The 144,179-nt window shown below is 39.2% G+C and overlaps 5 protein-coding genes, 1 long non-coding RNA gene and 2 pseudogenes across 10 annotated transcripts; 2 read left to right on the forward strand and 6 right to left on the reverse strand.

Moving 5' to 3' along the window:
* Positions 1–12,788: 12,788 nt before the first annotated feature.
* Positions 12,789–33,941, reverse strand: LOC143894914 (uncharacterized). Of its 2 annotated transcripts, XM_077401593.1 has the most exons (12): positions 33,535–33,941; positions 32,209–32,399; positions 18,544–18,732; positions 17,343–17,429; positions 17,205–17,240; positions 16,810–17,124; positions 16,653–16,715; positions 16,235–16,415; positions 15,165–15,268; positions 14,708–14,921; positions 13,775–13,915; positions 12,789–13,115 (listed from the first exon to the last, which is right to left on the reverse strand). In XM_077401593.1, exons 1-12 carry the CDS (start codon positions 33,686–33,688, stop codon positions 12,982–12,984), a joined length of 1,809 nt encoding a protein of 602 aa, XP_077257719.1. In that variant the 5' UTR covers positions 33,689–33,941; the 3' UTR covers positions 12,789–12,981. The 2 variants fall into 2 exon arrangements, with proteins under 2 accessions (XP_077257719.1, XP_077257718.1); XM_077401592.1 differs by lacking the exons at positions 12,789–13,115; positions 13,775–13,915; positions 14,708–14,921; ... (6 more) ...; positions 18,544–18,732; positions 33,535–33,941 and adding an exon at positions 18,870–21,665 and having other exon boundaries at positions 32,209–32,321.
* A 9,708-nt stretch (positions 33,942–43,649) lies between these two features.
* Positions 43,650–45,854, reverse strand: LOC143894911 (uncharacterized; annotated as a pseudogene). The gene is made up of 4 exons (XR_013256201.1): positions 45,247–45,854; positions 44,962–45,061; positions 44,821–44,898; positions 43,650–44,620 (listed from the first exon to the last, which is right to left on the reverse strand). The product of XR_013256201.1 is annotated as an uncharacterized LOC143894911 (transcript).
* A 19,252-nt stretch (positions 45,855–65,106) lies between these two features.
* On the reverse strand, positions 65,107–66,420 carry LOC143894919 (uncharacterized). The gene has a single exon (XM_077401599.1). The coding sequence runs from the start codon at positions 66,418–66,420 to the stop codon at positions 65,107–65,109; it is 1,314 nt and encodes a 437-aa protein (XP_077257725.1).
* A 4,667-nt stretch (positions 66,421–71,087) lies between these two features.
* LOC143894923 (uncharacterized) lies at positions 71,088–81,339 on the reverse strand. Its single transcript, XM_077401602.1, is given in 10 exon segments — positions 71,088–72,346; positions 72,473–72,550; positions 72,620–74,587; positions 74,685–74,921; positions 75,016–75,150; positions 75,322–75,516; positions 75,795–75,871; positions 75,942–75,993; positions 76,285–76,371; positions 76,534–81,339. Coding segments are annotated over 10 exon segments (3,126 nt in total). The 5' UTR covers positions 76,610–81,339; the 3' UTR covers positions 71,088–72,125.
* A 6,093-nt stretch (positions 81,340–87,432) lies between these two features.
* Positions 87,433–89,393, forward strand: LOC143894926 (uncharacterized). 2 transcript variants are annotated; one of them, XR_013256205.1, is made up of 3 exons: positions 87,433–88,020; positions 88,108–88,255; positions 88,338–89,393. It is a non-coding gene; the product is annotated as an uncharacterized LOC143894926 (long non-coding RNA). The 2 variants fall into 2 exon arrangements; XR_013256204.1 differs by having other exon boundaries at positions 87,436–88,020; positions 88,180–88,255.
* On the reverse strand, positions 89,338–91,520 carry LOC143894925 (uncharacterized; annotated as a pseudogene). Its single transcript, XR_013256203.1, has 5 exons — positions 91,060–91,520; positions 90,737–90,899; positions 90,339–90,415; positions 90,001–90,255; positions 89,338–89,919 (listed from the first exon to the last, which is right to left on the reverse strand). The product of XR_013256203.1 is annotated as an uncharacterized LOC143894925 (transcript).
* A 3,929-nt stretch (positions 91,521–95,449) lies between these two features.
* On the forward strand, positions 95,450–101,840 carry LOC143894916 (uncharacterized). The gene is made up of 2 exons (XM_077401596.1): positions 95,450–97,138; positions 97,208–101,840. Exons 1-2 carry the CDS (start codon positions 95,976–95,978, stop codon positions 99,795–99,797), a joined length of 3,753 nt encoding a protein of 1,250 aa, XP_077257722.1. The 5' UTR covers positions 95,450–95,975; the 3' UTR covers positions 99,798–101,840.
* Position 101,841: 1 nt separating this feature from the next.
* On the reverse strand, positions 101,842–105,231 carry LOC143894920 (uncharacterized). The gene is made up of 2 exons (XM_077401600.1): positions 104,072–105,231; positions 101,842–104,002 (listed from the first exon to the last, which is right to left on the reverse strand). The coding sequence occupies exons 1-2, from the start codon at positions 105,229–105,231 to the stop codon at positions 101,842–101,844; spliced, it is 3,321 nt and encodes a 1,106-aa protein (XP_077257726.1).
* Positions 105,232–144,179: the final 38,948 nt, after the last annotated feature.

Genomic DNA, 144,179 nt, shown 5'->3' on the forward strand with positions numbered 1-144,179 from the left:
TTGTTAAAAAGTTATTAGTGTCGTTTGAGAGTGCCAGCACAGTGTTATATACAATCATAGTGTACAGTCGGTACCAAAAATTTTTCATTCAGGTTAATAATCTATTGTTTGTTTATAGATAAATTTATAAATTATTAGTGATTTATAGAATTATATAACAGTGATTATTGGAATATATCGATAATAATACAATTTCATTCAACAATCAAATAACATAAAAAGAAAAGATAAATTTTTGTTATATTTTGATTGTATCATGAAATACCCGGATTACCCACACAATAATACAGATTCATTTTTTGAAATAACTTTGTTAATTTAATTGAAACAATACTCAATTCATTTTGTGATTAATTCTTTTTGCATTAATATTCGCCAAACAAATTTAATCTTTGTGATAGATATTATTTTTTGACAAGTTAAATATTTTTATTATTAATAATTTAAGTAAACAATTCACATTATGCTTTTAATTTTCCAATTCAATTTTTAATTATTGTAAAATTTGTTAACTTCAATTTAAGGCTCCTGGTCCCTGAGCCGAGAACTCTGCATTGACGGTGGCGCCATACCGTCGCGGCAGAAATAAGAACTCTCTCTTCTCACTCTCTCCAATGGAGAATTCTATCTTGTGACATGTTGACAACCTATTTTGCGTTGCGTTAAATTTCTTTATTATTCGCTCTGTACTTGTGCTATAACGTTTAACGTACTCGTGAAACTCGTAAAATTGACCGTATGGTAAGATTTGCAAGAAATACATATGCGGAAGGAACATTCTCCACTCCTTTCGATAGTCGAAAACGACTTGTTTTTCCGTATGTTTAGGCTTCGTTTTATGGCTGTTTGTTTACTGTCGAGGGAAAAGGATAGTATCCGGTCAATTTTAGAAGTGTGCTGAAACGATCTATAGTAATTTTTTATTGAAATATCTTTTTATTTTGGAAAATACCGCAACATAAAATAAGGTAATTTCTCGCCTCGATAGCAAGAAATTCAATATGGCTGCGGTGACTACTCAGGAGCCTTAACTATTATTGCAGTTTGTTTATAAATAAAAATAATAATAATAATATACTTAAATAGATGTAATTGGATCTTTTAAGATCTAGTTTGATTCTGTTAGATTTAAAATTTGGGAAAAATTGAATCTAACTAGATCTAATCAGGTATTAGATTTACTTGGATCAATGTTTTTTTTTCGAGCTATTTATCGGAAGATTTTTATGATTATTTTTTAGATTTAACATGGACTCAACAAACTCTCTAATTCGCAAAAAGATAAGAACAAAAAAATCAGGTTCTGTGATTTTAAATGAAAAAAATCAAAATGTGAATTTACAAAGAACTCTTAGTCAAATTTCAATTACATCTTCTATCTCAAGTACTGATGAAGAAGAAAATAACAGTAAGGAAAATTCCGATGCAAGTGATGACGATAATATAAAGATTAATATAACTGAAGAACAAAAGATGTTAGCTGCCATCAATAAATCAACATGTCTTGATGGAACGTACTTTAAGGTTGACAAGTCAAAATCAAGTACAGTAACAGGAGATGTTGTTGCTGTATGTCAATTTTGTAATCCTACAAAAGCACTTAAAGGAAAATTTAGAATTACTTCTAACTTTACAACGCATTTGAAGGTAAATTAAATTAATTCTAAAATGCATAATTTAAAATAAATAACTGAAAATAAACAATTTTTATTTTTTGATTCGATTTTTAATCACGTGACGTCTTTACACCAATAACGAAAAGTGGCTTCACTCTTTTGGGATTCTGCTATAGTATTTTTTAGCAATGTGTTGTTGAACCAAACAATTTTCTTCCAAATAATCTCCATGACCAAATTTCTATATATAACCAAATTTCTCAATTTTTTTATTTTCTTTTTAATTTTTTGAATTATTTTATGCAACGGTTTTTTTTATTTAAAAAATAATTTTATAAAATTCACCAAATAATCTATAGTATTAAAATAAATCCAAAAACTCCCTACTTCTTGCAAATTAAAATAATATCGATGACTTATAGTTAATTATCAGAATTAATATTTATATTACAAATTATTGTAAAAAAAAACGTTTATTGCAACTTTAAAAAAATCTCATAGCTATTGCCAATTAAAAACAATTAAAAAAAGTATATCAGTATATTTCTTTATTATCAATTTTATTTAATATTTTATTTATTTTTTCTAGAGAAAACATGCAAATGTTTATAATGAGTATTTAGAATATGCAAAACAAAAGCGACATGGTGTGGAAAATATTTCCGTTATTGATAGAAAGCGCTGGTCGTGTGTTTTAAATCAAGAAGAATTTGAGCAAAATATCACAAATTTTGTATTAAAGTATATGATACCATTTAGAGCGGTTGAAGATCCGTCTTTCAGAAAATTTGGTAAATCTGAAGAATAGTGGCCTCCTCACCGATTTCGTTCAACTTGGGCTTAATCGACGCGTTTTTGCACGAAACGACCGAATCTGGCAGAAAAAAGTGTCGCTCTGCCCCGCGAAGCGAGATATTAACGGTTAAAGTTGACGACTATCAGGTTATGATTCCTGTCATACCGACGCGATGTAGCGACTGGTAGCGACCACGAACATGCCCTGTGGCCACACGCGCATGCTCAGTGGCCGCACGCGCATGCAAAAGAAGGTCACGTGACAACTGTCTGCTTGGTAAGTACATACATATTTATGTGTACTTTTCACATACCAACTATTCTCTGCTTTAACAAATTATTTATGTTTTGTTAACTTAAACGCTTAATAACTGTAACAGAAATAATTTGTTAAAGCAGAGAATAGTTGGTATATGAAAAGTACATGTAAATATGAACTTTTCATATACCAACTATTCTCTGCTTTAACAATTTTATTTCTGTTTCGTTAACTTCAACACTCAATATCTGTAACATAAATAATTTGTTAAAACAGAGAATAGTTGATATATGAAAAGTAAATATTTATATATACTTTTCATATACCAACTATTCTCTGCTTTAACAAATTATTTATGTTTCGTTAACTTAAACGCTTAATATTTGTAACAGAAATAATTTGTTAAAGCAGAGAATAGTTGGTATATAAAAAGTACATGTAAATATGAACTTTTCATATACCAACTATTCTCTGCTTTAACAAATTATTTATGTTTCGTTAACTTAAACGCTTAATATTTGTAACAGAAATAATTTGTTAAAGCAGGGAATAGTTGGTATATAAAAAGTACATGTAAATATGAACTTTTCATATACCAACTATTCTCTGCTTTAACAATTTTATTTCTGTTTCGTTAACTTCAACACTTAATATCTGTAACATAAATAATTTGTTAAAGCAGAGAATAGTTGATATATGAAAAGTAAATATTTATGTATACTTTTCATATACCAACTATTCTCTGCTTTAACAAATTATTTATGTTTCGTTAACTTAAACGCTTAATATTTGTAACAGAAATAATTTGTTAAAGCAGAGAATAGTTGGTGTATGAAAAGTACATGTAAAAACGAAGGGGGGCTTTTGGCCTCCCCCCCTCGCACCCCCCAGCGGTTGAAAAAGCGTGGAAATTAACATAATTTATGATATTAACATAAATTTATGACAAATTAATAAATTATTTAATAGAACATAATGTGATAAGTAATAAAATACATTGTCCAAAGTACAATAATAAATTAAAGTTAAACAGAGATAATTTCTCATTTCGTTGACAAAAAGTATTATATGAGAAAAGTAAACATAAAAAATATGTGGAGAAACAATGCACATTAAAAGGAAATGTTAGATTTAATACATGGTTTTTCTCATATAATGCTTTCCGACAACGAAATGAGAAATTATCTATGTTTAACTTTAATTTATTATTGCACTTCGGACAATATATTTCGTTGCTTATCACATTATGTTCTATTAAATAATTTATTAATTTGTCTTTATCGTGAGTCACTGCCAAAAACTCGTGCAGCTGCATTTTGACACAATGACTTATGATAAAACAAAAGACTATCATTTCAAATTATGTTACACTTCTGACTTATACCAACCAAACAGTTGTCACGTGATCTGCTGCATGCGCGTGCGGCCACTGAGCATGCGCGTGTGGCCGCAGGGCATGGTCACAGTATAACCATACCCAGTAGCGACACTCAGCCGTCCGACCCGGAATAAAATTTTAGTGCGCATGTGCGAGTCCGTACATCTCACAACATGGTTGCGCCCAGTTGCGTCTCGAACATCGTAGGTAACCTCAACCTCCACAGTTTTATGACATATTTTTTATTTGAATAAATTGTGTCTTTTTATTAGTGATAAGAAAATTCCGGGTGTGACGTGCTACATTAAAATGAAGTTAATGAAGAGAGGTGGATATAGTTGTGCCATGAAGAATTGTTCAAATATTTCTGGGCGTGAATCTGGTCCCAGTTTTTTTCGTTTTCCAAAAGACCCAGATAGGTAAAAATAATTTCCATTAGCGGATTTGTTAATTGAATTATATATCAAGTGTTTTTTCATTAATATTTTATACAAAACATCTTTCAGAGCAAAATTGTGGTTGGAAAAATGTGGTCGCGAAATTAACACGTCACCAGAAAATTTATATAAAAATTACAAAGTTTGTGGTGATCATTTTAAATCGTCGATGTTTTTAAACGATTTGAAAAACAGACTTCAACCACATGCAATCCCCGAACAAATGGAAAATGATAAATCTTTTGAATTATCAAGTGAAAACAACGCAACATTTAATTTGAGTGATGATTCTGAGGAAAATACAGTAATATCAGGTAAGCAGTTTTGAACTCTGTGTGTGTGTGTGTGTGTGTGTGTATGGTTGGAAATATCAAAAATTTTGTGAACATAATTACTATATTTCAGTTGAGTGTGATATCATTAAATCTAACTATGATAAGCAACAATTGGAATTATTTGAAACTGGCTTTTCAGACAAAGTTGAATGTCAGTCAATATTAGGTAATAATTTTAGTTCAATATAGAATTAACTAATGCTAGTAACATGAAATTTTTGTGAATTAGAAAATAAAATTGATGTATGGTTATTATAATTTATATATTCGTTCTTTCTTTGTAATGAATGGAATATAATCATTAATTTTTTAAGTTTCATAAGTGATGTAGTATTTTTAAATATTATAGTTAACGACCATCATGGGCAATATGAACATGAGCAAGTGGAATCAGTGTCACATCAGTATGCTCAAACAGAGCTACAATATTTGGATCAATATGCTCAAACAGAACCACAACAGTTGCATCAATATAGTCAAACAGAGCCAAAATTTTCTAATCATTCCCCGCGCAAAAGAATTTTGAGAGGCAGAATTGAAGCGTTACATCGAGAAATTCGAAAATTAAAACAACAATTAGAACGACAGAAAAATAAGATACAAACTTCAAAAATAAGACAAAAAATGTCCTTGAATGAATATTGTGAAGCTACAGACGAATTTCTACCACCAGAGATTGCAAATTTTGTAAAAACTCAAGTACGTCTTAGTAGATATAAGTCAGCCAAAGGACGAAAATATTCGCTTCCATTTAAAAAGTTTTGTTTAGATATATTGTTTTCTGGGGGAGGCAGAATTTATAATTCTTTTGCACAAAAATTTATCCTTCCCAGTGTAAGAACCTTACAACGCATGATTGAACATTTGAAAATTACTCCAGGTTTGCATGATTTTGTTTTCGATGTTTTGAAAAAAAAGTTACAGGCTTCTTCGTCACCTCTCGAGAAGTATTGCATTTTATGCATTGATGAAGCATCAATTAAAGCAAATCTGTATTATAATATAAGTCAGGATGAAGTCATTGGATTTGAAGACTTGGGTGATGGTAAATCATATCTTCCAGCATGTAATGTTGCAGTTTTAATGATCAGAGGGATTTGCAACAATTGGAAACAACCTTTGGCTTACTTCTTTCTTCATTCTTCATTTTCTGCTAGGAAATTAACAACCATTATTCCTCAAGCAATTACAAAACTGCAAAATGCGGGGTTTATAGTAGTAGCGTTTGTTTCAGACATGGGAGGGAATTTTAAATTAACCGCTAAATACTTAGGTGTGACAGAGAACAATCCATTTTTTTTTGTTAATAACGAGCGAATCTCACATCTTTTTGATTCACCTCATATAATTAAAGCTGTCAGGAATAATTTCCATGACAATATTATTGAGTATGACTCTAAACCTATATCTTGGAAGTGCGTTGATGATTTATTTCAACAAGATCAAACTAGGCAATTTCGACTTGCACCTAAACTCACTGATAAGCATATGAAATTTTCAAATTTCGATAAAATGAAAGTATATTTGGCTACACAAATTTTGAGTTTTACAGTGAGTAGTAGCTTGAGGAAAATGGTAATTTCTGGAGCTTTTAAACCTGCGGTTGCTCCAATTGCACTTAGAACAGCAGATTTTATCCAAAATATGAACGATTACTTTGATCTATTCAATTCATCTTCGGTTCAACATCCATCACAATTTAAACAAGCTTTTCGGGGAGCGCAATATCAATTAGAATTTCTTTCAAAAATTGAAGATTATTTATCCAAAATAACGATATTTAATAAAACTGGTGTTAATATTTCTAATAAAGTTCAAGTTTTCAAATGCATGAAACACAATATAAATTCTCTTCTTCAAATGTGGGAACATTTGCAAAATGTGTTTCCAGAAATGCAATTTCTATTATTACGCCGTTTTACTCAGGACTGTTTGGAACACTTTTTTTCGGCTATTCGAGGATTGAACGGCAATGTTATTAATCCTACCCCAGTTCAGTTTTTTTATTCATTCAGAAAAATTTTTTCTATGAAATATTGTACTGCTGAAACTGGAAATTGTGAAAGAGACAGTGCTGATATATTTGTAGCTATTACAAACTTTAGAGAGAAGAATTATATGGATGTTGAACCTAAGACAGATGACATTACACCAATACTTTTGGATGATCATGATTATCGTCAGATGGACGTAAACGAACAAGATGCGTTCCGATATATTTGTGGATACGTAATACGTAAATGTCTTCAAAAACATTCGTGTGAGATTTGTTCTCAATATGCACACTCGTACATCGACTTAAATGAAACTTCATATTACTGTTTCTTTAGGGCTTACAATTCTACTGAAGATAATCCTTTCGGAAATTTATCTATGCCGCACGATGATTTCGTAATATATCTTAAAACGTTGGAAAATTTATTTTTTTCTAAAATTGAGGAATTGATTGTACAAAAGCATATAATTCGTATCCTCATTACCATTTTTAAAGAAGTTGAATTTATTCATCCGTGTCAACATTTTCCGCATAATTATTTATTGAAATTATATGCTCGAGTTCGACTATTTTATACATTAAAATTTATTAATAAACGTTTCAAATCGCAATCCGGACACAGAAAAACTATAATTTTACGTCACGATTAGAATTTAATGTCTGTATTTTCCTTATAAATGCAAATTATTTAATATCTACCTTTATAAAAGTAAATGTGTTTTCGTTAATTAAATTTATTATTGAAGTTCGTTTATAATTTTATTGTTATAAAACTAAATGTGTTTGGCAACTTTGTGAATGTCAAAATGCATGTGTTACTTTCTGAAATAAATTTTTAATATTTCTGCTACTCCTTTTAACATTTCTGCTACTTTTTTTAACATTTTTACTATTTTTTATGTAAGTATTATACAGTAACAGCACATAATGATAGTGAATATTACATGTTTTCACTTATTCCAATTATTGTTTCAGTTGACATTGACATTTGGAGCACATTCTTTCTACTGAAGGATGTCCATGAGGAACAATTAATTAAAAAAAAATGGATATCTTAATATTTATATATTACTAAAATTTTCAGTAAAAATTATGAAATTTTAACGCAAGTATTCGGAATAAACATAAGTATTTTTTTAAATATTTTTATGCATTTTTTACTCAATGACAGAACAAATAAAAATATTAGCTTTTGCGCCCAATGATCTATATTCGCTTTTGAGCTCAATAATTATATATATTTTGTATACATTTTACAATTCTATTTACACAATAAGTTACGAAAAATTTTGAAATAAAATGATACAAAATACACAGAAGTATTATTTTCATTTCTTCTACTTCAAGAAATTCTTTGGATTATAATTAAAATTGCGCAAAAAATCTTTTTTGATTATATATACTCATATACATTTTTTAATTATATATGTACATTTCAATTGTAGCGCCGGTACATCTGACAATATGGCGACGTACCACGTGACTTGAGGACAACTACATCAAAGGTGCCGACACTCAGTGTCGCTACTGGGTATGGTTATACTGTGGCATGGTCGTAGTCGCTGCATCTCGTCGGTATGACAGGAATCATAACCTGATTCCTGTCAACTTTAACCGTTAATATCTCGCTTCGCGGGGCAGAGCGACCCTTTTTTCTGCCAGATTCGGTCGTTTCGTGCAAAAACGCGTCGATTAAGTCCAAGTTGAACGAAATCGGTGAGGAGGCCACTATTCTTCAGATTTACCGAAAATTTTTTAATGGTACGTATAATTATACAGTTATAATATTTTTAATAAACTGAAAACTGCCGCAAAATTCTGATTTTGTCAGCCCAACTTATCACCTATTTGCTTTACAGATTTCAAAATAAAGAGAGGTGATACTCGGTTGAAGCACTTGACATGTTATTCTTTGGCAAAAAGAGTCGACAGAAATTTTAAGGAAATGTTACAAGAAATTGGTGACGCAATGAGTTCGGTGACCAATGGTGGTGGTTTTGTTTGTACTACGGCTGATGTATGGACAGGAGGATCACGCAGATATCTAGGTGTCACAGCTAGTTGGGTAAACAATTTCATTGATATGATATATACAATTCAATATAATCTTATTTAAAATATAAAATTATAGAGAAGTAAATTCGGGGCACGTACAGTCAAATTACTTTTTCAATTACATAACTGGATGTTTATCATAAAATACATTGCGACAAATTATGAATATATATAATCGTATATAATAATTTAAATTTATCTTAACCCTCTTATTTACCAATGTTCTCTCCACTTTCGAACCGCACGATAGTGAGCTGTAGAGGGGCAGTGGTACGCAGTGCCGTATCATTTCCGTCATTGGCGCCAAATAGCAAATTCGAATTATACTTACCGCTAAACTTTCGAAATGTTTTATTTTAGTGCAAAACGTTAAAAATATTTTTGTTTATTTTAACACATTTACAAATACATTCGTAAACTTCATTTTTTTCATGATTTAACATTAAATTGTGCATTATACCTTTTTTTAAATTAAGAATATAATTCAATTTATAATTTTCATTTACCTACAAAAATTTACTTTGAAAAGTTCTAATTGTTATTCCAATCTTCATTGTTATTATTATTGCGAAATTTTATGAAACATTTAAACTTACAAAGCGCTACCAGACACTGCTTGTAATGCCATTTTGTTCGAATATTTAATCAACTGTCTGATCTTCTCCCTTCTTTATTATATTGTTTGCACATCTTTGCTGTTCCACTGACCAAAACATGCTCTACATCAATCCTCGGTCGGTTGATTTTTGACATTAGTCTCTTACGTGAACAAAACTTGCCAATGAGTTTTTTTTATTCATTGTTGCCGAAATTGTAGATGATTGAGTGATTTGGATCGATCTGGTGAATTTTCCAATGAGTACAATTCGAAGACAATTATGATACAAATATCAATCACGTAGTGAAATACGTATTTCCACAATTTTTTGCTAGGTTTTCCTACTTTGTAGTAAGAGCGTTTCTGATCGCTCAAGTCAACGCCACCTATTTCTCTTGTGTATTTTTCAACTGACAGTGGACATTTTACGATAATTTTTTTACTGTTTCTTTGTCGCCTTTCGGTTCGTATTACTTCTTTGGTCGGATCACAGTTTGTTGATAATATTAATACGTCTCGTTTGTCATACCAAACAGTGGCAATGAATTGGTTATGCTGCCTTTGCACGTAACTCACCTAGTTTAAGTTTCAATCTAACTGGTTTTTTAAATTCAGTAGGCCAATCTACTCTATTAGGCCGAACCGTACCACGTTCCTAAGTACCTTTATCCAGGAAGTTTCATAAAACGGACAGACGTAAAAAAATTATCAAAATAAACATAACGATTGTTCTAGGCAAAGATTCTGACAAGTCTAGCACAACTTGTTCACCGAGGAGATACTCTTTATTTATATTTTCCTTTTTGCCTAGATAAATTTTTGTCCGTAATACATACCCAAATAAGCTCTCTGCAATAGTCCACGCTTTTATCCCCCATTTGTCCGGTTTCGCAGGCATGTACTGTTTGATACTCAACCATCCTTTGAAAGTTATCATCGCTTCGTCAACCGACAAGTCACAGCCAGGTTGAAAGTATTCTATGAACTTATATTTGTTATGTCTAAATCTGTTTTTACCTTGTATCTATAAAATATCTGTCGTTGCTCTGTCATGCTCTTTGGCACGCTGTTTTTCATCACATAAGTGAATGTATTCACCAATTAACATAAATCTTTGGAATGTCATGGTTTTGGCCACGAGTCGGCACTGCACTATATCACTAAAAAAATACATTTGTATCTGAGGCAAATTGACGATACCTAAATAAATTAAGATACCAATATACGCCTGAATCTCTGTTGAAATAACTGGGTTCCACTTCTTATCAGCTCTATCAGCTATACGTTGTAAATAAATGCATGTTTATGGTTTCCATGGTTATGGCGATTTTCTCATAAAATTCTTTGTTAATAAATAATTAAAAATAATATTTAGGTGTTGAACCTGCTGGTAAGTTATGCTTCGGTCCTCTTTGTGGTAAAAAAGGTGCAATGTTGTAATTTTTTATTTTTGTGGCCCATAAAACAGAGTTCTTTGTTTTAGTAAGTATTTCTTCATCCTCTGAAGAATAATCCCACGGTAAATCAAATGTATCACTGTCCAATGATGATTGTTCATCATCTTCATCATTTGGTGTAATGTTTCTTCTTGAATTAATCGTCTTTGATTTGTCACGGCTGTCAGACGTGAAAGTTTGTTTACATTTTGAAGACTTTCGCGGAGAGATTCGATCTCTTTTTTTAGGCTCCAAAAAATTATCACGTTTCATTGTTTTTGTACGACGAATTTTTCGACAATTTTTTCCATTTTCCGGATTATCATTTGTAAATGTTCTTTTATTATGTGGCGTAACACATCTGGTATGTTTTCAGGCTGTGTGTGAAACCAAATTAATATGTTATTTTCCTCTAAGTTTTTTTTGCGGGTCCTTTTTTTTGTCGATGCATTTCCTTTCGCATTTTTCTTCCTATTTTTATCTTTTTTTATCTACATAACACATCAACTACTTTCCCTGTTGCAAAGAACCGATAGAAACTGATAAAAAAGATATATTCTATCTGAAAATAATGTGTTTTTGTCCTTGGAATCTCTCATAACTTTTGATAGAATTGATGATTTTTGGAATTTGTTGATTCAATCAAATTTTATATGTATCTATTACAACTCATACAAACAGATAGAACTCCAAAGAAACTCGACGCAGGTCAATCTGAGATTGCAGATATTCTTCAAACTTTGGTCGTCTTTTATCTGCAATTGTAAATAATTTTAATGATTTGATTGTTTTTAATCAGCAATTGCACATACCTTAAAATTTAAATTTTTTATTGAACTCAATCGGAATAAACTTGCACTTACAAGCTAGGATTTTATCAGGACTTACAACACGATCAATATATAGAGATTATAGAGGAACGTATATGTTTTAATCAGATTTCGGCAGCAATCATTCTGTATATGGACTGTCATATTTAAAAAGTATCTTTGGTTCAAAGAGCGTGAATCCGTATCTGCAAAGTACTTTTTATATGCACATATTCGTATTGTGAAAAGTTCGACCTCAATACAAATTCGATTCTTATCAGTAAATACGGTTAAATAAGTGTCTGTTTACATCGGATTTTTCCAATGCAGTCACTTTTCTAGATGAAACTGCCTTCAATCGGTCGCTATATGGATTCTCGGGTCGAAAATTAGTCATTCGACAATTTATCCGTATTTACAAACAATTTTTTATCTGCACCTATCGGTATGCATTTGTGCTTTGTGAAAACCTCACTCTAGTTTGTATCAGTAAATACGGGTTAATTAAGTATTAGTTTACATTGGATTTTTCAAATGTAGCCACTTTTATAGATGAGACTGCTTTCAATCGGTCGCTATATGGATTCTCGGGTCGAAAAATAGTCATTCGACGATTTATCCGTATTTGCAAATAATTTTTTTATCTGCACCTATCGGTATATGCATTTTTGTTTTGTGAAAACCTCACTCTAGTTTGTATCAGTTTACATTTGATTTTTCCGATGCAGTTACTTTAGGACGAGAATGTTTTCAATCGTTGTAAACAAACGTTGTAAACGTGAAACCAAGTAAAAAATACGTTATAGAAATAAACAAAATGATCGATATTTTAAAAATTAAAAAATAATTACTTTCTAATTATAAACACACACACACACAGTTTTTACATCAAATAAATATATTAAAATTAATACTTATAATTTTTAACAATATTATAATAATTTTTAAATAAATATGCATTACTGTTTAATGATTTTGTAATATCTATTTATTCTATCGTGATAAATAAATTGTTAAATTGTCAAATACATTTAATAATTTTTATACGAAAATCACTTATAGCGTATTCGATTTGCTGACTCAACCCGACTCACAAAGTTCGATTAGTTCAGCGAAATAATAATGAAACACAAATCTTATAAAGAAGCGTAACCGATGATAGCGGCAAGTCCGAGTACACAGCAGTAAAGAAATGTGAGTACGATATATTATCGGTAAAAAAAAAGAAATGTAACGTGAAAAAGGGGAAAAAGGGGAAAATGACAAATCAGTCATCGCTGTTGTCATCGCTGTTGTCATTGCTAGAACTGCTACTGCTGCTGTTGCTGCTGCTGTTGCTGTTGCTACGATTTTTGTCACAGTTATCTGGAGGTGCGCTCTTATTTTTTGGTCCTTTTTTGTCTACAACACACATAAGCCTTTAACTTACTTTTTATATTGTTTCCAAATTTTAAATTTTTATCAAACTAAATTTTTACTAGAAATAAAGGCTATTCTACAATTGCATAAACGTGGTCGTAAATAGTTGTAAGAGTTTTGTAAGGCGTGGTTGTAAAGCGGTACTTCCGGTTGTAGAGCGTGTTGTGGAAGATGGTTGAACTTCATCTTTCACGACTACGCCAGATGTAAACATATGAGCCAACTAACCAGAGTGCTGTAATTCACGTGACCACGCCGCCATCATTCTTTTTATCGAAATACACGTGAAAACAACTCTCAAGATTTCAAGTTGGAAATTCTTTTTTTATTGTAGTGTTTTTTGTTTTTACCGTTTTTATCGAAGAAAGTACTGCTCCAAGTTTGGAACAAAAAACTGCACTCTGTTTGCAGGTTGCTGTAATCAAGTTTATAACGGTATTTTTACTCTATTGTAGATTGATCCGTTGTACAACATCCTACTACTCCTACTCCACTACTACTCCACTACTACACCACTACTCCTAATCCTACAACCCTACGTTTATGCAATTGTAGAATAGGCTTAAATCATGACTTGGGAGTAAGTCGTGGTTAGCTCGTCCTATTGTTGTCTACAAAAAATTATAAACCTATTAACTTACTTGTCGTTTTCACGACGCGTTTGGTGACTCTGTTCATGTCAGAGATTTTTTGTCTTATAAACGTTTGGTAATCCCCTACCAACTCTTCAATCTTGTCCTTATCATAGCGACGATATGACTCCAAAAAGTACCTGAATATATCTGTAAAATATATTTACTTCTATGAAGGTTATATCATATGGAACACCAACCGACACACACAGTAACAAAAAGTATAATTAAATTATTTTTTTGGGGGTACATATCTTGGGGTAAACGCTAAATTTTACGAAGTGCATCAATCTGTTTAAAATTTTTTAAGAAAAATATATGCCTTTTAAAACATTGGATTAACAATTTGGGGTGTGACCTACATGCAGGTCACCCTAAGAAAAGGCTAAAAAATACGTGATCGCGTGAGTACGACATAAAAATAGCGCTATGGAAATCACACGAGAGTGGTTGTTCGGTGGTGTTTAAAAAAATAACTTTTCTACACGTTATTTAAATACACTAGACACTACATACGCGCGCTACGCGCGTGCTATTTATCTTTAACATTTCACTATTAACCCTATTATACACAACTGTCAAAATATACAATGACAGCTGCAAATGAAGTAAGCGCAGCAAGAGAACCAATCGGCATCGCGGAAAAGCGACAACAATAAACTTCACATCTCCTTTTTAGAAAAAGATAGTAATCCAATATTTTAAACGTCCGTGTAAATATATAAATAAATATAAAAAACCCGTGTAAATATATTAATTAAAAAAATAATTTGTTTCCGAACATTTGGCAACTTTTCTTTTATTGCTTCCACAAAAGTTTCGTGGCATCATTAATTTTTAAGACTACAAGTCAATAAAAAGTGCTCCCCTAAGCCGATGTCACATAGAGATGAACGATTAAATTAACTTGATTATTAATGCAATATAAAAATGGATACTTACCGCGAACAGCAAGTGCCTTTGTGGGATTCAGCGAGGGCTTCGGATCACTCTTGGTGCGATTGGATGGTGCACCTGTTACGCTCGATTCTTTCAGTTCCTTATCCCCAAAAATAGCGAGAGCCATATTTTTTACGAACATCCCGTCTGAACGTGCATTAAAGACGGCATTGTCATAAGTCATCTTACAAATCCAAATATTCTGGCCACAGTGTACCTGTTATTTTCAAAATAAATTCTTTAAAACACCATGTAATAAACTTTTTTTTATAGGCTGACATGAAGCAGCCGGAAGTTAAGAGCATGCGAAAGATAGCAGTTTCAGAATATTCTTTTTTTGCAAAAATGCGTTGGCATTTTGAAGAGAAGCGAATGTAAACCACATGTTAATGCGGAAATAACATTTGCAGCCTAACTACATTATCCAACCAAACTGTTAATTTAATATACTTTGGCTTACCTTTTCTTCATTGCCATCTTTACGGATAAATCCCGGGAGCGGAGGTTTATTAATGTCATCAAGATGTACGTTTTTGTTATTGTCACCTGCTGCTGTACGAGCACCTGTAATTTTTGAAATTAGGGGAGGCCGGAGTTAAACCGCCAGTTTTTTTCGGTGCCAATTTTTAACAACAAAATAAATAATTTTAGTTAAATGTGGTACACCACTGTAAAGAGTAAACCTTTAGTTACAAAATTTATATAGGAAATTTTTATCTATGTTGCTTTGTTTAACTGGTATAGACCAAAAACGACAACGGTGGAAAAATAGAAATCTCAAAAATGCCGGGGTTGAACTGCCATCCCCCTCCCGGGATAAATCAGTTTCAGGTTTGATTGCCCATGAAATAATAGAAATCTACACTGGATTCGTGTTCAGCATGCATTACTCTTTATAATCAGCATGCATTTATAATCACATACCTCAAGATTTGGAAAGCAAATATTATTGCAGATATTACAAAATTTCCACGCGCAGATAATTTCACTTTTCACCACAAAAACACGTTTGCCCTCGTAAAAATCATAACACGGCAGGTAACCTGCCGAAACTCCGTTGGTCACATGGGTACCATAAGCAGCGTTTACAATGTTAATAGCGAGTTCGCACAATATACCAGGTTCCGAGATATTTGATTTGGCGGTTCAACCCCGTTGGCGGTTTAGCCCCGGTCTCCCCTACTTTTATACATATTTATTATGTAATAACACGGAGTCATGTACAAAGAATTTTGTTTCACAATTTTGGAAGTAAACTACTTTTATTGACCTGATAAATCAGGACGTTTAATATCTTTAACGACAAAAATATTATGACTGAAAGTTTTTTCACAATTACAAATACTTTTTTAATGATATTTTTAATGACATTATCACAAAATTAAAGTATTTTTATTAACACGCATTAACAACCGTGTTCGAGACTCTCAAAGCCATTGTTATCCATATATTTTTAGTAATATATTTTTCTTTAATAGCATGGATAGAGACTGGAATATTCACCATTATCAGGTAACAAAAAATACTTACTCTGTAGCTGCTTCCAGTTGCTCTCTATCGTGCTGAGGGATTTCAATATTGATGCTTCAAATTTTGTACGTGACTGTTCCGATTCTTCAAATTTATTTGTTAATTTTTCAACTTTTTCATTTAGCTTTTGCAGGCAATCAGCAATATCCACTTTTTCTATCTTCTTTGAGCGCGATTTATCCTATAAATACGATATTTTTTTATTTTTGATATATACATTTTTATCCTCATCTAACAGTATTCAGAATAAGACACAAATGAAAAAAGAAACCCCTGCACCAACTCAGATATTTGCATATTGCTTCCTCATAACTTTCCGCTTTATTAAGAAGTTTTATGATGGTGGAAAATGTGTTATGATAAAACAGTAGCAAGTTTCTACAATTTCAAGGGTTTCTTCTCAGTTGCATTCACTTACATTTGTTTTACGGGCGTGCTTCTTTGTAAGATGCGATTTCTTCTTTTTAGAATGTTTTGCATGCTGAGGATATAATAGATTTTTTTAAAGGACATTGCAAATTGTGACTTAATAACTTCACAGTAGATAAAAATAGATAGTAATTCTGCCTTCACACCTTGTTATTATTATTCGAATTCGATGAACCTGAGTGAGTCATGCTTGAAAGCCCGGCAGATTCCGGCTCCGGCTCCGACTGAGGAGGGACCAATTTATCAAAATTTGATGCCTCATTCGGCGGAGTCGCATCTTTTGTTTGAGATTCACTGTTCGGAGGTAGCATTAATGAACTATCCAAGGAAACCTCAACCAAAGGGGACTTTAAAACTTGAAATTCTTCCGGGTATTCATCTGTCGTAAACGAATTATTTGACGACAGTTCGACGCTTTTTATCGGAGACGCTGTATGGGGTGTCGCAACACTGTCCGAAATCTACAGAAAACATGATTTGATGAAAGCAGGTCCTGTTTGAACTAACAATAAGATGATAACAATTACAATTTGCTACTCACTTTAGAATCTTTTGAGATGTCTTCTGATGAAGATATCTGAAAAGTTAACATAAAGTTGTAAATGAAGAGAATATTTGCAGCGATAGTATAAATTCTCGTCTAATGAAGTTTTTACAATTTGTTACAGTTCTAACGTACCTCCGATTGATTCAGTTGCGCTATGCCCTCCTTCAACTTTTTCTTAATTTTACTATCTTTTAAAACTTTTATTCTTTTATCACCTTTCTGGAATATACGTTATGTGCTCAATTTCAGGTTGATATCTTAAGGGGAAAAACCTGGTTTATAGGGTCTAAAAAATCGAATTTCAAGAAGTTGTCTTAATCGATAGTAGCACTATCTGAGAATATCCTTTTAAAATTTTAGGCCGAAATTCAAAGTACTTTTCGAGTTACAGCCTCGAGAAAGTCATGCGTGGAACAAATATACATCTGTTCCGCAAACTTTAATGTCAACATTTCTAATTTTGTTTTTCCTCTATCTGTCTTTGTCTAACGAAATAACATCAGCCTGCGTGTATATTTTTGTGGAAAAAATTTTACACAATTTCTTCGAAGCCCACATTTTTTTTACAGGTTTTCAATCTCAGTTTCAACGGTACATTATTGTTTGTGCACGTATTCTGAAGAGTGGGAACATTTCATTTCGTACATATAACCTATACAACTGTTTATATTAGAAAATATGGTTATGAGGTGACAGCATTTTTACATTTTTTTCAATTATCACTATTTTTTTACATTCCCACTCTTTATTAGTAAAAACATTTTTTTTTAGTTTGTGTACACGATAGAGAAAAATCTAATAAATCGATTGAACTGTTTCTGGGCTTATTTTATAAATTAGTACCTCTATTAGTTAAACTAAAATGTTTTTGAAAAAAGTTAAATTAGACTAATTTTATTGGAAGAAAACGTCGAAATTTTTTCGTGAAAATCGTAACTTTCTTTCCAAGTCGTATAAATTATTCAATTTTTGCTTTTTTTTAATTTTTTTGGTTTAACTAGAAGGTAATTACATAAAATTAAAGAAAAAAATTGATGATTTATTGGTTTAAAACAAAAATTACAATCGCTATAGTGTACACAGTGGAACAACTGCACGGCTTGGCACTACCAACATGACTCCATTTTTAAAACAAAGATGTCAATATTTTTTAATAAAAAAATTATTTTATTCAGTTGAAATAAGTAATAAAAACGCCCTTAAAATTTGGAAGAGATTGGTTTTATTATAGCTGAAAAAAATTTTCTAAAAGTCATGCATTTTTAAGCTTCCTAAACCAGGTTTCCCCCTTAAACGCTGCACAATTATTAAAAATTGTATTAATGTAACTGACCTTATTTCCTTTTTCTTCTTCATTATCTTCTTCTCTATGCCTCTTTCTCTTTTTTAGCAAATCACCTTGCTGTTGTGATGTTTTTTTGTGACTGTTTATTTGCTCTCGTTTCTCTTCTGTGTCTCTTTCAAAACATAAACTTTCCTTTTCTTTACTTCCATCTTTTTTGTTTTCATTTTCCATTGTTGCCTGCCAAAGATTGTTTTTGTGTGTATGCAAAAATAAATCCATTATTGTATTGTTAAAAATAACGGACCTTGTTTTATTCAACACGACTTCAAAGTACATAAAAAAATCATTCAAAAATTATTTTTACAAAACGCTTTAATGTACAGGAATTGATCTTCTACATTCCCAAATTTTTGGGAAAGAAGGCGATGTAGTCTTTGATTCCGGTAGAAAAGTGTATTACTTTGCATTGAACATTTTCGGCGTTAACAACTAGTACATCCCCTTCTGTGTCTTGTACTTCAAACAAATGGTCCAATTGTACTCTTCCCTTAAACATCCACGGAGTTATTAACATTTCACGACCGTATAGGTAACATGTATTGTTGACAAGTACAAAGCTGTGAATTTTAATTATTTTCTTTGATTTTATTTGTACTACAGTATCATCTATTTTTTGTGGACGAATGTATGAGGTACTGCGCAACACGATTTCCTTGTAAATACATCGATTAAATACTTTAACCGGTATCTGTACTCCATCTAGGTGATTCATCATCACTGTTTGAATCTTTTTGTCGTGTCGGCCTGTACCGATCAGTGTCACACCATTATCACTTTTCACGCAGTTTACCAGACGATTTGGTTTAAATAAATTATGACAGTAATTACGACAAGCAGGCACCGTTGAAGCATCGTTGATATTTGATTTAATAAATTGTTTTTTTAATACTAAATTTGCAATTTGATGGCTTACACCGTGAGGCGCATTGATGTGGCGTTTGAAATAAAAAATTCCATTTTCAAAAGGAAATGTTGAACTTGCCCATAGCGGCCCACTTTGTCTAACCGATTCACATAGGTGCAGCATTGAATGCAGATTGAATGTCATTACTTTCTCTCCATACAGAATTTCACACTCTCCCACAAATTGAAGCAGATCACATTCGCATTTTCGAAGCTCTGCTTCGCTGATCTCGCTTTTCAGCAGGGTGTTAACGCTTCGAACAAACAAAATATAAGATTCAAAACATTCGTCGTTGAGTATCCCTTGTAGGCATGGTACACTGTCAAATAACAGCCAAGATTCCCATTCCGATGCTTTCCACTTTGGTGCATCTTTTATCGGCCTTACCAGTCTCTGAATTTCATGCGGTCGCTTAATTTTTGATCGACGGTTATTTATTTCCTCTCTATCACTTGGCTTTAAATAACAATTCCTTGAGGCTGTAGTCCATATGCTCCATAATTGTTTGGTCACACCTAGTAATACACCGTGCATGTAATCTATGGGGAGACCCCAAACGCAATTAAAATGATTCATCCGCAGCAGTTCCGATCGACCTTTTACACCGTTTATCGTTAAGCCGGCGCGATAAATTCTTTCAACCTTGTCAACGTCTTGTAAGTGACTTTCGTGTGATCTTAATTTTGGATCGATGCGACACATTGGATATCGCATTGCACTACCATCATAAAATCCATACGCATAGCACCAACTACATCCGTAATGTCCGTTGAACTGTACGCGAAACTGTACAACTGGACGAGCTACTGAGTCCATGCATAGTAGAAGACAGTAAAATTTATAGTTAATTTTCTTTCCGGTCAATCGATGTGTAAAATTTACTCCATTATTCATTAGATCTTTAGCCTGATCGATGAAAATTGATAAATATATCTTCATGAATTCAGGCTTCGGCTCTTTAGAAGTTACAAATAGTCCACCAAGTATGACGTTACGAAATCGAACGCGAGGACTCAATTCATTAATGTGAAGTTGGATTGGCCAGAAGCTACGACTTGAACTCTTAAACATTGGAGCGCCATCTGTGTTTACATTATAAGTTAAAGCTCCCGGTAAGAGTTGTTGGACTTTCTGGTACAGACGACTGTCATATATTTCGCGTATTAATCCATCATTTGGTGTTTGTTTTATTGATTCAATGGTTTCCAATAAATCTGATTGCATACTTGCATCACTCAGCATCATCTTCAGTTGATATTTTACATCAATAGACAGAAATTGATTCGAACTTTCTGACGAAAGTGTATACTGCTTCTTACAAGATACACATTCAGTTCGCACACGGCACATTTTTTCAGCCAAACTTTTCGAGGCTATCAGTTGGTAGCAATTCTTAGTTTCGCAATAGAAATGTAATGTCATTTTATCGCGAGGTGGATTAAAAACTTTTCCTCTTGCATAATGAGTTGCATTCCAGCATTCAAAATCAGGACCAGCTACAATCTTAACGAGATCTATCAAGTCATCTTGATTTTGGCGCGTGAGATTTTTTGTCACTGCATATGTTTCTATCATTAGCAATACATCCGATACCGTAAGATGAGATTCGGGAAACATCACGGTGGTACCATGCATCTTATCGATATTGAAATGCAGATTGGATTCATCTTGGGATTCGTCCTGGGATCCGTCTTGGGAATCGTCTTCATCTGCTGAAGTCGATTCACTTTCATTATTTTCGGATTGGCTTTCGCTCAAAGATAGGTTATCGGCTATTTGTTCAATGGAATCTTCGTTTAGATTCTCGTCCAGTAACATATAATTACGATCGTCAGTAGAAGCATTCGACAATGTGTCGAAAAGGAAATCATATCCCTCGTTCAGTGGAAAACCAATGGTTGGTACTTCATTCTCCGACACAGCAGGAAAAATGAAATTATCTGCAGAATTTGACGTTCCCGGTTGACAGCTTGAAACATTTTCATGGGGGACATTACTTTCTTCGTCACCTGACGCATTCAACACGACATTACTTTCTTTTTTTGCCTTTTTGGCTTTATTACGCCATCTATCACGTGTTCTCTTGCAAACTTGTGTAGACTCATATGATGATGAGAGAATAAGCTTATAAACTTTCTTGTTTTTTGTCGGATCCATCGCGAAAATACATTTAACTAATCACTTTTACTTATCGAAACAATATTTTCTAGAAGAATAAAGTGACATTAATAGATGTTCTGTATCAATAGTAGTAATATGTGCCCAGATAACCAAGTGTGACATATTGATTACATATAGAACAAAGTATCGATACAAATATAATATTTGCGCATATAAAATCGGATGAAAAACTTAATTTAAAAAAAAAATAACTATATCAACACATAATGACATAATTGGAGGAAACTCTCCATCTGACGTTTTATCTGAAAAACTGTCTTTCCAGTTAAAATAGTTAGTTTGCCAGCTAAAATAAATTAAAATCCCGAAAAATAAAATAAAATAAAAGCTAAACAGGAATAAGAAAACTTTGAACATAATATAGTAAAATATTAAGTTACTAATTAGTAACCAGCATTCTACTTCAATATCAAATTAAGTAACTTCAGATTTTATATTCAGATGTATGTGTGTATGTTACTTACGCTATTGTGATATGTGCTACATGTGAATACATATTTACTTTGAAAAAAAAACAAAATATTCTCACTCGTGGAACATACAACCAATCACCATTATTAACCGAAAAAATTACATTAAAAATGAACCAGAAAAATCATATTAAGCAGAAATTATTTGCAGTTGTTAAACAACCAATTACCATTATTAACCAGAAAAATAATATTAAATTTAAACGAAAAAGATCACATGATCTGTTTTACAAAGGAAAACGAGTCGTGGAAAGTTCTGTTAACAAATCTAATAGAAATTTGGACGGAGAATCTGACAGACGAAACTATATTTCGCAAATGTCAGGTATTCAATTTGTCTCAAGTACCTCACATACATTATACACATTTTACATGTACAAATTACAATTTTTTATACTTCAACAAGCGTGAATCATATAAAAGAAAAGTATAGATTGAAATTTATTCTACAAATAGCGAGAATACTTCGCATTTTTCTGAGTAGGAAAATCAGTTTATATCATAAATTCTACCCCTGTTTCATATACTTTTGGTAAAAATTTGGTCCACTAACGAATGAGTAGTTCGTGGACAAACGGACGGACAGACAGACAGACAAACAGTCGGGTTTTATACAGGGTGCCCCACAATTGTTGGTACTATTTTCATATTTAGATAGAGCGAGCCAAACTGAGTCGAAAAGTCATGTACCATTTTACAGTTTTCGCAATAGTTGACGAGTTATTAATGATTAAAAATCGACGTATTAGCCCGCCCACCGCCAAATCCAAGCGCGCGGCGAGATGCGGCCGCCCCGCGGTCGACGCGCGGGCAGTTGTTTACTACAAGCGGCGCGTAACGCCGGGCCCCTGTCCTAAGCGATGATATAGTTTCTCACCTTTTTTAAATAGAAATAAAATTTTCTAACAACATAGAAAATTTTTTTGTGCGTACGTATGTACATATGTGTGCACATGCATACACCAGGAAAATATCAATTCTACTGCTTAAAAAAGCGATTACTCAATTTACCTTTTTTTTTTAGTAAGTAACGGTTGTCTTTAAGCAAGAATATTTTCTTGATATTAGTCTTAAAATGTACAAATTTTAGAAAGAGTCTTTATTATGTACTCGAAAGAAGAATTTATACTTCTTCAAAGAACATAATAAAATTTTATCCAAGAAAAGTCAAAATAATAAATAAAATAATATGAGGACCCTCGAAATTAAAATAGGAGAAGGCTATGAGGGTCAGACGCAGATCACAGTGCGTAATATCAGAAATAAGTGATTTATTCGTCGTTTTGATACATTACATCGATCCGTACGTTTCGGCTCAGTTTTGAGCCATCTAGGCTTCAGCGGTATAATAGTTACAGAAATTAAGTTACACGTTCTCCGTACCGTATGGTGAGTTTACTGATTCAAAGTATCAGAAACATAGACCAATTGATCCATATCTGTAAATTTGTTCAATTAATGTTGAGATATTAAAAAGATCCCTTAGGAAACTCACCATTCGGTCTGAAAAACGTGGAATACAGAGCCATGTATACATAATGAATACTCTCTGCGAGAAAATTTGACGATCTTTATCGACACGACACATGCACAGCAATGATATGAAAGGTCTTGCAAGAAGAGGCATGTCGTAGGTCAACACACCGGCGAGGATTATAACAAAGCACGATTTGACACCGTCTCAAAATGACACGGATTTTTTGCATCATGCATATGTCACGGTTTTGAGCAAATTGTAATCCATGCTCATGAACTTTGGTCGTTGGCAAATCGGGGTTTTACTATTGGTACATGCAATATTGTGACGGTGTCAAATCGTGCTTTGTTATAATCCTCGCCGGTGTGTTGACCTACGACATGCCTCTTCTTGCAAGACCTTTCATATTATTGTGTGTCGTCGACAAGATCGTCAAGTCTTCTCGCAGAGAGTAGATATTCATTATGTACGCATGGCTCTGTATTCCACGTTTTTCAGACCGAATGGTGAGTTTCCTAAGGGATCTTTTTTTAATATCTCAACATTAATTTTAAACAAATTTACAGATATGGATTAATTGGTCTATGTTTCTGATACTTTGAAGTAAACTCACCATACGGTACGGAGAACGTGTAATTAAACTTTTGTAACTACTGCTGAAGATGGCTCAAAGCTGAGCCGAAACGTACGGATCGATGTAATGTATCAAAACGACGAATAAATCAGTTATTTCTGATATTACGCACTGTGATCTGCGTCTGACCCTCATAGCCTTGACTTCTCCTATCAAAATAATTAGCAAATTGAATTTTTGTTTTAATTTTGTATTCTTAACTGAAGAATTGAATAATTAGAATGTAGAATATTATTTATTTTAAGTAATATTATCAAGAAAACATTTTTTGTAAAGATCATCGTTACTTAAAAGAAGAGAAAACTGAGTAATTGGTTTTCTTAGCACTAGAATGATATTTTTTTACGTGTGCGTATACGGCACGCCATTTTACTATTTAATATCATCATAAAAATTCTATCAAATTAAATTGATACTTAAAGAAAAGAAATTATTATTATGTCTAGACATACTTATAATTTATCGAATTATTATTAAGCTATAATTGAAAATGCAGAATTACAATTATGTCTAGAAAAAATATTAATTCTGAATTTATTTTACGTTATGACATAAACAATTTTCGGGAATTAAAAGTATGTACATAATTGTAATTCCTGAATTTTACTTATGTACGCAATTTTAATACTTGAATTTCTATTATGTACACACAATCGTAATTCTGGAATTACTTTTTTTCTTTTGGTAAGTAACGGGGTTCTTTAAGAAAGAATATTTTCTTGATAATAATTTTAAAATGTATTCATCACAAATTTTAGAGAAAGTCTTTATCATGTACTGGAAAAAAGAATTTATACTCCTTCAAAAAACATTATACCATTTTATCAAAGAAAAGTCAAAATAATAAGCAAATCAAATTTTTGTTTTAATTTTATATTTTTAATTGAATAGTTAAACAATTAGAATTTAGAATATTATTTGTTTTAAGTAAAGAGAGTGATGAGTGTATTTTAAGATTATTATAAAAATAAAATATTCTTTGCGAAGATGACCGTTAAAAGAAGGGAAATGGAGTAATTGGTTTTCTTAGTACTGGAATGATATTTTTTGCGCGTGAATTGTGCATGAATAGCAATCGCGATATAAGATCGCGAGCCAAAAAATAATTTTTTTTTCTGTGGCAAGAAAATGATAGAGCGCTATCATTTCCACACCACCTTGCGGTAGATAGCATGGCGCATTTTTTTTTAAGTAGTGTCCCCAGTAGGTTTAATCCACTTTATAAAAATATTTTAATGCAAGAACTGTTCGAAGTGCTCAAAAAATATCATTCCAGTGCTAAGAAAACCAATTACTCCATTTCCCTTCTTTTAACGGTCGCATCTTCGCAAAGAATATTTCATTTTTATAATAATCTTAAAATACACTCATCACTCTCTTTACTTAAAACAAATAATATTCTAAATTCTAATTGTTTAACTATTCAATTAAAAATATAAAATTAAAACAAAAATTTGATTTGCTTATTATTTTGACTTTTCTTTGATAAAATAGTATAATGTTTTTTGAAGGAGTATAAATTCTTTTTTCCAGTACATAATAAAGACTTTTTCTAAAATTTGTAATGAATACATTTTAAGATTATTATCAAGAAAATATTCTTTCTTAAAGAACCCCGTTACTTACCAAAAGAAAAAAAGTAATTCCAGAATTACGATTGTGTTGTACATAATAGAAATTCAAGTATTAAAATTGCGTACATAAGTAAAATTCGGGAATTACAATTATGTACATAATTTTAATTCCCAAAAATTTTTTATGTCATAACGTAAAATAAATTCAGAATTAATATTTTGTCTAGACATAATTGTAATTCTGCATTTTCAATTATAGCTTAATAATAATTCGATAAATTATAAGTATGTCTAGACATAATAATAATTTCTTTTCTTTAAGTATCGATTTAATTTGATAGAATTTTTATAATGATATTAAATAGTAAAATGGCGTGCCGTATACGCACACGTAAAAAAATATCATTTTAGTGCTAAGAAAACCAATTACTCAGTTTTCTCTTCTTTTAAGTAACGATGATCTTTACAAAAAATGTTTTCTTGATAATATTACTTAAAATAAATAATATTCTACATTCTAATTATTCAGTTCTTCAGTTAAGAATACAAAATTAAAACAAAAATTCAATTTGCTAATTATTTTGATAGGAGAAGTCAAGGCTATGAGGATCAGACGCAGATCACAGTGCGTAATATCAGAAATAACTGATTTATTCGTCGTTTTGATACATTACATCGATCCGTACGTTTCGGCTCAGCTTTGAGCCATCTTCAGCAGTAGTTACAGAAGTTAAGTTACACGTTCTCCGTACCGTATGGTGAGTTTACTGATTCAAAGTATCAGAAACATAGACCAATTGATCCATATCTGTAAATTTGTTTAATTAATGTTGAGATATTAAAAAGATCTTTTAGGAAACTCACCATTCGGTCTGAAAAACATGGAATACAGAGCCATGCGTACATAATGAATATCTACTCTCTGCGAGAAGACTTGACGATCTTGTCGACACGACACACAATAATATGGAAGGTCTTGCAAGAAGAGGCATGTCGTAGGTCAACACACCGGCGAGGATTATAACAAAGCACGATTTGACACTGTCACAATATTGCATGTTCCAATAGTAAAACGCCGATTTGCCAACGACCAAAGTTCATGAGCATGGATTACAATTTGCTCAAAACCGTGACATATGCATGATGCAAGAAAACCGTGTCATTTTGAGACGGTGTCAAATCGTGCTTTGTTATAATCCTCGCCGGTGTGTTGACCTACGACATGCCTCTTCTTGCAAGACCTTTCATATCATTGCTGTGCATGTGTCGTGTCGATAAAGATCGTCAAGTCTTCTCAGCCAGAGAGTATTCATTATGTATACATGGCTCTGTATTCCACGTTTTTTAGACCAAATGGTGAGTTTCCTAAGGGATCTTTTTAATATCTCAACATTAATTGAACAAATTTACAGATATGGGTCAATTGGTCTATGTTTCTAATACTTTGAATCAGTAAACTCACCATACGGTACGGAGAACGTGTAACTTAATTTCTGTAACTATTATACCGCTGAAGCCTAGATGGCTCAAAACTGAGCCGAAACGTACGGATCGATGTAATGTATCAAAACGACGAATAAATCACTTATTTCTGATATTACGCATTGTGATCTGCGTCTGACCCTCATAGCCTTCTCCTATTTTAATCTCGAGGGTCCTCATATTATTTTATTTATTATTTTGACTTTTCTTTGATAAAATTTTATTATGTTCTTTGAAGGAGTATAAATTCTTCTTTCGAGTACATAATAAAGACTCTTTCTAAAATTTGTACATTTTAAGACTATTATCAAGAAAATATTCTTGCTTAAAGACAACCGTTACTTACTAAAAAAAAAGGTAAATTGAGTAATCGTTTTTTTAAGCAGTAGAATTGATATTTTCCTGGTGTATGCATGTGCACACATATGTACATACGTACGCACAAAAAAATTTTCTATGTTGTTAAAAAATTTTATTTCTATTTAAAAAAGGCGAGAAACTATCATCGCTTATAGGACAGAGGCCCGGCGTTACGCGCCGCTTGTAGTAAACAACTGCCCGCGCGCCGACCGCGGGGCGGCCGCATCTCGCCGCGCGCTTGGATTTGGCGGAGGGCGGGCTAATACGTCGATTTTTAATCATTAATAACTCGTCAACTATTGCGAAAATTGCAAAATGGTACATGACTTTTCGACTCAGTTTGGCTCGCTCTATCTAAATATGAAAAAAGTACCAACAATTGTGGGGCACCCTGTATAATAGTATGAAGTATGATTAAATACACTTGCAAATTTACAAATATATATCTTATTCTTTGTAGACTACATAATGTACATAAATGTAATTACAACTTCGTATAATTAATCATATTTACACATAACAAAACTCGTAATGTCAATAACTGACGGTAATCATAATTGGAATAACATAAAATAACCGCAATAATAAATCCACAATTGTATCGCTACCTTGCAAGAAGACCGGCACAATTTAAAAAATATCAATTTAGAGAAAACGTTTTTTAAAAATTTAATCAAAAGAGAACAAGTATCCATAGGCAAATGGCAAAGTAAGTACCAAACGAAACAACTCGTCAAGCTGATTACAGATATGTCAGTCTTAGAGTGTACCTATTTACCGTTCCAAAAATATCCAGAGCATTTTCGATCGAATCGAGGAGGTAGAATGGAGTCGTTCCTCGGCGCACAGCATCGCAGCCTATGCTGCACTTGGTGGGTGCCATCGAAAAGTGGTGGCATAGGACAGCGTACAATGAAAATGCACCCAAAAAATGACACCGAAGAACCAAAGGAACGAACAAATCGATACGAGCGAGAAGTGATAAATAGGTAGGGGAGACCGGGGCTAAGCCAACACTATTTTTTCAAAGGCAATTTTTAATATTTAATTAAAATTTTTTGCAAATTCTCTCCATAATATATATTTAAAGTGTTTCTTCAGGTACAAAATTGATTCAGGAAGTTTTGCTGTACGTCACTTTGTTTTACCGCCAGGAAAAGTGACGCGAAGACAAATTTTTGAATTGAAAAATGACGGGGCGAACTCGACACCCCGCCGAGGCAAACTCAACCCTTTGTTTGATCGACACAATTTGATCTGGAACTTATTTTTTTATTGTTTAAAAATAAAAATACATTGTTTATCAAATTAAAAGACATTGTGTATTAGAAACAAAAAGTCGGAATATCTTTTTCTGAACTGTCTGAAAAACAATTTATACACGTAAACTCGCGATCAGATGTGCGCACACATAAGTCATGAGCCATACGGTTGCATAAGATGCATTGCTTGTTATTAGAAGCTAATGAAATGTTTTCCGAACACACGCAACAGTTGTTCCTTAAATCGTCATCGGAATCGGACGAAACAGTGACCTTTTTTGCGATAATGTCACTTTAGGTTAGTGTCGTCTTTGCCCCGGTGGCGTCGTGTCGACTTAGCTCCGAACGTCGTTTTTTACTTTTGTTACTCCAAAAATATATAAATTTTGAAAATATGCCAAAATTATTATCGGATGAAAGAGTAGACATTTTCGAGAGATCAGAAAAATTACTTTTTACTATCAAAAACACTTATGTCGCGTTAAAAATTACACTATAACTCAGAATGTTACCAAATTCCGTTGATAATACTGGCACATAAAGACGCATTTACAGTAGCAAAGGCAAGTTTCTACGATAGATTTAAATTAGCAAAAAGCCTAGTGTCAAGTTCGCCCCGCTGTCGGCTTAGCCCCGGTTTCCCCTACACTCTGAGACTGACATATCTGCGACAGGGGTTATTCGCGGCTCGGATTCCGATCACCAGAGGATCTGGTCAATTAGAATTCTTATGGGGCGGTCAGAATTATGGTATTCTGCTTGTTCATTCAGGATGTATGTTTCGAAAACATCTTCGATGATCGTACACTCAGAGCACTCGCTTGCCGGGCAATAATCGACTAGTGTTTTATTACAGTCTGCACACGTTTGGAAATCTGTTCGCGGTCCGTACTGCACGAAATGCCACAGTACGCCTTCGAATTCCTGTCTAACCGGTTGGTATTTACCGAGTAGACAATCTTCGCAAATTTTTTCATCGGTGGCTTTATTTCGAAAAAATATTGTATACGCACAGACGCCAGTCATAAGCCAGGCTCTGAGCGGGGTAGGGGGCGGACATATCCTGAATGGAAGACGCCTGAACAAATATATCGGGCACATGAGGGATTTACTTCGATTTAGTGGGAGTTGATCTGGGAAAGAAGAAAATTAAAATTGAAAAACGTTGACAAGTTCTTATGTCACCATTTTAACCAAAAAAACTATATAAAAATTAAACAAAAAAAATCGTATTAACCAGAAAAACTCCAATTTTGAAAATAAGTAACGCATCTCATCACGATACATACTGCCAGTACTGGCAGTGCATTGCAGTGAATATCGGAACACAGCCTTCGTTCGAGGGAAAACTCGACGGCTGGGTGGCGGAGACGACGACGGTGGATAACGGCGAGATGCCGATCCACGCCCGAGACTGATTTATTAGCACGTATTCTAATTGTGAAGTTGTTTTGTGTTTTGTGTTACGTGTTAAATGTATAAATTAATCATATTAAAGAATCTTATAATTGCAAAGCTGCTTTTTCTGCTAAAACGCAGCCATTGGATAGGTACGTTAAAAAAGTATACAATTAATTTAGTTGCAGCTACAAAAATATAATCGGCAGCTATATTTCTCACAAAGATCGTTCAAGCTGTATTATAGTATCGAAACTCATATTTATCCAATGCAGTGATAAACATTTGGTAATGGGACCTAAATTTTCCAGAAGATATTACTAGAATGTTGCTGTTATAAATTCTATATGTGGCAAACAATATTCTACACTTGCAAAACATTTTTTTGAGTGTTTAAAAACTATTATAACCTCGGCATTTTTATATTAAAATTTTTGTCTTAAAATGTTACAAAGCATTTATCATTAAAATATTTATCGCCAGTTTAATTACATTCTGTATAGTTAAAAAAAATATTACAAAATTTCAAATATAAACAAATTCTATAAAAATTGGTAACCCCTTTCCCGATTCTCGCCAAAGTAAATGCCAATTTTTTTGTAAGGAGGGTGGTTAATCAAATCAATTTGATAAGAATTAGTTCAAATTTGTGGAGAATATTTGTCTATGGGAATCTGTCGTCCATGCCAAAGTTGAAAACAATTGTCTGCATAATTGTCGAGTAATTAATTATTGAAGTTATACTCTTGTCTCTCTTTTATACACGGGCGACACAGCAAAAATGTTACCTAACCTGTAATGTAACTCTCGAAAGCATATTAAAAATGATAAGAATTTAGTGAAAATAGGTGCAAATAACTCTTTACATATTTAGTAAGAACTTTCTCGAAGACTGAAATGACTTGTCTTTATAGTTATCAAGAAATTGTAAAAATAAAACAGGACCACATTTATTATTTCCACATTTCAATGTGGATAATAACGTATTTGGGTTTCAATTGTACAAACAACTCTTTTTAAACCTTAAGAAACAGCAATTAAATGCATTCCACATATTTATTTGCTAAAATTCGTTTATTTCACGCGACGAAAATCCAACCTATATGCTTTTTCCCTGCCGCGCGCTGCCTCCCCACACGGAGAACTAACCAACCTCCTTAATGTTATTCTGTATAAAATTACCTTCTTTTTCTGTGTTTTCTGTTATTCTGTATAAAAAAATGTGTAACTTCACTTTTTTAAAGACATAAATCGGTAACTCATTCAACGATTGACGCCAAATTCAATACCGGTACTTTAATAAGGTCTCTCTGACTCATTGAAAATTTAATATACTTAAGAAAATTGGTTATTAAAATAAAAAAAAAATTCATCTCAATATCTCAAAATTTGCGGAAGTTGCAGCGAAAATAAACATTTTTCAACAAATTTAAAAATTAAAAAAAAAGAAACCCTTTATAGCTACAATAAATATAAATATAAATCGGTAACTCTTTTTGAAGACTTTAGAGACTTTCACTAGATGACCACACCCTTTCACCTAACCTAACCTTAGAGACTTTAGAAAGAAAATAGGACTCTATAAGCTATCGAATGACAACTTATTTATTACTCAATTATTAGTTCCGAAGATATAACAAAAATTATAGCAATCATGGAGATTTGTTAAGATAAAAATCGGTAACCCCTTTTAGAGACTTTAGAGACTTTAGAGGGAAAATGAAACTATATAAGCTATCAAATGACAACTTATTTATTACTCTACGATTATCATTTTCAAAAATATAACAAAAAACTACGCAACTGGTTTAAAAAAATATAATATTATTAGAAGGAGCTAATTTTGCATTTGGCTATCTGGGTGCATAATCAAAAATAAATTTATACACGTATTTGTGAGAATGTACTTACCTCCGTTTCTGTACAAGCTTTTAGAGCAGTTAACTTTTCTTTTAACAATTGGTTTTTGTCAATAACCTTCTGTTTTTGCTTTTTAATTTTTTCGTCCTCGTCGGTTATTTCAGATGCAGAGAATAAAAGTGACGATAGCAGAACTTTCGGCCTCTCTTTTTCTATTCTCCGTTGCAAATCCTCTAACGTTTCTGTAAATATAATTAACTAGCTGGTTACCCGGGCTTCGCCCCAGAGGACATATGTAATAAAACACTCAAATAGTCTCTCTCCCTCCCTCTCTCTCTCCCTCCCTCCCTCTCTCTCTCCCTCCTTCCCTCCCTCTCCCTCCCTCCCTCTCTCTCCATCTCTCTCTCTCTCTCTCTCTCTCTCTAAAATGCTATAAATTAAAAAATATTACTTTTTTTATTAACTGAAGTTCAATTCCGTCGTATACAATTCTTTAAGATTCACTCAATTATATCCTAAAAAATTGGAAAAATTTTGTAACCGATTTACAAAAAGATACTTGTTTCCAAAATGATCGGTAATAAAAAACTACAAAGTTTATAGCACTCCCCGGGAAATTCTACCCCTGTTTTATATACAATTCTTTAAAATTTGATCAATTACTTCCCGAAAAATTTGAAAAACTTCTGATACCGGTTTCCAAAAAGATCAGTAACAAAAAATTATACACTTTATACCTTCCTTTAATGATACTCTATATAAAATTACATGTATAACTTATACACTTTTCAAGCAGAAATCGGTAACCCCCTCCACCGATCCTTGCCAAATTCAAAACAACCTTCTTTTAATGATACTCTATATAAGATGACAAATGACATGTATAACTTACACACTTTTTAAGCAAAAATCGGCAACCCTTTCACCGATTCTCGAAATTCAATATAAATAATATTCTATCCATAAAAAAAATTAACTCGATATCTTAAAATTTGCAAAAATCAGAACAATTACGTAGATTTTTTTAGACAGAAATCGGTAACCTTTATTAGGAAATTCTACCCCTGTTTTATATACAATTCTTTAAGATTCGGTCAATTATTTCCCGAAAAATTGAAGAAATTAGAAAAACCGGTTTTCAGAAGATCGGTAACGAAAAACTATACACCCTATAGCACTCCCCGGGAAATTCTACCCCTATTTCAGATACGTTTGGTAAAAATTCGGTCCATTAGTTTCCGAGATCATCGAGGACAAACAATCAAACCGACAAACTCTGCCTCTTTATAATAATAGTACAGATATAGATTATCACAGATTTGCGCAAATAAGGGAGAAGGGAGTGGTTACGTTAGTGGCTAAAGACATATACTTTACCTTCAACGAAAGCTATGGCTGCCTCCCGGTATTTATTGCCACACTTGACTTTATATAATTTTTCTTTTTTTACAGGAGTCTGAAAATTATGTATTTTGTCACTCTCGATGATTTTATATGCCGACTCTCCAGTGTATTTTATATAACAAAACATTACTGAAAATAATGTAATTAACAAAATAAAATGCAAATAGTAATAGTGGATTGTGCTAAGTGTTAGAATTAGGCCTGATAATGTATGAGATTTTTGCACGATAAATAAACTAAATGCGAGTAATTCGCAGTTTGTTCGCGCATGGATTGTTTGCTCACGCACAATTTTTTATGTATAAAGTTTACGTCACCAAAGTATGCGCGTATGGCCATATTAATTGTTAAGCCCCTTGCACAATGCTAGGCAATAGACACACCGAAAAAAAAGTTTACTTGATTTAAGTAAATATATGATTTATTAAGTAATATATTATGTAAATATATTTAAATATATTATCTTGAAATTTATTTACTTTTATTAAAATCTAACAAATTTTTTTACTTCCAAGAAAATATCAAGAACACCAATTTAGTAATACTGGGATACTAAAAACAAACAAATATTTACTTTCACACACACACAATAACGAAATATATATTGTTTTAATAAATATTTCTTTGATTCAAGCAATTCATCTATGAAAATATCTGTATATAATTAAATATTTTAGGCATATATATTTACTTGATGAAAATAAATATTATTTTGAATAAATAAAATAATAACTTTGGTTTTTGAAAAATTTAACTACAAAATCATTTACTTGATCTGAGAGAATGTTAACGTGAATCAAAGCGTTGGTGTTTGAAAACAAAGAGTATATTTCTTTATAATTGGTAAATAATTATGTACTTGAGTATGTACTATGTACTTGAGTACAAAGATACCATTACTTTGAAATTAGAAAATATTCACTTTTATCCAGAAAATAAATTACTTAGTATCAAAAAATATGTTGTGACGTGACAAAAGTCGCGTCCCTTACCCCAGATGGGAGCTCGGCCGAGGGAGGCGTCAGGGATGGTGCTTCCGCCCGAGGCGGGCGGAGAGCGAGCCTTTAGGTTAGGATTAAGACCTTTTGCGAGCGTTACAGGTCGAGGGAGTGCGGAGCAGATGGCCAGGGTCACGACGAGTGTAACGGCTTATGCCGCGTCGAGGGACTTACGGCTGGACAACCAGGAGCTTCCGAGGGCGTACGATCGGCGGGCGGGTCACGCTGGGGCCCACAGCCGGCAGATCAGATGACCTGTCAAGGCGTCACGGATGGCACGAGAGCACTGCAGCCCGGATACGGGGGACGCCCCGACGAAGGTCCCCGTTAAGGAACGGGGCCACCACCGCTGAGTACCGCTCCCGGTCGACGAGCCATGGCCCGTCCAGCCTGGCCGTCGAGGAACCGGACGATGAGACGCGGCCTGGACAGCCGGTCTCAAATAGGCGGACTTCAAAACTACCGCCGGCGGATGGGCGCAGTGACGAGGGGCGCTCGCGAAGGGCGCGACGATCGCCTAGAGGGATCGCTGGCAGGCCAGGGCGCAGCACCGATCAGGCTAGGGAAACCGGCGCGCGCGGGCGCGCGCGGGCCCTGCGTGGTCCCGCCGGATCAAGGAAACGCCACTGTCGAGCGAGCCGCCATCCCGGCAACATCCAGCCCTAAGAGCGAGTGACGAGCCGCCGGAACGAGACGGAATTTGTAAGGCCACTGCTCAGCCTTCCTCGAAGTAAGATCGCGAGAATACCTAGGCCCTCCCGGGAGTCGCGTTGTGCCGCGGTAAAGTATGAAATCGGCTGTAATTAAAGAATATCGAGTGCCATACCGCGGGAGGGCCCGTGCGACGAGGTGATCGCGAGTGCCCGCCTCGGGGATGAAAACGTACGGCCGCCGACAGTCAGCGTACATGTAATTTCGTTGTGATATCGTTTCGTGTACTTCGTTGCGTATGATTTCGTTGTGAGTAATTTCGTTCGCGTAATTTCGTTGCGGGTGATTTCGTCGCGTGGAATTTCATGAACGCCGTTGGCTTAACCGTGCCGTAGTTTTGAGAAGTGGCTCTCGCGCGTGAGAGAGCCTCGTAGTTATCGTTGCCGGTTAAGTTCATGCCATTTGTAAGTAGTTATACGTGCGTTTCATCGGGATTAATGGCCCACGGTTGTGTCGAGTTAACGGGTGGGGCCATTCGTGCGTTTCGAGGGGAGAGAAGATCCCCAGCGTTGTCGCGGTAGACCGTAGGGAAATTGCGTAATTGTTTAAGGAGATTGCGTTGGTTATTTGCTAGCATCTCGCGTTTGACCGTCCGGGTGGAATTCGCTGCAACTTATGTCGGGGAATACTTTTGTGCGAATTCAATCGGGATTGCCGTGCAGCTCAGCGACGGAATGAGTATCGCGCTCGTGGGGTGACGCGTGGCGTGTACTCGAATTCTGCTTGTTCGCCGTGGAACTCGCTATCGTCCACTTGTTATCTGCCTTAACCGAAATATAATTTAATGTTTTATGTATTTGAGTGTGATGATTGCGCTACGCTCCCTCTCCTATTCCATCCGCGGTTGATCAAAGAAGCCCACGCCTGAGAAATACTGCGATCTCGTGAATCGTGGTGCGAGGAATCGCACCTGGCGCCCAACATAACATCTCTAAAATACTCAGTCGAGCTACCATCGGGGTTTCGGAGAGCAGTATCGCGAATATTGATAGAGATTATAGTGAAGAAAGCGACGGCGCGCTCCTCCACGGCCGGCGAGACCGAGAGGACATCGTCGTCGTCGTCGTAAATTTTGGCGCCCAACGTGGGGCCTCTCGCCCGAAAATTACCAATTAACGAAAATCGGGAGAGAGAGCGTGCGCAAGTGAATTTGTTTTGTGCAATCATTATATTTATGTGTTCCCCTATGATTTATGTGATTCACTTGTGTTAGTTATATGTTCGATCGGATTTTCGAATTATTATTTCGTGGCCCTGGAATTTTGGTGCCATGAATGCCGTGTGTAGTGCCGAGTGAAGGCCGCTTCGCTCGACTTTGTTTTGGTTCGCGCACGGCCGGTATTCGGGAACTTGAGTTTTTCAGTCGAATTCCTGCCTGTTTACGATTTCGGGGACTGTGTTGGTTTGATTTCGGTTAAGTTTCGCGAAAGTAAATACCGTTCGATAATATTGCGACTGGCATACCTCTTCGTCCAAATAATAAGCTTGGAGAATAATAACGTGCTTGGTAATTCCGCGTATTGGGAAAAGGAAAAGGGCCTTGCTGGTGTCTTCGGTTTCGCGTTCGGTGGACGTCATAAGGGGAGGCGAATAGGACTCCTATGCGGGAGGACGACTTGCTGGAATCGCCTCTTCGGTGGATCAACCGCCTAACGAAAGAACAAGCGGTGCGACATTTAGAAGATCGGGGGTTGGACACGGCCGGAATTTTGCCAACTTTACGCGCGCGTTTAGCTAGATTTGAGGAAAAGTCGATTCGGAAAAAAATGAACGACCAACCGACTCCACCCCCACCCCCGCCGGCCATCGAAATACAATCCGCTAGTCCTCAGGGGGACCAGGGGGCGACCCCGAGGGACAAGGCGACGGGAAGGGAGGACCCCTTCGTGAGTCTGGGGGCGTACAATTTTCCGCCTGACCCCCACAAAACATGGGGGGAAACTTATCAGCGGGCACCCCCGCCGCGAATAGAGTACCCGCCGCGCCATGATAGAGGAAATACGCGCGGATCCGCGGCCGAGGCTTATAATATAATGAGAAAGTGGAACCTCCACTTCTCCGGACAACGCGGTAGCGACGCGGAAGCATTTTTGTTACGGATTAAGGAGGCCCGCTCCATTATTCACGTAGATGACGCCGAACTGTTTAAGTGCTTGCCCCTATTCCTTTCGGGTACCGCGCTATATTGGGTAAGATTGGAAAGCGAAAATTGGCGGGATTGGCGGGATTTCGAACACGCGTGGCGAAGTCGATTTGGCGACCCGGACTATTTAACGACCCTTCGGGAAGAGATACAGCGACGAACGCAGGGAGAACACGAGCCGGCGGTCGAATATTTGACCTGCTTACGGTCTTTGTTCACGCGAATGAGCCCTCCGTGGTCCCTCCCGGAGCAGCTCACATTAGCCCACCGGAACTTATTGCCGCGGCTACAGTTCGCGATTCGACGGTGGGAGTTTAGCGATTTTCACACGTTGGAGGATTTGGCTACGCGGACGGAACGAACCCTCCTCGCGGACAAAATGTATAGACCCCCCTTGTTACCGGAACAGTCACTTTTTCCGGACTTAGCGTACCACGCGCCGAAGGGGAAACCGCGATCCCCGAATACCGTTGCCGCGGGGGAGGCCGTGGCTCAGGGAGACCCAAGTAGAGGGGAGGCCTGGAGCGCCGCAGCGTCCACCGACGCCACCATACCGAGATCGGTTCCCGATGATTCCAACTTAAAATGTTGGAACTGCGATCAGACGGGCCATCGGGCGAGGACCTGCAGGGCGGCTCGACGGCAACATTGCTACCGGTGCGGGAACCCGGGGTTTACGACGCGGACATGCCCTAGGTGTTCGGGAAACGCGAAAGCGGGTCAGTAGGACGGGTCCCTACGCCCCCAATTATCGAGAACGAGGCCCGGACCGCGAATACCCCGGAAGAAAAACTCGTACGTGACGCTCGATCCCGACGAATTCCCCCCGCTGAAGTATATTACAATCCGGATAGGCGGCCGGCCCCTGTTAGCGTTGGTGGACTCGGGCTCGAACATGACGCTCCTCGGTCGCGAGGGGATGCAAATAGTAAAAAGTTTAGGCGTCCCAACCACGCGAGAGGGGGGCGCAACCATCCGAATGGCAAACGGACAAATAGCCCCGATTCAGAAAGAAGCCTCGCTTTCTATCCATCTAAAGGATCGGAGTCGGAAGATCTCGGTAGGCATATTGCCGGATTTGGCCGTGCCGTGTATCGTGGGGATGGACTTCTTGACAAAATTCGGTATCGCGCTAGACTTCGGAAAAGGGGAGATGCATTTTGCGGATAGGCATCGTGTCCGCTACCAGTTTCAATTGAAAGAAACGGACCCCCGCGTTTGTGGGCTCGCGGAGCTAACTAAAGATCAGGAAAAACATCTGAAAAATTTTTTACGGAAAATAGTAGCACCATCGGGAGACCCCGGTCTGACCAACCTAACCGAACATAAAATAGAAGTAGGAGATCATCCGCCGCTAAAGCAACGCTGCTATTTAGTCTCGCCAAAGGTGCAAGAAGCAATCCGCGCAGAGGTAGATAAAATGTTAGCAGCCGGAATAATTGAGCCGTCAGCAAGTCAATGGTCGAACCCAATCGTGATGGTGAAGAAATCGAATGGCAAGTACCGGTTTTGCCTGGATTTCCGCGGAGTTAATAAGATATCTAAAAAGGACGCGTACCCGATACCACCAATGGACGGGATACTCAATAAGTTACGTTCGGCAAAATATATTTCTACAATCGACCTTAGCCAGGCTTACTTTCAGATTCCGTTGAATAAAGATAGCCGAGAGATTACCGCGTTTAGCGTCCCGGGAAAAGGCTTATATCATTTCGTCCGAATGCCATACGGATTAACGGGTGCCCCCGCGACGTTCCAGCGACTATTAGATAGTTTAATAGGCCCGGAAATGGAGCTTTTAGTTTTCGCGTACCTAGACGATATAATTGTCGCGACGGAAACTTTCGAGGAACACCTCGAATGGCTAAAACGAGTGTTAGATAAAATTAAAGCTGCGGGATTAACGATTAATATGGATAAATGCGAGTTCTGTAGATCTCAGGTTAAGTATTTAGGCTTCGTGGTGGAGGCGGGAGGCGTATCGGTGGACCCAGAAAAGACGCGCCCCGTGCTAGAGTACCCGGCGCCTCGAACACTGAGACAATTGCGTAGATTTCTCGGGATGTCATCGTGGTATCGGAAGTTTATACCGGAGTTCGCGACGCTAAGTGAGCCCTTGACCCGCCTTTTGAAGAAAGGCAGGCGCTGGGAGTGGGGGGATGAACAAGTTCATGCATTTAATAGCATTAGGAGTAGCTTAATGGCGGCCCCCGTCCTGGCATGCCCAGATTTTAAAGAACCTTTCGTGTTACAAACCGACGCGAGCTCGGTTGGGTTGGGGGCGGTCTTGACTCAGAACCTAGAGGGGGAAGAACGCGTAATAGCCTATGCCAGTCGCGTGTTGTCGGACCCGGAAAAGCGGTACTCGGTGACTGAACAAGAGTGCCTGGCCGTGGTGTGGGCCATTCAGAAGTTTAGGCCGTATTTAGAGGGTTACAAGTTCACCGTAGTTACGGATCATAGTAGCTTGCGGTGGCTCCACAACTTGAAAAATCCCACGGGTCGTTTGGCCCGATGGGCGTTAGAATTATTAGAGTATGATTACACAGTGGAGTACCGCAAGGGAGCCCTACACCACGTGCCCGATGCCTTGTCGCGAATGTATGAAAGCGCGGAAGGTGGAAGAGTAAACGCCGCAATCGAGATCGAGGAGTGTGAGGGTACCAGTGACGAGTGGTATCGCAGGCGGTATAGAGAGGTAGCGACTGACCCGAAGCGGTTTGCTCACTGGAAAATAGTTGATCGGCAGCTATACTTTTTGCGACCGCGACCGGTGATTTCGGACATAGTTGAGGATTTGGACCGGTGGAAGCTGGTATTGCCGAGAGAATTACGCGCCGAGGCCCTTCGCGAATCCCACGACGCGCCGCAGGCCGGTCATTTGGGAGTCGAAAAGACATATCAGCGTCTCGCCGTGTCGTACTATTGGCCAAATATGTTTCGCGAGGTCACTCGGTACATTCGGACGTGCGACACATGTCAGAGGACGAAGGTCGAGCAAGCTAGTCCCGCGGGGTGGATGGGCCGCCGCGTTATAGAGGGTCCGTGGACTTCGATCGCCGCGGACATAGTGGGGCCCTTGCCTCGCAGCAAGGCCGGCTACCGGCACCTTCTGGTGATCCAAGATTTATTCACAAGATGGATCGAGTTGAAGCCTTTGCGAGCGGCTACCGGCCCGAAAATTAAAGAGGCGTTGGAGGATCTTATCGTGTCGCGGTGGGGTACGCCGAAGATCCTCCTCACGGATAATGGAACTGAGTTCGTGAATCGCGTGATGAAGGGTTTCGCTGAGGAGCATGGCATCACACACGCCACGGTGCCGCCGTACCACCCGCAGGCCAACCCCGTGGAGAGGGTCAATAGGACCCTGAAAACAATGATCGTGTCGTTTATTGAGAGGGATCATCGGGAGTGGGATAAATACCTCCCACAGTTTCGTTTTGCTTATAATACGGCGGCGCATTCGTCGTTGGGAGCGTCACCGGCGTTCGTGAATTTGGGACGTGAGCTGGTGCCGCCGAACTTGTTGCGTGACCAGGGGGAGGACGTGACTCAGGTGGAGCCGCGGGACCCGGCGGAGTGGTCCCAGCGGATGATCGAATTAAGAGCCGTTCGAGAATGGGTGGCGGAGAATATGGACCAGGCGGACCAAAGGCAGGCCGCGCATTATAATCTGCGTAGGCGACCGCGAAGATTCCGAGTCGGGGACTTAGTATTAAGGCGACAGCACGTGCTGTCGTCAGCCGCACAGAATATCGCGGGAAAACTGGCGCCGAAATTCCAGGGACCCCTACGAGTGAAACGGGTGATCTCTCCGGTGGTGTACGAGTTGACACAGCTGGACGGGTCAACCGTAGGGAAAGTGCATGTTAAGGATGTGAAACCGTACTACCCCCCTAACACCGAACCTACGTGTGGTAATTGAGCGTGTGCATGTCGAACCCTTCCGCCTCCTTCCTGTTCCCTGAGAAGGAAATTCGCGTGGAGGTTGGAACAGGGCAAGATGAACGGGGTGGGACGTAGTTGAGGAAATTTGGAGGGGAACAAAGTCGGGAAACAATGGTGCGGTGAATTGGTCGGTTAAATTTGGGGAAAGATTGGGAAGTAATTCGGAGATTTTCGTTTCGGGTGATTTTCGTGTACTATTGAGTAACGTCGGAAGGGAAGACGCATTGACTGATCGGGGTCGGACGGGGCAAAGCCGTCACCGACGGAGTGAGGTCTCATGAGGGAAATGAATGGGGTATATCAGAAGGCTTGAGCGGTGGTCTCCGGCGGACCGGGGCGGACGTCCCCCTCGGCACTCGTCTGGGAGCGGGGAGTTGTGACGTGACAAAAGTCGCGTCCCTTACCCCAGATGGGAGCTCGGCCGAGGGAGGCGTCAGGGATGGTGCTTCCGCCCGAGGCGGGCGGAGAACGAGCCTTTAGGTTAGGATTAAGACCTTTTGCGAGCGTTACAGGTCGAGGGAGTGCGGAGCAGATGGCCAGGGTCACGACGAGTGTAACGGCTTATGCCGCGTCGAGGGACTTACGGCTGGACAACCAGGAGCTTCCGAGGGCGTACGATCGGCGGGCGGGTCACGCTGGGGCCCACAGCCGGCAGATCAGATGACCTGTCAAGGCGTCACGGATGGCACGAGAGCACTGCAGCCCGGATACGGGGGACGCCCCGACGAAGGTCCCCGTTAAGGAACGGGGCCACCACCGCTGAGTACCGCTCCCGGTCGACGAGCCATGGCCCGTCCAGCCTGGCCGTCGAGGAACCGGACGATGAGACGCGGCCTGGACAGCCGGTCTCAAATAGGCGGACTTCAAAACTACCGCCGGCGGATGGGCGCAGTGACGAGGGGCGCTCGCGAAGGGCGCGACGATCGCCTAGAGGGATCGCTGGCAGGCCAGGGCGCAGCACCGATCAGGCTAGGGAAACCGGCGCGCGCGGGCGCGCGCGGGCCCTGCGTGGTCCCGCCGGATCAAGGAAACGCCACTGTCGAGCGAGCCGCCATCCCGGCAACATCCAGCCCTAAGAGCGAGTGACGAGCCGCCGGAACGAGACGGAATTTGTAAGGCCACTGCTCAGCCTTCCTCGAAGTAAGATCGCGAGAATACCTAGGCCCTCCCGGGAGTCGCGTTGTGCCGCGGTAAAGTATGAAATCGGCTGTAATTAAAGAATATCGAGTGCCATACCGCGGGAGGGCCCGTGCGACGAGGTGATCGCGAGTGCCCGCCTCGGGGATGAAAACGTACGGCCGCCGACAGTCAGCGTACATGTAATTTCGTTGTGATATCGTTTCGTGTACTTCGTTGCGTATGATTTCGTTGTGAGTAATTTCGTTCGCGTAATTTCGTTGCGGGTGATTTCGTCGCGTGGAATTTCATGAACGCCGTTGGCTTAACCGTGCCGTATTTTTGAGAAGTGGCTCTCGCGCGTGAGAGAGCCTCGTAGTTATCGTTGCCGGTTAAGTTCATGCCATTTGTAAGTAGTTATACGTGCGTTTCATCGGGATTAATGGCCCACGGTTGTGTCGAGTTAACGGGTGGGGCCATTCGTGCGTTTCGAGGGGAGAGAAGATCCCCAGCGTTGTCGCGGTAGACCGTAGGGAAATTGCGTAATTGTTTAAGGAGATTGCGTTGGTTATTTGCTAGCATCTCGCGTTTGACCGTCCGGGTGGAATTCGCTGCAACTTATGTCGGGGAATACTTTTGTGCGAATTCAATCGGGATTGCCGTGCAGCTCAGCGACGGAATGAGTATCGCGCTCGTGGGGTGACGCGTGGCGTGTACTCGAATTCTGCTTGTTCGCCGTGGAACTCGCTATCGTCCACTTGTTATCTGCCTTAACCGAAATATAATTTAATGTTTTATGTATTTGAGTGTGATGATTGCGCTACGCTCCCTCTCCTATTCCATCCGCGGTTGATCAAAGAAGCCCACGCCTGAGAAATACTGCGATCTCGTGAATCGTGGTGCGAGGAGTCGCACCTGGCGCCCAACATAACATCTCTAAAATACTCAGTCGAGCTACCATCGGGGTTTCGGAGAGCAGTATCGCGAATATTGATAGAGATTATAGTGAAGAAAGCGACGGCGCGCTCCTCCACGGCCGGCGAGACCGAGAGGACATCGTCGTCGTCGTCGTAATGTTTAACAAATGTTTACTTAAATGACAGAAATCGTTAGCTTGGTATCAGAAAATATTTACTTCAATCCAAAAAATACATTACTTTAATATCGATAAATATGTTTAACAAATATTTACTTTTTCTAAGAAAATATTTGCTCAAATCAAAGATATATGTGATCTTTGTGATCACATATATCACATATATTGTGATTCTTTGTGATCAGTAAACAAATATTTAATGACCACAGAAACCATTTGTTCAAAATTAAAAAATATTTACTTAATCTAAGATCATTTTTGCTTAAATTAAAGTGTTAGCATTTTAAAATTATCAATATACTGTCGCCGGAAGCAAGAATGTCCGTAACTACAATTTAATTTTTATGATAATATTTATGTAAAGTTCAGAAGTTTATCATTTACCGAAATCAAGTTCGTTTTCAATTTAAGTCTTAAACGTATAGACGTATATGATCAAAATATATAGATTTTATAGAAAATTTATTGAAAATTTATGGAAAATATAAATATAATTTGGTTAATATTTATTTGATTTAAGAAATGCAGATCTTGAGGCAAGATCTGATTGTCTTGAATCAACGAAATATTTACTATAAATAAGTAACAATTCACTGAATTGTAATTTATACATCGAAATGGTTTTGTATTCTCAAGTAAATATTTATTTTCTTTAGGTTAATATTTATTTATTTAAGAAATGCAGATCTTGAGGCAAGATCTGATTATCTTGAATCAACGAAATATTTACTATAAGTAAGTAACAATTCATTGCATTTCAATTCATGATTTTTTATTTTTTAGGAAATATTTATTTGCTCCAAAGAAAAATTGTAACTTGATTCAAATAAATATTTCTTTAGTACTATTAAACAAAATCATTTACTTGAATCAAGTCAAATCATAAGAGCCGTTATTGTTTTCCTACAAGAGATTTTCTACAATCGTGAGACGGTTTGCATGAATTTTTGGAAGCCTTCTTTTTCCACCGTAGACAATGGTACGTAAGTTATCCTTTGCGATCATATATAAGTTTATTAGTAATATCAGAAGCCTTCGATCCCCCGTCTAGAAAAGAAATAGAAGAGAAACATAGTTTGCTTTGATATTTAGAATCAAACGCAACTAATTAAAAGGTGTGATTAAAATTAAAGTGTATTGCAAAAAAAAGCCTCTATGGTGAATATACGCTTAGATAAGTAGAATAAAAATAAAAATGTCTATATTTAATGTACCCAGTGAAAACAATCTAGTCAATGTTTCTGTACCATGAGTCGCAATGAAGCTTTAAAAACCAAATAGTCTGTCAATACTGTCTATCTCAGGAAACTCCGGATTCCAAAAACCTTAAAAAATTTATTATTTATATTATGTAACATAAAAAATGATAATAAAATAAAATATTATACCGTCTGGTGTATTTGGCCGCTCATATTTGTATCGATGTCGCGAGCATTGATTCTTTCGTTTTTGTTCTTCTTCTTTTGATAATGACAAACTTTTATAATACTAAAAATGAAATATTATAATTACTTTTTTATGAGAAAAATATATTTACTTATTTATATTTATATTTATTTTATTTATATTTATATTTATTTTATTTATATTTATATTTTTTATTTATATTTATTTATTTATTTATATTTATTTATTTATATCCCATAACTATATATTGTTAATATTGTTCTTACTTCTCTGCATTCCCAGCAATCCCAGCCGTTTAATTTTGCTCTGTCAGCTTTACATCGCATGTTAAGCTGATGCTCTGAAATGTCCTTTCTTAGATGTCCTTTCTTAGAACTTATGTTAACTTTATCTTTTAATTTATTTTCCATTTAACATAATGAAAAATCCAAACGTTTTACAGGAATTTTCCTCTTGAGTTTTAAACAATTTTTTACTTTAGATGCAACACATCTTTGCATAGGACTGGCTTCTATCACTTCATCTTCATCACTTTGCAATATATTAGCTGCCTTATGTTTATCTATACTTGAGGACATTATCTTTTCATTATTCTCGACTGTATAAGATGCAAGTCGAGATTGTCTCATCATCAGTCCCTTCTTTAGAGATGGTGTAATTTTTGTAAAGAGCATCGATGGACTTAGCTGTTTATTTTCGTCGGTATTTGTGTTCAATTTAATAGGACTAATATCATCTAACTCCAATAATGGAATACTGTCGCTTTCATCCTTCGACATCATTTCATCCTTTGTTTTACAAGGTGTATCAACTGTCATTTAAGATGAAAAAAATGGTTACGAAATCCCATATACATATATAACAATTAATCGATAAATTAAGGTATTCCTTTTACGGAGGAGCGTATTTTTGTAGGCGCTTAAGCAGGGCCTCAGCAAACTCTTGTATATTGCATTAAACTTATATAAAATCAAGTTATAATTGATTATTATGTTTAATTATAAAAAAAGTGAAAATATTATGTGTATTTAGAAATTTTTCATTTTTAGAACAATATGGCAACGCTGCGCTTTTCAGGGCGCTAATTGTAAAATGTGAAGTTGATAACAAAAGTGTCAATGTAAGTGTCAATTTCATTAATCAAAGAATATTGTGACATTTTCTTTTTATCAAAGAGAGATTTTATAATAATAATGACTGATAAGAAATATAAACTATAACCTGTTATGTAAAATAAATTATTTATGCGTATCTGTTTTACCTAACTGTTAATTTTTTTTAAATTAAAATTTTGATTTATATTTTTATATTTATATATTCATCTTTATTTTTATATTTATATTTTTATATTTGTATTTTTGTTTATATTTATATATTTTATTTATATTTTTTAAAATATAAACATAATTTGGTTAATATTTATTTGATTTAAGAAATGTAGATCTTGAGGCAAAATCTGATTGTCTTGAATCAACAAAATATTTACTATAAGTAAGTAACAATTCATTGCATATACGCGAAGGAGGCGGCGCGTCTCTCGGCGTTTTCCCTCTTGGACTAAAAGTGAAAAAACTCCGTCCTTCGTCCTTGCTCGGTTCGTCGCCTTGATACTCGGACTCCCGTCGGTGATAGCCTTGGCAATTAGGCGAGAGCGGACAGACTTGGCGGGATAGCGCGACACGATCATTCGTCGCGGCAAGGTGAGTCCCGATTCAAGCCTCGAGGGTCAAGAGCGGTCAGACCTCTCGCGCGACGCGACAAGCGCGACCGCCTTTGCGAATTCGGAGTCTAGGATTAATCTAGAGTCTCAGGATCTTCGGAAAACTTGATAGCGTTTAAAACTTTTGAGCTGAGTTTGCCTAACTTCAATTACGAAATATATTACGCTCTCTTTTCGGTAAGTTTCACTTTTTAATTAGTACATACATGCAATAAATATGTTACTAGAAAGTTTTTTTTAAATAATATATTCATAATTTTAATTCTTGTGTAAATTTGAGAAATTATGCTAATTAACAATTGTTTGTAAAACTTTATTTTTGGTAACGAGCAGATATCATTGAACATTCTACTTCAATGATGTAATGTCATTGTATAATAAAACACGGTTCGAGACGGAAACATGGAGAGAAACAATTTCAACGGAGTGTCAAAAGGAAAAAAAAACAAATATACGTGTATATTGTAAGCTAAATTAGAAAAATTCACGTAAAAATACGTAAAAATATAGAATCTATTTAAACGCAAATTTTTCCGTCCCCGCGTGTGGAATGTATTCTCCGTTTGATCGGTGCGACGTATCGTGTTGAGATCGTCGCGTTTAGATTTAATTGGCATTTCGCGATCCTTTTTTTTAGCATGTCCGCTCATATCGCTACATTTCGTCGGTATGACAGGCTTCCTCTTAACCCCTTCAGTCCCGCCGTCGACCGGGTATGACGCGCGCGGCGGGCGGCTCGCCGTGTCGCCGTTTCGCAGCGACGACGATGACGACGAATCGCGGTCCCGTCGGCGCCAAAGTGCCGCAAACGTCACCGGTCATGGTAGCCCGCCGCGCCCGCGCCGCCCGGCACGATCGTGGCCGCGCCGAAACACCCCGCACAACACGCACCTCGCCGCGGGGGCATGTTAATTTGACATATTATCACGCCGCGTACGTGTAATCTCAGCGCGCAAACATTATGAGAAAGTAATACATTTTCTGTTCGTACTTAAAGAATTTGAAAAATTGATGTCATTTTTTTATATTGCGAGTCATTAAAATTAAGAAAATTTAATATAATATTGCTTTTTTAACTTAGGTTTTCTTATAGAAAATGCTTTGCGTGTACGAAAACATTATCCGCAATTGCGAATAGATACCATCAGCATCCGATGCGGACAGATAGAAACAGATAGGTACCGATTGAGAAGTAAAAGAAAATATGGTATATAAGATAAGATCCTATCTGTATCTATGCAATTTTTATACAGATAGGATCCTATCTTACACAACATATTTTTTTTCACCTCTCAATCAGTACCTATCTGTTTCTATCTGTCCGCATCGGATGCTCAATCAGTACCTATCTGTTTCTATCTGTCCGCATCGGATGCTGATGGTATCTATTCGCAATTGCGGATAATGTTTTCGTACACGCAAAGCATTTTTTATGAAAAAACCTAAGTTAAAAAAGCAATCTTATATTAAATTTTCTTAATTTTAATGACTCGTAATATAAAAAGATGACACCAGTTTTTCAAATTTTTTAAGTACGAACCTATCTGTTTCTATCTGTCCGTATCGGAGTCTGACGATATCTGTTCGCAATTGAGGATAATGTTAGCGTACACGTGAGAGTGAGACGACGATAGAGCAAGAAAGCGAGAGAGCAAGAAAAACTACAGAGCGCGAGATCGTGCGCGCGCGCGAGAGAGAAAGTAGAGAAAGCAAATAATGATATGTAAAAAGATGCTTACCTTTTTCTAATTTCGCAGCGACGACGACAAATCGCGATTCCGTCGGCGCCAAAGTGCCGCAAACTTCGCCGGCCGTGCGGTAGCCCACCGTGGAGTCACACACAATACGCGCACCTCACACACACACTTATTTTACTTTTTCCTGAGAAACTGCGCTTCAAACTTCAACTGAATATATTTTTTTTCTCACCGGACGGCATACGCAAAAAATCCGACAGTCTAATAAATAAAATATTGCTTAGCAACAGCACATAAAAACAGACTAGCGTATGTTCGGATACTCACCGATTCATGCAGATAGAAAGTACTTTTGCAAATACGAATACTGCCATATAGCAACCAATAGCAATCGATTAAGATTTTGAGCACAAGCGCTGAATTCGTTCGAAATACATTGCTCTTTAGCATCTTATCAAGTAGATAATTATGAGAAAAACCAATAAACACAAGACAAGATATCTTTTCACTCAATCGAAATTATCTCATAGATTCCAATAAAAAGAAATCATTAGATCATCCTATTGAATACAATGAATAGTATACTTAGAGAATGCATATAAAATCTAATAAGAACAATTTGTTACAAAATGATATGTTAAAGTTAAAATTCGTTTCAGCAAATGCTTTTAATAACATCTAAAGGTATATCATAAACGTATCAGAAATGACTGATATATCCAACGTCATACTTAAAAATCTCAAAATTTGAAAATCCCGATAGAATCTTATAAATATTTTATATTGTGTCTGCAATGCCACATTAAATATCAACTAGTAAATGCCAATTGCTGCAGACCTATCTGGAAAATCTGTTTGATTCATATTAAAAGAGTAAATTTCTATCAGAAAACTGTGTGTTTTTGTCCTTGGATTGCCAGATTCACTTTTATAAAAAATTAGTCCTTTACATATCTGTATTTACTCATAAGACGATATAAATGTACTTTCATTATGGATAAGCTTTTGCCACTAAGATCTGATGGAAACAAATTGTGGACTTTTCGTATTAATGCGCATTCGCTTCCAAACAGTCAAGTATGTTCAAAACCTATCAATTTACAACATATGTAAATACGTATAGAAAAATATTCAAATAAAATCGATAACTGCATATAAGTATACACAGCTGTCGATCAGTGTGTCGATGCTGTTTGAATCCAATAAATCGCACATTTGTAAATCTTAATATAATCCATCACGCACATGAAAACAATAGAATCGGATACATTCCGTAACAGATTATCCTCATAGTGACCGCGTGCTCATAGATTCCGATAAATCCAAATCAATTGTCAAAGTCTCAATTTTGTTGTACTGATAAACCAGATAGAATCTGATAGACTTTCTATCGCTGTCTAGAAGTTTCTATCGGTCTTTTGCAACAGGGTTTTCAACCTAAATACTCATAAATGAAAAAAAATAACGTTAGTATTACAATATTTATAATTACTCTTGACCGTGTATGTATACTTACCGTTGACAACCTAACCTCGAAAGTGTTAACTTTAAATTATTTTGTCTTTAAAAATGTGATATGCATTGACAAATAAAACATTATATTAACATTTACTTTTGTTCATTTTCCAAATTTTTACTGATTTTTTTTGCTGGTAAATTTTAATTGATACGGTATTAGTCCGAACATTGGTAGGGGACTCAGCAACACACCACACATGCGCGCTGCACTCACATAGTTACACAAGGCCCTCCGATTGGCTGTTCCCCCACGAAGCTCACATCGATTCATTTCGAGCCTTTGGTTAATAAGAAGGTTAAATCTTGTAAACTGTAAAAACTTTTTTTTTGTAATTTTTGAAACGTATATATACATATATATTTATATATACTCATAGTTGAATGGTTGAATTTTTCTATGCACGAATACTGCTAATACATAACTAAAAAAATTTATTATTTTTATTTCTTGCATTTCATACATATTTCCTTCAAATTCATAAGCACGCTTTATCATTCATTTAAATTATTAGTGTCTCAAGAAAAAAATTATACGTCTCACATTTACTCTAGTAAATATGCTTGTAGTCCGCATTTCCTGTGTTTTGATATTGAATCAATACAACAATTTAACTTTACTTGTACAGATACATCCTGAAACATTGAAAAGAAAGTCGGCTGCACTTGCATGCAAGAGATTCCTCGGAACCCACTGTTTTGATGCTACTGCAGATTTGTTGTCAAAAATTCATGTTTCATTCAAGTTAATGCCTGAGACAATAAGAGCGACCGTTACCGATAACGGATCTAATTTTATTAAGGCTTTCAAAGAATTCGGTATTGTAATTCCGAATGACCCTTCTAGTAGTAAGTAAAAAATAAGAAATTTCTCTTTCTTCAACTTGGCTAATTGGCTTTTACGTCTTACAGTTCTTGAATATAGTTATTCCAAGTGTTTTTTTTTTTTTTATTGTAGATGATTCTCAAGATGAGTACGAAAATAACGATGATGCTTTTGACGTTAGCATATTTGACGAGGATGTTGATTCTGATGAAAATTGTATTCAAATTGACAATGAATTTAGCAATGAGTGTGACGCAAAATTACCTCGGCATATCAGATGTGCTAGCCACACATTAAACCTTATAGCTAAAACTGATGTTTTAAAAGCTATAAAAAATTGTAAACGATTAAATTCAAAGCATAATAATGTCATGCACAAATGCACAGCAATATGGAAGTCGTTGCGTTCTCCGAAATTTAATGAAAATTTGAAGGCATACCTTGGCATTGCACTTCAACGACCAGTCGTAACTCGCTGGAACTCGAGTTATGATTGTATCAAAAAATTATTGACTGTGAAAGAGAAGCTATTGAATAACGATCCAATTAAATTCAAAAAACCCTTGAATGACTTAGATTTTCAATATTTGGAAGAATACGTGCGATGTGCTGCTCCTCTCGCAAATGCTATTGATCGTTTACAAGCTGATAACTGCTATTACGGTATTCTTCTTCCGACATTGGTATCTTTAAAGCATCAAATGAATATGTTAACCATTAATGAAGATATTATTGACTGTAAACCAATGATTGAAGCAATTATTGATGGTGTTGATCGTCGTTTTGAGAAAATGTTCGATTTTTTAAAACCCGATATCGACGCAGTCATAGCTGCTATTTCTCATCCCCAATTCAAAGGTCGTTGGCTAGTACCGTATTCACGAGATGTGCAAAAAAATATTCATGAACGCTTTCTTGTAGCAGTATCTCGAGAATCGTCACAAGAAGTACAAAGCTTTGTCGATCAGAACTATGACAACGATTTTGAATTTGGACACACCAATTTGACAATCGATGAGTTCCAACCATCTCTATCTCAGGGAGAATTAACAGCAGAAATAACGCGTTATTTAAAAAGTAAAGAAATCCAATTCGATATGTTGGAAAATTATCCATCGATTCGAAAACGTTTGTAAAGTATAATACACCGTTGCCGTCATCTGCTTCCGTGGAAAGGATGTTCAGTTATACAACTATGATGAATTTACCAAAATACAATCGACTTAAGGATGAGCATTTTGAGCAACGAGTATTATTAAAAGCAAATGCAGGAAAAAAATACCGTTAACTTAGAACATTTGTGTGTATGTGTAATATAGTTAAAAAATATAATGTAAGTTAAAATATAATATGAATTTGTTTTGGTACCGAACATGAGAATAAAAATAAAAAATAATTAATACCAATAATAAATAACAATAAAATGTAAAAAAAATTGGATGGATAATCGCATTCCCAATACAATAGTAATACGCAAAATATAACGTGTAATAAAAATATTGATTATTATAATGTATATTATATCCATTAAATATTTATGATGTGTAAAATTTAACTTCATACCGTGTGTTTGATAAAGCGTAATTTAAATAAAATAACAAGAGTGATTATTTGACCATTATTTGACTGACGTTTAATATCGTAGTATTATATTAATTCATTCGACGTTTCGACACTACTTTTGTGTCCTTATCAAGAGTTTACTGTCCCATATTAAAAATTAGCCGCACATAAATTTTTTTGCAGTTTTAACACTGTCAAATTTTAATGTGAAGAATCCGCGATTCATCCTTAATTAATTGTGCGATGTCTTTGTTGCATTAACTGTCACTACTTCGTGTTGACGTAGCCCTACGTCAACTGTCCCTCGCTGTATACTTTAACATGAAGTAAGGACAGTTGACGTAGTTCTACGTTGTTGATTGCGGCAGGACAGTAATTGTTACTGTGCCCATTTGATTTTTTTTCGCTTATATTTATTATATTTGCAATTTTTTCATATACAGGGTGTCAGAAATAAAAGTATCCAGCCGAATGACTGGGGTAGATTGGGTCAAACTAAAAAGAAAAGTCTCGTACCATTTTGCAAAATTCGCAATAGTTAACGAGTTATTAAATAAAACGTCTGAGCGAATGCGCGCACAAGGAGCGATAAAGGCGGGCCTCGGCGGCTAACTGGGCTGGCACGGTGCCCGGCGCGCGGCGAGCGGTGGGGGTCGAGAGACGAGCGGCGAGCGGGGCGCGGCGCGGCGCGGCGAACGTCGAGCGACAGATGTTATACACAGCGACGAAAAAGTATTAGAGCCAGCCCATACTAAACTTACGATAATTCCTTCGCGTAAACGGGATTTTCCTTCGCGTAAACGGGATTTTGTAGTAACTTACAATAATTTACTCCGCGTAAACGAGTGAATTATCGTAAGTTACTACAGAAGTAACGCGCTCGCGTAAACGTAGTAACAGTAGGTAGCACACGTATTGGCTATTGCATAGGCATTGCCGTAACGTCTTACGCCTTAGATAATATTAATTAGTTTAGCTTGAATTATGTGTAATAAAAACATTTAATTTTAGTAAATTTAATTATTTTGCATGTCAAAGTTTACGAGGTTTACCACAAGCCTTACTTTAATTTTTGTTTATGTTATAATAACTTTAATGGTGCGTGTCCACCTGCGAGTAAAACTCTCGAGAGTAGCTCTCGAGATTGATTTTCGCAAATGGACATATTCCTAAAGAGTACCTATAACGGAGAATGAATCGCAGCTCTCGGCGAGCGAACATTTCAAGACCTACTCGCAAATCGACACGACGTTATTTTACTCTCGGAGATCAGCTCGCCAAGCTCGAACGCTGCTCGTATTTTGAGAGCTACATGATGACACAAAGGAATTTATTGAATAATGCGGAAATCATGAACCATTGTAGAATACTACTGTGACAGAAATAAAAGTTTTTTTAATTTTTATGTTTTGCGAATGAAGTGCGAAAAATTCATAATTTAAAGAATTAGATAAGAATATTTTTAATACATTCTCTGCTTATTACATGGTCAATAATTAGTAACACTTTAGTTTTACATACTTTGCACGTTTTAGTTACAGCGTTGAAATTAAATACATTTTTACATCGCAAATTAAGTACATTAAAAAAAAAATTATTAAATATTTACATGTAAAAATCTAACATCAAGATATTTCGCAAACAGAAAACTAAATAATAATATCGCACTATGTATTCCACTTCACAATTTGTAAGTCTGTAGAAATTTTTAATTGTTGGGAATCTTTAATCTTAAGCTCTCTAATTTAGAGCAGATCCGACACCTGCGATCAATCCATTGCTTGATCCAGAAGGTCTTTTTGTTGTTATTTAACAACCTTTTTCTTTTTAAAATAATGCTAGCCACTATAGTAGCCGCAAGTCTCTTCGTTTACGAGACATTATAATGTCACCACTCTCAGAGATCGACTAAAAAAGTACGTAAGTGGACACAGTTTTGAGAGAACTGTCCGAAAGAATACTCTCTGGATTCTCACGAGATGCTCGCAAGAGTACAATGTTAGAAAAATTACTCTCAAATGGACAGTGTCAGAATAACTCGAGAGCTACTTTGGAGAGTTTTACTCGCAGGTGGACACGCGCCTTAAAACTCTCGAGAATATCTCTCGAGAGTTATTCTGACACTGTCCATTTGAGAGTAATTTTTCTGACATTGTATTCTCGCGAGCATCTCGCGAGAATCCGAAGAGTATTTTTTCGGAGAGTTCTCTCAAAACCGTATCCACTTACGTATTTTTTTAGTTGATGTCTGAGAGTGGTGACATCATAATGTCGCGTAAACGAAAAAACTTGCGGCTGCTATAGTGACTAGCATTATTTTAAAAAGGAAAAGGCGATCATGGCGCAGAAAGATATGCGCTGCTTTAACGAGCTGAAGATCCGAGTTCAAATCCGACCGAAAATTGTCCGCGGTTTTTATTTGATCGCCACCTCTCGGAAGGGTTAATGGCAACCCGCCGAGAGTGTATTTCTAAGAAAGCAGAAGGGAGGCCTCGGATTTTATACAGGCCGAACTTCAGAAGGCTATGGCTTGAACTTGAGCTATAGTGCCGTTGAAACAACAAAAAGACCTTCTGGGTCAAGCAATGGATTGATCGCAGGTGTACATTCGGTGCTGGATCTGCTTTAATTAGAGAGCTTGAGATTGAAGACTCCTAACAATAAAAAGTTTCTGCAGATTTACAAGTTGTGAAGTGTAATACATAGTGCGATATTATTATTTAGTTTTCAGTTTGCGAATTACCTTGATGTTAGATTTTTACATGTAAATATTTAATAATTTTTTTTTTAATGTACTTAATTTGCGATGTAAAAATGTATTTAATTTCACCGCTGTAACTAAAACGTGCAAAGTATGTAAAACTAAAGTGTTACTAATTATTGACCATGTAATAAGCAGAGAATGTATTAAAAATATTCTTATCTAATTTTTTAAATTATGAATTTTTCGCACTTTATTCGCAAAACATAAAAATTAACAAAACTTTTATTTCTGTCACAGTAGTATTCTACAATGGTTCATGATTTCCGCATTATTCAATAAGTTCCTTTGTGTCATCATGTAGCTCACAAAATACGAACAGCGTTCGAGCTTGGCGAGCTGATCTCCGAGAGTAAAATAACGTCGTGTCGATTTGCGAGTAGGTCTTGAAAAGTTCGCTCGCCGAGAGCTGCGATTCATTCTCCGTTATAGGTACTCTTTAGGAATATGTCCATTTGCGAGAATCAATCTCGAGAGCTACTCTCGAGAGTTTTACTCGCAGGTGGACACGCACCATTAAATTATTATAACATAAACAAAAGTTAAAGTAAGGCTTGTGGTAAACCTCGTAAACTTTGACATGCAAAATAATTAAATTTACTAAAATTAAATGTTTTTATTACACATAATTCAAGCTAAACTAATTAATATTATCTAAGGCGTAAGACGTTACGGCAATGCCTATGCAATAGCCAATACGTGTGCTACCTACTGTTACTATGTTTACGCGAGCGCGTTACTTCTGTAGTAACTTACGATAATTCACTCGTTTACGCGGAGTAAATTATTGTAAGTTACTACAAAATCCCATTTACGCGAAGGAATTATCGTATGTTTAGTATGGGCTGGCTCTAATACTTTTTCGTCGCAGTGTATAACATCTGTCGCTCGACGTTCGCCGCGCCGCGCCGCGCTCCGCTCGCCGCTCGTCTCTCGACCCCCACCGCTCGCCGTGCGCCGGGCACCGTGCCAGCCCAGCCAGTCGCCGAGGCCCGCCTCTATCGCTCATTGTGCGCGCATTCGCTCAGACGTTTTAATTAATAACTTGTTAACTATTGCGAATTTTGCAAAATGGTATACGACTTTTCTCTTCAGTTTGACCCAATCTACCCCAGTCATTCGGCTGGATACTTTTATTTCTGACACCCTGTATAATTCTTTAAAATTTGGTTGATTAGTTCTTCTTTCAAATTAAAAATTTTTTAGCAGTATAACAAGAAATGTTTTACTATATTTACTTTAAAGTAAACTGCCGCTTTTTTGTGGCATTTCTAAATTTTTATCTAAAACTTGCTTCCTCATCATTTTTTTCGCTTATAGAGGAAACTTTATAAGCAAAGTAAAATAATGAGAAAGCAATGTTCAAGTTTCTTCTTGTTTGAGCAAGCAATCTCGAAATTCCCGAAAAAAACGCCCGGAAAAACCAAGGGATGAAATCGGTAATCGGTTATAAGTGAAATATCGAGGTTTTGTATACATCGCAAGCGAGCAATCTCAAAATTTCTGAAAAAACGTGCGGGAAAAGCAAGGGATAAAATCGCTGATCGGTAAATAAAATATATGTAGGTTCCGTATCCTATGTTTTGCGCAAGGATGTAAAGAATAACTATGTAAAAGTTGGTCCAAATCGGTCAAATAGTTTAAGAGTGTATAAAGATCAAACAGACATACAGACATTTTATTTTATGTAGATAGATAATTGTTTGGCTTCCTCATTGAGAAAGCTTTTTGAGACTTTCAATACTTTCGAGAAGAAATGGGACTATATAAGCTATCTAATGACGTATTAATCATTACTTTACGATTATTAGTTCCGAAGATATAAACGTTCAAAGTGTGACATGTTTTTGTTGTATTTGTTGCCGTTGCATTCGTCTCCCGTCCCCCATCCCTCGTCCCCGTCCACCGTCTCCACCCCATCCCCGTCCCCCGTCCCCCGTCCCCGTCCACGTCCACCGTCACCGTTGCTCCCAATATTACCTCCTACCCACTGTCGAGAAAGACATAGTTCTACGTCAAAAATATATATACTTGTGCAATGTATATTGATTGTATTCAATTAAACCATTAATCAAAATTTTATTTTTATTATTATTTTTTAGCAAATATATATAAGAATCCTGATTGAACATACTTGGGTGAAGTAGTAAAACATACAAAAATCAAAGAAATTATTTCAATAAATAATTTATAAATACATAATAATTCGTTGGAAGAATGGCTGAAAAGAATCATCATAACCACAATAATCACAATATATGCTGTAACGCAAATGTAACTGAGCGTAATAAAAATTCAAATTAAAAAATAATGAATTACTTATTAATTTTTTTAAAAGTAATTTATTTTTTACTTATTAATTATTCAAAAAATAATCCGAAATGGAAAAACCGCATTAATTATTTAAAAAATAATGCGTAATGAAAAAAATTGCATTGATTTATTTAAAAAGTAATGCGTAATAAACAAAATCGCATTGATTATTTAAAAAGTAATGCGTAATAAAAAAAATTGCATTGATTATTTAAAAAGTAATGCGTAATAAAAAAAATCGCATTAATTATTTAAAAAGTAATGCGTAATGAAAAAAATTGCATTGATTTATTTAAAAAGTAATGCGTAATGAAAAAACCGCATTGATTATTTGAAAAGTAATGCGTAATGAAAAAAAACGCACTAATTATTTAAAAAGTAATGCGTAATTGAAAACCTTTGTATTGGTTATTAAAAAAATAATCTTTAATAAAACCGTAATACATTACAAAAAGTAATGCATTATTTTGAACCCTGATGAGGTCATAGACGGTATTTTTTATGAACAAGAATTAGCTAGAATTGAGAAAAACTTGCGGGAAGAAGAGTTTATCGTCGATTGCGTGATAAAGACCAGGGGACGCGGCGCTAATAAACAGGTGTTAGTTAGCTGGCGCGGTTATCCCAGCAAGTTCGACACTTGGATCCCCGCTTCGAATTTAACTTCTCTTCCTCAAGATGAGGGACGATCAATTTCTCATGGTTCTTCCGAGCAATAGCAGTATGCGTTATTTCCCGGAAAATAGAACCTCGTCATTCGTTACGGAATTACCTCAAACTGTTCACTTACACGGCGAATGGGAAGTCGCGCTTAGCGAGATTCAATTTCCAAGTACTCTTTCACACTTGCGCTATCAAGAAAATGAAATCTACTTCTTCGATACTAAACCGGGGGAGAAAGAAGCACAGGTGGCGAGGAAAGGCACAATATGGTACGGTCTTTACAAAAATACCAGAGAACTTATTTCGGCGATTAATGAAGCATGCAAACAAGCTGACTCACACTTTTATTTGGATCAGCAAGAGAAGACTGGAGGAAAAATCTTCATCAACATTACCTGTAACGCAAGCGAATGCGATCTAATACATTATATGAGCGTTTCCGATACTCTTCTACAAATACTCGGTTTAGGTCATGCTCTTCTCAATAATCCCGTATATTATGGCGAATTATATGCCAGGCGCAACGCAATTTATCCTATTTCCAAAAAACCGTTTAGTGCAAATTATATTAAACTTGGATTTTTTAACAAAAATAAAGGTGTACGCGAAACAACTTTCTATAGTCGTGAACTTTGTAGTTTGCAGCGTGGTATTCCAGATAAAATGTTAGTTTATTGCGATATTTGCGAGCCTTATGTAACAGGTGACGTACAAACTCCTCTTCTCCGAATAGTGCCGGTCGAGACATACCGCTATAATCACGTGGAGGATTACGGAACGAATCAGGTGAAACATTTCTCTCCGCTGCATTATATTCCATTACGCAAAACAAATTTCCGCTTGATTGAAATAGATATAAAAGATCAACTCGGAAAAAATATACCATTCGAATCCGGGACGCTGACGGTGACATTGCACTTTAGACGTTTCCAGTAAGACCGCGGTGGAGTGTCGTCGTCGAAAAGAATAAAAATTAGTTTCAGTACCATGGACTACGAATATTACGATTCACACTACCAGAGTGGACGAGGCGGAGGAATTCCACGAGTTTTCGTCGGAGCACCCTATCAACGAGGTCATGGAATCGGTAGTTTTCTCGGCGGATTATTCAGAAAGGTACTGCCTTTCCTAAGTAGAGGCGCGCGAGCGGTCGATAAAGAAGCTTTACGCGCGGGTATCAATGTGATGAAAGATGTCGACAATAATACACCGTTGAAGGAGGCGCTCAAAACTCGCCTCAAGGAATTGAGTGGAAATCTTAAAAAAAAGCACAGGAGAAGATAAGCAGCATGATGAAGGGATCGGGGTATAAAGTAACCGCAAAAAATTCAGCGTTTCAGTTTCCCCTCGGCATCCACGACAGTCACGTCGCAGTTCGTAAACGTCGTCGTCCTCAAACGGACAAAAGGAAATCGTCATCAAAGAGCAAGAGGAAGAGAATAACGAACAAAAAATCATCGAAGAAGAAGAAGACTCGTGCTGTAAACAGAAAGTCATCTACCACCACTGCGAGACAACGTGGTCGTCGAGTCAGCGTCAAGAAACGCAGCGTATCCGACATATTCTCTTAATCGTCGCGCGCGCACACACAAACCAAGAATTCAAGGAGCGGAGGAAAAGGATAAGCATGTCTTTTCTTCACACGCATTTAAACGAGTGTTTAAAGAGCGAGCTCGATTTCTTCACATTGCCGCCCACTCAAACTAGTATCGAGAGCTCGCAATGGATCTATTACAAGCCCATAACCTCCCTCGGGGACGACGCACCTATAGAATTCGTCATACCCGGACACGGAGAAGACTACCTGGACCTCACGCACACCATGTTGAGTCTTCGCATACGCGTAGAAACTTCTCCCCTAGCAGGCGGTGGTGGCGACAGCCAAACAAGTACACCAGGCGGAAGCGCGTTCAAAGTAGGCCCTGTAAATCATTTACTGCATTCCATGTTCAATCAAATCGACGTGTATTTCAATCAAAAGCTCGTCTCCCCCCCCAAACAACGCTTACGCGTACCGCGCGTACATAAAGGCATTGTTAAATTATTCTTCACCCGCAAAAACTTTTCATCTGACTTCTTGTCTGTGGGACATGGATACCCCCGGACTCATGGACGCACTCGTAGATTCAGAAACACCAAATCCGGCTCTCGTGAAACGCGCTCGTTACATTCACGAGGGACACGCGCTAGATCTCATAGGTCATCTTCATTGCGACGTTTTCAATCAAGATACATTTTTAATTAACTGTGTGGAAGTTAGAATGAGACTCGTTCGTTCGAAGGATTCGTTTTGCCTTATGGAAAATCGATCGACGTCGAAAATACGCATTTTAGACGCCAGTCTGCTAGTGAGAAGAGCAAAAATAAGTCCTGGCATTTTACTCGCGCATGCGAAAATGTTGAGCCAAACTACCGCCAAATATCCCTTTACGAGAGTCGAAGTTAAAACATTTACGATTCACGCGGGTCTCGTAGGAGAATCGTTAGACAATGTAATACTCGGTCAACTGCCGAAACGGATAATAGTCGGTTTTGTCGATAACAGAGCGTTCAACGGCGATAGAAAATTAAACCCGTTTAATTTCAAAAACTACGGTATAAATTTCTTTTCGCTGTACGCCGACGGTATACAAATTCCCAGTAGACCGCTACAGCCGAGCTTCTCGAAAGACGAGCCACTCTACGTCGAAGCTTATTACACTCTCTTTTCGGGAACCGGTATACACTTTTTGAACGAGGGTAATTCTATAAGTAGAGAAGATTACGCCGAAGGATTCACACTTTTTGCCTTTGATCTTACATCAGACTTATCAGCCAATTTTGCCGGCCATTGGAATCTTGTGAAACATGGCAGTTTACGATTGGAAGTGCGATTTGAAAAAGCACTTACCACAACCGTTAATTGTATCGTTTACGCCGAATTCGATAATGTTCTAGAAATCGATTCCACTCGTCAAATCATCGTCGACTTTGCCGGTTAAATGACAAATGTCGACAAATAATATTTCACAGCTTTACACGGTACATGCTTTATTTTTACCCCACCACTACTTATTTTACCCATCACATTTTCCTGCGTAAAGTTCTGCGAAAAGAAAGAGAGATTCAGTTTCACTCGAGACACGGACGTCGACGCTTCGCTTGAAAAAATAGAGAGTGCATTTTGAACTATGGATCTGGTCATCGACATACAAAGTTTCCGTGATGTCAACGGAAAGTTTATTCCGAAAGAAGTCGCAGTTGTCGCGAATAACGCAGCGATCGCCGGACACTGGATTGTGGCGCCTCCCTATCCATTTGACAATCTACCCGAAAAGTCAAGACGTGAGAATAACTGGCTTTCGCGAAATTATCATGGAATCGAGTGGTTCGATGGCGAAACCGATCTCAAATGTTTCACGCTACATCTGCGAGAAATTACGCGACAAGTACGCTACATCTACTGCAGAGGTGTGGAAAAGGCTCGTTACTTGAGTCAACTACTTTCCAGAAACATATATAATCTGGAAGAAATTTCTCCACCGTTCAAAAGTTTACCGGAGGCCCGAGAGTACAGTCAACGCTGCTCACATCACGGATTTCGTGTTTCGACTACGGACAAAATTGCTTGTGCGTTACGTAACGCTTTCAAATTGAAACGCTGGTTAGTCTTGCGAGACAACAGCGAATGCAGCAGCAGCAGCAACAACATCGACTCGAGCTACGATATTATAAATCTTTCACACGTAAATTTGGACACAAGCGACGACGACGACGAGGGTGAAGAAACCGATGGTAACATCGCTATAGAAATAAAACAGTTGCAATAAAATAACGAGACAGAAGAGAAAAAGGAAGGAAAAGTAGCAAAAGCCTATTATTCAGTAGCGGGCGTAAGAAAAGAATACATCTTCAATAACGCACCGATACATCCGTCTCCATCCAAGAACACTAGTGCGACAACTCCAAAAGAGGTAAACCCCGAAATTATACAAATAATTCCTCTCGTGCGATCACCGCCTCGCTGTGTAAAAAATGAACTCGCTAGAAATCTTACATGCGCTGCATCATCTCAGTGTCAGATTTGCGGGCGTCTATCCTGCCGACAGACTGCCGAGGGTGTGGACGAGGTCGACAGCCATCGTCGCTAACACGGACGATCACGATCGCCCCGGTCAACATTGGGTCGCTTTTTACATCGACAAACAAGGAGCAGGAACGTATTTCGATAGCTACGGACTACCACCTTTGGACTCCAGATTCCTCTTACGTCTTCGTCAAAATTCCACTATGCATCAATGGAACACTACGACACTACAAGGAACGCTCTCTCAAACTTGCGGACAATACTGCTGTGTATTTTTATATTTTATGTGTAGCGGTTATAATCTTTGTCAGTTTCTTAATCTGTTTAGCGGCAATTGCGAACGCAATGATCGCTTGATTGTAAAATTATTTCGTAAAATTTTTCTTTATAATAAAAGCGCATGCGTAAAACCTCACGTTGAATGCTGTCATGTTCAGGCGTGTACTTTTAAGAATAATTAAAAAAATACTTATTCCCCGTATCAATGTATTATTTTACGTAATAAACATTGTTTGTATCTTCTCAACCCCCTCCGTCTATTTATTCATTCCTTTTTCTCTTACGTTAAAATAGTTGCACCACGTCATAAAGCGAACCTGTCCGTTCCTGTTTCCCCCTTCCCTCGAGGTAAAACGCTCTTAAAAATTACACTTTCCGTTTTCGCCATCTTAGCATCATATCCTTTTTTGAGCTTAGCGTCGTCTACCACGTGCTCCCACCAAAATGGCGCTGGCCGGCTTTTCCGCTATTTTTCCGCGTGACTTCAGCGTCGTCCGCCGCGTGCAGGCCCAAAAAGACGCTGGACACTTTAGGCGGGAGAGCCAATCAGACGCTGGGTAGGTATGGGGTATCCAATCAAAACGCACCATTTAGTTACTATTTTGAATCCGACATTTTTGTTTCGTAGTCGTCCACCACGTGCAGTCCCAAAAAAGTCACTAGGCACTAGACACCTTAGGCGGGAGAACCAATCAGACGCTGGGTAGGTATGGAGTATCCAATCAAAACGCTCCATTTAATCCGCCATTTTTGACTAATAGTTTTCCACCACGTGCAGTCCCCCCAAAAAAATCACTAAACACTAGACACCTCAGGGAAGGGAGGGCCAATCAGACGCTGAGTAGGTATGGGGTATCCAATCAAAACGCTGGGTAGGTATGGGGTATCCAATCAAATCGCTCCATTTACCCCTACCCCTCACACGGCAGCCAATCAGAGAGCTCCAAGGTAACGTGGGCAGACCGTCTGGCCACGCCCCTGGCGCCGGAGGGGTCGGTGGAGGGGGTTTGTTTTGACGCCCCATACCTACCCACTTACTACTAGTGAGAATATAAAGCGAATAAGGTGAAAAACGATTCTAGTCGACACAAAGCATCAGTGACATTGCATGTATATTATAATTTCGCATTCAACAATGTTAATGTAATTAATGTATGTTGTTGTATTACATTAAAATTACTGAATGCGAAATTATAACATAGAGGTAATGTCACTGATGTTCTGTGTCGACTGGGATGATATTTAAATATCATCATATGTATGATGTACGATTGTGTATGTGTATATATGTATGCAAGTGGATTAACAATAATTATATGTAATTAATAATTTTTATTTTTCAGTGCTTTGACTTGTCGCAGTAAGTACCACTTATGGTTGTGGCATAGTTCATCGCACTGGAATCAATTCGCTTGCGCACTAGAATCATTGTCATCAACAAATATATATTAGATAAGTAGCTAATATTCATAAAAGAATTGATTAGGTATCTACTGGGGATAGACAGAATAATGTGAACACATGGGAAATGCACTACTTATTTTATTAATAAAAGATTGGCCCATTGTTTGTCTTTAATAGAGATTGTATCCTTGTTTGGAATAAGGTCATACAATGCTTAAATAGTCACCAGTGCAATGCTCTACAACAATAACACGATGATATTTCAAATCAGTCAGTTCAGGCAATTTTTGGAAAATAAGAAGCTTTCTTCATCTTGCTAACATCACTTATATAATTAATTAAAATATGTTCTGCTAGTACATTTTATCGGTGATTCAAGGGAGGTTTATTCAAGATGACTATTGTAAGACCTTATTCTAAACAAGGGTAAAACTTATATAAAAGACAAATGGTAAATTATAATGTGAACACCTGGGAAATGCACTTCTTTTTTTAATAATAAGAAATTATAATTTCTTATTAATAAAAAAATAGTGCATTTCCCAGGTGTTTATATTATTCTGTCCATTCCCTGTATGTGCTTTCTGTAATCGTAGGAGTTGTTGAACCGATTCTTTTCTTTGATTTTTTTCCAATTTTCCAGCCATTCATATATATGCTTAGCAGGTTTGTAAAATCATTTTTATTATCATTTTTTCATAGACGCTTTTGACAAATATAATCAAAGTTTATCACTATCTTGTCATGTAGGCTACTGAATGATGTATGTTTCTTATTCTTCAAAAAACAGGATTTATTGCCAATATTTGACTCAACAAATATGGTTATTTGGATTTCAGATGTGATATGGAAATATGAAGTTTTTCAAAAAATTGAGGATTGATTCTTAAAGGAGACAACTGTGTAGCAAGATAAAAAATAGAAATCATGTATTGCAAATAGAAGATGTATGAGTCATGAGAAATCAAAGAATTGGACGTCTTTGGAACATTCGGGAAAATTACAAGATAAATATAAAGTAAATCATGTTTATAAATTTATTTGTTTTCCCACTAACTCGGACAGTTCGTATATAATTAATAACAAATCAATCTCTTCACCATTTTATAATTCACTCCAGATTTGTTTAATATTTTTTTCTTTTTCCTCAAAAATATCGCGGTCTTGCCCAAAACGTGGGATGATTTATCATGCTGTGTATATTTTGTTGATATTCCGTCAAGTTTACTGTAGATTAAATTAGGTAAAAGTGTGTGATCATCTATGGTGACCGTTTACTCGGAGACCTGAGGTCCATTGTGATACCCTACAATTAACCCTTAACCCATCTTTACCACCTCGCTTCGAAAACATTTCCAGTTCCGTGCAAAGTTCATTATTTTATTAATCTCCATCTCTGCTGTGTCTTCCAATCCATCTAGAAATTCCTGTCCCATTATCTGGAGGCGTCGGTTTATTAGGGCTGGGCACCAACACAGCAGATGCTCAATTGTTTCTTCTTCCTCGTTGCATTCTCTGCAGTAGTTGTCATTTGTGATTTTCCATTTCTGGAGGTTCACTCCGACCGCACAGTTTCCTGTAATAACTCCCGCCGCTATGCGAACCAGGTTTTTTTTGTGTTTCAGTAGTTGCCCAGTCCTACTGTTGTCTATCTTGGGCCATAGATTTCGGGCTATACCGCAATCGTTCCGGTTTTGCCAAATCTCCTTTTGTTTCTTCAATATGATTCCCTCTATGGCATCCTTCAGTAAACTGATCGATGGTAGTGGGGAGTCTATTACCTCCGTACCGCTCCCCCTCGCCCCCAGCTTTGACAGTCCGTCCGCGCCTGAGTTCTCTACCACATTTCTGTGGCCGGGGACCCAGTGCAGACCGACCCTCCCGCCGCGAATCCAGGACAATGCTTCTTGGCAACTCATCACTACCTTTGATCTCACCGATTTTGATGAAATACTTCTGAGCGCAGCCTGACTGTCAGAGTAAATTGTGACATCCCCCAATGGTTTGCCGCTCACCCAGACTAGCCTAGTTGCCTCCCTTATTGCACAGATTTCTGCCTGTATGGCGCGGCAGCCATTCTTTAGTCTGTATGACTTTTGGATGTTGAGCGCCTCAGAGTAGATTCCAATTCCAGTGCCCGTTTTGGTTATGGAGGCATTAGTATAGACTGATGTCTCATTTTTATTTATCACTGAGTTATCCTCCCAGTCCTCCCTGGAGGGAATGTGTATGTTATTAACACACCCCTCAAAGTTGTACCTGGCAACTAAGTAGTCCGTTGGACTGTTCAAGTTTGGTCCTTTGTTACCACTCAGCTTTTCGATATCTTCCAATATTCTTGAATGTCCGTAGTTGATCGGCTTCTCTGGATTTGACTCCTTGAGCCTTACGGCTCCTTTTGCTGCCTGGTTTTTAACGTACAGATCGAGAGGTTGTAGGTTCAAAATTGTCTCTAATGCAGCTTGTGCTGTGTTATTCCTCACTCCTGTAATACCCAGGGCTGCAAGCCTTTGTACCTTGGTGAGGCTCTTTTTATTTACCTCTTTATTCATGGCTTCCCACCAGATTAATGCTCCATATGTAATGATCGGTCTTATTACCACAGTGTACATCCAGTGTATGATGTGCGGCATCAAACCCTATTTACTTTCAAACATTTTCTTACATGCATAATAAGCAATTATTCCTTTCCTTATCCTTTCCTGCACGTTCTTTTTCCATGAGAGTTTGGAGTCTAGGACAATTCCGAGGTATTTAGTTTTCTTTGAAAGTGCAAGTGCCCTTTCCTCCAACTTTGGTAGTGTGAATTTGAGTATTTTATACTTTCTCGTGAACAGAATAAACTCGGTCTTGTTTGGGTTTACCCCTAGGCCGTTCTCTCCTGCCCACTTTGATGGTTCTTTTAGCGCAAGTTTACTGTAAATTATATTTAATTATAAGAACAATACAAATATTCTAGAAATATGTGTTGGAACACAATGTTTTGTGTTAATAATATACCTAAAAATGAGACAATTGTAGAATGCTTATTAAGGTTTTCTTTAAGCTCTCGATTATGTCGCTCTGATATGTTATTAGTTCTGTTATATTGTTTATACACACAGAACGAATCGGGTTTAAAACTCTTAATCCATGTATCATTGTAATAAGCGAAAAATGGCTTTAGGTATTCACAATTTGCAAAAATTACTGTTGAAATTGTATTGAAGCTTTCCTTTATTAAAGCCTCAGGCAACAAGGCTAAAGATATCAGCAACCGCACAGCACCATTGCACCATATCCCAATTCTTTTTTCTCGCCCTTTAATATTTTATGTTTTTTGGCATTATGTACTAACGCCTGTAATAAGGAAGTTGTTCGCGAAATCGCTGATTAATCCCGACGATGGGAGCGGGATGAGAAGGACGCGCGTGGAAGGTGTTCACTAATTATTCACTTTATTTTTTGTGTAACTCAGAACACAGTCTGAGCCGTCTTTAATGCGTCAAAATTGATACAGTCTGACCTGAGAATCGATGAGCGGTGTATAAAAGAGAAGTCTTTGTATGATCGTTGCAGGCGAGCGACAATTATATCAATTGCCCTCCTCGTGTGGTGAGTCGCCCGTGAGCCGGTGAGACACGTGGCGGTCGGCACTCGCGCTCGTGTGAGCTTGAGTCGTCGTGTTGAGGCACCAGAGTTCATGAGCGGTCTATTTCACAGTTTATGATACCATCTAAAACAGCGTGAGCACTGCGATGTGCACGATTAACCGAAGTCAATAATCAAACCGTACAGAGCACACGTTATGCGTCTAGTCACCGCGCGGCCATTTTCACAAAAGCTTTGATTGCGAGGAAGACATTGGCGATGAGCGCGCTCGTGCGGGCGCGATCTGCCGCGGTGATCGAGCGTCGTTACCCGATCGATGCTGCCATCTGATCGAACGGCGCAACGTTAACGGAATCTCGAACATTCCGCCCGCCATCAGCAACCTTGTTGATGATTCCTTACTCTTGATCCTTCATTCGGTTGCGATGGGTAGAATCGCAAGCTTGGCACTTGGCCGAGTGAGTGTCGTGGTGGCCGTCTTGAGGGTAACCACCCTGGTGAGTCCATCCTTGCCGGGGTGCAAAGCTGTTACCCTGGCGAGTGGCCATTTGCACGGTGGAGAGCGTTCGTCGGTGAGCAGCACGATGGACCCCACCTTGATGTTGTTGTTAGGATGATGCCACTTGGATATCGCCTGCTGGCGTTGCAGATAATGAGCCGACCATTGTGCCCAAAAATGTTGAACACGCTGCTGGATGAGCTGCCATCGAGATAGTCGTGAGGTTGCTAGGTCAATCAGAGATGGCTCGGGTATAGTAGTGGACCTCCAATGAGGAAATAACCTGGGAGTCTATTACGGTTCTCGGATTGGGTGAAAATGACAGAAGTGAGCAGCTCACCCTATCACGGTTGTTTTCACCTCGTGAGAGTGCGAACTGATTCACGTGAGCAGACTCGACACAAAATTTTGCGTGAAAAAGTGAAAGTGAGTGAAGCGTATTGACTGTTCAACGGCCTGGCTCGCTAAAAATGGATAATTTATTGGTTATACTGTTTATGCGCAATCGAAATAATACAATGTTAAGAATACGACGTGGATTACGAGATGTTTCGGATCTATTTGCGATCCCAAAAAACGATTTTCGGAGTCTTTACAGGTGAGTGACTGAAAGTAATCGTGTTTGTTGGTTAAATTACATTTCTAAAATTTTTTTATTTTTATTAGTGTCTTTATATATTTTAATATTATATAGAGATCAATTTCGTTTTTGTAACACTGTAACACTTTATATGATATATATATATATATATATATATATATATATATGTATGTTTTTGGTACTATTTAGGGACATTTTTCAACACACATAGTATATTTTGTGGACATATGGTACTTTCGAGGACCGTTTTCATTATTTTTTTTCAATTTGGTATATTTTGAGGACTGTCCTTAAAATTACAAGTTTTTTGGTTGGTAAAAATCAAAGACATAAAATTTGCCAAGAAAAAAGTCCTTATAATAGACCAAATACATTTTAATATTAAGATGTATTTGGTATATTTTAAGAACGCAAAATGTGCCAAATACTTTTGCTACTTTAATAGTGTTTACTTTATTTTTACCAAGTCAAAGCAAAGAAAATGAATTCTATCAACAGTAAACCTGCAAGAAAACTAAATTATATAATAATCCAATCTTTATATTAATTTGCTAATATATGTCCTCGAAATATATATGTGCATATGTCTGTATTTCCTACTTTTATATTTCTAAATCACCTCTATAAGAATACGAAAAATTGTATTGAAAATATTTAATAAACAGACATAAAATGGACAGGAAAATCAAGAGATTATTGTATTAGTGTATTACATAACCTGGTTTAAATTATTAGCATATGTCCTCAATATATACCAACCGTGTATTTTTTTATTTTACACTCATTTTTATTGTTCTAATCAGTATTAAGTTATACAAGAGTTTACTAAAAATTACAAAAATTTATTAAAAATTATCAAAAAGGAGTGATTGTATAAAAATAAAGCTTATCGTATTACAAACTACGTTTTAATTTATTAATCCGACTTCAAGATGTACAAGCCGTATATTCTTTAACTATATATATGTTTCTTTAATTATCATTGATATACAAACAAATAAACTAAAAATAATTAATGAAAAAAAACTGCACAAAAATCGTAAGAAATATATATATATATCATATTATAATATAAATTAAATAAAAGTAGGCTCTCCTAAATAATCAAGTACGGAAGTATAGGCAATAGGAGCCAAGCGCCGTAAATAATGCGCAATCAAATTATCGTAACAATATATATTATAATAAAACGGACGTTTCGACATTTTTTTTGTGTCTTCTTCAGCTTTAATACATAAATTCGACGACGTTGATCTGTGAGAGACAGTCAAGCGCAATCAAAATTTACAACGGTAAAACATAAAAGCTGAATAAAACCGGAGCAGTAAACGCGTGAACCATAAGGTGTAAATTGAAAATAAAAGCTATGAGCCACACAGGTGCAGTCAACAAGTAAAAACAAAAGATGTAACTCAAAATAAAATTCATAATAAACTGTAAGTCAGGCGCAGTCAACGGATAGAACAAGAAATGTAAGATGAAAACCATACAGACGTTCGGCAGACTATATAGTTATGCCTGACTTACAGTTTATTATAAATTTTATTTTGAGTTACATCTTTTGTTTTTACTTGTTGACTGCACCTGTATGGCTCATAGCTTTTATTTTCAATTTACACCTTATGGTTCACGCGTTTACTGCTCCGGTTTTATTCAGCTTTATGTTTTACCGTCGTAAATTTTGATTGCGCTTGACTGTCTCTCACAGATCAACTTCGTAGAATTTATGTATTAACGCTGAAGAAGACACAAAAAAATGTCGAAACGTCCGTTTTATTATAATATATATCGTTACGATAATTTGATTGCGCATTATTTACGGCGCTTGGCTCTTATTGCCCATCCTTCCTTACTTGATTATATTATAAATTCTGTTTTAATTTATTATTACTGTTCTCAAAATTTACCAACCATGTATTTTTATGTCTTATGTTAAGTTAGCACCTTTCCTACAAAAAACCGGAATAACACGTATACAGAAATTAAGTGCTTTTTATGTGCTAATTATGTGCTCTATTCACGATCTTTGTGCTCAAGCGGTTTCGCGGGAAATCGCAATTGAAAGTGGGGGTGCTGGCTTAACTTCCCGAAATATGCACAATAAAATTTTCGTGCTTATCTCCTTTGGCCGACCCGAACGTGAGCATCCCATATGTACAAGAGTAAAGAACCAGTTAAAATACAGATAGTTTTTGTAGGAGAGATGCTAACTTAACAGACATTGTATTTTTGCAATTTTATATATTCTTTTTTGTTTGTTTATTCTCATTGGTACCAACAAATTTTGTTTTTGTACTGCAAAAATTATGTAAAGGTAATGTAATTTTGTAATGTTTACAGAAATAATCAATTTCTGATTAGCAAAAAGAAACTGTTCTCAATCGTATTTAGTTTAAACGGCAACAAATGTCTGACAATGAGAAGAAATTGTAACAGCCCAACAACGAAAGTATGTGGTGTCTGCAGCAAATAAACAAAAAAATAGTGCGCAAGTGTATTGCATTGCATTTTTTACTATGTTTTATCACTTGTTGATATTAATATACATTTCTTTTATAAATTTACATGTAGTTACATATTATAAATGTTCTATTAGCAGCTGTAGTAAGAATCCTTATTTCTGTATATACATATTGGTTTTATCTTTTTATCAAAATATGAAATTAATTTGCAGCAACGTATGTGTCGCCATATATTTTTTAAGTATACACGCACAATGTGTGATTGTAATGTAGAAGGGAAAAACAAGGTACTTTTAGATATTTTTATTTTGAAACATTTTTAATAAAGATATTAAGTAAGATTACAGTAAAAAATGAAAATAAGCATAAAAACACGTTACACTTTCTTCTTATATAGGTTACTAATAAAAAATATAATAAATGAAAGATATACTAAACTTATGAAAAATATATGGCACTTATGTAACTTAAATTGTATAATATGTATATATACATATAATATATAAACATAAAACTTTTTTACAAAATAAATCTTCATAAAAAGCTTGTGTCTACATTATACAACATATCTATCTTATAGTGCCTTTTTAACATATTTTCAATACAGAAAACATCTTAAATAAAAATATTTTCTCTTATAGTATATAGCTTATTGCGTTATATTTAAAATACATTAAATTAAAAGTTCAGTCTGTTATCTCGTGCAACGTTTAAACTAAAAAAACAACAAACATAAAAATTATAATTATCATACAATAATTATCACATTTATGAAAATCACATATAAGTAATTATAAATAAAAATATTTTCTCTTATAGTATATAGCTTATTGCGTTATATTTAAAATACGTTAAATTAAAAGTTCAGTCTGTTATCTCGTGCAACGTTTAAACTCAAAAAACAACAAACATAAAAATTATAATTATCATACAATAATTATCACATTTATGAAAATCACATATAAGTAATTATTTTTAATTAAAGTTTAAATTAAAGTTTAATATTCACCTCGTGCAATGTTTCTTGTAAACTTAAAAAACAACAGACATAGAAACTATAATTATTACAATATGAAAATCAAATGTAAGGATTTATTTTTAATTGAAATCCAAATTAAAGTTTTAATATTGAATTATTTTTTTAAATGTAAAAAAATATTGTGATAATTTTTGTGATGGATAGTTTTAAACATTATTTAATTTCTTTTTTTGCGTGTGTAACCATGTTCTCATTTGTGCAACTGTTCGTTTTTTATTAGCCAGACACGGAGTACTAGATATAAGATCCTGCATTTCTTTTCCAGTTATTAGTGTATCAGTTTGTAATTTTTCTCCAAATGCGTCTATTGTAACTTTTTTCTCATCTGGTTCCCAAGTTGATCGTTTAACAGGTGCCGTAAATGCATCTGCACAAAAAAAATTAAACGCATTTTCACAAATCATACATAAATTCTTTTTACTTTGTGATTATAATATCAAGTAACACATTATTGGCTTATTGGTCGAATGTACATGGTAAATTAGATCCTTACCTCCTGATCTACGTTTTTTTTGTACCGCTTTTATTTCAGTTTGTGTACGCTTTTTATACACTGGGCTAGATAATGAACCTGCATTAAAAACATATTAAAATCAGAAAAAAGCAATCTGTATATTTTAAAAATAAGTTTTATACTCACTATCACTTGATTGTTGCAAACAACTAATTTCTTCAGATATTTCATTATTCTCTGTGATTTCTGTGCTTACATCACTTTCAGCCTCGCTGTCGCTTTCATCAATCAAATTGTTCGCTGCATCTCTCACGCCTTGTGCAGCTTCTAGAAGTTGTGAGACTTCTGTAATATCTTTAACTATTACTGGCTTTCTATATACTTCCTTGTGAATTTTTTCATGATGGCCCATGAAATTGGCCAGATCTGTAATCTGATTGTCCGTTAAATTAAGAGTAATTCCCATAGTGGCTATATGTTTTCTGAGTGTAGTACCACGTAATGTATCAGGAAATTCAGTTCCGCTCTCTTTAGCAAAACGCAACATGACTCGATATGCACATAAATGTCTATCAATAATTTTGTCATGTCCTGGAATACCAAATAAGTAAGGATTTTTCGAGTGTACTTTGGCTTTATTTCTTAACTGTAAAAACGTTTGTGCACATTCCAAATTTAGTTCATCTAGTATTACGGGAACAGTTCTTCCTAATTTTCCACGTATACAAAAGCGTACATATTTTTGTGCCTGTTCTTTTTTATCTGTAGATAATCCACTGAACGTATCAATATTGTCATTAATTCTTTCGTAATTTTTGAAATCAGAAATTAATATTCGCTCAGTTTCTCCTGGCCGGCGGCGGTTAAATAACTGTATTGATGTCAAAGTAGCTTCTCCAAGAGAAATCCAAGCAGATAATGAAAATTTCCTTTTCAAATTATTGTACGATTCTTTTTGTACTTTTAATAGATAAGCTCGCAATTTTTGTATGTCCTCTATTGTAGGAAGTTTTGTAATTTTTTGTCTTCTAAATTGAGTTTGAGATTCGACTACGGTTTTGTTAACACTTGCTCCATAATCAACGGTTAATAGCTTTAAAAAGTTTTTCGCGTTTGTTTTCATGCTATCATTATGGTCTTTTATGCATTTTGTTATTAAAAGTTCGCCAATATACTTCACGTAAGTACCAAGATTAGATGCAATGGCAGGCTTTTCATAGGTATCTTTTTCTTTGTTATATTGTGCAACAATATTTACGGCATCTAAAAAAGTATCGTAATATTTTGGGTCGTAAATAGAAGTAAAAGACGTTATATCATTATTAATATTTCTCATCGCTATCAATAGGCGACTTACAAGCCGCAATCAAGCTCGAATCATTTGTAAATGATGCGATGAGTGCCTATATTTTTTGCACTGGAAATTTGCATATAATAGTAATAAACTATCGTAACGAATATTACGCGTTACGTCATCAGATCTCATTGCTGGTAATAGTAATCGCCGTACTTTCTCATCAGCTTCTTTGAGACATTTGCCTTCTATCCTCCGACCCATTACTTTAACGATGCGACTTTTTTCTCCTCTCCGACCTGTACATTTTTTGAAATGATGTCTTATTGTCGATTTTAAATAATGACTCTTGCAATTCCCACATGCCAAATAATTGTTAAGAATCTTAGGTTGATTTTCTCTTGCTCGTCTACATGGAATAAAACCCTGATCTTCATATTGTTTTTCAATGTTGAATTTAAAATTTCCTTTTTTTCTTAAAGTATCGATGATCTTTCTTCTTTCGCTACAACCCTTAGGTAAATATTTGAACTTTTGAACATCAGGTTCCTTAGAATGGACTAATTCAAAATGTCGAGCAATTTTTGCTTGCATTTTGTGACAGAACACACACATATATTTTTTTGTGCCAGCACGTTTTGTAGGTACTACCGTTTGCTCATCTTGCCGAGTTTCACACCCCTCAATATTACTAACATCCATGCCTGTAGATATCGTCGAATCATTATTTTGTGTGCTAGAAATCTGTTCTTTACATTTGTTGTTATCTTCATGTTCTGATTTCTCTGTTTCCTCAGAATCACTCGCAGCTGACGAATATTCACTTTGTACATAATCAGGATCACTTTCAAAATCTTTCTCTATTTCAAGAAAAAAAATATAAAATAATAAGTATAAGCACATTTTAGAAAATAATCATACAAATTAAAATAACAACATGTAATACAACTCTAATACCTTGTATTTCAGTATCATTCTCTTGAGCAAGGCACAACTCGTTTACATTGTTTGTTTCCATTTCTTGAATTTTGCAGGAAGTTGTAGATATCGTCGAATCATTATTTTGTGTGCTAGAAATCTGTTCTTTACATTTGTTGTTATCTTCATGTTCTGGTTTCTCTGTTTCTTCAGAATCACTCGCAGCTGACGAATATTCACTTTGTACATTATCAGGATCACTTTCAAAATCTTTCTCTATTTCAAGAAAAAAATATAAAATAATAAGTATAAGCACATTAGAAAATAATCATACAAATTAAAATAACAACATGTAATACAACTCTAATACCTTGTATTTCAGTATCATTCTCTTGAGCAAGGCACAACTCATTTACATTGTTTGTTTCTATTTCTTGAATTTTGCAGGAAGTTGAAGAAAACTGTTTTTTGGCACTATTATCCAATATTGAATTAAAAGATACATCTATGACATAATAAATAAGCAAATAATATATATTACTTAAATAGCTAATTAGTAACTAACAATAAGTAAATAGTAACTAATTAATTTATCTGCTAATATAGGAAAGTAATAGCAAATACAGAACCCAATAGTTTTATTTACAATTTGTACAAAATAAAAAGACTATTATACCTGTATCTAATAAATCAGAAAATTGACCAGAATTTAAAAAGTTGCTATCGATTATTTCTGTTTCAAGTATATCGGTTACTATCGGCGAAATACTTAGATCATTACTAACGTCAGTGTTTACATTTATGTCATTTCTAACAAAATCATTAATATTAGATATGATGTCTGTGTTTGCAGATGAAGAGCAATTATCGTCTGAAACATGAAAAAATATTACATACATTATTATAAGCAAAGTTTATTTTACATATTAATTGATATTATAATTAAACAGAAATAATAATAAAAATGCGAATTAGTATTTTTACACATTAATAAAATCAAAAGCATAGACTTGACCTTTATCAAGTTAAGTTCAATGTCAATTTAAAACAAATTTATTTGCATTTATTTTTTACTTAAAATATATAAAAGCTTCAGAGATATTAATACTAGTAATACATTTTAATTCTTATATATATACAGCAACATACCTTTAACATTATCAATGCATGATTGTCCTCGTATAACGTTGACGTTATCTGTAGTCTCGATATTAGTAATCTTACATCTACAAATAAAAATATTTAATATATACTTTCATGCAAGAATACAAAAATTACGATTTTAAAAATACCTACTTATTTGTTGTCATTGCAGTTACGGGATCTAATTCCTTTTTTTTATAACTACCTGCAATAGACGACATATTTCACTCTGTGAGTTAAATTATCAGTATGCACACTTTATGCAAAATATTTAAAAAATTATATAAAAGTTAAGTCAATAAAATAAAATAATTAACATATATTTTTAGTGTCATGCAATTAAAAATAAAAGAAACCAATAAATTAGCCTTCTTTTATCGATCTTTGTTGATATTTCAGATATGCAAATATCTGACACAGATATTATATTTTTAGAAATATGCCTGGTACCTTTTTATATATTAAAATAAAAAACTTGTACGTCAAAGACACTTACCATTATCTGTATTTATCCTTCGCGTTGCTTCAACATTTTTCCCTTTATTCATTTTATAACGCGTTAGTAAAACTTGTGGTGTCATACCTTGAAATGATAAAAACACAAAAATCAAGGTTATGTTAAAGGTCAATGACAAGAAATCCATGTTATTGTAATACACAAGATCTTATTGTACATTTAACAAATAATATGTTTAAATAAAACGTATATACAAAACACAATAAAACATCCTGATTATATACTTACTGGCTGATACCAATAGCTTTTGCTCTTTCACTTTTCGTACATTACGTTTCCTTAATGAATACATTTTAGTACTCATCAAAAGATTAATTTGCACAACTATTCTATTTGTACACCGACTATCACTGACACAAATCTATTAACTTATATAGAAATATAAAATTACGTATACTAAACATGCACTAATGCTGGCCACACACACTTTCCGTTATGGCCTCGGCAGACTAGCGCAATTTCGTCGCGCACGACGCGCGACATCCAATGAACGTACAGCCCTCCGCTCATCGCAGTACGCTCATTGGTTGGATTCAAAGGTAAGAACCAATCACATTCAATTGCTATTTAGCGGTTCAGTGAGCGGTCGTGCTTCTGGATGCCCCTATTGAATGGGCGCGTTCAGCAGAACAAACCGTTCAGTACGTAATTGGCTCTTACTCTTAGACCGAGCAAATCAGCGTAGCGTATTGATAAAACGACACTCAATAGTTGTGTCTGCTGAACGCAGCCAATATCGCGCGTCGCGCCCCGACGTAATCATGTTGTAGTGCGATTTTGTAAGTGCCCATCTACAATAGGTATTTTAAGCCCTAAGCCTTAAGAAATTGTTCAATCACTTGAGGAGAATAATTGACTGTGATTGGTCAATTTCTTAGGGTTTAAGGCTTAAAACACCTATTGTAGACGGGCACTAAAAGGCCGGTATTCATAATCAGATCTTATTTCAAGACCGTGTTAAGTAATATCTTAAGGTGCTAATACGGCTCTGTGATTGGTTAATGACATCTTAAGATTGTACTTATAATGGTCTTAAATATAAGAACCGACTATGAATACCGGCCTAAGGGTCAAAGCACATAATGCCCGTATCACACTAGCGATTGGCGATTGCGTCTGCGTTTGCGTCTACGTCTTTTGACCAATCAGAACGGAAATCGCGAATCGCAATCGCTAGCAGCTTTCTGATTGGTCAAGAGACGTAAACGCAAACGTAGATGCAATCGCCAATCGCTAGTGTGATATGGGCATAACATGGCGTAGCGATATATGACGGTCATGGCCAGTATTCATAGTTATTTAAGACCGTCTTAAGTTCAATCTTAAGATGTCATGAACCAATCACAGAGTCGTATTAGCGTCTTAAGACATTACTTAAGACGGTCTTGAAGACTGTGAATACCAGCCATAGACCTCGACCTGACAAATCAGGATACGCCAAAGTTTGTGCGTTACTTACGTCCACGATCACGACTATCATATGTGCTTTGGCTCTAACTCATTATGCTGTCATTATGTGCTTATAACGACAGTTGCGCAGGTATACTATATAAAAAAGCTACGCAGCTGTTGTTATGAGCACATAACGACGCATAACGAGTTATAGAATCGCACTACTGGTTTGTCGAGGCCATAAGACATAACAGTAAGGATTCGACCAATCGCGTTGCTCAAATCTTACGGCTACGGTTACAGACGGCCGTAACCTTACTGTTTTACGGAAAGTGTGTGTGGCCAGCATAAACATGTAAACTCTGCAGAATAGATTGAATTTGATGCCAGATTGTACATACATAAGCGAGGAGCACAGACTTTTGCATAAGTCGATTGGCGCCACTAATCATTGCGTGGAAACTGGCCTTTACACATAATGCGTAAGCATAAGAAAATTGATTGGTCCATATACATGTGCATAAGGAAATAAACCAATCAAGGTCATCGCACACAAACTTGCATAAGCTACATAAGCATAGCATAAGACCGCTGGACCAATGAGCATCTTACGCAAATCAATATGGCGACTTTATGTTGGATGCTCATTGGTTTAGTGGTCTTATGTTACGCTTATGCTAAGCTACGCAATTTTGTGTGCGATGGCGTTCAATTTTCTTATGGTTATGCATTATGTGTTATGCAAAAGTCTGTGTTTTCCGCTATAAACCATACATCATGATGTAAATTATACAAGATGTGTTCATGCGTATGCAACATTTCTAACGGCCAATGAGAAATGATGTAAGATACCGCCATTGCGACAATTTGAATTAATTTTTTCGAGAAACGTTTTTATAAGTCTTTATTGAGTGTGATGTTATATGTTTAAATGATCTGTCGAATTTCTGTTTTTTTTTAAGGACTCAGAGATCAAAAGACAAATATGTTAGTCACTTACAATTAGTATAACTTTTGATCTAAACACTTAAATATTGCCATATCTGGCATTTGTGCAAAACTGTAAGAAATTTCTTTCAAGTATAAGCGCATTATATATTTTTACATCATGCTGCAGACGCAACAGCATGTGTTTTCTTTATACTAATTGATTTATCTCATTTTAATTTTTATTTTTCTCAATATATATTTTAATATTTTGATAAACTGCGCATATGTTGATTATTAAAGATCCAGCAGCCAATAAGTCAGGTTACTATGGCCGCTATAGCCTAGTTTACACCAATCACTTGATACATGTTTTAAATAGTAAATAACTAGTAAATTAGTTTGATTGGTCATTATTGGCTAATCAAATATACTATTTGAAATGCGTATCAAGAGATCGGTGTAAACTAGGCTTATGACCCATCAAATTAATGCACTACTGTATATACATACATCATTCGATTTTAATATTCTCATTGTAAGAACCTGAATATTTCTCAAAAAAAGATATGCTTGATACATTGTATAGAATGTAGATTTCAATATTAGACGTAAGAAACATTATTTGCAGTGAGGTGAGAAAGTTTAAAGATTGAGTAAAATGTACATGAGTAAAATAGAATAGTTTTTGCAGCGTTTGTCACAGAATCATGCACATATCGGAGCATAATTTAAAAGCAGTAAATATTGTTTAATCAATGTTGCTATCTTTAGCTATCATCTATATCGTTTTTCTCAAAACTATAAATGATTAAACATGTATGGTCTATTTTAAGAACACATAGACATTAACAGGTAATGGGTTAATATGAGGACATACATTTTACATATGGACTATTATGGGGACATGGATGTATAAAATTGAAATTCTTATATATTTCAATACAATTTAAATCCAGCAACATAACTTTATAGCTATAATTGCTAACTACACTGTATTATGCATAATATTAATAATTTTATATAAATTTTAAATGATTAAACATGTATGGTCTATTTTAAGAACATATAGACATTAACAGGTAATGGGTTAATATGAGGACATACATTTTACATATGGACTATTATGGGGACATGGATGTATAAAATTGAAATTCTTATATATTTCAATACAATTTAAATCCAGCAACATAACTTTATAGCTATAATTGCTAACTACACTGTATTATGCATAATATTGATAATTTTATATGAATTTTAAATGACTAAACATGTATGGTCTATTTTAAGAACATATAGACATTAACAGGTAATGGGTTAATATGAGGACATACATTTTACATATGGACTATTATGGGGACATGGATGTATAAAATTGAAATTCTTATATATTTCAATACAATTTAAATCCAGCAACATAACTTTATAGCTATAATTGCTAACTACACTGTATTATGCATAATATTAATAATTTTATATGAATTTTAAATGACTAAACATGTATGGTCTATTTTAAGAACATATAGACATTAACAGGTAATGGGTTAATATGAGGACATACATTTTACATATGGACTATTATGGGGACATGGATGTATAAAATTGAAATTCTTATATATTTCAATACAATTTAAATCCAGCAACATAACTTTATAGCAATAATTGCTAACTACACTGTATTATGCATAATATTAATAATTTTATATGCATGGATAAATATCCATTTGAGGACTTTTAAAGTACACATAGAGACAATATATTGCCTTAACACATAAATTTTTCGCGCGTATCGGGACATATTTGAAGCGCGTGCTTGTGTATGCATATTCGTGTATGTACCATAATTATTGGTTATCGGTATTATCACGAAACGGCACACTGTCTAAAGGTATATCGTATATTTAGACAAACTTGCATAGCGCATAAACATAAGCATAAGAAAATTAATTAATCCATATACATATGCATAAAGAAATAAATCAATCCGTTTTTTTATGCATATTGATATGCACCTATGCAAGTTTGTCTGGATTGATCTTTAATGCAACTAATATTTTATGTGCTCTATACCTAGTATATAAAGTAATCTATTATCTATGTTACTTTTTAAATATGATGTTTTCACATAAATCAAATGTTGATATATCAAACTATAAAATGACAGTCAGCCTCTAGCTATTTTGAAACAGCTGTTTGAATTGCTATTTCTCGAATAACCAACAATGATACAAGCAAATGCACATACGAGTACACACTCCGAATATGCGAATGAATTTATGTGTTAAGGTAATCTTGTCTCTGTGTATTTATTTTAAAAGTCCTCAAAAATACCCATGTATATAAAATTGTTGATATTATGCAAAATATGGTATAGTTATCAATTATAGCTATAAGGTAATATTACTGAGTTCAAAGTGGATTAAAATATATAAGGTTTCAATTTTATATATCCGTGTCCCCATAATAGTCCATACGTAAAATGTGTATATGTCCTCATATCAACCCATTGCCTATTAATATTTATATGTCCTTAAAATAGACCGTACATGTTAAATCATTTATAGCTTTGAGAAAAACGATATAGATGATTGCTAAAGGTAGCTATATTGATTAATCAATATTTACTGCTTCTAAATATATGCATGTATATAGGTCTTTTTAAATGTCTTTGAAATATACCAAAAACATATATATATATATATATATATATATATATATATATATATGTAGAATAACATTTTATAGAGAAAAATATTCTATTATAAACATACGTACAATTTGCACATTTTTGGAGTGAAAGCCTTTGCGATTTAAATAATTATACTCCTCCTCTGATGAAGCAATCATGGCTATATGTGTGCAATCTACAGCACCAATTGTGTTAGGAAACATAGTTGCCTCGAAAAATCTTGCCTTTTTACGTTGTATGTCAGCTGCAACTGTTGGGAACACTATCCACTCTTCTGCTAAATGTGTGCAGATTAGATCTGATATTTCTGCAACACATATTGATATCGTTGATTGCGCCATTGGAAATAGAAAATTTTGTCCAATTGGCCGTTGGTACGTTCCTGTTGCTAAGAATGTTAATGTTGCAAATATTTTGAGATCGGGTCGAATTGCCATCGGATTTTCTTGGCCACTTATATATGGCGTTAGTCGTTGAAGTAAATAATACACCATGTCCTTCGTCAATCGGAATAAATCAATGAAATGTTTATCATATAGTCCAAATATGTCACTTCGTACTTTTCACGAAACATAGAAAAGGTCACTTTAACCAAATTCTGATTCAAGTAATCCACAGTTTATTTTTAGGGTTACTAATTGCATTTCTGCCGATAAAAGAAGTTATTCTCTCTCTCTCTCTCTCTCTCTCTCTCTCTCTCTCTCTCTCTCTCTCTCTTTCTCTCTCGAATGTACGTGCCTTTTTAACGTTATAGTCCACGGGTGGTTCCTTCCTAAGAAGTTTTATAGTTACTTTTCCTTGTCCTTTGTAAATCAGTCTACCTCTAAAGTTGATGGTATCCCCTATTTTTATGTTTTTCAAGTATTGAGACAATTTTCCTCCTTCAGGAAACTTTGGATGCACATTTTTGAAGTATACCTATAAATCACGCACGATTAAAGCATACTTTCTTTCATTATCGCCAATTCTAATATATTGCCATTTTATTTACCTTGATGACGAGATCAACGTAGCCTTGATCATCGACGCTTGAAACAGGCGTATATGAACGTATTACAACCTCCTCTCCAATCTTTGCTGTTAAATGTATATTCTGACCAATTGGCAAGCCCAGGACATGATTTGAAGTTGGTAATCAAAATCTGAAGTTCCTAAGTATCGTGACTTATTATGTCTTTTTGGATTAGAGGTAGAATATACTTAATAACTACTGGATCAACCAGCAGTATCGGCGCAGATTTTTTCTTCTTCTTACTCCAAAATTTATATATTTTAAATGCTACTCCTATAACATCTATCGTTCCTACCGCAGCCAGAACTGGGAGCACCTAAATATAAAATTTTATTTTAATGTATATAATGCATATTTTTATATGGTTTTAATTTTTCTGAAATTCTACCAGTTTTTTAAAGTAACAATTAAACGTGTATTTTATTTTAAACATTTTAAAAAATGTTACATAAGCACAGATTCTTAGTGAAATTTCAAGAATTTTTGTAAATCAAACTTCAGGGATTTAAATATAAACGTCCTAATATAAAAATGAATATTCACACAAAAGTTACCACATTTTTACAGAATAACCCATACATAAATTAATAAGAGATACCTCGGAAAAATATATCTCTAAAATTCAAAAATTTTCCAAGTCATCGTTAAAAAAAAGAAAAAGAAAAGAGAATACCACGCCTACTGGTGCAAAGTACAAATCATCGTTGGCGACAATCGCGTAACGTTATTAACGTCGTTAACGATACCGTAATATATTCGCATAATCGTACGCGAGATCGGATCGTTTCGGTCGAAGCGAGCCTTACCAATGTTCATACGTTCGACATCGCTATATTCGCTATCGGCTATCGGCGCTAACTGTGCACGTGGACTGTGGACCGAGAGAGAGGTTAAGGGCAACGCGACGCGACGGAGATCTCAGGAGAACTTACCGCGGAGACGCAAGTCGCAAAGCGGTTAGCGGCGTTCAGCGTTCGGCGCGAGTTCGCGCTATCGACTCTTTCGCAGAGCCGAGAGCCGAGGGCAGCCGGGGCGTTGAGCGATAACTCGCCGACGTTTGTAAAGGATCGACGAGCACCGCCGATTCCGGAACTTGTTCTAATCTGTTAAAATAAACTCGGCTTTTCGCGTTTTCGGGGTAGGACCAGTGCGTATTTATAGTCGCATTACTCGCGACAATATTATTAACATGTTAAGCTGAAAACCGCGTGCCTTTTTGTCATCGGCCAACATCGGCCGATATTATTTACGTCACTTTCAATCTATTTATATTCAATCGGACGAGAAAAATCCTATGATAAATAACAAGCATGAACCAAGAAAACTGTAGAACAGAAACGCATTAGAAATCGACTGATCGAATTCTATTGTGCACGTAATCCCAACCCTGGACGGGATCTAAACAGAATTAAACAGAACTTTTGTTTCCACCGAATAAACTTAAATCGGTCATTTACTTATAAAATACATTTGGCAGCACGCATAAAAAGGAAATCTATTCCATTATTGTAACACATACGTTGTGTCATTTTTTCTCGTTATAGATTTTAATATCACGCTCAAATGCACAGCCATATTGGATATACATTTAATACTAAGCAAGGAATTAAACAGAACTGGACGGATCTAAACAGAATTAAACAGAACTTTTGTTTAGATCCGTTCAGTTTTGTTCAATTCGTTGCTTAAATGTATATCCAATATGACTGTACATTTGAACGTGATACTTATTCATTTCTATAAACTACAAAAAATAACACAATGTACGTGGGTAGTCTGAAAAGTTTTGAGCCTCAAACATTATTTTTTTGGTCAAATTCGGTCAAATAGTCTCCTTTTAAGTCGATAGGCTCAAAACTTTTTGGACTACCCTCGTATGTGTATCAATAATGGAATAGATTTTGTAATAGATTTTTTATGCATGCTGCCAAATGTATTTTATAAGTAAGCGACAGATTTATAAGTTTATTCGACGGAAACAGTAATTCTGTTTAATTCCTTGTTTAGTATTAAATGTATATTCAATATGGCTGTGCATTTAAGCGTGATACTATTAATATCTATAACTATTCTGTTCTGTTTAGTTCTCTTCAGTTCTGTTTAATTCCTTCCTTAATATTCTTAGTATTCTCTATTAAGTTATCCAAAAATGTATTTTGTAGTTTTTGATGCAATAAAATTAGATGTACGTAATATGTAATGTAATATGAAGCGATTACAAAATTGACAATGTGATAACTTTTGTACGTACAATACAGTCCAAAAATATATATTCTTTCAATGTGTGAAGTACACAAAATGCATTTGAAAAGATTTAATATCCTTTTGTACTATTTAGCCATGTCGTTTGCGCTCGTAAATATAAACTTAGCGATAAAGTCATGCAGGAGATTCTGCATGTTAAGTAAGGCATATATTACATATTCGATAATAACAAATATATCATAAATACGAGTTTTATTGCGAAATTATACCTAAGAAAACACATTTTAACGTAATTGCCTGAGATAACACAATTTAAAAGTAAAACATGCATCTTTCTTTTTTATCAAAAAAATAAAACATTTCACAACTTTTTCGCTTCAAGATAGGAACTACAAAAATGCTTTTTGTACGAAAATTGGGTCCCTTTAGCAGAAGTAACGCTAACCAGCACGAACAATATGGTTTGTTGATTGATTTAAATTATTAATCAATTATTACTAGATACTGACTTTTGCTGAGCTTATAATCGGAGGTATACTTATATATTTTCATTTATTATATTTTTAGATGGAGATATTAGAAGGAAAACAAAATGGATTTCAAATTGTATGTTTATAACTATTATATTTATTGTAAAGACAATAGATATAATCATATTTATCATAATAATAAGAGAAATAGGATCGTAACGATATACAATCAATTAGAATTAAAAGCCATGCGATCCAAGTTTAGGTTTTTGACAGCCTTATATTAGTTTTTGTATACATATATATCTATATATATATGAGACATTCTCTGTCAAATCAGACACCCCCCTGTCCAAAAATTGGTGTCATCTAGAAAATTTATTCGGAGCTTATTTTATAGCTATACACATGGTGGAAGAACACAGGTGTGCTCATGCGCATATATTTCTAACAGCCAATAAGAAATTGATGCCAGATACCTCCATCTTGCCGCTGTACAGTTTGAATTTGGCGTTATGTCATTAATGTCAGAGCCTCCGCACAAGACTTTCGTGTGGTAACGTAGTGTAACGCCGAAACGTGGGTCAACGCACAAGAAACGTATCGGTTACAGCGTTATACGTCAATACGTTTCTTGTGCGTTGATCTACGTTACGTTACCATAGGAAAGTTTTGTGTGGAGGCTCTAACCGATACGTTTCTTGTGCGTTGATCCACGTTTATAAGTTACGCTACGCTATCATACAAATGCTTCGAAACATTCCTTTTCTATTTTCTTTCAATGAAAAAAGAAGGAGAAGAAGAACGCTCCAAAGTATTTGTAGCGTCAAGTAGACCGCAGCTTTACTTATTTATTTTTATGTTTTACTTATTTATTTTTGTGTTTAATTTATATATAAAAAGAACAATCGTTGAAGAATAAATCAATTTGAAAAATATATGAGATTAATATTGCATACGTATATGATATAATTACAAAGTATATAAAAACATATACATGTAATAGGTACTTATTTTTATTGTTAGTAATTTTTCTCATTTTTCTTGTTTTCTTCCTTTTATATGCGTCATTTTTTTACACATGATATGTCACAAAGTCATTTAGTACAACCTTAAATGTTTTGAAACTGCCACTTAAAAATGGCTGCATCTGGCATCTGCGCAGAACCGTATGAAATTCATCACGAGTATGAGCACACCTGTGTTTTTCCACCATGGCTGTACATATGTAGTTTTATTTGAGCTGTGGCCTTTTGAAAAATCAACATGGCGGACCCCAATATGGTGGCCGAAGTCTGCGGGTAACGAGGTATGTACGACAAATAAAATCGTTACTTGGAAGTTATAAAACAGTTTCGGCTGTCATAGAAATATGTGTTAATGGGTTTATTTAGTAATTAGCATTGAATCTCCATGGAAAAAAAATGAATTTTTTTAAATTAATAGATTGTATGTCATAAAAGATTGTAGGGACACGAAATTTTTTATTTTTCAAAAGGCCACAGCTTAAATAAAACTACATATGTATAGCTATAAAATGAGCCCCGAATGAATTTTCCAGGTGACTCCAATTTTTGGACGGGAGGTGTCTGATTTGACAGAGAATGTCCCATATACATATAAATGCGAGTCGTGGGTCGTGAGTCGTAGAAAATGGACCAATCACAATCGAATTTGAGGAGAATAATTGACTGTGATTAGTCAATTTTTACGATTCACGACTTTACGACTTGCATTGTAGACCTAGCATAAGTTCCATTGAAATTTAATCAATCAGAATAAAGGAAACTAACTTCAAGTTTAGTGAACTTTGCTCTAATTAGTCAAATTTCAATCCAATCTCAATCCCAATTCGTAATCTGATCACGGCTTAACGCGAATCGGATAACCAATCAAAGACGTTCCGCGTTTTCTGTTACGCGGAACTAAATGTCTTTAATGCTAGGTCTACAATGGGAGTCGCAAAGTCGCGAGTCGCAAAATTCGATTGTGATTGGTCAATTCTTGCGACTCATGATTTTACGACTCGCAGACCTAGCATTAGATGTCACAGTTGATTGGTTACGCAAATATTTATTACGTAAATTTTGTCACGATGAAATCAGAATATCACGTAACATACGCGATATGTATAGGTTGGAGTCCCATGGCAGGTATTTTCCGCGTAACGCGTAACCGCGTAACCAATCACAAGCGTTTCGCATTTTCTGTTACTCATATGCACGCTTCTAATTGCTTACACGGTTAAGGTCTCCAGACAAACTTGCATAGGTGCATAACCATATGCATAAAGAAACGGATTGGTCTACTTCCTTATGAACATGCATATGGACCAATCAATTCTCTTATGCTTATGTTTATGCGCTATGCAAGTTTGTCTGGATTAACCTTTAAGGCCATCGCACACAAAATGCATAGAACATAGACATAACATAGCATAAGCATAAGAGAAATACGCAATCTACACAAGTACGCATAGCTAGAGTTCTACGCATAGCATAACTTCACTCCAATCAGAGACTGAAGAAGAACCTCCTAACCTAAATATTATTGACATTTGTCAAAAGCGAGAGAAGTATGTACGAGAAGTGCGCACAATAGAACACATATTAGGAAGAATTAAAGAATAATATTAAGAATCTTAAATATTAAGAATCAAAAATACAAATAATAATTAAACGTAACGCACAATGGAAAAGAATAAAATATAAGATAAATATAGGGAGATAAAGATAGGAACACTCCTTTATTATAGGATATTTCTGTATTTATATAGCATAATATTTAATATTTATTCTTATTCTTAATATATGCTTTATTGTGTGAAGGGCCTTTTGTATTAAATAACTAGAACTTCCAGTTGGAGACGCGACGATATTCTAAGTTGTTACCAAAGAGAAAGTTAAATCGGCCAGGACAGCGCTTTCCTCAAATATCGTTTAATATAATGGACACGGATGACACGGACGATTATATCGCACTTATCGCAGTAATAGCGTGTTATAAAATTTTACGAAAACGTAAGCGGAATAATAATAAACGATTATGGGTACGACCGATATATGCGGCTCGACCACAATTTGGTGATTTCGAACATCTCTTTCAAGAGCTAAAAGAAGATCCAGTAATGTTCTTCAAATATACTCGAATGAATGTCTCTACTTTTTATAAATTAATAGATCTATTGCGACCTCACGTACAAAAGAACAATTGGAGAGCATTGTCAGCAGAACAACGGATTCTTATTATGCTCAGGTATTTGTAAATCTTTACTGTAGATATCGGTTTATCATTACAGTAAATGTTGGTTTTGCTACATAATTTTGTTTCATTCCAGATATCTTGCGACAGGTGATCAAATATCTTTAATTGCCTTTGCGCATAAAATAGGAGAATCGACTGCTTACAACATTATTAAAGAAACATGCAGAATAACAGTAAAAGTTTTAAGCCTCATATATTTAAAGTCGCCTACAGAAGAAAAATAGAAAGAAATAGTTGCTGGATTCTTAAATTGTTGGAATTTCCCCAATTGTCTTAGAGCAATTGACGGGAAACATTTTACAATCAAAGCACTACCAAATTCCGGTAGCCTGTACTTTAATTATAAGAAGTTTTTCAGTATTGTATTATTAGCTGCATGCGATGATCAGTATAAATTTACAATAGTTGACTGTGGCGCGTATGGTAGTGCAAGTGGTATATTCGCACAATCTGATTTTGGGAAATGCTTAAATGATGATAATCTTAATATACCCGTCGAAAATTCTAAGTTACCCTTATCTGATATAAAAATGCCTCATTATTTCGTGGTTGATGAGGCATTTCCATTATCCAAACGAATAATGCGGCTTTATCCTGGGCATTTTGTAAGTGAGGCAAAGTCTATATTTAATTATCGATTATCTAGAGCCAGACGTGTTATTGAAAATACGTTTGGTATTCTTGTCTCAAGATGGAGAGTTTTTCAACGCTGCATATGTATGAATCCTGAGCACGTAGATGTAATAATTATGGCGGCAGTAAATTTGCATAATTTTTTAATGACGCAAAATAATAGTGCACTTAATGTAGAAAAAATTTACTGTCCTCCGAATTATGTTGACAATAAAGATAATATAGGACATGTTATACAAGGTGAATGGAGAATAGGTTTAAATAATGCAACTAATTTGCGACCTACTAATGTACGTAGAGCAGTAACACATGCTTACCTTCAAAGGGATACTCTCTGTGAATATTTGTCATCAGCACAAGGTGCAGTGCCGTGGCAAATTGATTACATTCGTAGAGGACGCAACAGGGATATGTCGTAAAAATGTATAATCAACTTGTTTTATAAACGTAATTTTATTTTATAAATGTATAATAAAATTTTTTGTATTACAAATTATATAGTATTTTCATTATTTGCCCTTTTATTTTAGTTTTTTCAGGTTCTGCGATTTTTTTCAATTGGCATGCAACAGTTTTACCAAAAATGTCTTCTTCATCTAATTGTAAGACTTCAGAAGGTATTGTATTTTGGTTCTTTTTTTCGAAATGAGTTGTTACCGCTGAAGTTAATTTTACAAAAGAATCATCTATTTCATCATCTGCTGTGGATTTGCGTTTAACTTTCTTTGCTAATTTTGTCGGTATATTTGATAAGGAAGAGTGTACAGACAGTGCTGCAGAGTTCGATATCTTTGAAGGAGAGTCAACAAGCAATGATGAAGATAATGTGTTACGATTTTTACATTGGGTCGGTAAAACTATTTCTCTATTAGGTGATACTATTTTTAAATTTGTGACCGCTAAAACTTCTTTCTGTTTTAATGTTTGTGAAAATTCTACTGAAGAGACTGTTTCTTTGTCACTATATAATTCATCTGGGCTACTCAGTGCAGAAAACTCATTGTTGCTGTCTAATGATGTTTCTGAGGAAGAAAATGTTAAATGTGTTAATATTGATTCATGTACAGTATTTTCATAATACAATTCTAAATGTTTAACTTTACTTGTTTCCTCTGCAGATATAGGATTTATAGTGCATGCTTTATGTTGGTTACATATGTTTTTCTGAGAAGCAGGAATATCAATGTTATGTAAATGGGGTAGAAAGTCAGAACAACGGGAATGTATTGAGGAACTGCGAGAAACTTCCATTGCTGGTGTGAATCCAGTCTTCAACATGTTTTCAGGTGATTTGTTGATTGTATCATACTCGTTGTGAGTGGATCCAATATTCCTTAATACACACTTATTTGAGGAACCTACAATTTAAATTATATTTAAAACAATAACACAATATTTTCCAAATTAATTAAATTAATAGCTGTTTATTAACTAAAGTCACCTGATTTTTTTGTTAATACACTTTTCCTGATCGGACTTAATTGTTTGGTAGTCGAATGTGATATATTTGTTATAGATCTGAATAAAATAACAAATTATTCCAACATAATATATCTTATGGTCAGTCAGATGTCGGAAGAGAATCGGAAGAAAGTGATAAAGCGTATCGTAAGGCAATCAAAAGTCTGTAAACGGCGATCGTAAGAGATGGCATTTGGCCAATCGCTTACGATCGCCGATTACAGACTTCCGATTGCCTTACGATACGCTTATAACTTTCTTCTGACTCTCTTCCGACATCTGACTAACAATCAATGACTCATTATAGACTAGCCATTATAAACTTTTTTTCACAAATGTAATATAGATATAAAAGAGTCTCTGGTAAAATATACTAACTTTCTACTCTTGACATGTTTAAATAAAAAACTCATTTGCTCATATAAGGCAAATTGTGATCTTGTTACATGTTCACTACCACTTCTAGTTTCCATTTCTTGTAATTTTTTCTCACGAGAATATCGTTCGCGTAGTCTTGCCCATCTTGTCTGACAATCCGCAGCTGAAATATATACATATAAATAAAATAAAAATCTATTTTACTCGCATATGCACACACATTACAACTATATTTATACATAAGAAATACATTATAATTATTAAAATATATTAAAACAATTACATATATAAATGTAATATTATAGTATAAAAGAAAAATGTACCCATCGAATTTAAGATTTCTCCTATTTCTTCCCATGAATTATTTTTTTTCTTTATATCTTTAAAATCTCTTGATTGTTTTTATATATATATCATACAGATGGGGGTAACCTTTAACAACATCCACCAACAGAGAATCGTCCTCTCTTGAAGTTCTATTGTAAAGTATATTATTATTGCAATTTTCATCTTCATCTTCACTTCTTTTCGCATAATAATTATCATGATCTTCCTCCATATTTTTATTTGCTATATGCTCGGTAATAAACGACAGTATTCACACGAACAACACAACATTCGATACACATCAAAATAATAGGTTGCTATCTTGGGGTATGTTCGAAAAGTGCACCATCAGCTCTAGTAGCGTGTTTCTTGAACGCATCCTTGGTGATCGAGGCTCATGACTGGCATTTGATTGGTTGAAACTTCGTTTTTATGGAATTTCTCGTTTACTACGCACATGTTTTGTCTATGCTTCTGTTATGCTCTGTAAATCAATATGACGACTTTATGTTCGATGCTCATTGGTCCAGCCGGTCTTATGCTACGCATGGCATTTTTCGTTATTTATGCATATGTTCTGCCTATGCTTCTGTCATGTTCTGTAAATCAATATGGCGATTTTATGCTGAATGCTCATTGAAAGGCCATTGCACACAAAATTGCATAGGCTGCATAAGCATAGCATAAGACCGCTGGACCAATGAGCATCCAGCATAGAGTCGCCATATTGATTTACATAAGATGCTCATTGGTCCAGCGGTCTTATGCTATGCTTATGCAGTCTATGCAATTTTGTGTGCGATGGCCTTTACGCGGAAAATACCTGCCATGGGACTCCAGCCTTAGGCTGAAGTCACATAGCATGTATTTTTCGCGTTACGCGTAACCGCGTAACCAATTAGAAGCGTTTTGCATTTTTGGTTACGCATATTCGCTTTTGATTAGTTACGCGGTTACACGTTACGCGAAAAATATCAGTCCATGTGACCGCACCCTTAAACTGGTTTTACATGGGGCGTAACTTGCGTCAGCCAATCAAATTGTCTCATACGCGTATAGTAGCTGAGACGATTTGATTGGCTGACGCAAGTTACGCATATGCAATTTACGCTCCATCTGAAACCAGTCTTAGGGTGACGTCCCATGGCGCGTATCGGGTGTACAAACTCAGCGACTGCGATTGCGATTGCAATTTCGTCCCTTGATCAATGAGAAAGAAGCTCCTGGCAATTCGGGCATTTCTCATTGGTCAAGAAACGAAATCGCAATCGCAGTCGCGGCCGCGAGCCGCTAGTCTGATTTGGGCTCCATATTTTTCCGTAACAGTAAAGGCCATTGCACGTAACAAAGTTTTAGTTTTAATCGTAAGGCTGTAAGAAATAAGACCAATCACACTCGATTATTCTTCAAGCGCGAGAAGAATAATCGACTGTGATTGGTCTATTTCCTTACGGCCTTACGATTACAACTAAAACTTTGTTACGTGCAATGGCCTTAACAGTAAGGTTTTGATCTATCGCGTTGCTCGATTCAGCCGTCCGTAATCGTAACTGGCCGAATCAAGCAACGCAATTGGTCGAAAACTTATGGCTTAATCGACTGTTGTCCGTGCATACTAACACAACCTTAACAGCCAATCGAAACGTCCGACAAAGCTTCGTTTTAATAAGTCAACGGTATGGATTCGCTACCGCTTAGGGTTGATTTATAATAGCCGTAACCGTTGATTTAAACTGTAATCTTTAAAAAATTGACTAATCACAGTCGAATGTGAGAAGAATAATCGACTGTGATTGGTCAATTTCTTAAAAATTACGGCTTAAATCAACGGTTACGGCTATTATAATCCAACCCTTAGGGCCGTGCCTTAAGTTCTTGGCTGTGATTGGCTGATTTGCTTACTGCTTGAGTTTTAGGCTGGTTTCACATGGGGCGTAAGATGCGTATGCGTAACTTGCGTTAGCCAATCAAATCGTCTCAGCTACTATACGCGTGTGATACGATTAAATACTGAAACGATTTGATTGGCTGACGCAAGTTACGCATACGCATCTTACGCCCCATGTGAAACCAGCCTTACTGCTTAAGTTTTTCTATGTGCCACGGCCTTAAGAATCTCGCAACTGAGTGAACTCACGTGTATTGGCTTTGGAATAAAATGGCGAGAGCCAATAGAATTTTTCTAAGCTTTAGGTTAAAGCCAGTTAAGGCATAAGTTCGTGTATACGACGATACGACCCACTCATGCCCCACCATGTTCCTAATCACTCCAACGCACTCCAAAAACTTATAAGCCATTTTATTATTCAGCTTAAAGGCCATTGCACGTAACAAAGTTTTAGTCATAATCGTAAGGCCGTAAGAAAATAGAGCAATCACACTTGACTATTCTTCAAGCGCGAGGAGAATAATCGACTATGATTGGTATATTTTCTTACAGCCTTACGATTATGACTAAAACTTCGTTACGTGCAATGGCCTTAAGGCCATCGCGCACAAAATGCATAGCTTAGCATAAGCGTAGCGTAAGACCGTTAACCAATGAGCATCCAGCATAAAGTCGCCATATTAATTTACATAAGATGCTCATTGGTTCAGCGGTCTTATGCTATGCTTATGCAACCTATGGAATTTTGTGTGCGATGGCCATTATAAGCGGGGAGCACATACTTCTGCACAACGGATAATGCGTAAGCATAACAAAATTGATTAGTCTATTTCCTTATGCACATGTGTATGGACCAATCAATTTTCTTATTCTTACGCATTATGCGTTGTGCAGAAGTGTGTGTTCCCCGCTTTATTCTGCATCTTTGCTTGCCTTGCACATCATTGTTGTGACAAATTGCCTAACCTCTCGTAAAATTATTGTGTTGTAAATACGTTGATATTACTTATATCTCAGTGGTTGTACATACATAATAATGTATATCCTTCCTCTCGCAGGATTTGGACAAAATCAATTATGGCCAGACTTTGTATAGAGGGTCTGTAAACATGTTAAATTGAAGGAATAAAATCATTGCATCGCAGTCGTTGTGACAATTTAATTAAATGCCCGTCACGCCGTAACGAAGCGTCGTTGACCCATGGTTTCTATACTTAAAGTTGGTGTATTTATTAGTAGCTAGGTAATATACATTCCTGCCCCAGGGATCTCGGGTTGCGGTTAGCGGGGTCGGGGGGGGCTTCGCTGCCGCGGGGGGACCGCCGTAAGCGGTGGGCGAGGGGGTCGAGGGACGGTGTAAAGGGTCACCGGAGGGGGGGTTATGCGGGGGGAAGCGAAAACTGGGCGAGAGGGGGAGCGCGACGCGGGGGGAACACTTTACGTAAAGTTAGGTGTGGCAGGGCTGCCAACGGTGGTGATTTTCCGATGTACCTCGTTAGCGATTGGCTACTTACTTTTTCCCTACATCTTTTTTCCCCATTTTTACGGTGAAAATCGCGAGTCGTCCTCCCGCGAGGGGGAGCGTCGATCGCGCGCTTCTTCGTCTTAACGGGACGGACGCGGTTTTCCGATGTACAACGTTGACGATTGGCTACGCGAACGCGGTTTTCCGATGTACGACGTTGGCGATTGGCTGCGTACTTTTTTTCTACTTTTATCGCTGACGTATAAAAGTGGTGGTTTTTCCGATGTACGACGTTAGCGATTGGCTGCTTATTTTTTTGTTCTTTTTCCGATGTATCGAGAGAGAGAGACGATACCGCTCTCTTCGTTCATCCCCCGAACCGTACGTTTCGTTAATAATATTTTTTATCGCGCGTCCGAACTCGCGTTCAAGGTCGCTGTCGACGTCGCGTCCTCCTTTTGTTTTTTTTTTCTAGAGCGACGCTGCGAGCGGTCGTCGTGTCCTCCCGCGAGGGGGAGCGTCGATCGCGCGCTTCTTCGTCCCGACGACGGGCCGGACGCGGTTTTCCGACGTATCGAGAGAGATCGAGAGAGAGAGATCGAGAGAGAGAGACGATACCGCTCTCCTCGTTCACCCCGAACCGTTACGTTTCGCTAATAATATTTTTTTATCGCGCGTCCGAACTCGCGTTCAAGGTCGCTGTCGACGTTGCATCCTCCTTTTTGTTTTTTCTTTTCTCGAGCGACGCTGCGAGCGGTCGTCGTGTCCTCCCGCGAGGGGGGGCTTCGATCGCGCTTCTTCGTCCCGACGGGCCGGACGTGGTTTTTCGATGTATCGAGAGAGACCGAGAGAGACGATACCGCTCTCTCTTCGTTCACCCGAACCGTACGTTTCGCGAATAATATTTTTTATCGCGCGTCCGAATTCGCGTTCAAGGTCGCTGTCGACGACACATCCTCCTTTTGTTTTTCTCGAACGACGCGGCGAGCAATTGTCGTTTTTTCCGGGGAAAGAGTTTATCTCTGGGTATGGAAAACCAACGTTGAGATAACGAACGCGTATATAAAATGAGTTTTGCTCGCGACGGCGCGGCATACGGTGACGCGGATTGACAAATGTATCGTGAGAGAGCGGTGCGAACCGATCGGAACGGGGAATAAAGTTGTTTTTTAATGCGGTACGAGCGACGAGTACGTAGAACTTTGCAAAAACCGGTGTTTAATTATAAAATTAGAAAAACCGACCGAAACGTCGTTATCGTCAAACGCATGTGCGTTGGTGGTGGTGAAGGAGAACGCGCGATGGAATCTGGCGACTCATCATTTGCGGAGAGAGATCGGAGCGCGAACTGCGCGCAAGCGCGCGTGGATAGAGACGACGATGGTAAATTCCGCTAGGGCGCACGATTATACGCGTAAATTGCCGCTCAAATATCATCATTATTATCAGACGGTGTTTGGAGGAGAGAAGCTACGTAGGATTTACACCTGCGGGTCTCGTCGTCCTTTCGATCGAGTGAAATTCTGTGTTCCCGAGGGTGAAAGGCCCTTCTGGATAACATGCAGAAAGAGTGCGACGAATTGCTCGCCGCGGACGTCCGCGACGCGGACGGATATCGCGCGTGGAGACGACGATGCGACGAGTGTCTCCAGCTCCTGCGGGAGAGCTGTCGAGTCGGACGCTCCGGAGGGCGAGGCAACACCGGAGCCGTGACCGCTCTGGTGGCTCGAATAGCGCGACTGGAAGGTTCGAGGGAGGATCTGCGTCGGCGATTCGAACGCGCCGTGGGTGCCGGTTTGGACGGTGAGGGTGCAGGTAGCAGCAGCAGCGTCAGCGAAGGATTTTCGTGGGTCGAGATCGATACGGCGTTCCGAGGTCGCGTGCTCACAGGCGTTGCGACGAACTCGACGTACATCGAACCCGCGCGATTTCTCGAGGATGCGAAGGGCACCGTGCTCGAAAAAGTGCAGGAAAATTTGAACAAACACACGTGTTTGAAGGTAAATGTCATGTTCAATGGAGAATTCGTAGCGAACGATAAGATCGATGTGAAGAGTATCGTTACGCGGAACGAACAGCTCCTCCAAGCGTCCAATTTGAGCGAGTGGTACGATATGCGCGTGCGCGACGCAATTCTAGCAGGGTTGGACGAATTTCAGGAACGCGACAGCGGATGGGCGTTGTCTAAAATACTGAACCTAACGGTGAACGTGAACAAGTGTAATCCCATGCGCGTGGGATGTTGGATGGAAATACCGCGAGGTATAAGACTTAAAAAGGCGGTGGTAAACGTGCGATCGGAGAAGGACACGTGTTTCGCACGCGCGGTGGTCGCGGCTCTGTATCCCGCCGAGCGGCACGCGGAACGATGCGTCTCGTATCCCGATTACGCGACGGTGCTGAATCTCGACGGGATAAACTTCCCCATAGATCTGAAACACATCGGAAAGTTCGAACGTCAGAATGACGTATCGATCAATGTGTTCACCACTCGGAAAGAGATTGGAAAGAAAGATAAGTACGGACGGGGCGCCGACGACAACGCGATCGTGCCTCTGCGGTTAACCGACGATAAGAGGGATAGACACGTAAATCTCCTATATCTGCGCGATACGTTGCGTGGCGTCGTCAACGGGGGTCATTTCGCCTGGATAAAGAATCTATCGCGATTGGTGAATTCACAATTGACCGTGCGCCGCTGCGCGAAGCACGTTTGCGATCGGTAAGTAAAAAAACTGAAGAACAAGGGAACGGAGAGAGATGTTATTTAATATATGGCGTTACTTCGCAGATGCCTACACTATTTCTATACGCGCGAAAAGTTGGCCGCTCACAGCGTCGACTGCGGTCGAATGAACGACTGCGCCATCGTTCTTCCAAACGAGGACAATAAGTGGCTGTCTTTCGACAATCACGACAGGAAGGAGCGACTCCCCTTCGTGGTGTACGCGGATCTGGAGTGTCTTCTTGAACCATGGGAGAGGGAGAATGCCGAAGGGAGGGCGAGATACGCTTATCAGCGTCACGTACCGTTCAGCCTGGGTTACTATCTGTGCTGCACCTACGACGATACCGTATCCACGTACAGATATCGTCGCGGCGAGGATTGTGTTTCGTGGTTCGTTAACGAGCTTCGCGTTCTCGCGCGTCGCGCTAAGATTAAATTCTCCACCAATATATCTATGATAGAACTTACGGAGGACGAGAAACGCGAATTTCTGTGCGCGACGCATTGTCACGTGTGTCGAAAAATGTTCCAACCGGAGGACAAACGCATGCGAGATCACTGTCATCTAACCGGACGTTACAGAGGTCCGGCGCATGTTCGTTGCAATCTGAATTACAGAAACGTGTACGTGATTCCCGTGTTCTTCCACAATCTGTCGGGTTACGACGCGCATTTTATCATCGAGAAAATCGCGAACGATTTCGAGGGCAAGGTCGAGCTCCTACCGCTTACGAAGGAAACCTACATATCGTTCTCGAAGACCGTTAAGGAGACGCAGACGGATGGAACATGGGATCGGTACGTTAAGCTACGATTCGTGGACTCGCACAAATTTTTAGCCGCGAGTATCGAAACCCTGGCGTCCTATCTGAGCAAGGACAAGCTGAGAATAACGCGCTCGGAGTACGCGGATTTGAGCACGGAGGATCTCGATTTGCTCACTCGCAAGGGAGTATTTCCGTACGAGTACGTCGACAGTCTGGACAAGTTGCGGGAGACCGATCTTCCACCGCGCGAGGTCTTTTACAGCTCCCTGACTGACGAGACCGCGAGCGAGAGCGACTACGAGCACGCGACGAGGGTTTGGCGACGTTTTCGCGTGCGAGATCTCGGGGAGTACAGCGATCTCTATCTCAAGACTGACGTGCTTCTTCTGGCGGATATCTTTGAAAATTTTCGGGACACGTGTATGGCGAGTTACGGGCTCGATCCCGCGTATTATTATACGTTGCCGGGGTACACGTGGGACGCAATGCTGAGATACACCAACGTGCGTTTCGAGCTGCTCACCGACATCGACATGGTGCTGTTCGTGGAACGTGGAATACGCGGCGGCCTCAGTCAATGTTCGCTCAGGTACGCGCGAGCTAACAACAGGCACGTACCGACATACGATTCGTCCCAGCCCGATACGTATCTCATGTATTACGACGTGAACAATCTGTACGGCTGGGCTATGTGCGAATCGCTGCCGTACGCGAATTTCCAGTGGCTCGACGACCCTGAGAATTTTGACGTGACGACCGTGCCACCGAACGGCGATGTCGGTTACATTCTGGAGGTGGATCTCGAGTATCCTGGTGACCTGCACGACGCCCACGCGGACCTGCCGTTGTGCCCAACGCGCGATAAACCGCCTGGTAAGCGGCAGGAGAAACTGCTCGCCACGCTCTATGACAAATCGCGCTACGTGACGCACTATCGAAATCTGCAGCAATGTCTGCGACTGGGTTTGCGACTGACGCGAGTTCGTCGCGTTCTGCGATTCACCCAGTCACCTTGGCTTCGTGGCTACATCGAGCTGAACACAACGTTCAGGACTCGCGCGAGCAACGAGTTCGAACGAAATATGTACAAACTGATGAACAATGCCGTCTTCGGTAAGACGATGGAGAACGTGCGCGATCACGTGGACGTGCGTCTCGTGACGCGATGGGAAGGCAGGTACGGCGCGGAGGCGATGATCGCCAGACCGAACTTTCACAGCAGAAGCGTCTTCTCGGAGAATCTCGTCGCGATTGAGCTGCGAAGGCTCGAGGTGAAATTCAACAAGCCGGTCTACGTGGGAATGTGTATTCTCGAGATATCCAAGACGCGCCTCTACGAGTTTCACTACGACTACATGGCACCGCTCTATCGCGACCGGTGTCGAATTCTTTACACCGATACCGACAGTCTGATCTATTCGCTGGAGTGCGAAGACGCGTACGAGCTTATGAGACGCGACTTAGACAGATTCGACACGAGCGATTACGCGGAGAATAACGCGCACGGTATGCCGCGCGTCAACGGGAAGGTGCCCGGTTTGATGAAGGACGAGAACAACGGCGCGATCATGATGGAGTTTGTGGGCCTCAGAGCGAAGATGTACGCTTACAAGGTACTCGGATGTGACGACACCAAGAGAATAAAGGGCGTCAAGAGAAACGTAGTCGCTAAGAAGATCACGTTCGAAGATTACGTGGCGTGCCTGCGAAACGCGCGCGAGCTGAAAACGCACCAGTCGTGTATACGCTCGTGCCTGCACGACGTTTTCACCGTGTCGGAGCAGAAACTTGCTCTCAGTCCGCACGACGACAAGCGATGCGTGAGGTTGGACAGCGTGGAAACGCTTCCCTGGGGACATTATACGGAATACCGTTGTAAAAAATAAAACAATATCATACGTTTTCTAAAAAATTGTATTATCGTAAGATCAATACGTAGAAAAAAATACTGATGAATATGTATACTTTTTTCGACGTTTCTGATACATCGAGTCAATCGGAAACGGACGAAGTCAGTGAAGTTACAATTGCATCTCAACCGGCAAGTGGATCTATGAAAAAAAAAATGGAAAGCTGATTATAGATTAGTTGTTAGTGTAATTTTTTTATATTTGATTTATGATCGGTTTATAAGTCAGATTTACTGCCTGAGTGAATGTCAGTAATCACGTCATTCTTCATTCTGTAACTTGTGTTGAATATTGTAGATATTTCACAATTGTTTTTTTTTATCATATTACTCGTATAACATATTTGTATTTTTTTCGTATAACATATTACTCGTATAACATATTTGTATTTTTTTCGTATAACATATTTGTATTTTTTCGTATAACATATTTGTATTTTTTCTCTACGTGAAAAAAAAAACAACGAACGATGTCGTTCCTCTTCACACGCGCCTATTCCACAATTTCCACAGTGTACATTACGAGCTACCGAGTGCGCAAAAATGGTCGGTCGCGAGAACGCGATAAACATTGCGTACCGCCGAATGCGTAAGAATGGCCGGTCGCGGTACCTCTTAATTGAACAAACAGAGAAACGGCGAACGATTGACGAGAGAGCGAGACGGGGAAGAAGCGATAACGCGGAGACGCTTCAGCGCGAATGACCCGACGAGCCGCCGAGCCGCTGCGGCGCGAGGTGCGGTTACGAGCGATAACGCGAGTTGTTCTAATAATTTTTTTCTTTTTTCTATTTTTTTCTTACGTATTGTATAAATATAAATAACACTTTTATAAATAATGAAAATTTTTTTATGCAGCATACGGATATTATAACATAAATTTATACGACTACATGCAACATAAATTATTTTGTCGCGAGAACGCGATAAACATTGCGTACCGCCGGTCGCGGTACCTCTAAATTGAACAAACAGAGAAACGGCGAATGATTGACGAGAGAGTGAGACGGGAAAGGAGCGATAACGCGGAGACGCTTCAGCGCGAATGACCCGACGAGCCGCTGCGGCGCGAGTGAGCGATAACGCGAGGTGCGGTTACGAGTGATAACACGAGTTGTTCTAATAATGTTTTTTTCTTTTTTATTTTTTTATTTTTCTTTTTCTATTTTTTTCTTACGTATTGTATAAATATAAATAACACTTTTATAAATATAAATAACACTTTTATAAATATAAATAACACTTTTATAAATAATGAAAATTTTTTTATGCAGCATACGGATATTATAACATAAATTTATACGACTACATGCAACATAAATTATTTTACTGCAAACACCCACTTTTTTATAATTACTAGACACTACAGACGCGCGCGATATTTAGCTTTAACGTTATGCTATTACTATTACACTATTAACCCACCTTGATACACACACACACACACACACACACACACACACACACACACACACACACACACACACACACACAACTGACAAAATATACAATGACAGCTGCAAATGAAGTAAGCGCAGCAAGAGAACCAATCGGCATCGTGGAAAAAAGTGACAACAATACCTACGACATGCCCTTTTTGGAAGAGGAGTCACTATATAATTACCTATCTCCGATCCGCTGATATTTCGCGTGGCACTTCGAGCCTTGCGTGACGCGACCAAAATTCAGAATTAAACGATTTTATATTTATAATAATGATGAGAGATCATATTAATAATATTAACCTCGCGACACAACGCGAGCCGACGCATGACAGTCCCTCACGGGATGAAGCAAGCTCGCGGCGCGGCAATCAATCGAGATAGCCAATCAGCATCGCGTAAAAGAGGCTTCAATTTTACGATACAAACGAAATTCACTCAGGTAACACGCCTTTTTTTTTTAAGCGGATGTAAACATATCCTTCTAACTTCATTTTTTCAAAAATTATGGCGTATTCCAAACTCGTTGAATTGTGAGTGCCGCAACGCTCATCAAAGCTGGCTGTGATATGAGCATCATTACATCAGCATTATACAACCACTTTGTGAGCAACGCGAGCACGCTTTCCTCCTTGCAGTCGAGTAAAGAATTCGACACCGGTCGCGATAGAGCGGCGCCATGTAGTCGTAGTGAAACTCGTAGAGGCGCGTCTTGGATATCTCGAGAATACACATTCCCACGTAGACCGGCTTGTTGAATTTCACCTCGAGCCTTCGCAGCTCAATCGCGACGAGATTCTCCGAGAAGACGCTCCTGCTGTGAAAGTTCGGTCTGGCGATCATCGCCTCCGCGCCGTACCTGCCTTCCCATCGCGTCACGAGACGCACGTCCACGTGATCGCGCACGTTCTCCATCGTCTTACCGAAGACGGCATTGTTCATCAGTTTGTACATATTTCGTTCGAACTCGTTGCTCGCGCGAGTCCTGAACGTTGTGTTCAGCTCGATGTAGCCACGAAGCCAAGGTGACTGGGTGAATCGCAGAACGCGACGAACTCGCGTCAGTCGCAAACCCAGTCGCAGACATTGCTGCAGATTTCGATAGTGCGTCACGTAGCGCGATTTGTCATAGAGCGTGGCGAGCAGTTTCTCGTGCCGCTTACCAGGCGGTTTATCGCGCGTTGGGCACAACGGCAGGTCCGCGTGGGCGTCGTGCAGGTCACCAGGATACTCGAGATCCACCTCCAGAATGTAACCGACATCGCCGTTCGGTGGCACGGTCGTCACGTCAAAATTCTCAGGGTCGTCGAGCCACTGGAAATTCGCGTACGGCAGCGATTCGCACATAGCCCAGCCGTACAGATTGTTCACGTCGTAATACATGAGATACGTATCGGGCTGGGACGAATCGTATGTCGGTACGTGCCTGTTGTTAGCTCGCGCGTACCTGAGCGAACATTGACTGAGGCCGCCGCGTATTCCACGTTCCACGAACAGCACCATGTCGATGTCGGTGAGCAGCTCGAAACGCACGTTGGTGTATCTCAGCATTGCGTCCCACGTGTACCCCGGCAACGTATAATAATACGCGGGATCGAGCCCGTAACTTGCCATACACGTGTCCCGAAAATTTTTAAAGATATCCGCCAGAAGAAGCACGTCAGTCTTGAGATAGAGATCGCTGTACTCCCCGAGATCTCGCACGCGAAAACGTCGCCAAACCCTCGTCGCGTGCTCGTAGTCGCTCTCGCTCGCGGTCTCGTCAGTCAGGTAGCTGTAAAAGACCTCGCGCGGTGGAAGATCGGTCTCCCGCAACTTGTCCAGACTGTCGACGTACTCGTACGGAAATACTCCCTTGCGAGTGAGCAAATCGAGATCCTCCGTGCTCAAATCCGCGTACTCCGAGCGCGTTATTCTCAGCTTGTCCTTGCTCAGATAGGACGCCAGGGTTTCGATACTCGCGGCTAAAAATTTGTACGAGTCCACGAATCGTAGCTTAACGTACCGATCCCATGTCCCATCCGTCTGCGTCTCTTTAACGGTCTTTGAGAACGATATGTAGGTTTCCTTCGTAAGCGGTAGAAGCTCGACCTCGCCCTCGAAATCGTTCGCGATTTTCTCGATGATGAAATGCGCGTCGTAACCCGACAGATTGTGGAAGAACACGGGAATCATGTACACGTTTCTGTAATTCAGATTGCAACGAACATGCGCCGGACCTCTGTAACGTCCGGTTAGATGACAGTGATCTCGCATGCGTTTGTCCTCCGGTTGGAACATTTTTCGACACACGTGACAATGCGTCGCGCACAGAAATTCGCGTTTCTCGTCCTCCGTAAGTTCTATCATAGATATATTGGTGGAGAATTTAATCTTAGCGCGACGCGCGAGAACGCGAAGCTCGTTAACGAACCACGAAACACAATCCTCGCCGCGACGATATCTGTACGTGGATACGGTATCGTCGTAGGTGCAGCACAGATAGTAACCCAGGCTGAACGGTACGTGACGCTGATAAGCGTATCTCGCCCTCCCTTCGGCATTCTCCCTCTCCCATGGTTCAAGAAGACACTCCAGATCCGCGTACACCACGAAGGGGAGTCGCTCCTTCCTGTCGTGATTGTCGAAAGACAGCCACTTATTGTCCTCGTTTGGAAGAACGATGGCGCAGTCGTTCATTCGACCGCAGTCGACGCTGTGAGCGGCCAACTTTTCGCGCGTATAGAAATAGTGTAGGCATCTGCGAAGTAACGCCATATATTAAATAACATCTCTCTCCGTTCCCTTGTTCTTCAGTTTTTTTACTTACCGATCGCAAACGTGCTTCGCGCAGCGGCGCACGGTCAATTGTGAATTCACCAATCGCGATAGATTCTTTATCCAGGCGAAATGACCCCCGTTGACGACGCCACGCAACGTATCGCGCAGATATAGGAGATTTACGTGTCTATCCCTCTTATCGTCGGTTAACCGCAGAGGCACGATCGCGTTGTCGTCGGCGCCCCGTCCGTACTTATCTTTCTTTCCAATCTCTTTCCGAGTGGTGAACACATTGATCGATACGTCATTCTGACGTTTGAACTTTCCGATGTGTTTCAGATCTATGGGGAAGTTTATCCCGTCGAGATTCAGCACCGTCGCGTAATCGGGATACGAGACGCATCGTTCCGCGTGCCGCTCGGCGGGATACAGAGCCGCGACCACCGCGCGTGCGAAACACGTGTCCTTCTCCGATCGCACGTTTACCACCGCCTTTTTAAGTCTTATACCTCGCGGTATTTCCATCCAACATCCCACGCGCATGGGATTACACTTGTTCACGTTCACCGTTAGGTTCAGTATTTTAGACAACGCCCATCCGCTGTCGCGTTCCTGAAATTCGTCCAACCCTGCTAGAATTGCGTCGCGCACGCGCATATCGTACCACTCGCTCAAATTGGACGCTTGGAGGAGCTGTTCGTTCCGCGTAACGATACTCTTCACATCGATCTTATCGTTCGCTACGAATTCTCCATTGAACATGACATTTACCTTCAAACACGTGTGTTTGTTCAAATTTTCCTGCACTTTTTCGAGCACGGTGCCCTTCGCATCCTCGAGAAATCGCGCGGGTTCGATGTACGTCGAGTTCGTCGCAACGCCTGTGAGCACGCGACTTCGGAACGCCGTATCGATCTCGACCCACGAAAATCCTTCGCTGACGCTGCTGCTACCTGCACCCTCACCGTCCAAACCGGCACCCACGGCGCGTTCGAATCGCCGACGCAGATCCTCCCTCGAACCTTCCAGTCGCGCTATTCGAGCCACCAGAGCGGTCACGGCTCCGGTGTTGCCTCGCCCTCCGGAGCGTCCGACTCGACAGCTCTCCCGCAGGAGCTGGAGACACTCGTCGCATCGTCGTCTCCACGCGCGATATCCGTCCGCGTCGCGGACGTCCGCGGCGAGCAATTCGTCGCACTCTTTCTGCATGTTATCCAGAAGGGCCTTTCACCCTCGGGAACACAGAATTTCACTCGATCGAAAAGACGACAAGACCCACAGGTGTAAATCCTACGTAGCTTCTCTCCTCCGAACACCGTCTGATAATAATGATGATATTTGAGCGGCAATTTACGCGTATAATCGTGCGCCCTAGCGGAATTTACCATCGTCGTCTCTATCCACGCGCTCTTGCGCGCAGTTCGCGCTCCGATCTCTCTTCGCAAATGATGAGTCGCCAGATTCCATCGCGCGTTCTCCTTCACCACCACCAACGCACATGCGTTTGACGATAACGACGTTTCGGTCGGTTTTTCTAATTTTATAATTAAACACCGGTTTTTGCAAAGTTCTACGTACTCGTCGCTCGTACCGCATTAAAAAACAACTTTATTCCCCGTTCCGATCGGTTCGCACCGCTCTCTCACGATACATTTGTCAATCCGCGTCACCGTATGCCGCGCCGTCGCGAGCAAAACTCATTTTATATACGCGTTCGTTATCTCAACGTTGGTTTTCCATACCCAGAGATAAACTCTTTCCCCGGAAAAAACGACAATTGCTCGCCGCGTCGTTCGAGAAAAACAAAAGGAGGATGTGTCGTCGACAGCGACCTTGAACGCGAATTCGGACGCGCGATAAAAAATATTATTCGCGAAACGTACGGTTCGGGTGAACGAAGAGAGAGCGGTATCGTCTCTCTCGGTCTCTCTCGATACATCGGAAAACCACGTCCGGCCCGTCGGGACGAAGAAGCGCGATCGAAGCCCCCCCTCGCGGGAGGACACGACGACCGCTCGCAGCGTCGCTCGAGAAAAGAAAAAACAAAAAGGAGGATGCAACGTCGACAGCGACCTTGAACGCGAGTTCGGACGCGCGATAAAAAAATATTATTAGCGAAACGTAACGGTTCGGGGTGAACGAGGAGAGCGGTATCGTCTCTCTCTCTCGATCTCTCTCTCGATCTCTCTCGATACGTCGGAAAACCGCGTCCGGCCCGTCGTCGGGACGAAGAAGCGCGCGATCGACGCTCCCCCTCGCGGGAGGGCACGACGACCGCTCGCAGCGTCGCTCTAGAAAAAAAAACAAAAGGAGGACGCGACGTCGACAGCGACCTTGAACGCGAGTTCGGACGCGCGATAAAAAATATTATTAGCGAAACGTACGGTTCGGGGGATGAACGAAGAGAGCGGTATCGTCTCTCTCGATACATCGGAAAAAAAAAACAAAAATAATAAGCAGCCAATCGCTAACGTCGTACATCGGAAAAACCACCACTTTTATACGTCAGCGATAAAAGTAGAAAAAAAGTACGCAGCCAATCGCCAACGTCGTACATCGGAAAACCGCGTCCGCGTAGCCAATCGCCAACGTTGTACATCGGAAAACCGCGTCCGTCCCGTTGGGACGAAGAAGCGCGCGATCGACGCTCCCCCTCGCGGGAGGACGACTCGCGATTTTCACCGTAAAAATGGGGAAAAAAGATGTAGGGAAAAAGTAAGTAGCCAAGTTGGCAGCCCTGCCACACCTAACTTTACGTAAAGTGTTCCCCCCGCGTCGCGCTCCCCCTCTCGCCCAGTTTTCGCTTCCCCCCGCATAGCCCCCCCTCCGGTGACCCTTTACACCGTCCCTCGACCCCCTCGCCCACCGCTTACGGCGGTCCCCCCGCGGCAGCGAAGCCCCCCCCGACCCCGCTAACCGCAACCCGAGATCCCTGGGGCAGGAATGTATATTACCTAGCTACTTTTATTCCTTCTTTCATTACACAAATTTACAAAACTTAGTTTTTTTGCACCCTGTATATATATCTCAGGAACTGCTTAATATTGTAACTCGTGCTCAATCGTGGTCAATCGGGACGGTGGTCAATCGGGACCGTGGTCAATCGGGACGGTGTTCAATCGGGACCGTGGCCAATATCAACGTGGTTAATCGGGACTGTGGTCAATCGGGACGGTGGTCAATCGGGACCGTGGTCAATTGGGACGGTGGTCAATCGAGACCGTGGTCAATCACAACGTGGTCAATCGCAACGTGGTCAATTGCAACGTGTTCAATATTAACGTGGTCAATCGGGACCATGGTAAATATTAACGTGGTCAAACGGGACGCTCCCGTTAATAGATACATAATAAATATTTATTTTCATTATTTTTATTAAATTCAAATTAATTTCATGTAAAAGTGGAGTGAGAGCGGAGAAAAGAAGAGCAATTGAGAAAGAAGTTCAGAGAGAGACGTTGGGCCCGTAAAACCGCTCAATAGCACGTGATTGGCTCTTATACTTTTAGATCCAACGAATCAGCGTAGCGTGTCGATAAGACGACACTTAACAGTTGTGTCTGTCTGAACGTGGCCGTTCAGTTGGTGCTAGTGGGCGCTTACTTATTTCGCGCATGCACACTCCATTTTGGACAACACTAACATCAAAGGCGCCAACAGAGAGTTGCGCTACTGTATATACTGTGCTATAATCGAAAATTATTCCAAAATGCTCTTCCGTGGTTCTCATCTAAAAACAAAGAAAAATTTAATTTAGGTATAAATCACCTATCACTAATAATATACCCAAGCAGCAAAGCAGGGCATCTTAACCAAACCAAAATCAGATTGCCCTAATTAAGTGAAGAATTACCAACTTTCGACATAAAAAATGTCTTAAAAATCAAATAGCGTTTGAAGTCTTAAGTACAGGTTGAAAATTACGTAGTTTAAACCTACAAAATGCCTTCAAAGTTTAATGACTTTAAAGTTATACAATAGGTTGTAAATGACTAAATTTTGATCAAAGGTATGCCTTCAAAGTCGATTCAACTTATAAGTCAAAATTAGACCCCCATTTGAAGGAAATGTGACCTGGTTGTATTACCTAATTTCAATTTCGTAGGCGATATGACTTAATTGGTCAGGATTACCTAATTTTTACCATATATAAGTCTTGTGTGTTTGACTTGACTAATAGGGAATATTTTAGGCGCGAAATAAACCTCGCGGCCGTACTACGAGTTAACTACAAAGTTGAGATTACCACGGAAAATGACCTATAAGAGAAATTAATCCGATTTTAGATCGAAATGCCCAGCAAAATTGCCTTGAGGGTTAGTTATTGGTCTTGGACCTTAAATTATTGAAAGTTACCATATCTATCTATAATTATTGCACGTATCGATTCCTGTTTGCTGATAAATAATTATCCATTTTGTAAGACCTTTTGTAAGACGCATTATCGAAGAAAATAAAATTGTTCCTCATCGATAAATGAATAAATCGAGGTTAACGCCCGACACACACTAATATCTTCCTACTGTATTTTTCTCATTGTACAAGGCTTGCGATCGTTATGCTAGGAAACGCAAACACACGGGAATTAATTCGGCGCTCGTCACCCGGAGGGGATGAGATTTTTCAAGAAGTTACGAAGTACAGAAGAAACTCTCTATACTGTAATAAATAGAATAATCGAGACAATTCGCGCGAGCAACAGCGAATTTGCGAGAAAGAGTCGTAACAGAACAAAACACGTTCGCACTCGACCGCGTCACACGGTGAACTCATGATCAATGTTTACGTTCGCGGCACAGCCGACCGGCATTTCTCGATATATCGATCCACAGATCTCGAAGCACGCCGTATCTCGAAGTCGATCTTTGAAGTCAATTTAACTTATAAATAGGGAAATCAGACTTATTAGTCAAAATGCCTTATTGATCGACAAGACGATTTTAAAGTCAACGACTTTGAAGTAAAAATGCCCTAATTAAGGAAATCTGCCCTCAAAATTTAGTATTTGGTTTTCACAGTAGGGAAATTCGACTTACAGGTCGAAATTCAGACGAAAACGTTAAATCAGCTATTATTATAAGAACCAGTATGTCCGCCATGATACATCAAAACGCTTTCTAAAATTATAGGCATTATAAAATAAATTATATTATATATCTCATAGTAACTAAGAATTGAAAAAAAATCTATTTTGCGATACTTTTCACGTTAGGTGGAAGATTAAAATATTTTTATTGTGCTAAATGCAAAAAATATTATAGCAAATAATTAACGATTAATTAATAATTGCTTAAATTATTTATTTTCGACATCGCGTTGCTTTTAACGAAGTAAAATAAAATTCTGTACAGAAAATTTTCTTTCGCACTTATATTTCTGTTACATGTCACACGATATTCAGTTTCAAAACCGACGTAGTGGTGGACTCTATTAATATTTTACTCCGAGTTTCCATGGCTGGTTTGAACCATATGCTATGACTGTAGCATAGACCCGTCTTGGTAGAACTAATATGGAATATATATTTTTTCGTGATGTGCAGCGCTGCCATCTACTAGATGTCTCAAAGACAAAAGTTAGGTCGAAGAGAGGGCACAAATTGGTCAAAATTACCAAAATATTACCGATATTCGACCTTCTGATAGGTCCATTTCACCGAATCAGACTATGACTTATAAGGCGAAATGCCTTGCATTACCTAATTTCAATCGTAAAATTACTTCAACTTTATTTCCCACTTACCTTCTTTCGACGTCGATTCGACGTAAGTTGGGCTTGGTCGAACAGACTTTTGAACCTATCAGAAGGTCGAATAAACGTAATTTCGCCCTATTTTGCTGCTTGGGTAAGTTAATGAAAACATTGAATCTTCAAGTTATTAAAGAAACCGATGTATTGATCGTATAAAAAATTTATCTCACATAAACAATAATATTTTCATGTGAATTTTGTAAAGTTTTCAGAATATACAAACGTAAAATTGTTTATAAAATTATAACTTTACCACAGCGGTTATTTTCTTTCAGTTGAGCTGTCTTCTTCTTCTTCTTCTTCCGCTTATTGGCACTTAAGGGGATCCTAAATACCGACAAAACAGAGCTCGTTCTTTAAAACGGCTTTATAGATCGCAAAATCTTTTTACAGGAGTAAAGTATAGATACTAATGAAGAGTGGGAATGTAAAGTAATTAGTAATAATTGAAAAAATGTAAAAATGCTGTTACCTCATTTTCTAATATAAACAGTTGTATAAGTAATATGTACGAAATGAAATTTTCCCACTTTTCAAAAGACGTGCACAAACAATAACGTACCTTTGAAATTGAGATTAAAAGCCTGGAATAAAAATGAGAGCTTCGAAGAAATTATAACCTATAACCACGTCTATCCTTATCTATAAGTTTCGATAAATTGTCATTCGGTGCCGGGTGCCGCACCCGGAAAAAAATGCATGATACGGTACTACAAACATGATCATAAACTAATGAATTTCATTAGATCGCCCACTCCCTGCAGTCTATTGTCTATTGTTTATAATTTTCATGATCCGTACCCAGCTCGAACTATATGGTTTACAATTTATTTTGTTATTGATTATGTTAATAACATTGTTGTTCCAGCATTTTTATTTACTACTGTATATTTAGTTTAGGAAATTTATTAAGAAATTATAATTCTCTATAAAATTCAACACAAAGTGACAATGTCGGATATCATTCCGTACCACTGCATTGCACATTGCTGATATCATGATATGAAATTTTTCCTTACCTCTTATACTAACGTAAATTACTGCAATATGTAAAATATGCAAACTGTATATATACGAAAAAATAATGAAAAATGTGACATAATGCAGTATCGACTATATCAATTTATTGCTCGGGATAAATTAACAAATACTATTAAATGCAACGATAACAAGATCGCATTCAATATTGTCAATTTCAATGTAGTCAAACGAGATTGTAGTCAATCGGGACGGTGGTCAATGGGACCGTGGCCACTCGGGACCGTGGTCAATCGGGAACGTGGTTGATATCAACGTGGTCAATCGGGACCGTGGCCAATTGGGACGGTGGTCAATCGGGACCGTGGTTAATCGGGATCATGGTAAAATAAGACCGTGGTCAATTGGGACAGTGGCCAATTGGGACGGTGGTCAATCGGGACCGTGGTTAATTGGGATCATGGTAAAATAAAACCGTGGTCAATCGGGACGGTGGTCAATCGGGACCGTGCTTAATCGCAACGTAGGCAATATTAACGTGGTCAAACTCAATGTGGTCAATCAGGACCGTGGTCAATCAGGACCGTAGTCAATCGGAACCGTAGTCAATCGGAACAGTGGTCAGTCGGGATCGTGGTCAATCGGGACCGTGGTCAATCGGGACCGTGGTCAATCGAGACCGTGGTCAATTAGGACCGTGGTCAATTGGGACGGTGGTCAATACGGACCGTGGTCAATCAAGACCGTGGTCAATCGGGACCGTGGTCAATATCAACGTGGTCAATTTCAACGTGGTCAATCGGGACCGTGGTCAATATTAACGTGGTCAAACGGGTGCCACTCAGACACGGCGCTGTTCAGCCCAGGCTGGACAGAATTCTAGCGTGTGCTGCGCCGTGTCCCTCTTCTCGTCGCAGTGATGGCTCTAGGTTTTGGTTTCCTTCCCAATGCAGTGCAGGTACGCACCGAAATGCCCGTGTCCGGTGAGCACCTGCACCGCGTGAAACGACACCCCATATCTCCGACTGTCCAGCCACTCAACCAGACAGGGTCGGATGGCATCGATGGTCCTCTGGCCGAATTCCGCGTTGGCAAGCCAATTTTGCCAACGCCTGACCAAGACCGCCCTCTCCTGGAGCCTTATCAATTGACGGGCTCTGGGCAGGATTTGTCCTCCCCCAGCTTACAGCTTTCTAGTACGCTTATGAACTTCAGCGCACTGTCGAGCTGCAAGCTCTAGTAGGGGGAGTTCCGCCAGAGCCGTCGCCGCCGCATGTGAGACCGTGCAAAACGCACGTGACACTCGCAGCGCTATGACGCGCTGCATTTGTCGCAGCTACGTTTGTATGCGTCGCGATTTCTCCACAGTTGGCGCCCAGATCGGGGCGCCATACAGTGTCACGGCGTGCACTGTCACAGCATAGAGTCGGCGAGCACGTCCGCTCTCCCCTCCCAGGTTAGACATGAGCCTGGCAAGGCAATTTGCCATACCTTTGGCTCTGGGAGTTAGGCAAGCGAAGTGCTCGCCAAAGCTCCAGGTGCCATTCAACCAGAGGCCCAGGATCTTCATATAGGCCTCCACGGGGATACGGGTTTCCTCCACGTTAATATGGGCCACTGGTGGCTTCCCCATTGACTTGTCATAAAAGAACACAGCTTGTGTCTTCTGAGGAGCCACCCTTAGGCCCACTTTCTGCATTGCAGCCACAACGGCCCACACTGCGACATTTGCCTTTGCGATAGCCTCCTCCCAATTGTCGCCCTCGACTCCAAGGAATGTGTCGTCAGCGAATCCATTCAGCCAACATCCTGGGAGGAGGACGACTCGGAGTAAGTAATCGTACCCCAGGTCCCACAGAAACGGGCCGAGCACCGACCCCTGCGGAACCCCCCGCACGACCAGTTTGACCATAATGTTGCCATCTTGGTCTGTATAGGCCAATTTATCTGTACCGGAGATAGTTGTAAATTACGGCTATCAAATAAGGAGGGACGCCGTGATATAATAGCGCTTTCCTTATCACCGGCCACGGCAGGGAGTTGAAGGCGTTCGCTACGTCGAAGCTGACGCTCAACAACACCCTGCCGGCCTCCGCCGCGGCTTTCGAGAGGGCCATGATGCGCATAATCGCATCCACTGTGGATCTGCCCTTTCGGAAGCCATACTTGGTCCTGAGAAAGGTCAGGACCAGTCCGGGACAAATGCTGAACGATTCGGTCGGCAAGGATTCTCTCGAACAGTTTGCCGACCTCGCCCAGCAGGCAAATTGGCCTATACGCCGACGGCTGGTCGGCGGGCTTCCCCGGTTTGGGGAGGAGGACCAATCGCGCCACCCTTCCAAGCATGGGGGGAACCGGCCTTGTCTGAGACACTTGGTAAACAGCTTTCTCAAGTGCTCAGCCAGCTCCCCCATGACCAAGGACCAGGCTTTCCCGGGAACTCTATCAGGACCCGGAGCCTTCCCAGCTTTAAGCAGTTTGGCGGCTTTTTTCATCTCGTCCATGGAAACCTTGAGTTCCTCGTCCCACTCCACTAGTGGAGCGGGACCACCGTTTACTCTCTCCCCGGGATTGTCGGGGAAAAGGATGTTCACTACTTCTTCCAGGAACTTGGGTTCCATGGACTCCATCGCCGGGGGCGCCCAGATTCTCAGTTTATTGAAAACCATTTTGTATGGGTACCCCCACGGATACTGGTCCAGGTCCTGCAGGAGTTCCCGCCATGAACGGTCCTTGGCCTGGTTGATGGCCCAGGAGTAGGCCTGCTTGGCGGAGCGGTACTCTACCCCCGCTTCTTCCATGCGTCTCCTGGCCCGCAGCCAATGACGCCTTGCGTGGACGGAGGAGCGTTTTAACTCGGCGATCTCCTCTGTCCACCAATATGCAGCCTTGCGTGGATAAGGGCGAGATCGGGGCATGGCGGCGTCACACGCTGCTGTCATGATTTCTCCGATCCGCGTTGTGATCTCATCCACGTTGTCGGACAATGTTAGTATGTCGTCCGCCCACAGTAAAGTATGGATGGAAGCTCTAAGCATATCTCCATCCATCTTCCTGTGGGCTCAACGAGGGAAGCGGAGCTCCGCCTCCTTTCGGCGGGCCTGAGCTTCCGGAAGGGTAACCGGGAGACTCATCTCTATAAAAAGACGATCTGATAAGGTCTTGACCTTTTGGCCACCCTCCATCCCTTAACCCGGCGGGCAATAGCGGGGGTGGCCCACGTTAAATCCACGATGGACCCCCCCCCAATGCCTCACACAGGTCTGCGTGTTCCCGGTGTTGAGTATGCCAAGTCCCAGGCCCGCCGCCCACTCCTCGAAGATCTTGCCTCTTCTGCTAGTGGCCAGGGAGTCCCACAACTTGCTGTTGCGGCAAGATCCTCGTTAGGCAGATTCGCAGGTCTTCCAGGGCCCTCTCAAATACGGCGACGTCTACGTTGGGGGACACGTAGAATCCCGCAACGTACACTCGACCGCATTTAACAACGACAAACTCGTCACTTGCCTCAATGCGAGAGCAGGCAACGGGCTCGTCCGTCTGCCTCCACATGATCGCTACCAAGCTGCACCAGCTACCCGCCCACGACGAGTGGTTTTGCGGTACGGCTGGGCGGCCACCCCCAGGCCACACCCGCGCTCCGCCATTGTATGCAGAAATACATTCTGCAAAGCGCGGGCGAGGTTCAAGTTGGTTTGGAGAAAACGGTGTAGGGGCATATTTAATAGTATTCACTATCAGAGCCCCCATCTTTCTCGTCTCTTGATCCAGCGTTGGACTGGGCTGCAGACTGCAGCTCCTTCTCGTCTTGCCCGTCTGGAGCAGGAGTCATATTTGGGGTTGGTGTCGGTAGCAAGGTCAACTGCAGCGGCACCATTTGTACCTCATCCTCCTCTTTGTCCTGCAAATGGGTCACTTAGAAACCGCGTAGCAGTCCCGGGCTATGTGGCCACTGTCGTCACACCGGTAGCACCAAGAACTGCGGTCCACCGCGCTCGTGCATTGTGCCCGAATATGACCCCCCTCCAAGCACCTAAAGCGCTGGAGGGGTCTTGTTTCTAGCGCCTGTGCTCGAGCAACAAACTACTCCACTTGCAGCTTACCACCCACTTTGTGGATGGCGTTGATAGCTACAAGTGGGCACTTCACCCATGCAGTGTTCAAGCCATTGGGCCCCCTGCGCAGTGGCCCCACCTGAACCTGCGTTGACGCATAGCCACCAGCGTTTGCTATGACTGCCGCCAATTCGTTTTGCGTAATGGAATCCTCGAGGTCGAGGATTCGAAGCTCGCCCGTTTTAATGAACCTGATAATTTTTACCCCTGGGCGTCCCTCAAAAAGCTTGGCCAGTTGGTCGGCCAGCAAGTTAGCTTTGGGAGCATTCTCCTTCTCGGGGATTTCGGTGATGAGGGCCCCGGTATAGGCCTTCTTCGGCTTAAAGCCCGTGGTAAATCTCAGTTCACTGGGATTTATCTTACCACGGGCCTCCCGTAGCTACTCCTCGAAATTACCATCCAAGGACGTAATCGTAACTGCCAAACTACGAGGCAGCTTCCTTGTGCCGACCTTGGATATTTTTTCAGTCGCAGCCTTGTTGGCCGATTTAACTGGTGCGGGCCTTGTTGCGGCGGGTTTCTCTTTATTTGAAGAAGCTCCACCAGTACCCTTGGTCTCACCAGCCTCCTGCTTCTTTCCCGTCTTCCCTTTTTTCGCCACCGTGGTCCAGGCTTCCGGTTCCACAGTTCTCTTAGGTGGGACGAGGAAAACAGGAGTGGCTTTTCTGGCCTGCTTCTTATTGGCAGTACCAGTAGTCTTCGTCCCCGTAGTTTTGGCTCTGTTTGCGGCTCCTTTAACGGCCTCAGCAAATGTGGGCTTGGCCTGAGCTTTGCTCTTTGCGTTAGCATCCAGGTCTTTTTTTCTTCCACCCTTGGGATCTTTGGCCATGGGTGGTACATTCCTCGCGGCCACTCTCGGTTCGCTCTGCCGAGCAGCCTCTTGATCAGCCAGTCTGTCCAGCAAATCGGCGAACATTTCCTCTAGCTTATTTAGCCGGGTGTTCACCGCTTCGGTGGAACAGCCCCTTTCAGTACCGTGGTTCTCCCACCGAGCATGGGTCTTGCCACCGCTGGCATGCCCTCCGTTTCCAGCCCCGTGAGGGTTTGCTGACGCTTCGCTTCAGCGGCCTCCATTGCCACTCTCGCAGCGAAGTCATTCTTCTCGTCAAAGGTGTCCGGTGACAAATTCCGGATCTTCTTTTTTGTGCGCTTACCATGAATCGGCGGCGAGTCCCGGAAAAGGGTGTCCTTGGGCATCTCGACCTTCATTGGCTCGTCACTTCTTTGAGGAAGCGCCTTCTCGACGAGTTCTCGTAGTTTGGTGTTGTCCTTCCTCAACGCCGCGACCTGGATGCGGAGCTCCTCCATCTCCACGTCCCTGACAAATTGGCTCTCTTGGCCCATGCGACTGACCAAATGTGTAACGGCCGCCGTGATTGTTGCGGCCGCGTTGTTCAGATGGCCTAGCTCTACCCCACGGAGGCTCTTTGCAGTGGTACAAACTTTGTCCACGGTGCAATGAGCCTCCAAGATTCTGCTAGGGAGGTCGTTGGTTGGGGCCATCCTCAGCTCCTTCAGCATCTCCCTCTCGCGAACGTTTCTGCCTTTCGTGAGGTCGGCCGACACCGACGGGTCCGCCAGGTCGCGGAGCCACTGCTCTTCTCTTTTCTTCGCTTTTGCCAGTCGTGACTGGCCTTCCCTTTTTTCTCCTGACCGTCTCCTCGGTCCGTGCCTTTCCGTCCTCAGGGTTGGCTGGGGCCGACACGTCAGAGACATTGGCGTCCTGGGGATCGTTTTCCTCGATGGAGTCTACATCCACCAAGGTGTCCAAAAACTCGGCTCTCAACAATGCAGAATTGGCATTACTCAGGGCCTTATCCGACCCCTTCATTAGTTCGTCGATGGTCTTCGACTCTTTCTTCACAGGAGCAGGGGCGACGAAGACACCGTCTCCACCTCTGCTCGTTGATGGAGCACGAGTGTCAGGGGTGGTCTCCTGCGAGGACTGTTTGGCCCTTTTTCGTGCGCTTTTCAGTTCCCCCATTTTCTTTAAGGGCCTCTTAGGGACGCTCTTATCTTTCTCGTTATCGGCTGCAATAGCCATTACACCGGTCGAGCTCGCACCACATTCGCCAGGCAGCCCATTGTACGATGACGACGGGAGGATGGCTGGGACGATACCATACTCTCACCGGTCCCTGGGTGTCCGTTCACCCTGGGACGGTAGTCCCTTCTGATGCGTGTTCGACATATTTAATGAAATAGTTTAATTTCGGAGTTTCTTTTCTCTTAAGCTAGTTGGCTTCCTAGCTTTACGAGCCCAGCCTGCCCGAACTCGGGTATTCCCGGGTTTGCCAAACCCGTATCAAGGACGCCCCATCGGTAGCCCCTACGGACTCCCGGAGTCCGCCCCCGACCCTTGAGGCCACGCCCATCGGCCAACACCGGCAGGAGAACTCCCAACCATACCCCCCCCCCCGTAGGCTAAGCGAGAGAACGGGCCGAGCAAGCTCGATGTCGGTCTCCCGCTGCCCGCGAGAGGGCAGGGCACGGGGCGCTCCCCCGCCAGTGCCAACCGATGGGCTACCCCTCGCGTCGCCGGCTTTTACGTCCGGCGGCAGGACGCCATCGGCCCTAACCCGGAAACATCCGGGCGGCCCGGTGGGTCCTCCTTCCCGGGGCTGCCCGGCCTTGGCCTCGGATCATTTCCAAGCGGCCCGGACAGCTCCCTGGTGGGCCCGCAATACCAGGACCTGCCGGAGCACCGGCGTGCAATGGTCCTAAGACTGTCCCCCATCTTGCCGAAGCACCGGCGTGCAATGGATGGAGGAAGGCCCACCCCGCTGGGTGGCTGGTGGGCGAATCACAATCACCCTAACAATCCCGGCCGACCGGGCGTTTGGAATCAGGGTCGCCTTCCCCTACCGGTTGTTGGAAACTGGTTCGCCGAAGCTAGCCAGTCTCCTAAGCGGGGCAGCTGGACCCCCGGTTTTTTCTCTGGGTTTTCCTTCCCATAGGACGACCGGGCAACAGAGCTAGCCGAAGCTAGCTCGTCCCTCACGGTCCCATTCGACCGGGCGGACTTTTTATAGAGGCTGCCTACCTCGCGAATTCCCGAAGAAACTCCCCGGCCTCCGCTAACCCGAAGACTGACGAAGGTTACGGTGTTGATGTGCTCGGGACCCCGGGTGCGCAAGACCCGTACCAGGGGAAGCCCAGAAAGCCCTCAGTTGGGCCCTCGGAGTTATCTCCCGACCCCTGGGGAGACGGTCATTAGTCTAACGGACAGAGTCTTTAGATTGTCACACCTTAAATTTTATCAAAGAAACTTGGAGAATCAATAGTTTGTATTTTAATAAAAAATTGCTATCCTTTAGATTTTATTTTTAAAGTCATGTACGAACGCCTTAGGTACCTTTTTGCAAACTTCATGTAATTGCAAGAGAGAAGACTGTTGATGGAGGTTCATTTTTTGTGATACCATATATCCCCACATTAACAGGAAAATACAGCAACATTACGAGAGATCTTAAAGTAACGTTATCGTATGTGAGCACAAATAAATTAAACAAATTTATTAAAGTACATAAGAATGTTCTTCCTAATTCTTCGGCTAGGAACGTAGTATACAAGATTAACTGTAAAAACTGTGATGCATCCTATGTTGGACAGACAGGTAGACAACTGCATACGAGAATGAAAAAGCATGAATTTCACATAAGGAGGAATGGCAGTAGTCATTCAGTGGTAACGCACTATAGAGTGGAATGTAACCACGATTTTATTTGGAATGATGTGAAGATCTTAGATAAAGAACGGCTTCTCAATAAAAGATTAATATCTGAAATTATTTACATTGAAAAACAAACGAACGACATAAATTTGCAAACGGACACGAAGAATTTACTAGAACTGTATATAAATGTTATTGAAGATCTTGCAAAAATATAAACCCATTGTTGTTCTCGTTCGTCATATTTCCCCTTCCATGTACAGCAATTATATTGTAAGAACTGATGTGTCAGTGGTCGTCTAAACGTCGACAAAACACAGTCCGTTCCATTGCTTGCACAGACAGTAGTACAGGGAGAATAATTGCGGTGTAACTAATGACTGCATTATTTGTAAGTAGCGTTACGTATCTCATAATTTGTTATATGTATATATGTAGAATGCCGGATTTTGACGGTTTTGTTGTTGCGCGTGCGACAAGATCACGTAGGATCGGCGTGACACGCGCGTCATGACCGTGCAGGTATCCTCTGCGCGAAGCGAGAATCAGAGGCGAGCGAGCATTTGACGGGGACGCATCAGGGACAGTCCGCGAATTACTGACAATTGTATTATATCCGAGAACTTATATCACTGAATATTAAACTTCTGAATATTAAACAATCGCATGCTAATAAGATCTAGCCTCCGCTCTATCTACCTACATAACATCCTACATTTTTTGGGGGCTCGTCCGGGATAGACCGAGCGTGCGGTTTGAGAAAGTTCGATCGTTCTGGAGGTGATACGTGGCCGAAAATGGTGATGCCACGCGATCAGTGTGACTTAACGGTTGTGGAGTTGAAGGAGAGGCTGAAGACACGCTGACTGCCCACGACGGGTTCAAAGGCGGAACTCGTTTCGCGGCTACATGAGGCTGACCCATCAGGTTCCTGGGCGGAGAGCGGCAGGTCTTGTGACGGCGAGTATGGCGAGAATACCGAGGATGACGATAACGAGACACGAGAGTGTCGCGGCGAGAGGTCGAGCTTTACAGGCGAGAGAAGGAGCTTGCTGAGCGCAAACTCGATCTCGCGCGGCGTGAGGTTATGCTGTTGCGAGACAGCTGACGAGAGGAAATCGTCTACAGACGATTCCGAGTCTCGACATTGAACTCGCGAAACTCATGTTCGACCGTTAGACGCCGTGCCGTCGTAAGCGGTGAGATCCCGACGACGGGCAAAGGCGCCGTTCGGCAAACCGGGCTTGTGCGACGACCGGCCCGCGAGGACCGGCCGCCTAGTAGTGTGTCACATTGTTTTAAGTTTTTCGACTCACGAGACTCCTAGAGATATTATTGCCACCTTTGACTAGAGAGGATACGGCCTTAGAGGCGTTCTGGCAATCGTAGAAAGAAAACTTTAAGAAAAGATAATAGAGTCAGTTGAAAAATATATGGGGCTTCTTTAAAAATAAAAACCAAAGCATTTATCTGCACTAAAAAAGCTGTAGCAATATTATCACAATTGCAAAGTTTTACAGAAAAATACCTGTCTTATTCAATCCTCAGAACTCAATTCTACTAAAGTCCAACTTAATGATTTCCAGTTGAAATTAATGCTATATGCTAGTCTCTGATAGTATATTACGTAGTAATATAAAAAGTACGTACATGTATATATAAAAGCCACTATGTGTATAAAAGTATTCTCAGTTAAAAGGAAACGTTCTTCATTTACTAAACAAGTTGTTTCTTGCGTAAGCAACAAATTAGCGTAGTATATCAGATTAGCCGTCTGATACACGAGTAAATGTGTAATGCGGGCACTCGTTCATGAAGTGGGTATCTTATGATACGATTACCAGTGTGATACGGGTACCCGTGTGATACACCCGTACCCGTGTGATACGGGTACCCGCAAGATACGGGTACCCGCGGAATCGGTCTTCACCCGTGTGCAACGAATGACGGGCGGGCGGTCAATTGTCAATTTGCCATGTTACCCGATTCTTTTTCCAAACACTACTATAAATACTCCTGGCATTGTTTCTTCAGCCTGTATTATGCCTAATGAAGTTTTATCGGTCGCGACTTGTATTATTGTCTCGCTTCGTGGTTTCAAAATCATTTTCTTGTATGGATAATTTTAATGTACTATGACCTATTTGTATTGAGTTTGTAGCTATATGACGCTTGATGCTTTTTTTATGAAATCTATTTCTAGTATTCCGTCATATTCAATCGGGAAACCATCCTTGATTACGTACATCGTGTGCTTGATTTTTCTATCTTTCAAATCAATAGTAGCTCTAAATTTCCCAATGAGCCTTATGTCCTGTTACTCCTGTGAGAGCCATTTTATCTTCTTCTATTTATGTTTCGCCTTTTAAATGCTTAATTTAATTATAGATACGGCCGCTCCCCCCTGTATTGAATAACAAATTCATTTTTTTGCACTTTGCTTCTTGCATGGGCAGAGTGATTAGATCCAGCCCTGCATGCTTTCGCGGCTTATTTGTCATGTGTGACACCTGATACTCTATAGTAGGTCGGCGCTGCTTTGTTTCCTCCTTGTCTTCCTCATCGCTATTCGGTGCGGAATTACTATTCTTTTTTCTCGGACCATTCATTTTCGGATAATTTTTATTTTGTCCTCAAGAATTATTAAGCTTATCGTGATTTAATTTATCTTCATTTGGTCGTCTGTTTAATAGCCAACATTCCTCGCGTATGTGTCCTGTTTTCTTACAATATTTGCAGAATTTATCTATCGCATTTACGCGGAATGTCCTATCTGGTTTCGGCAAAGAAAAACGGTTTGTACGACATTCTTTTCCGTGATGTCCGTATTTTCCTGTTGTAATGCGGAAGCTGAGTTGGCCTCATTGCGACACTGAGCTGTCAGCGCACGAGTTCCGGCTATTGCTAAAGACATCTTAGGTGGCATTCCGGGCTTCACCAGGTCGCTAGGCGATTGACCTGAGTCCGGAAGCAAAAGCGCTGACAACCGAGTCAGCAACGAGGAAGCGACTCCACACGTTAAAAGGCCCGCCTTTCCGATAAACGGCGGGCAGTTACCACCGAGAGCACGCACCGCGTTAATCTACGTATTACTTTTAACCCGCAAGTCAGGGTAGTTAAATAAGTTATTGAGTGTAACCACGAAGAAGCTGTTTATTAAACATCTTTGCACAACCAACTACGTCTCGGGAGTTGTTCTTTCCTCTTTCCTGCGGATCCTGCGAACCCGGTGCCGGCCCTGAGACAAACTTCAAGGCGCGGCACGACATTCCGCATTTTTGACATTGTACTATTGGTCGGTTATTACGCGGTTCGTTTACCTTTTCTTCTGCGCTCGCTCCGGCAATCGCTTCTTGCAAAGTTGCAAAATGCTGAGCTCGGACGAGTAACTTATCTCGTCGTCTCGTCTCTCAATCCTAATTAGAAATTCTATAATGCCTGTTGTTGAATCGTTTCTAATATCGTTCGTTTGCTTTATATATGGTGTGACTTCTTCCTTTTGTCATAGAATCGTATAATTCCATAGCTAATTTATCTGCTCTTAATCCAAACGCTCTTGCGTTTTCTCCGGATTTTTGCTTGAGTGTATTAAATTCTAATTGCAAGTGTGTGGTACTCTTTCGGCTCAAATAACAAACTTCTAACTATTTCTTTAATTGTGTAAAATCTCGTATCTCTTGCGTTTGAAAATCTATCATTGCACTTTTTTTTAATTTTGTACATATCACTGCTTCTAATAATGTTTCTTTTTTTATCGGATTTATGTTTTTTATTGCGTATGACGCGGCGCTCAGAAATTCTTGTAATTTACTCGATGTTCCGTTGTGACCGAACAAACGACTATTATCATGCAATTATATTTGTAAAGCCACTTACTCCGGCTGATAATATGGTCGCCACTGTATTTTAAGCCGAAACACAGAAAGCTTCTCTTAGAATCAGGCCCCGATCCTTCCTTTCAGCAATGGCTGCCGTTTTCTACGTCGCGGACGTGTTCAAGGCCGTCGGCCACGCCCTTGTTATGCGAAGCGTACTCTCCGGTTGTGTGGATAGGATATTCACTGGGGTTGCGAATAATCACTCTCGGATTATAAACAAATAACAATTTAATATTCTATAATAGAAGTACAGCAATCTCTAAGTCGCGGACGCGTTTGCTCGATCGCGTGAATTAGGTCAAGGTTTCTCGAAACGTCGCTGCCGCGCTTCAGGTGCTGAGTAGTTTGTCGTGAATCTTCCCGTTATCGTGCAATACTTGTCGATAATTAATTCAATCACGCTACTGACGCTAGTGGACAACGGGATAAGTACGCGTACGCGGATTTCTTATGAGCAACACGGAAGATGTTACTCATCCGACGGATACTCGCGAACTGTCCGGGAGAAACGGTTGTCGTTCTCCCACTTTGTCTTCGCGCACGCGCCGAGCCCGCCATTTCGGCGCGAAGCCGCTATCTCGCACGGCTCTCCTATTGGCCTATCGTACTGCGAGGTGTAGACGGTACGATCCCACTTGCACTTTCCGCACTCGGATGCGCTGAAGGCCATAGCACATAAAAATACATAAGCAGTAAAACGTAAGCAGTAAACAAATTGACCAATCACAGTTGAGAATTAGGCAGCCATATTAAAACGTAGGACTTAAAACATAACGACGAAAAATTCCACAAGGATGAAATTCTTACGTTTTACGTCTACCAATCAAAAGCGACTGAAAACTTGTTATGTTCTACGCAGCTTTCAAGGGGATCAGAAGTAATTTTTAAGAAACATTGAAAATAAGATATCGGGTAAAAATTTGTGTCCTCGTGCCACAGTACTCTACGCATAGTGGTTATTTGGCAGCTTTGGCGCTCATGGAACTTGGTAAGCATATCCCTTTTACGTTTAGAAATGTATTGCAAATTTTTATTCTATCACATGAATTCATGTAATACATTATTGCACCGACAGATAAACTGCAGAAGAGCAGCATCTGTCGTATTTCAAAAAAACGTTGGCAGACAACTTTCTACATGGTACGGATATACTGACTATCGTTGCCTATTTTGAAGTTGGCATAAGGAATTATAAATATCTCAAAATCAAATATAAAATTCAACAAAAATTCTGTTAGCGTACAAATCGCGCAATATAGAAGAATACAAAAAGCCCCTGACAGATCACCAAGTGTCAAAGAAAATCGTACAAATTAGGACACTTCTTTCAGCTTCTTGTTAGGTAAGTTTTGACAGTAACACCAATGAACGTTTGCAATATCGAATATTATAATCAATTCTATTATTAGCAATTTATTGCAGTTGCTTTTTAATCTGACAGCAGCTGATCCGCATTGGACTGATCGCGGCTGTCAAGACCAAAATGGAATGTAACGAACATGAATATTGTGGTTCATATAATGAAGAATTCGAAGACGATATACATGAAGTCGAAGGGGAAAGCCTTCAAAAAGGAACTGATGAATTGTTGACAGATGCGGTAAAAAGTTACCCGCATTTGTACAATTCATCTTTGAAAGAATACAAAGACACAAACATGAAAAAAAATTCATGGATTGAAATTTCAAAAATTTTGGATATGTTAGGTTATAACCGAACGATGCTACATGGGAGCACGATTCACGTTATATCAATTCCTATCACACAATCGCCACTCGGTTTGACCTATAACTACTGAGAAGGTGTATTAGGACTTCGTTACTCTATTTAATAAGAATCTAATAATTCCTTTTATGTTTCAAGTTGACATCCAAGATGGATCATCACCGATGCTGAACTTCCCCGGATCCTCGCTTTACATAGCATACCAGGTAGCCGCTGGTTTCTATTACTAACTATACTCTAATACTTTTCTTCTCTTTCAGGTTCTTGTCCAGGATGGATCATCGCCGCTGCTGTACTTCCCCGGATCCTCGCTTTACATCGCATACTGGATTGCCGCTGGACAACGATGGATCATCGCCGATGGACAAGGTAAGTAAAAGGTAAATATATATATATATATAGTATAAGTAATCTTGAGAATTTGTTTTATAATTAACGAATCTTTTATTTCAGATCGTTGTTTCGATGTTGCACAATGTTTCACAATCATAAAGATGCTTCACAATGCCCTTTCACACATGTGTGCGCCGCGAAATTTTCCGCCAACACTCCTCGATCACGTGACAGCGGTGTGCCACTGGTTAATTCAAACAATAATTGTACGCATAATTACGCGAGAGCTTTCGGTTGTTAAATACAACTAATTAACTATGTCCGTACTATATTTCGTAACCACGAGACCCAATGTCCGCGGTTGTAGTATACTCGATACGCACTTCCGATAGCAATTGTTATATCCGAATAACTGCACGACGTTTCGTTAAACATTTTATTGTTACTGGTCGCTGACCGCTCGCTATTGTTAAACGAGAATTTCATGCGCAAATACGCGGGAATTGCCGGTTGTTATACGCAGCGAGGAATACGTCCGCACGCTTCTACTACGTCCCACTACGTCCGACAAACTGCCTCGAGTTACGGGCTACGCTCGCGCGCCCCACTTTCGCTCGCTATCCCCACTTCGACGTACGCTATTGTTCCGTCGACTTGTTTGTGCGTTTTCACTTCGGCGATCACGCACTTTCACCATGATTATCACGCACTCAGGTTGTGATGGAGATTTCCACTCGCCTCCGGATGCTGTTTCACCGGGTGGGTAGCATCCGACCATGTTGCTTGCACCTTGACGGGAATTCCTGCGCACCGTCCAGTAGATGTTCCTGATGACGTTTCCGTCGATGTTCTTCGGTTCGGTTCACTTTCGAGGTGTTCGCTGACGACGCCGACCTGTTTGTCGTCTTATTGAGAGTGCTCTGACGTTATTCCTGGCCATTGTCCCAGGAGAAAGCGTTGGTGCTGCCAACTCGCGGCTCCGTTATCGGCGGTTGACCGGGGAAAAGAGTGCGGAAAGCGTGAGTGAGAGCGGGTCGAGCAGGGAGTACGCAAAACGCTAAAAGAAGAGAGCGTTGAGGGGAGAACGTTGAGCGGAGAGCGGTCGCGGGTGAGGAGTGCGTGAAATATAGACGGCGCGCAGGCCGGTGAGGGAGTTGGGCCAGGGGCATAGAATATAAGAAAAGAGTCGGCTTAGAGATAATGATCGTGTGGGGTTGTAGGTTAGGATTAGGTTAAGGTGCGTCGTTCCCACAAATAACGAAACGTTCAATTGGGTATAATCTCGCTAAGTTTATTCATGCTCTCTGTACAAAATAAAAATCTCTTCTATGTGAATGTATAGATAATCGTGTGTGTCTGTGTAAGTTATCCTTGTGTAGTGTAATATATGCATTAGTATTCTTTGAATAAACGTTTAATGATGGATTTCTTCTTCTCGAAAATACTCTCTCGTGGGACAACCAGGTTCCGTCCAGGAGTTCTAGGCTTGCCTTTCGGAGTGGACGGAATGGGACTCAGTCGGGTTTGAAGAAATCGAGGTCGTGTAGGAGTTTTAAATATGTGGTCCGTTTGTGTTGCCACAGAGTTCTCTAGATCGACAGGATGAAGTGGACGTCGGACACGTGGAGCTCGTGGTGGTATGTCGATCGGATAGAGTTTCCACGGTAAGAAGGTTTCTATCCCGGAGATCGGTATGGAGTCCCTCGCCTCGATCTCAGGAGCCGGTATGTCCTTGGGAGCCGGAGCAGAGATGGGTACGAGCTTCCAAGGTAGAAAAATTTCTACTTTGGAGGTTAGGATCGGATCCCGCGTCGTAGCATCAGGAACAGGAGTTATAGCTGGTGTAGTAGGGCTCGATAGGACTGGAGTCGGACTTGGAATAGATGGTGACTTGATTTCCACCGATTTCAGTGTTGCTGGGTCAGTATGACCCCACTTAACAATCGGAGTAAATCTCCATTTCGTTTTGGACTTGGTCTGCAGGATACGTTTCCAAGGAGGTAGAGTTTCTACCTTGGTAATCTGGATGCGGTTCTTCGTTTTGGTCTCAGGAACAGGAGCCGGAGATGAAGAAGGCAGCGCCTTGATCTCAGGAGCAGGAACTAAGGTAAAAGAAGACAGCGCCTTGGTATCAGGAGCAGGAGCCGAGGTAGGAGAAGGCAGCGCCTTGGTCTCCACCGGATATGGTGTTGCCCGACGGGCTGGGTCGTGACAACCCTGGAAACGCCCTGCAAAGCGGGTATAGACGAAGGCCCAGAGGAGAGCAACACTTCGTACCAAAAGTGTAAAACAACCTAGCTTCCGAAGCGCGGATTTAGCTCGCGGCTGGTCAGGGTTCGGAGTAGGCGCGGAGGAAGACACAAGACTTGGTTAAAATATACCAAAACAGAATAAGGTTTATTCAATTATGCGTGAATACATAGAGATGCTCGCGGGAGCGGCGGATATGTACACAAGATCGCGGTCGCTGCTACGATAGCGGCGGCATACAGTGATCGCGAGGTCGATGGATACGTGCGGAAGATCGCGGATGCGGTTTTTAACGGCGGTGATATGCGGATATCGCGGAGTCGCTGGGTACGTACAATAGATCGCGGACGCGGTTACAAAGGCGGTGACGTAAAGATATCGCGGAGTTTACGGACGTCGATAAAGTGATGATATACGGAGATCGCGGAGTTTCGCGGAACGGTGGGCGCGCGGACTCGCTGTAGTGCGGTGTACAATTTCGGCACGGGTGACGCGGGGTCGCGGCTTGGATAGCGGCAGCAGTGAGCGCGTAAGGCGTTTGGATCGCGATGGGACGCAATATCGAGCGGCTAAGACCCTTAGCGGAGATAGAGAAGTACTCTCTATCTCTTGGAGCACCGATTCGTGTAGGCGGGAGGCGGCACCGGGTGGCCAAGACCCTTGGCGAGTAAGAGAAGAACTCTCTTACTCTGGTTTACTCCGGTGTCACAGGTGTGCGTATGGAAATTCGAGTCAACCGCCTAGATGCTTCACTCGGCAGAGGTAGAGAACACTCTCTACCTCCTGGTTGTTCGACTGTGGGATTTCGGGATCCGTGAGTAGCGGAGAATCAGTCGGATCGGTTTGCTAGCTCACGGTGGAATCTAAAACTGAGCAACATTGCTCGGTTTATATACGCCTGCGACGGCGTGTTGGCGTGGCGGGGGTATACGCGACGGCAATCGCGCGCGCCGGGATGGAGCGGTGGAGCGTTCGGAAAGTATGGCGTCCCGACGCCGCGATTGCGTTTGGCGGCTCTCAGCCATTTTCGGCATTGCTCGGCGCTCCGAGTCGGTTGCCGCGCTAAGTCCGTTTGCGGACTAATACGCGCGATGGCTAGTTTAAAAAAGGGCACATTGTGCCTTGTCTCGCCCGGCGGGTGTTCGGCCGGGCGGCATCCGGCTGATGTTCGCCGGGAATGATGCGTTTCGGGGCGCATCGTTACAAGTGATTTATGTCAGGGACCTCAATAGGTATCACGCCCTGACTGGCGTTCTCGAAGATCGCTGGAGAGGCCCCGCTGAGCTGCCCTTTATATAGGGATTGATGTCGAATTTTACTTACGAGAGAGATACGCCGCGTAGCGGCGCGCGCCGAACTATCCCGCCGATCAATACTTGTGCCGTGCGCCGATCAAAATTGTGCTACAATCCGTGCTGCGCGCCGCGCGCCGCGCGCCTCCCGTCATACTATTCGTGTAGCGTATGTACGGTTGCGCGCACGTGGCGGACAGCTGACCGCCACATAACCCTCTTGGTTGTTTTAGAATCCCTGGAAACGGACTGCTGGACGTGATATACGTCTGCTTCTTGTCCGTTGTTGTTGCTGTGGTTCTTCGGGAGTTTGTGTGGTTCCAGTTGATGGCTGAGCTGGCTCCGGTTCTTCTCAAATTGTGTTGTCAAATTTTGCGCAGGTCTTCTCAAGGAATTGTCCGGGTAATCGGATTGATTCTTTGAAGACCATTTCAGCTAGTGTCGCATGCAGGTCTTCCTTTCATGCTGCTCTAATTCCCATCATGATTACCGGTAGGATTTCTGCCCATTCTTCCGTCTGATGACTCTTAATGGCTGTTTTCAACTGCCGGTGGAATCTTTTAATCATGCCGTTAGCTTGTGGATGGTACGCCGTGGTGCGAAGGTGTGCTGAACCCGTTAGCCTCGTGAGTTTTTTTAATAGCTCGGATTCAAATTGCCGTCCTTGGTTCGTTGTCACCCGTGCTGGTGTGCCATATCTGGCTATCCAGTTGATGAAAAACTGTCTTGCTACAGTTTCTGCGGTGATGTCGGGGACGGGTATTGCTTCTGGCCACCTTGAGAAACGGTCAATGATAGTTAAGCAGTATTTGTAGCCCTGGGATGTCGGCATGGGTCCCACTAGTTCATGTGGATATGCTGAAATCTCTTGGTGGGTCCTAGAAAGTTTCCTGTCGGTGAGGCTGTGTGCTTGTACACTTTGGCTCTCTGACACTGAAGGCATGCTTGAGCCTATTTTCGACAGTCGTTTTGTATGTTTGGCCATTTGTATCTTTATCTGACCAATTTTGCTTTAGCCTTTATCCTTAGGTGTGATAAGCCATGCAGGCTTTGAAAAACCTGCCGTCTATATGGCTCCGTCACGTAGGGGCGTGCGACTGGTGTCGAAGTGTTACAGTACAATTCTGTTGCTGAGCCAGGTATTTGTATTTTTGTTAATTTCAGTGACGACTGGATGCTGCTATCTAATAACTGTTTAAATTCCGGATCTTTCTGCTGTGATTTTGCCAATCCTTCAAAGTCCGGTGCTTTCTTAATTGCTTCGATGCGAGATAGTGTGTCTGCAACAATGTTGTCTTTCCCAGCCACATGTTGAATGTCCGTTGAGAACTGCCCAATGAGATCCAGATGTCTTGCTTGCCGAGGAGAGCTGCGCAACAAATCTTGTTGGAAAGCGTATATTAAGGGCTTATGGTCCGTGAAAATAGTAAATTTCCGTCCTTCTAGTAGATGCCGGAAATATTTTACTGCCGTATAGATGGCTAGAAGTTCTCTGTCATACGGGCTGTACTTCTTCTGAGCTGGATTAAGCTTCTTGCTCATGAATGCCAATGGCTGCCATTCGTTGTCTGTTTCCTGCTGGACCACTGCTCCAAGTGCCGTATCCGAAGCATCTGTAGTTAGTGTGAGCTTGGCTTTAGTTCTAGGATGTGCTAAGAGCGTGGCTTTCGAGAGGCTATCTTTGCATCTCTGAAAAGCTTGCTCGAGTTGAGGAGTCCACTCGATTGAAGTTTTTCCTTTTGCTTTAGGACCCCGTCATGTAATGTGGCTTGGTCCTTTGCTGCTCCCGGTATGAACCTCCGGTAAAAGTTCAAGGTTCCCAGGAATTGTGTAAGCTGCTTAATATTTTCTGGTTTCTTGAAGTCGCGTATAGCCTGGACTTTTTCGGGCAACAGGCGAGTGCCTTCTGCCGATACGAGGTACCCGAGAAACTGCACTTGTTCAGCTCCCAAAACGCATTTGGCCGGATTCAGTTGGACGCCATATGCCTCAAGACGACGAAATACTTCTTCTAAATGTTTTAGGTGTTCTTCTTCCGTTGCGGAGGCGATTATGATATCGTCTATGTATGCGTAGCAGTAATCCAAGCCATGCAGGACCTCGTTGATGAATCTCTGGAAGGTCTGTGCTGCGTTTCGTAATCCAAAAGGCATATATAAGTACTCGAACAATCCGAATGACGTGATTATAGCTGTTTTGGGGATGTCGTCTGGATGTACCGGAATTTGGTTGTAAGCTCTGACTAAATCCAAAGTAGAGAAGAATTTCTTCCTGCTCAAAAAATGGCTGAAATCTTCTATGTGAGATATGGGATATCTGTCAGGCTCAGTCCAAGAGTTCACCTTCCTATAATCCCCGCAGGATCTCCAGGAATTTTATTTTTTAGGGGCCATATGTAACGGCGAGGCCCAAGGGCTTTTGGACGGTCGAATAATTCCTTCTTGTAGAAGTAAGTTAAACTCTGCTTTAACTGCTTTTAACTTGTCAGGTGCCAACCTCCATGGTCGGCATGCTTCTGGTGGTCCTGGTGTAGTTTTGATGAAATGCATCGTTGAGTGCGGCTGGTTTTGTCGGTGCGTTCCCGTGGTTCTCGTGATACTGGAAAATCGAGCCAATAAATGATGAAAGGGGGTATCTCCCACGACGATTTTAACTGAAGGCATGGCATCTCTATTCGCCGTTCCGTTTGCCCTAAGTCCTGGTTTTGCATCTACCAGATGTCCCTCTTTTACATCCGGGAGTAGATGGAAATGCGCCAGGAAGTCAGATCCGATTATTGGCGTAGTTACGTCTGCGATAACAAATCGCCAAGGAAAGGCTCGGCGAAGACTGAGATCAGGCTGCATAGTGAGATCTCCGTATGTCTTGATGTTAGATCCATTGGCCGCAAATAGCTCTTTTGAGTCAGCCCAGCGTCGTGTTCGCACTAACGAGCGAGGATAAACGCTGACATCGGAGCCGGTATCGATGAGATATTAAAGCTTCGTGCTGCGGTCGGTGACAAATAAGCGGCATGGGTTCGGGCAAGGGCCGTTCGCCGCTGATAACGACTGCCCCGTTAGTTTTCCAAACTTAATCGCTAAATGAGCCACAGCTCGGCGACCGATGTCGCGTAACTTAAGCCTATCTTACTCGCTACTGCCTCGTGTGGGTCTCGTCGCCAGTGTTACCCTGTGCCTTCCTTCTCGGGGTGTGGAGTTTTCGTCTTAGTTTCCCCGGTTGGTCGACGCGGCGCATGCGGTTGCAAGGTTTAGGCAGAAGCTGGGCGGGGTAGAGTTGGGGCAGAAAGGGCTGGAAGAAGAGTGGGAGGAGATAGAGGAGAGGTTAAAGGGGGCAATGAAAGAGACGGAGAAGGAATTAAAGAAGGAGAAAAAGAGAAAAGTGGGCTGGTGGGATAAAGAGTGCTTAGAGAAGAAAAGGGAGTCAAAAAGGGAACTAAAAAGGTGGAAAAGGATGGGAGGGCAGGGGGAGGAATATAGGAGAAAGCAAGAGTTTAGAGAGATGTGCAAGAGGAAAAAGAAGGAGGAGAATAATAGGTGGACAAAAAGGGCAGCGGAAGTGAGAAGAGAAAGTGAAGTGTAGGAATTAGTTAATAGGGAGATGAAAAAAAGGAAGAAAATGATGGAAGGGATAGAGATGGCGGAGTGGAAAGAGCATTTTATGAGATTATTTGGGGAGGTAGACGGAAGGGTTATCAAAGGAGAGAGAGAAAGGTGGAGGGAGAAAAAGAAAGGTGAGGAGGAAATAAGTATGAAGGAAGTGAGAAGGGTTTTAAAGAAAATGAAGGAGAGAAAAGCGGCGGAGGTAGACGGTATTCCGAGCGAGGTGTAGAAACACGGGGGAGAAGAGTTGGTGGAGTGGGTGAGAGGGTTTTGCAACAAAGTATGGAGAGGAGGAGGAAGGCCGGAGAGTTGGAAGGAGGGAGTAATTGTGCCCATAGTAAATAAGGGGGAAGGGGAAAGGGTAGAAGACTATAGGGGGGGTACTTTGCTTTTCACCTTATACAGGAACCATTTAGAAATTACATCAACTAACCAAAACCATGGTCAAAATTAATAATGTCTTGATATCGATCTGAAAAAAGTGCTGTGTGAATCCGACAAACCAAGTTGGCTCACAGTTTTTCAATGTTCATATCGGAAAGACGTTATATATATTGCCAGTCAGGTCGATTTAAATTACTTTAATTGTTATTCTATATACTGGCGAAAGAAATTTATTATTCTGTTTATTATACACCGTCGACCTAGTAATCGGTGCTCCATCTTACAGTTGTTATTGCGATAAATATTACCACAGCCCCAGTGGTCGAATTGGCACGACACCCGCACGGTATACGGGAGGTTCCAGGTTCAAACCCTGGCTGGGGTAATATTTTTCGCAATAAAATTAAAAACTATTTAATTTAGAAATTACATCAACTGACCAAAACCATGGTCAAAATTAATAATGTCTTGATATCGATCTGAAAAAAGTGCTGTGTGAATCCGACAAACCAAGTTGGCTCACAGTTTTTGAATGTTCATATCGGAAAGACGTTATATATGTTGCCAGTCAGGTCGATTTAAATTACTTTAATTGTTATTCTATATACTGGCGAAAGAAATTTATTATTCTGTTTATAATATAATCAATCGCAGGTTAGGTTGTAACCGAACGGTGCTACAGGGAGGTATGATTCACGCTGGGTGTCCTTCAATTCAACGGTCGCTACTCGGTTTGACCTTGAATAACCGAGAAAATAAGTATCTATGATTTCTCGAATCATCAATCTAATTATTCTTCTTTTCAGGTTCCCGCCATGGATGGATCATCGCCTTCGCCGACTCCAGGATCACCGCTGCCACCGCCGACCAGGATTAACGAGGGACTTAGTGGATCGACGCCGATGGATCAGGTAAGTAGAAGGTAAGTAAAGTCAATAATTCTTAAAATTATTTATGCTATAATTCAACAATTTATTCCATATTATTGGTTCACACAAGTGGTTGTTCACAAATCTTCAAATTGTACAAGTTGTTCACACGTATCGCAGAGCACAAGTGCCCTTTCGCTTGACGGCGCACGAACTCTCTTCGGTAATACCGTTCGCTAATGTAAAAGCGAAAATTAACGCGTTTCGCGGGCGTTCCCGTTTGTTTCGGATGTCGAGAAGTATAATCTACGTGCTCAATTTACGTTCGCGGGACTTAGCACGACGACGAGTATACTACGTGAAATGTGTTACCACTCAGACGATCCACGAGAGACTGCCCCGAGCATGGTGTAAGAAGAAAGGTGAACCATTGCGCATAATCAGAGCTTAAGCTTTTAGGTAACGCGCTCTTTAAAAGTTTCAGAAATAAAATAAGATATGTATAACTAAATTTGGATAAAAATATGTTGTATTTAATATATTATATTACAAAAGCGAAGCATAACTACACAGACTGTTTGTTGCATATATGTTTGAGTTTTCTTTTTTCTTTTTTGATACAGTTTTGTTGTTTTATTTCTTGATTAATCTGACGCAGGCGTATATACGTACAGGTTCGTACTAGGCACGCAATTACACAAGCGGGAAAAGAAACTTTTGCGCACGTAATGCTTGTTAACTTGTCAAATATACCACTTTTTTTGCTAAATGAGCGTCCATTAATTCTTCGTTCATAATACTGGCTGCTGTCAGTGCTGTCTGCAAATTTTTGGAGAGATACATACAGTTTCCTCTGGATATGCAAGACAGCCAATTATCTGTCAGAGGAAGAGTTGACGTAGGAACACCTAATTCCGGGTATTTATGCCGAAATTTATGAGCAACATAACCAGCTATATAAATCAAAGCTTCTGTTTCAATTATTAGACTAGCTATCAAAGCTTCAAATTCCTGAAGCAAACTAAACTCATCAATGGTTGGAGTAGTATAAACTATCTGGGTTTCTGAAAAAATCATAAAATAAAATAATAGTATTTTTTATTTTTTTGTATAAGCTCTGTCACTCATTTACATACATTATACATGTATGTAAATCTTTTATACATGTACATTGTAAACATCTTATCAATTGCAGTTAATTAGGTTGTTTGTTGTCGATCACGGGTAGAATTTTCTAGAAAGTCGGGAACTATAAATAACGCACGCACGACCGTGCCCGTGCTCATATCGCACGTAGCTTTCGCTGTGAAGCTGTATCACGCTTCAACTCCAATTTTCCGCTGAATTTTGAGCTCGCGCACTTCTGCTTCGTTCTTGTTTTCGACTTGCACTTTGTACACTGCACTTGTGAAAAATACACGTCCTTTCTTGCAAATTGCTTTTTACCTCGCTTTCTCACTCCTCCCTGCTTTTCCCAGAAACGACAAAATTCGGCAAGTGCAACTTCGCACATTTTTGGTTCTTTGAGCCGGATTCGCGTTGTGACAACCGGCTTCAGTCCGCGATCCAGCCCTCGGCGCGGCTTCCATCGCGTCGTGAGTGATTCTGAAAAGGAAGAATGGAGCGATTAATCAACTCCAAATGAGACATCTACGGGCGCATCGCCCGCACAGTGGAAAATCTCCGCAAAACCGGCGCCGCCAAAATTTTGCTCCACGCTGTCAGTCCTGGAGGGCAAGTGGGTCAAATTTCAAGCGCAGCATGATCGCCTGCAAGCAGAGTTTGGTGAGGAATTTGATAGGAGCACGTACAATACGGAGGACTTCCTGAGTACCGTCGAAACGGTCTACATCGAGCAGAGAACCAAGCTTCTGGAGTACGAGCAGAAGCTTGAGGAACCGAAGGTTCTCGATGACTCGAAGTGCAAGGCGGAACCTGCGGCCTTTTGCAACGTATTGCCCTGAATCCAGATGCCGGAGTTCTCGGGAAAATTCAAAGATTGGCCTGCCTTTTGAGATTTGTTCTTCTCCATCGTAGTGACTGACGACGCCCTGTCAAAGGTCGAAAAATTTCACTATCTGAAGACAAGCGTGGGGGTCTCTACCGTCGGCGCATTGGAGGGTATAGGGCAACCGATCACAAATGGCACCTTTTTGTGCACATGGTCGTGGAACTCCTCGACTCCAAAACCCGCCGCGAGTGGAAGAGTTCGCTCGGGAAAACCGTCGTGCCACCGTTTTACGAGGAGCTTCGCGACTTCCTGCAGGAGCAGCTGATGACGCCAGCCCAGGAGCGACGAGAGGTAGCCACTACGCATCAGCGATGCTTGAACTGTCTGGGTCGACATCTGATCGATGAGTGTGTGACCGGACGGCACGAATTGAGCCCGATTCCGGCGGATAATATTCCTATCGAACGGTCGCCATTCGGTTTAACCTTAGACTACTGAGAAGGTAAGTTCGCATCAACGCCACGATTATTCGCAAGACGCTAATGGGATTTCTTTGTTTCAGTAAGATGTCCCTGATGGATCACCGTTGCTGCTTCTCGTCCCTGGATCCTCGCTTTACATCGCATACCAGGGTAAATATGCATATTAGGTCAAACCTCACCGATGACCTTGACCTTGACATATGTTGTCAAGGTCACCCTCCTGAGTGACCTTCAGAAGGTTTTAGCCGGCGGTCATTGTTTATTAAAAAGTTATAAACAAAAAAAGTTTGAAAAATATAGCAGATATTTTGGGGAGAGGTTCACTGGCGCACAATACAATTGCGCACGTTGCAATTGCACACAATACTATTGGACACATAAAGTCGCGCACCGTACAATCGCGCACAGTCCGTTTGGACACATTTCATTGGCGCACAGTACAATTGGACACCGTTGCTTTTGGACACAACATATATTATTAACTTATTTAAATAAATAAACGTATGTGTGTGTGTGTGTGTGTGTTGGATTGGACACGGTTTTTGCGCACCGTACAATTGCGCACCGTACAATCGCGCACCGTACAATCGCGCACCGTTCAATCGCGCACCGTACAATCGCGCACCGTTACAATCGCGCACCGTTACAATCGCGCACCGTTACAATCGCGCACCGTTACAATCGCGCACCGTACAATCGCGCACCGTACAATCGCGCACCGTTACAATCGCGCACCGTTACAATCGCGCACCGTACTATTGCGCACCGTACTATTGCGCACCGTACAATCGCGCACCGTACAATCGCGCACCGTTTAATCGCGCACAGTCAAATCAAGCATATCTTAAATATTCATACGTTATGACAGGATACATCTGAGAAACGGCAATGAAGTGTAAGGCAAAACTGGAAAATAATATAATGTAATTATTAATAATTATATTATATCGTTCCGTATAAGTTTGCTTTGCATACCACCGTTTTGACAGATTTACTAACCTCTCGTAATGTGTCAGCGTAATAATTTATTTTTATTTCAGAAACATGCTTCTTTGAGCTTTATGTCGAATGCAATATCAGTAAGTATTGTGTATTTTTATATTTCATAAAAATACAAGAATGCAGTTTAATAACTTTCCTAGCAATATTCGAAAAAGTATTAGATTCCTTATTTTCAGTGATGAATTATATTCTATATTTATGTTATAGATAGCATATTACGGTGTTTTGTGCAGCATCTTCATCAGTGCTGAGATGGAAGAAGTTTACTTACAATACAAATTGCTGTTTGCGTGTCCTTCAGGTAAGTTGCTAATTAATAAACTATTCGTACGTATATACTGCAATACGTATACTCATGAGATTTGACATTTCTACTAAAGATTATTTCTGTATACGAATTTATAATATATAATACTATTTATTAACATTTTTAAACGTCTATTTCAGGTATAAGAGAACTGAGAGCCGCATATCATACGCATCTATAGCAATTTGCACAGCAGGCCTGTTATCGAGCATTAAAAAAGAATTCATTAACAAAACACGAGATTCTTTTAAGCGAGAGTTGATTATAATTTTCTCCGCTATTAGAATCCTGTGAAATGTTATGAAAACATCAACGATCATCTTTTATCTTTCTGACTTTTTGGGAAATTGAGGCTTTACTCTTAAAGCGTGTTTGTACAATACCATTTATTGTCCATCACAAGCAGTCAAAACAAGAATCTACAAAGAGCAACATTATGTATTAAATATATATATATATATATATATATATATATATATACAATAAATGACGTAAATAAATTAAAAGTTTATTTACACAAAATTGTATTCTTTTAATCATAATGATCACTTATATATAAACCTCTGTTTCTTGATATTTAAACTACAATTTTTAGTGTATATACATTAAAAGAGATTGATTCAAATGTTTAGAATATGGACTGTTATTCAAATAATTGTAATAAAAAAATTTTATCGATCGGATGATATACAATAGATACCAAACTGGATTATAAATCGCTGTATAAACGTAGTCTATGGTAATTGTAAAATCATGGTAATGGTTTCTTATTAAAACACGTTTTTCTTTGTTTCTTTACAATTTATAATTTTTATAAAATGTACTTATCGTGTTGTATAATGTATACGACGAAACGTTAGAAAAATAATACCACATGGCAGCGCATTATACATTTATACATATATTTATGTATCTATACATAGAAAGACTATCAAATTAAAAGCACGATTCAGACAACTGATTAGATTAGACTTTCATACTGTTCAACGTTGCTGTAAATTTATTATAGCTTGTTGTGCATTACATAATTTATGTATTCTTCATAACGATGAACTAGATGATTTATTTGAGGAAGTGTCGACCCCGCATCACCGCGGTAGCTCGCGCCCGCACGGGCGCGCTCATCGCCAACGTCTTCCTCACGATCGAGGCAATTGTGCAAATGGCCGCGCAGTGATCAGACGCACGATGTGTGCTCTGTGCATCTTGATTGTGACTATACACATTGAAGTGCTCACCGCAGTGATTACAGCTGCTGAGATACTGCATTAACATGTAAAGCGACCACACATCCAGCTCTACTCAGGATACATCAACACGACGACTCAGGCTCACATGTGCGCGAGTGCCGACCGCCACGTGTCTCACCGGCTCACGGGCGATTCATCGAATAGGACGGCAATTAATATAACTGCCTCGCCCACTCACGAACGATACACAAAGACTTCTTATACAAAGACTTCTTATGCTTAGTGAAATCCGAAAGACTGCCCACCACTCTCAGGTCAGACTGTATATATCTCTTCTCATATTAAAGACGGCTCAGACTGTGGTCTGAGTTACACAAGAAATAAAGTGAATAATTAGTGAACACCTTCCACGCGCGTCCTTCTCATCCCGCTTCCATCGTCGGGATTAATTAGCGATTTCGCGAACAGTACAGGATAAAGCTATTTGGGGGTATAATACTACCACTTTGTTTTTTTCGAGGTAACAACATAACAGGGTAACAACATAATACATATACACTACTATGCGTGTACTTGGCGCACTTTTTTACCTTTTTTTAAAAAAGGTAATTTTGTACGGATATCACGCCTTTTTGTAGTGTTACGCATCTTAACCTTATAAAAAATATATCTTATAATCTTATAAACAGTATATAATACAAGGTATGAAGCTAAAAGTGTTACGGACTATTATTTCTAAAGAAAACAACAATTTAATATTTTGCTTAGATTTTTTAAAATAATAATCTGTAACCCTTTTAGTTGTACACCTTGTATATATTTTTCAATTTTAACATAAAACATAATCGCAATAAAGCATGATTAATGTTAATAAGTCGTTAACTGTAAAATTCTTTATTTATTTTTATTCGCGTGTCTTACTGAATGTTGTTCGCAACTGTATATGTACCGATATCTTCAGGTATCGATATATTTGATAATTATTTTTACGTCAGACAATTTTAATTCATCCAATTTTTATTATGTCTAAACATAATTTTCGTCCAATTTTTATTATGTCTAGACATAATTTTAATTTAGCGATTTTTATTATGTCATGACATCATTCTAATTCTGCCGCTAGAAAAATTTTAAGTCGATTTTTAAGCCCCTTGTACAATAGGCGATAGCGATAGCGATAGCGACAACGACAAGGTTGCCGACAAAGCTATACCTTTGTCGGCAACTTTGTCGCTGTCGCTATCGCTATCGCTATCGTCTATTATGCAAGGGGCTTTATGAATCATGCTTGAATTCAATGTCTAGGTGTCCTAGGTTGCCGATGACGAGGTCCACATAGTGCGCTCTATAGTTTTCGGTGTCCAGGTGTATTAATACTTTGAATTCGATGGCTACGTGTACCAAGTTGCCGATGACGAGGTCCACATAGTGCGTTTCGTAGTTTTCGGTGTCTACATGTATTAATACCTCGAATTCGATATCTACGTGTCCTACATTGGGTGCGTTCAGCCGATACTCCGCTAGCCTAGCAATTATGAGCAAACGCTCGTTTTCGCTCGTTTCCTCTCTTTTGATCTAATGGATTAAAAGAAGAGAAAACGAGCGAAAACGAGCGACTGCTCACGATTGCTTGGCTAGCGGAGTATCGGCTGAACGCACCCATTCAGATTTAAAGTTATTAATACACTTAGACACCAAAAATTATGAAACGCACTATGTGGACCTCGTCATCGGCAACCTGGAACACGTAGACATCGAATTCGAGGTATTATTACACCTAGACACCGAAAACTACGGAGCGCGCTATCTGGACCTCGTCATCAGCAACCTGGGACACCTAGACATAAATTTCAAGGTATTAATACACGTAGACACCGAAAACTACGGAGCGCACTATGTGGACCTCGTTATCGGCAACCTGGGACACCTAAACATCGAATTCAAGGTATTAATTCACGTAGACACCAAAGACTACGGAGCTCACTATCTAGACTTCGTCATCGTCAACCTGGAACACTTAGACATCGCATTCAACGTATTATTACACCTGGACACCAAAAACTACGAAGCGCACTATGTGGACCTCGTCATCGGCAACCTGGGACACCTAGACATCGAATTCAACGTACGATTACACCTGGACACCAAAAACTATAAAGCGCACTATCTGGACCTCGTCATCGGCAACCTGGGATACCTAGACATCGAATTCAAGCTTGATTCATAAGAATCGACTTAAAAATTCCCTAGCGGCACTTTCTGCCAAGCGTAGAGAACCTTCTTTTTCGTTGACTCAAAATATATATTATTACCTAATTTACCTAAATATAAATCTTCTTCCTGACCGATAAGTCTATCGACCTAATTTTGAAATACGCGCGCGATATCGAAACTGGCGATACCTGCGCCGCCAGTGTCGAAAAAGTGAAAGTAACGTTTCTGATTATGACGTCATCATATAAAACGTCGGCGTTAGAAGTAGAAGAAGAAGAAGAAGTATCTTAATAAAAAATTTTCACATTTGGACTTTGCGTCGTAATATCTCCGCTCGTAGGGCACGTAGCGGAATATTATGAGAGAAACCCCCCCCTAATTGGACCCCAAGCTATCGATCAAGCCTACTTAGAACTTGATCCGTTCACTCGTTATCGAGATCTCAACATCTCGGGTACTCGCAACCCGTCGCGTCGCGTAAAAGAGTCACGGTCGGTCTCGCTCCGCGTGTACTTGGCGCGAGACACTACCGTGTCTCTTGATTGTTTGTGCATACAGTTTTTTCTGACATATAATAAGTACTGTGAACACAGTAATATGATAGTATTTATAATAATTTATTTTAACCATAAGTTACAATTATATATATATCATGTATCCAACATAGTCATTTTCTTGCAGAGCATATTTTTACAATTAAGTAGTATCTAATGAAAAAACAAAGTTATGTTATTAATACAGCATTATATTTAATACTATGCAAATATCCAAATATGCTTAATAATAAAATTTGTCGCCAACTTATTAAAATATATAGTAATATTACCACACATATACAGATATTAAGACAATAATAATTATAAAAATATAGCTGTCATGTTTAGAGTTACATACATTTCTATTGCACAGTATGTTCTTAAAAAGTATATAGTAAGAAAATAATTGCGTTATATCAATACAGAAATACAGCGCACGCACTCAACATATACAAAATACATGTATACATTATACTTTAATATTCTTAAAATTGGTTTTTGTATACAATACATAAACAAATCTGACTTTATATTAAAAATAAAAAAAATTACAATATTTGTATTTAATACCAAACTAAAAAAAATGTATGGTTTTATCACATGTATTTCTTATTTAAACATAAATATCTCTCTTTAGATTATATATTACTGTATTTTTATATCTGTTTAGAAATAACATAAAAAACTAATATAGAAAATATCGTTTGATGTGTAATATATATCACATAACATATATCTTAGGAATCCTTATGAATATTTTCTTTTTCAAAAAAGCTTTTTAACAGTCTCATTTTTTCTTCATGTCGTTCTTGCTTTTTATTTTCTTTTTCCTTATGAATCTCAACTCGAGTTTCAATTAAACTAGATTTTGTTTTTTTATTTTTTATTATTTTTGATACTTCAGCTTCAGACGAACTTTTGACCTTACTTTTAACATTAACTACAAATTTATTTGCACTTTGTAATACTTCTGGTTCTATACTGTCATCTTTGGAAGCAATCTGTTTAATTTCATTCTCAAAACTTACTTTAACTCTTTTCGATCCGAAAGTCGAATTATTTTTGTCGCTAACACGTTTTCTTCTAAGAATCGTTTTATAACGATTTTCACATTGGATATACATTTTTTGTATACCTAAAACTGCTTCTAAGTCTTTTGCAATTTGTATCCACATTATCTTCTCATTTTTGAATTTCTTCATTGGACCAACTAATTCCAAATAATCGGCATACTTATCCAATAACAATCTAGTGCTTTCATCTGACCATTCGTTAACATTGCTTTTAGTACTTGCATCTAACTCGTCGTTTCCACTACAACTTGCAGATTCTTCTATTCCTCTTTCGCATAAATTAAAGTTATTTTCAGGAATTTCTTATCCAGCTTAAAGCAATTCTTTTCTATTCACCATAATTATGCTTGAATCACCTACAATAATAAAATATATAAAATGTATTGTATATATTATATTCGATATACATTTTTTATTAAGGGTAGAAATGTATTATAGGTTATACATGTAAAAATATTAAATATAAAGAGTATTACCTGCTTCATTTTCCCGCATAAAACGCCAGACTCATCCTCTATTATTTTACCGTTCGCATCTAATATTTATTTATTTATAGAACATCCATATTTGCACCCCAATAATTCAGTTTGCAACTAATGGAATGCTAAACGGTTGCAGTGTTGCATCAAGTTGCATTAAGTGAGTGTTGTACTGAGAAAGTGTCGACCCGGCCTAGTGCTACACTCGTACAGTATAGTGCAACATTAGTGTCGACCCGACCTAGTGCTGTACTCGTACAGTTTAGTGCAAAACGGGTTCAGTGCCAGTGCAAATCGACCAAATTCACTATATGAGAGCTACTTGGTGCAACTAAATAATTTTATTTATGTATAACTGTGCCATATAAAGAAATATTCTTTTGGTCTGAATAAACGCGATATTCAAAATTAAAAATGTAAATAAGTATTTCTTTTGGTCAAATAGATAAAATCAAGTTGCGCTTGCTAATAGATGTAGCTGGCTGCGTTGCGCGCGCCCGTCACTTATTTTGTTTTTCGTCCTGTATAGACGTGTGCAGTGTGCATTGCGTTTTGTCGAAAATTATTGTAACAGTAAAGATGGATCATGAGATGGTGACATTCTTACAAAATTCAGGCTTGGAGAGCTACATATTCTATATACATATTTATATATTCTAAATTCTAAAATGCACGAAACTTATATATGTGAGATGTGACGAATGACTGGCGCCCTATTATCACCTTTCACTAAGAATAACTTTTACAGTTATTCTATCATAATGGGTTTTATCATATTATAATTAATTGTTTATAGTAAAAAATGTATGTCGGTCTTTCTTCTTTCGCTTAGGGCTAATTTCTTCACCGTTGGATAACTCTATCCTTCGGTTAATCTCACTCTTCATTCTTTCTAACTTCACTCTTTCTAACTGCCCCCTTAGAAAAAGATGAAGAGTGAGGTTAACCGAAGGATAGGGTTATTCGATGGTGAAGAAATTGGCCATTAGAGAAAGCTCGTACAATGTATCGATGATCAATGTATATGACGAATGCGAAGCTTTTCGTCATCTCGTGTCTTTGATCTTATTCAAATAAACAAATATTTTTATCAAATGAGAGGGCATGTGTGGTTCAAATAAATTCTATTAAAATAAAATAAATTTTTTTATTTTTATCAAATCTATTTGAATAAAATCAGTTTTCTTGAGTGTTCCGTCGTTTCGATGTCGTTTCAGTTTTAGGAAATGTATCATCATCAGTTTCAATAATAATGTTTTTATAATTGCGATTGCAGAAAACAAAATTGAAATTAACCAAATTGGAGAAATCACGACGGATATTCTCCCTTTATTAATTGCCCCGATTGGTGATCAATTACGATATAAGACGGCTGTCAAAGCTCTTAAAGCTAAGGTAAGGTTATAACGTTTCTCTTCAACGAATTATTGCCGTTGTTTTTTCATCTAGTAATTTTGAAAACAGTTATATATTGAATTCGTGATAACCATCTTTGAACTTCTTTTTTGTTATTCTTCCTTTGTTTTACATTCTTTTATTACTTAAATCGCACTTTTCGGCGCTTATGACCTTTTTCTGATTAATCACGCAATATTGTAATCCCATGTACAAGTTTCAACCGAAAATAATGCAGCGACTACTTCTAATACAGATGATTGCATAATTAAAGTTATCGGTACACATGAAAATATCTTGACCAATTATAAACTGCAACACTCGAGTGCATTCTGTGACGAATCAAATGTCCTCGCTGAATTTGAATTGAAAAATGTATCCCTCTTAACACTAGCAGATGAAAACCTCGAGAATATTGACAATCAGGACAATGATAATGATGAACTATTGACGACAATTAACACATATGACAAATTTGAAGAAATTGCTGAAATTGCACAATCTCAACCATGTAAGAAAGTCAAGCTCGAAGATATTAGGTACAGTGGGTACAGGTCAAGTTCACCTTCGACATCATCAATAAGTGAAATCAGTATATCTTCGTCAATATCGGGGATCGTCAATAACAAACTAAAATCAAAAGTGGTACATTAATTACTTTTTCATTATTTACTAAATTTT

The sequence above is a fragment of the Temnothorax americanus genome, unplaced genomic scaffold, assembly GCF_048541705.1.
Source record: "Temnothorax americanus isolate GAGA-0224 unplaced genomic scaffold, ASM4854170v1 Scaffold148, whole genome shotgun sequence".
Lineage (NCBI taxonomy): Eukaryota > Metazoa > Arthropoda > Insecta > Hymenoptera > Formicidae > Temnothorax > Temnothorax americanus.

Coding starts and splice junctions, on each gene's coding strand:
- LOC143894914 (XM_077401592.1), bottom strand. CDS start 21,616: ATGGATCCGACAAAAAACAAGAAAGTTTATAAGCTTATTCTCTCATCA.
- LOC143894919 (XM_077401599.1), bottom strand. CDS start 66,420: ATGCCGCACATCATACACTGGATGTACACTGTGGTAATAAGACCGATC.
- LOC143894916 (XM_077401596.1), top strand. CDS start 95,976: ATGCAGAAAGAGTGCGACGAATTGCTCGCCGCGGACGTCCGCGACGCG. Junction 97,139..97,207: donor GCGAAGCACGTTTGCGATCG/GTAAGTAAAAAA, acceptor GTTACTTCGCAG/ATGCCTACACTATTTCTATA.
- LOC143894920 (XM_077401600.1), bottom strand. CDS start 105,231: ATGCAGAAAGAGTGCGACGAATTGCTCGCCGCGGACGTCCGCGACGCG. Junction 104,003..104,071: donor GCGAAGCACGTTTGCGATCG/GTAAGTAAAAAA, acceptor GTTACTTCGCAG/ATGCCTACACTATTTCTATA.